Genomic DNA, 102,819 nt, shown 5'->3' with positions numbered 1-102,819 from the left:
ATCCACTCGTGCTTGCAGCTGATCTTTTGGGACCACGCCGAGCCGAGTGTTTTGTGGAGGTTCATATCTGAGAAACACCCACACAGAGCGGGGTTTGTGGGGCACTCAGCGTTATGGATTAGGTGCAACAAACCCAGCACGAGCCTTTGCATCACTCCGACACCCTTCCGCTGGCTGCACTTCCACCTGGAACCAACTCCAGCCCTTCATCGAGACTCCCTGTGCTGCAGCCAAAACCAAAACGACTTCTGAGCTGGTTACAAACGCTTCCCTCCTCTGGCTGTGCTCACCGCTACCTCCCGCTGACCCCACGCAGAGCAGCGCTGTCAGAGCTCTGGTCCCTGCTGTGAAACACCTGAATCCTCCTCCTGCCTCACCTGGGTGTGCCTTCACCATCAGCCATGAACTGTGCTCCTGCAGGGATCGCAGGGGATCTCATACAGATCCTCCCCTCTGCCTAGGATCGTTTCAATTATCCGGGGGTTTGCTCCAACTTGCTTCAATCTCTGCCCTGGCATTTAAATTCCTGCTCTGCATTTTAAATTCCTGACTGGTGAGAAGTGCAGGGAAAAACGGATTGCCCTGCACAGCAACCTCTGCGGTGCTCCCCCAGCTCCAGGGTGGCTGCTCCAGCTTCCCTGCCCTGGAAGAACCAAGGGCTGAAATTTGCTTTGGGAGAAGCACCCAACGCACCTCCAGATCTCCCTGTAAGCCATGAACCGCTGTCACTCATTGCTGTCCACTGGCACCGGCTAGAAGGGACAGCACCTACTGCTGCCTTTGACAGTGACCGAGGGGGGACTGTCCCAGCCCGTGTGGCCGGAGGGCTCCTCCTCCTGCCCGCTGTGCTCTAACGCGTCCGGAGGCAGAGGGCGCGGGGAGCCCTCACTCAAGCGCTGCGGGCAGATCTGTGTCCCGGTGGGACAGGGATGAGCCTCGAGGGGAGGCCCAGCTGGGAGGGAGAGCTCCCAGAGCCAGAGCGGAGCAGGGTGGGCAGCCCGGGAAGAGAGCAGAGAACCATCACTGCAGCTCAACGTTCAGATTTAAGCACTTTCTTCCACTCCAGAATTCAGTGAGGGGAAGGCCTTACCCACTCTCTTTGGTGGTAAAGCTCCTGCACCAAGCTCCAGTGCACTCTCACCTTATCAATTCCCATTTCTAGGATGCCGTTCCTTACTGACCCTACCTCCCCAGCAAACAGACAGGGACTTGGAAAAGCCATGCCCATCCAGATATGCTGAGTTTTGTATCAACACTCACAGGAGACTGGAGTGAAGCCCCCCTGAGGCTGCAGCCCCAGCCCCTCCTCGGGTTTGATTTCAGCTCTGCATTTCCCTCCTTTCCCTGGTGAACCATCTGCTCTTACCCAACACACCTGGGTGTCGGATCTGCATCGATCCCTTGGCGCTGGCACCTCGCCACACTTCAGCTGCACTGAAAACTCATTCCAACATTTGCTTCCCAGGCATTGTTTTTTTCCACTCTTCCCCAGCCTGGGCACCCAGCAAGCTGCAGCCTGGCCACAGCTCTGTGCTCCAAAGAGGACTCAGCTTATCCAAATCCGGAATTGGTGCTGCTGCCTTTAAATGGAGGCTGCTTAGAGGAATTAGTGAGATTGAGCGCAGGGATCTCAACCTGGGGCGTCAGGCTCCGCTGATCCTCAGGGCCACCAGCCAAGTGGAACCATCCTTCAATCCAAGCAGTTTTACCAGCTTTTATTAGAAACACCAGCACATTTCAAGTTTCCTCTTTTTGATCACAAATATAGTGTTTTTCCTCTTTTTAAGTACACAGCATGAGACACAGCATCAGGGCTTTCCATCTTTTTTTTTTTCTGTTTGGTTTTTTTTTACAGCAATTTCTTTTGGACAAGCTTTGGGTTTAGTGTTCACTAACCTCACCCCAGCCCCAACTTTTGACATCTTGAATTGCTGAAGACAATTGTGTGGGCAGATGAATCCAATGGTCGTGAAAAAGGTACAAGAGTTAAAAGTTTGCAAGTAAAAGTAGAAGCAGAGACTCTCTCCAGTTAAAAAGGATGAAGTGGCGCTGCAGCGCACGGGGACAAAGACAGGGATAAAGATTTGCTCTTTTCCCCCCGTTTTCCCCCACCAGTGTCCCGATAAAAACGTTAAGGCTGGAGGAAGCGCTAAGGGGCTGTGAAAAGCCTCGTGTGCACAGCGCGCCGGGCACCCGGAGCCCAGCCCCGCTCCGAGGGACGGCGCTCCGGGCTCCTCCCGGTCCGAGCTCGCACCTACGCTGGGAAACCTTCCCTGGACCTTTTAACTCCGAGAAAGCGATTCACTGAGGGGAGGAGGAGTGAGCATCCCAGGGACGTGAGGGCATGGTGACAGGATATTAAAGGGAACATGTACATGATTTGTTATTTTTTATTCCACAGAAAACCCTCAAATCTAGACTCAGAGTTAACAGCAGAAAAATAGTGTTAAAGTCAATAGGTTCATATTTTACTGTAGACTAAATAAATTAGCCTAGAATTAACTCAATACTCTCTATTTTCCTTTCATTGGTGATCCTTCTCTAAATTAATGCAGTTTTTAAAAAGCAACGGCTATTAATAATTTATTCCAGTTAACCCTTGTGGATGAACACCTGCGAAGAGTCGATGTCTGGGAACCATTCCCCTCTCCTGTCCCTCCCCTGAAGGAAACGATGGCTAAGGGTGCTGTCAAACAGACATGCTGGCTACAATATCCATGGATCTGCCTCTCCCACCGCTGCCTCGGGCTGCTCCGGGCCATGAGTGAATCGTCATAGCTATGTCTTACAAAGAACATGATCGAAAAAAATATATAAATAAATAAAAACCTTAAACATTCTTACATGGATTTTAAAGAACAGAATACATGTTAAAAACTTCAGTAATTTATATCAATTTTAAGCAATACTTTATATACAATGGAAAAAAGACATGCATAGTCCAAATACAATGTTGAAAACAGCATTTTCATAACAAAAAACCCAAACACTAAGTGTTAATACCATGTACATGGATTCAAGAAGGACCACCCTTTTTGTCTGTTGCACACAGTTTATTTAACAATATGATATTATAAGTAAGAAATGAGTTTTTTTTCTTTTTACCATTCTATACAGTGATTGAATCTTCTTGGATTTTCTTATTTATAGTAATTATAGCGCTTGCATGATTTACACTAGAATTGCTTTCCTCGTTTCAAGTTTCACACAGAAGAAAGAAAGAAAAGAATGTTTCTTCTCTATCCAGATCAGCACGGCCTAAGAGTGATCATCCCTATTTTCATCTAAGACCAGTTTTATCAGAGAAACAAAGCAACAATTTCTACATCTGCAAGACAAGGATTTTGGCGTTGGCCAATGTGTGCAAGAGTCAATTCCTATCTTCCCAGGGGTAATACTTCAAACGCCTGCAGAGTTCACTATAGAAAACAAAAATCTTCCCGCCATGTGTCAAAGTTACCGGGATACGCTATAATGTTGCATTATTTCAGGAAACAGTTTCTGAATATTATTTTTTTTTTCTTCTTTTAAACTCAAATGTTTAAAGTCTTGAAAATACAAATAAAAAATATGAATATAATGAACTTGTTTTCCCCGTTAAAAAAAAGGTATGAGTCAACAGCAACAAAAAAATAAAAACCAAAAAAACCCACAAAAGAGACCAGATATTTTAACCGCCTGGCTTTAACAAAAAAATATATTCTTTGTATTGTTTTTTTTTTCTTTTTATTTTTAAACAGCAATTAATTCTTCCATCTGTAGGAAGCAGCAGTTCCATCTAGGATTCAAAACAACCCAGATGTCTGAATTTTTCAGTACAAAATATCCAAGAACACGAAAGGAAAGAAGAAACAAAAGTGATGCTCCCATAATGCTACAAACCCTCCACAAATTTCTCTAATGTGTCCCCGGTGGTGTCACCGACCAGAGACAATTCGTTAGACAACGCACTGCGGTTGGGGGTGTTTAGTTGGGGAAGCATTGCACTCTGTTCTGGGTTGCCCAAGTGTCCCTGATCCATGGAGCTAGCCATAGTGACTGCGAGTCCTGGGTGGGGGGAACCAGTCTGGGGAGACACGTGGTGCGGTGACGGTTGGGGCTGTATCCGGGGTGACGGGCTGGAATGTGGTGGCTGGGACTGGGGACGGGGAGACTGAACGGGCGCTGGGGACCGCACCTGGTTGCTGAGGGAGGTGGCGATCTGCTGGCCAGGGAGATGAGACGCCTGCGCTTGTCCTGAGAGCATGTGCTGCTGTGGGCTCATGGGGTTGGGCTGCCCGGGGGACCCTATCTGCTGCTTCATCTGCTGCTGCTGCAGGATGCGCTGCTGCAGGGCCTGCTGGATGTTGGGAGCGCCGTCCGCCCCCAGGCCGGGCTGGCCCATCTGGTTCAGCTGTCCCATCTGAGCCATCTGTCCCATGGAACTCCCCTGTATGGATAGGTGCTGCTGCATCCGCTGCTGCTGCATGGCTTGGGGGTAACCTCCCGGGCCTTGGGGCTGCTGGAACTGGTTGTGAGCTGCCATCCCTCCTGCCATGCCGGCCCCTCCCTGCTGCTGCTGCTGCTGCTGCTGTTGCTGCAGTAGCTGCCTCCTCAGGATCTCGCGGTACTGCGGGCTCATGTTGGCCATGCTGGGGTTGTGGCTGGGGTTCATGATGTTGATCGCCTGTCCCTGGGGGTTCATAGCTCCGATCCCTTGCTGCTGCGGGGGGACGCTCGGTCTCTGCACTCCGGCTTGCATGGCGTTCATGTTCTGTAGTCCCGCCTGCGCGTGCATGCCCGGCTGTTGCATGCCGGTCTGCGGCTGCTGCATCCCGGGCTGGGGCTGGATCCCTGCTTGCGGCTGCATCCCGGGCTGGTTCGCCACGTATTTGGCCGTTCTTTGCTTTATAAAAGCTGCCATAAGCTGAGGGTTGGATTTAAGGATATTAAGAACCTGCTGCTGCTGCTGCGGAGAACTCGGCGATTTCAAGGTCCTCAGCAAGTCCTGAAGTGCATTGGGGGTGATGCTGCGCGGCGGCTGCTGCACGCCCGGCATCCTGGGCCCGGCCACGGCTTGCGGCGTCGCCATGGGCATCACCGCCCTGGCCATTCCCGGCTGCATCGGCTGCTGCTGCGGCATGGGCGCCGACTGCCACTGCCCGGGCTGCATGTTGGACATGACGGGGCCGCTCACGGGGTTGGGCCGGGGTACATTCATGCTGACTTGCGGCATCTGGTTCACCGAGCCCACCGCGGGGTTCACGAGTCCCGGGCGGCCGGGAGGCAAACCATTGTTCATGTTGTTGACCCTGTAGAGCTGCTGCTGCTGCTGCTGCGCGGCCTCTCTCTCGATCTGCCGAGCCGCTTCCACGGCGGCGGGCGGCGGCTGGGCCGGGGGCGGCGGCGCCGACACCGGGTTCGTGGGTTTTCCTGTCGAGACGGTGGTGGGGGGCTGGGTTCTGGACACGCTGGGGAAGCCGGCCGGTGACATACTTACAGGGGAGGGCTGGGGCTGGGGCGCGGGCTGCGGCGTCTGCGGCGTGCTTGGCTGCTGCGTAGGGGTACCGGGCGTCGCTGAGGTAGGAGAAGGCAAACTTTGCTGAGGCACGTTTCGGGTGTTCATGGTCGCCATCCTTCTGCGCATGAGCTGAGCCTGCTGCAGGCGGTGCTGGATCTGCTGCTGTCGGAGCTTGTGTTTGATATTGAGACAGAATGGCACGGGGCATTTGTTCTCTTGGCAGTGTTTGGCGTGGTAGCAGCAAAGAGCAATGAGCTGTTTGCACACCGGGCAGCCGCCGTTGGTCTTGCGCTTGCAGCCCTTGGTGTGCTGCACCACCCGTTTCATCTTCTGGCAGGACGGCAGGGAGCAGTTTGCGTTGCGGCACTGGCAGGCGTGGACGAGGGACTGGATGCAGCGCTGGATGCTCAGCCTGCGCGACTCCTGCGGGCTCTTGGACTGCTGCTCTCCCTGGTTGTTGCTCTCGTCGTCCAGACCCAGGCCCCACTTAACCATCTTGTGGTCATGGCTCTTAGTGTTGTAGCAGTTGATGCAGAGGTCGTAGTCCTGCAAGAGAAGAAAAGGCAGAGCTCAGGAGCTGACAGGCACAGAGCAGTGTGGTGCCAGGGGAGCAGCAGCAGCCCCTGTGCAGGCACACGCTGGGTGCTCGTGGGTACAACCACACAGGATGACAGTCACACACTGTCATCGGCTGCCACTTCACATCACACCTGTACCCAGCCAGGGAAGAGCTGCACAGCCTGTCCAGGCACTGGGAGAGGGCTTTGGGGCAGCCTCAGCAAAGGCAGCCTGCAGTCACAGCTCTTCACAGGTAACAATGCAGTTGGAGCTAACATTGTGTCATTTTGTTACATGAAAAAGTCTTGCAGAATTTTTTTTTCCCCAATTTTCCCCTTTCAATGACATTAACTGTTTATTTTTCTGTGGGTGCCAACAGCTCCAACTAGTAAGATAAATCTATGGTCACTCCTAAAAAGTAGGGTCTGGTCCTCCATTTCTCCATAGCATAATTACTGACTAATAATTACTACCCTTAAATATGTATTTTTAAAAATTTCTAAACAAGAGCAAGTTTCATGCAAAGACAGACACTTACCAAAAAACCCCCACATTTTTGCTGCCCTGTCCCTTTTGTGGCTGGAGGAAGGGCACTCCCTACACAGAGGTACCCAGGGGCAGCCTAAAGGCCCTGCCTCCTTCCACCACCAATTCCCTGTGTGTGTCCAATCCATGTCCTGCAGCCTCAAGAAGCTCAGCTCAGTGCTTTCCTCAGAGGGATTAATTAAAACTCTTCCCCCACAAACCTGGCAATAATTTGCAGTGTAAAAACGAGGCTGCACTTATTCAAACTACTTTTGTTCAGCTACAGCCAGAGGTGAACACAAGTCCTCCAAGAAGCCTCAAGGATATCAGTACAGCCCCATGGATAACTTCTCTCTAACACAGGTCCTAAAATTTGAGCAGTCTGGAAATGGAAAGTGTCCCTGCCCATGGCAGAGGGGTAGAACAAGATGGTCTTTGAGATCCCTTCCAATCTAAACCATTCTATAATTCATAATTCTTTAAAATTAAATTTAAAACTTGTCTATGCAGAGGAGCAGTAGCAGCATAAACAAGGCAGCAGGAGCTGCTCCACAGCACTGGTGTTTTCCATGTCCAGCAACTAAAGTCACTTTTTCTACAAGAAGAGGCACCAACTAGCAGCCACCTCCCCTAAAGGCTTAGCAGCCTTTTACAAGGATGAGCTGAATTTGGAGAAACTTTGGGCAATATCCAAAAAACCCCATCAAACTCAGCTGTAGGACAAGAGAGGGCTGAGGTCTGAGGTGCCCCACACGTATGTCACAGTCAGTGCAGTGCCACCATCCCTCAGGGACAGAGCAATGCCACCAGCCCTCAGGGACAGAGTAATGCCACCATCCCTCACAGTCAGTGCAGTGCCACCATCCCTCAGGGACAGTGCACTGCCCCCCATGCCCACACGTACCTGGCACACAGTGCAGTGCCACCATCCCCTCACACACAGTGCAGTGCCCCCCGTGCCCACACGTACCTCGCAGACCGTGCAGTGCCACCTGGTCTCCACGTGGTGCTTGCACTCGTTGCAGGTGTAGACGAAGCGGTCCTGGCCCTGCGTGTGCAGCTCCACCAGCATGCACAGCGTGGACCACTTGGAGCGGCGCAGGGACGAGAACTCCCAGTGCTTGTCCCGCGCCAGCGTCAGGAAGGCGTCGCGCCCGTCCATCAGGTCACAGCTCAGCAGAGGGTCGGGGTCCACGATGGGGTGCAGGGTGTTGATCACGGGCCCCGCGTGCAAATGGATCACAAAAAACACCTGGGGGTAAACGGGGAGGAATAAAAGGCAAAGAGGTCAGTGAGAACCTTAGCTAATTAGTTTAGGCTAATCTCTTCCAATATGTTGTTATGCAACAGAAACATTCCTAGCCCGAGCACAGGGTTTATTCCTCCTGGTTTTTCAGTTCTCAATATCCCTGTGCTTGCATTTACAGGAATAAACCCTTCTCTTTTTACAGCAGATTCCCACAGTACCTCTTTATGCTTCTCCATGGTGGCATAGAGCTTCTGAGACAGGTCATTGGACACGTTTGGCATGCTGGGCTTCTTCTTGTTAGCTCTGCTGATGCTGCTCTTATTCTTGTTGGTTTTTTTGTTGTTCTTTTTCTTGGCGTTCTTGCTGTCGCCCTGGCTCCCCTGCAATGAAGGCACGGGAGAGATGTTACACTTTGGAGAGCTCGCTCCATTCACTGGGCTCACAGTGACACACTTCTGCTGTCAGGAATAGAACTTTGTTCCAATGCCTGTAAATCAGCCCTCCGGTGTTAAATATATCCTATCTTCCAGGAAAAATCAAAAGCCAAACTGGCAGGCAAACAAATCCAAACACTGTTTAAAAATAAACTTTCAAAGTATGTATACATTAAAAAATTCCCATTTTACACTGATTATTTTTCCTTCTCCAACATCATCCTTCAGCTTCCACTGCTTTAGATCTTGCAGCTGATGATAAAATGACACAAATAATATGGAGTTAAAATTCCAGGAGTGCAGTACTTTGCTTTACTGTGCATTTGGTGTGTCACATACTGGCTTGAGCTCTGATTTAAGGTTTGTTTTTACTGAACAGATTTAGGGCTAGGACACAGATAAGAACATGCAGGATTTGAATTGAAACCAACAAAACACATTATTCTCCATCCTGCAGACTTCCAGCTGCATGTGCAGCTCCCAAAAAATAATTTCCAAAACCTCCACTTGTGCCCAAGTTACAACACAGAGCACAGTGGGCATACACTGAATGTTAGATGGAAGTAAAGAGAGTGAAAATAGCAATGATGCTATTTAGATGACCTGGGAAAACAGAAATAACTTCTGCAGTTCTCATGTCCTTAAAAAATCAAACCCCAAGCCCTCAGCAGGGAGGGCTCAGGAAAAACCCCTCTCCAACTTCTAGAATGTTGGTCATAAAATTAAAAATAAGCTAGTGAAATATTTGTGTATATATATAAATATACACACATACCCAAGCAAGTGCCACGAACAGTATGTACAAGCAAACACAGGGTTTGTCCACAGGCATATTTATTCCAGGAAAACAAAAATATTCCAATTGCAGAAAGCAATTCTATTTACAGACTGCTGCCATCCTTCTATTCCATTAATTAGGTTTGGACAGGAATTCCCTGACCACTCCTGGGCTCTCTCTAACTCATTTTGTGGATTTTCTGACCAAACCTGTTTGGAAATGAAAATGAGACTCTTTTATGGGATACCAGACAGAGCTCTCAGTGACTCTGAGGGATTCAGAAGGGACCTGGTTTATGTTCCCACCTTGACTGCCCCCACTGATGGAACTGGAGCCTGCCCTCCTTTGCCTCAACATCCTAAAGCCCCAACCGAGATCTTAAAGTTTAAACACCAAAAGGAAGAACAGACTAAAACTTATCAAACAAGCCAAGTTTGATAAGTTTTCTTTCTACTCCACCTTTAGCAAGTTTATATTTGGCAAACTGTACAAAGTATTCCAAGCTGTTTTAAGAAGTTGTAGGGTTGTGTTTGTACCATTTCATTCTGACATCCAGCCAGAGATGCTGATGGACAATTCCTGGGGGAGCCTCACCCCTTCAGAACCTCTGCCAAGAACTCTCAATATTTCCCAGCTCTTTGCTCTCCCTTTGACTGATACCTGCAGCACATGGTCACTGGCAGGAAGCTTTCTCTTCACATCCACAACATTTAGGACAAAGAATGTGAGAGATTCTGTGCCAATTCAGCACCAAGATCCATGTGGTGATTGCACCCATGGAGATCCCCAGTGCTGGGCAGTTTCCTCCATGAAGTGACCCAGTTTAGGTTCTGCATGGGGGAAGTTCTCATATTTTTAAATGTGCTCCTTTTCCTGAGTTAGGAGGCAAAGACCCCAGTGTGCCATGGCTGGGTGCAGGTTGTGTCCCCAGGCACTAAGGGGAGCACAGGGATGTTCCCCACCAAGGCTGCATTGTCTCATTTTAGGCCACAACTTGTCTGAGCTCCCAGTGAATTGTTCTGGGCTTTTTCAAACACCTTTTACCCCCTCCTAGCTGCAGAGTAAATGCTCACAGCACTGTTTTCCCTGATTTACTGGAATTGATCTGTTAGCAAGAGAGGGCTGCTGCCTCATCCCAAGCCTTGCCTTCCACTTCTTGTTATATTCATTCAGAAGGAACCAAGTGAAAGCTGTTAACTGTGTGGTTCCATTAAAACACAGCCACAAACTGTATTAACTTTGAAAGAGCTGCTAAGGTTTAACAAAGGAACTTTCTGACATCACAAAATTGATGGATTAAATGCAATCCTCCACATCAATCCCATGTAACACAAACTGAAGGCAAACAGTCACAGCATCTAAGCTTCAAGGGGGCTTTCCCCAGGTAAAGCTTTTGGTTCTACCCCAATCTATGAGACTTCAGATTTTCCTACAACATTTATTTTCAAAACGACTTGCTGCAAATCTCAAGTGAAAGGGACAGCATAAAAGTGCTGAGACCATTTGGTTGCAGATAAAATCAAGATGGAAATAAAAATGAATGATGACATTCTGTCCAGGGCCCTGAAAAACATGGTTGTTGTTTTTTTGTAGATATTTTTTTGGCTTGGTTGGTTTTTATAGACAAAGAGAGGATGTTGGTGAAGGAACAGAACCATCAGGATCAACTTTTCCCACCAACGCAGAGCCTGCAATAAACACTTTCAAATCTCAGCCCTTTGCTGTTGCAAATGACTACAAAGTACCTGTGCTTAAATAACAGCCACGTTTCATTCAGCTTTGAAAACTCCAGCACCTTTCAAAATGCAAATGCTGGAGATGCTTTGCAAAGGTGTGAACCAGAAGCTCAGCCAAATGACTGCAAGCAAATGTAGCGTGGCAAAAGCAGCTTAACACATTTCTCTGAGCAGAGAGATGCTGAACTGACATAAGTGACTCCTGAGTCTGTTAAAAAAACCCAAAGCAAGCCATCAGTGGATTTGTGAACCAAGAAGAAAAACAGAAATGCAGTTAAAGGGACCTCTGATTGAATGTCTGCTGTAAATGATCTTTTCTGGTTTATCTGGTGTGACCTCTCTATATCAAAGCTAAGGGAGAATATGGCACACAAAGCTAACCCACCTCTGTTGTTTCACTAGCTGCAGTGCTCTCTTCCTTCTTCCTCTCCTCCTCCTCCTGCTCCAGCTCCTTGATGCTTTCCTCCAGCACATTAGGCCAGAAATCACCTTCAAAGTAAGGCAGCTCCTTGGCACTGGTCAGCCTGTCCTCAGTTGCTTGTTTGAAGATGTCCTGTTGACATCACAGCAGAGCAGGAACAAATAAATAAATGAATGAAGATCACTTAGGAGAGAGAGGGCAGAGCCAGAGGCACAGCCCAGAGCCAGCCTGGCAGTCCTGGCACAGCCCCACTCCCTGCTCCACCTGAGGGTCACTGCTGAGCCTTTCCTGACCCCATCATGCCACCAGTTCATGCTCCTGGCACGATGGCAGATACCAAGATACCCCTGGAAAATGCAGCTGACCCCTCCCTGGTTTCAAAGCCCCCTTATCAGGAGGCCCAGATTTCTTTTCCCAGCTCCAACAAGGCTTGTTAGAGGCTGTTCCTACTCCACACACTCAGGAACTGTCACTTGCCATCAAAACATCCATTTTTTTCCAGCACTGTCACTACCATTAAGGAATTCTTGTACATTTTAGCATGAAAGGAGTGGCAAATGCTGCCTTTGCCACCTTCTACTCATTTCCTTGGGTACATGTGTGATGTTCTGCAGTTATGAAAATCATTCTTGTCATAAGGAGCTCTTTTATTTCACACTAGTGGGGTCCAGCATTTCACCTGCTCCTCCAGAATCACCAGAAAGAAACAGCTTCCAAAAACCTTGACAAGCTCCATATTTCCTTGCCTAGAAAATGCAGTGAAAGAAAAATACACAAAGGCAGGTTTTGCAGATTTCCCTTCATGCAGACACCAAACCTAAGGAATTTTCAGCCTAAAAGGCAGAACCTCAAGAAAATCTAAGAAAATGAAGGCACTGGTTGAGAATAAACCTTTTGTACAACATTACTCTGCTTTCCAGGTGTTATGAAACAACAGTAGCTCCCTTCAAATGAGAACACATAAGAATTAAATCAGAAATTAAACAGTAACAAACCTTGTAGTCATGAATGATTCTCTCAGCAAATGCCTTGTCCAGCATCTTCTTATACCACTCTTGCAAACGTTTGGGTTTGGGTATTTTCTGGTCAGGTGGGTGGCAATGGAAGATGTAATCATCTCCTTCACTGGGGGGACAGGCCCAGATGTGCCCTGTCACATACCTGTGTCACACACAACAAACAACAGCTGTGACTCCCACCACAAAGCCAACTCAAACTCGCTATGAATCCAGAGCTCTGGCTTGATTTTTTAAATTTTTAACGTTTTTTTCTTTGTAGCAAAGATGCTGAGGCAATATTTTGACAAGGGATAAGGCCAGGGCTAGAATAATGAAGTTTGAACATCAAGTGAACATCTGACCAAATGAATGCTGTCAGTTTAGGAATTGTATGGAGGGGCTTGACAGCTGGCCTGCAAGCAAAGCTGAGTTAATAGAACAAATAACAATTGATGATTTTTGAGTGTATCCATAGCAAGGAAGAAGACAAGAAAGAGATTAGAAAAGAGATTAGAAAAGATACAGGAAAATTTTTGCACAAGTAGACGTGTATATATGCCTTATTCAATTTCTGTAAAACTTTTGCCAATTACATTGACATTAATTCCTTTGCATCAATGAATATAATCAGTTCTTGTGATGTAGTTAATGACTTCAGATCATGCTTTGTTAGGAGTATGTAAGCTAGAGAACACACAGAATAAAAAACTTTTTCTTCTTGGACCCTGATCATGTGTGTGTGTCACATCCAACCTAACGGTGACATTATCCCAACAACAAAAACCACCGTAGGGACAAAATCCCAGTTTCCCTCTCTACGTTTGCAGCATGTATCTCAGAGAGGTGAGAAGGAAACAGAGAGCAGCCCAGGTGCAAATCCCCTGGAGCCCCAGGCTCCTTTCCCTGGCAGGTGTCACTCACCCCAGCTTCTTGACGTACTCCAGGTATCCGATGAGGATCTCGTGGTACACGGCCGTGCGCAGGCAGCGCGGCCGGAAGAAGTGGATGCTGTCCAGGTAGGAGATGTACACACGCCTGCAGGGACACACGGACACACTCAGGCCTGCCTCAACACCACTGACAGCTGCCTTCTGCACTAGGTGAGCATGCAGAAATGCTGATGGTGTTTTAATGCATGTTCAGTTGTCATCATGTGGTGTAAACAGTCCTCAAAAGCAAAAGAGGGGCTGTGTTTCTTTAGCTCTTCCCACACTTTGGTGTTTGGCAGCAGCACCTGCACTGCAGCACAATTGGTTCCTACAGAGGTGACAATCGTGTCACTACAGCTCAATCCTACATGGAGACCTGGCTGAAGGCAGCCAGTGAAGCACACACAGCAAGAATATACATCAGGAGGCAAAATTAAAAGCAGAATACAAAAAATGTAACATTTTTGTTTGTTATAATTGTACATTTTGTAGTTTTTTTGGACGTATTATTTTGATGGATATAGGAGGTTGTGTGAGTTGATAATTAGGATAAGCATTTATCCTAATAAATTCCATTTTTTGCTATTTGTTTTTCCCTTCAAAGTCACCTGCAGTCCTAGTGCAGGATGGATTTGTGGCCCAGAACTGAAATGCATGTGCCAGGTGTGTGCAGTGGCTGCCCAGGGCTCAGGGAGGAGGCTGGGGGGTACCTGGTGTTGGGAGGGGGGCAGTCCGAGCCGTACTCCTGCACGTGCATCCCAAAGAAACAAACATCCACTCCATCGATCTCCTCAAACGCAAACAGAGCTTTGGTACGGTAAGGGAACGATTCTGACATCTCACCAGAGTCCACAAATCTGCAGGAGAAAAAAAAAACCAAAGAAAATACCAATTATTAAAGCAGTGTCCTATCAGAACAAGGGGATTATTGTCAATTTTATTTTTAACTCCTTAGGAACACTGAGGAACGTTTGAAGGAGCTGGGGCTGTTCAGCCTGGAGAAGAGGAGGCTCAGGGGTGACCTTATTGCTCTCTGCACCTTCCTGAAGGGAGGCTGCACACAGCTGGGGTTGGTCTCTGACAGAACCAGAGCACTCAGTCTCCAGCTACCTCAGGGAAGGTACAGGTTGGATATTAGGAAGAAATTTTTCAGCAAAAGAATAATAAAGTACTGGAATGCCCTTCCCAGGGAGGTGGTAGAATCCCCATCTCTGGATGTGTTTAAAAAAGCCTGGACATGGCACTTGGTGCTACAGTCTGGTTGAGGTGTGAGGGCACAGGTTGGACTCGATGATCTTAGGGGTCTCTTCCAACCTCACTATTCTGTGATTTTAGGCAGGAGTTAAATGGGGTCAGATCAGAGCTGGAGTAAAACAGGGAGTCCTGTTCCTGTAAATTCATGGGAAGACTGTTTCCATACAGAACACAGGGCTGAACAGGCCAGCATTGAGTACATGAATATCCTCAGAGACCACAAGCCTTTAAATAGGCTACAGAGCAGAAAATGTGATGTATTAGGATGAAGTGATGTCACATAAACACAGTTTTAATGAATTTAACCCAAAATACTTCACAGCTTTTAAGCTTTTCGTTTATAATGAAGCAAATTAAAAATTACTCCTGAAAGCGGAAGTGTTTCTAGAAACACAACAAAATGAAGGAAGAGTAAGGAACAGAACTCAGTAACTGCTCCAAACAAATGAATTCTGTAACCAAGATGTGGCCACTGTCAAGATGGAGTGACACAAAGTCCCAGTATTATAAGCAAGGATGTCCCAAAACCAGTCATTTCCTCTACATTTTTTAACCTTTCATAATCCTAAACATGTCCAAATTTCAAAAATATGCAAAGGCATTAAGGTGCAAATTGGCACAATTTTACAACAGCCTCCCAGGAGACTTCAAAATAAAATAAATAAAAATTATTACATTCATTATAATGAACAGGACTAACCTGGATTTCATTCCTGGTTTAACTTCTACTGTTTTATCTGAGCTTGCTACCACTCTGACAAAGACCTCTCCAGCCTCAGGATGGTTCTGGCGCCGCAGGAATTTGTTCACTCTGTCTTCCAAATGGTTCCCTAAACGTGTGGTCTGCAGCCCTGCAAGGCAAGGGGAGAACAAGCAAGGAAATGTTAACCCTGGAGCTGCTCAGCTCGGGCTGTGCTGTGCTCCAGAGCTCCTGCAGCTTTATTCCCTGCAAGGAAATGGGATTTTTCCCTTTTGTTTTACCTCCATGTGAAAATGGGATGGTTTGATTTATACAGTCAAAATGAAGAGATGCAAACTCAGAAACAAACCCCCCCCCTGCTTTCCTCACCCCACAGTTGGGGCTGAACCCTCTGGAGTGCCACAGTTACCCTGAAAGTGAGCTAACAAAGGCAGCTTTACGTAGCATTTTTCAATTTCAGCCTTATTTGATGAGCCCTGCCAATGTTTTCTCCTCCCAGCCCCACTCTGGCTGGCTGACAGAGATTACATCACTTCACAGACCTGGCTCCATGCCACACCTTTTCAAGCAAGGCAAAGCAAATCAACAGAAATGAAAAGCCTTTTGACTTCAATGGAGATTTCATTGCTTTTGCTTTTCTTTTCAAGAGAGCTTTTGGGCTGCAGTTGCAGCAATCTGCACACCAAGGTTAAATAGTTCCTGCCCAGAGATGGAGGTCCTGGGCAGTTCAAGCCCACAGATTGTCCAGATGCCCTCACTCCATCTCCACATTCACAATTGCCTTTTGTGGGGAGCTGGGTTTGTGGTCTTACAGGATGTGATGGTTTTCAAATAAATCCCCAACAAATTACACAGATCATGATGACTTTGGGTTAAATTAAGAAAGCAGAAGGACCCCACTGTTTTGACTTGAAGATTTATGACTATTTCCCTTATCCTGCTGTACTTATTTCACCACTCATATTTCTGTTTCACTTTATGGTCAATCTGCTGTCTTTTCCAAAGTAATGGTGTAATCCACAGATGTTCATTTTAATAAAATGCATTTAATTTTTGCTCTCTGTTACTTGATTTTTCAGTTGATATTTGGCTCCTGACACAAGGCCCTTGGTTCCTCCTTGACTCTGAGCCTGCACACAGAGTTCTGCAGTGAAATATCTGTGCTAAAAATTACTCTGGGCTCCAATACTGGGGAAAAACTCACATATACTCAAAGGGCTATTTCACTTTCTAAGGGATTTGTACACTTAACATTTTATTTTATAGAATGATGGAATGGTTTGGGTTGGAAGGGACCTTACACCATCCAGTGCCACCCCTGCCATGGCAGGGACACCTCCCACTGTCCCAGGCTGCTCCCAGCCCTGCCCAGCCTGGCCTTGGGCACTGCCAGGGATCCAGGGTGGGCACCCTGTGCCAGGGCCTGCCCACCCTCACAGGGAACAATTCCCAATATCCCATCCAGCCCTACCCTCTGGCAGTTTAATTACAATCAGTTTACAGAAATTGCCAAAGGCAGCAATCTTGATTTACATCTTTTAGCTTGTCCCTTTGTCCAGTGAGATTCTGTGGTCATAACCAGCACAACACAGTCTAAATATCATTTACCTGGGAGTAATTATTAATTTAAAAATGCAATTTAAAGGCAGTTTGAAGTAAAAACACCATGTCCTTTACCAATTCCAACACAATGAGCATTTCCCAGGATCTCCCACTCCTATACACTGTATTGGCATTTCCATATGTAACAGCAGGGGGATGACTCTAAAGGAAATTCACAGAAATTCACATAAAATTCTTTATGAGGGGATTGTTTTGTTCTGTTCATTTCTCTGAAGACAAACAGAAAAAGAAGAAAGGGCTCCATATTTCAGCTGCTGAGTGGGAACATTTTCAGAAAGCCACTGGAGTTAACTCTACTTGTCTTGTTGTGTTTTCATTTTTCATCTTCCCAATGCTAAGCAACCAAGGAATATCTTCTTCCTTCCTTATGCATTAAAGCTTGGAAACCAACAAACCCAAAAAGTCCAGATGAGGAGATAAAAGAACTAGGCAGCATTAAAATTACATGTACTGTAAGCAAAGGATCTAACAGTTGCATATTTTGATCTCTTAGAATGTGAGTGAAAGGTGTTTTAGAAAGCAGTTGGGTTTTGGTTCTTGGACAGTTCTCACACATGCACCTCTAACAAAAGCTCAAAGCTCAGTGAAAACTGCAGTGCAAAGCTGGGAAAGGCAGCCAAGGTGCTGAGGAGAAACCCCCAGCACAGGTCAGTGACAGCAGCCATGGCCAGGCCTCTGTTAGTGGTGAATAACTGGACAGAGAGGAAGAAACTCCAACTCCTTCTTGTGACTCCTTGTCAGCAAAGTGCTTTGGGTGAATTATTGTCAGGATATCTTTTGTCTTTGAACCCCTCTGCACTGGCTACTGGTGAGGTAATAGTTGTAGATTTTCTTAGCAAAATAAATACTTCAGAAGTTCAGGGTTTTCCAGCAGAACCCAGCTGCACACTGGTTATATCTGGCAGGCTATCAGTTAAAATAACCAATTTTACTCACTGTCCATTAGGAACATGAATGTTCCACAAGAGCTGAGGGATGTGCTGTCTTGGTTATCAGCAGTTGTGCCATCAGGCTTGAGAGAGTGGAGAAATATTGATGGCAACTTGGGCAGAAAATGCTTTTTTAAGAAGGAACATGATAATGCTTCAAACTCTCACTGCTTAAGTTTGTTTTCAGGTCAGCAGCAGGAGCAAGGTTTAGATGACAAGAACAGACTTTGCTTTCCCTTCCCTGCTCTTGCATTCTCACCAGAGCACTTTTGGAGAAAGCTGATCTGCAGAGCTGAGCCCACCAGAGGGTCCCAGCTGGCAGCAGCACTCACATCCCCAGGGAGGAAGGAAAAAGCACCATTATTTCCCTGTCCAGAACAGAACAGCTACCTTGAACTACATGGCTGCTCAAACTTTAACCAGAGCCACACAACAACTGCAGATATCCAGGGAATCACACACTTATTTTAAGGAAATTTACATCAATACATGCTGTAAAGTTAGCACAGAACAGAAGAGAATCCATTTAAAATGGGTGTCTAACACTACAGTTGGATTTCATCATTTTATTAATGTTCTCCTCCAATTTTAATCTGTCTTTAATGAGACTAATTTGTGCCTCTTTAATAAAATCCTCTGGAGTGCATCAGGTTACTCCAGAGACTGCTCTGATTGCTGGAACCCACCATGCCCCACACATCATCATCATCATCATCTGCAAATCACCCCCTCACATCTCCTGTTACACAATCAACCACACATGAAGCTCTCAAGAAGTCACATTTTTAATGCAAAACCTTTGCCTTTATCCCAGCTTGGAAGTTTGCAGGTAAAACATCACCCAGTAATGTCCAATACTGGGGAAAAAACTCATATACTCAAAGGACTATTTAACTTTCTAAGGGATTGATACATTTAAAATTTTATTTTGTAGAATCATGGAATGGTTTGGGTTGGAAGGGAGCTTAAAGCTCATCTTGCTAAAGGAAGGATCAAGGGAGGAATGAAATGTCCCTGCAAGTTGTGTTTGTTCAAGTGCCTGAATCACCCCTTGGTGTTCACACTCACTTTATTTTTCTGCCCTCTGCACTGACTCTGCATTTCCACACCAGCCCTGCTCCTGCCCCACCTGACCTGCATGAACACAAATGCCCCAGTTGTGCTCCCTGTGAGGATTCTGGAGGCTGAGCCCAGCTGAGCTGCATCTGCTGGGCCTCTCCCCAGTGCCCATCCCCACCAGCCCATGGGATGGTCCCTGCCAGGAGCACCCAGTGCAAGGAGTGACTCAGTTCCCACCCCACCCCTGTTGTGCAGGCAAGAAAAGCTCTCCCCACACTCTGGTGTTTGGCAGCAGCACAATTGGTTCCTCCAGGTTATGGGAAGGGCACAGAGGTGACAATTGTGTCACTACAGCTCCAACCCTTGGTGGAGACCTGGCTGAATGCAGCCAGTGAAGCACACACAGCCCTGTGCTCCTCCTATTTGTCCCTTTCTGCTTTTAACCCTAGAAAACAATGACAGAGATGTCAAACACACCAAGCAGCAACAAGACTGACCACAAACACACAAACAGCAGGGCTTTCAAATGTTGATTAAAATTCCAACAGCCTCAGGCTGTGCTGCTCCCCATTTTGCAAATGTTCCTGTGCTGTCTGTCATGACAACACAAAGTCTCAATCAAAAACCCATTAGGGGTGGCAGGAAGAAGATGAAGATAAAAACAGGAATACCAAACTCACTTTTAGCACTGAATTTGTTTTCTTTGCGTGTTCTACCAGTTTTCTTCAGACAATTATCACAGACAAACCTATTGAGGAAAAAAAAAAGCCAAAAATTTAGCATAAACCCATTATTGGTGAGCTTAAACCCAATGTTTGAACATGTAATTTAAATGTCAGAGTACAATATATTTTTCCCTGGCTTTGAACAGCTTATTTCACTCCATTTTTGAGGGATTTAAAGCTGGTTTAACTCTGCCAAGCAGTTACACCTGCATTTGTGTTCTGTGCACACAAACTCCCCTCCAGCCAGCTGCCCTTGGTTAAGAGTTAGGAAGAAACCACACAGATCTGTGTGGATGAATATATACATTTTCATCTGAATATACTGAACTAAGACCCCAATCACACAAAAAAGTATTTTATTTAGAAATGCTTTGTCCCTTTGTACCCAGTTCTTTAAAAGGTTGTGCCCACATATTGAAGAACAAAGGAAGAAAGTCTTTAATTACATAAACTACATCAGTCTCATTATACAAGGGGTAAAAAACTAACAAACATTTCTTACCCTGAAGGCCAAATAATATCATAATGTAACACACAAATCTGGTGCATCTTCCGACCACATTCTTTGCAGTCAACAAACCTGAAGAGAAAAAACCAGCAGCAAATTACCTTTGGTGTTAGGTAAGTAATTTTCCAGAATTCAGAATGAAAGAAGGAGTTGCCATTCCTCTGCTAAGAGCTGAATCAATTTCATCAGGTCCAATTTACATCTAAGTTTAAAGAAATACTCAGAATAGATTCAGATGTACATCTATCAATCCATGTGCAAGTTATACATATATTTCTATACCTATATATAAATTGCAGAATGTGCTGGTTTAAAAATCTGAAAGGGGCTGTCATGAACAACTTTTTCTGGATCTTTTCTATCCTCTTCTAAGCAGAGTCCCAGTTTCACAGAATTCTCAACAATACCTCCACAGATTTAATTCTGAATTGCTGCAACAACCACAAGCTGAATAAATGGTTGCTCAACTTACTGTAAATGTAAGAACTAGTCATTCATGAGCCACCCTGCCAAAAAAACATGTATTAACTTGTCCTTGCCTGCATGGCTCTGCTGTAGTCTTGTATTTATCTTTTGTTTCCTGGTCAAAAAATTGTATGTCAGAATTCTTTTTCTGGATGGGAAAACTGTTAGAGGTTTTCCCAGTCCAGAGTGCAGGGCAGGTTAAGAAGCCAAATGCACTGGGGTCTGTCCCAGTCCAGCCTTCCAGGCTAGGGAGGAGCTCTATTTAAAATTTGCAAAGATAAGCAAAGGAATCAAATTGTGTTGTGTCTCAAACTGCCAGAGAACATGGAGCAGGCTGATAAAATCCCTCTGCAGGGAAAGCAACCCCGTGTTCAGCTGGGCACTCCCTGAGCCTCCCCAGGCTCACACAGGGTGCCCTGGCCTCTGGGTGGGCACAGCACCCAGGGAAGAGAAAAATGTGGTTTAGAACCGCCAGGGGAAATGCAGAAGTGCCCCAGGAGTGCAGAGTGAAAGCTCTGGAGGAGGGAGGGCCATTCCCAGCCCTGGATTTACCCAAATAACAGAACCAGGAACTGTCTGTGGAACAGGCTCCTGTGGTCCTCTGGGGTAGCAAATCCACTTCAGGTGCTGTGCCATGAATTTTAGGGAAGGATTCTGCAGTCTGTTTGGGCAGGGATGGGGGTACAGAAGAGTTCTTTACTCCCTGCCCCATTTCTGCCCTGCTGGCTGAAGGACAAGTGGATGCACAGAGATTTTGGGAAGGAAAACAACAGCTTGGTACTCACGGCTCTGGATCCAGGGTATCGTTTTTCTTCTTTTCAAACTGATCCTTAGAGATGGTTCTAGAGACAAAGAGTTAATATGAAAACTCAGTAGCACCCTCACACCAGAGGCTCACACAATATCATGCTTTGCTGAATTGCAGCAAACCTCAAGTCTGAAGAAAGCACCTCAGTATTTATTTTCTGGTCAGAGTAAGCAATTCAGTTAATTGTATTTTAAGCTACAGAAAATATTTTTCCCATTTCACTTTCTGTGTAAATTAAAAGCAAGAGATATCCAAGTCTACACATAAAATTAAAATCATAAAGAACAAGGGAAGCTACTGTCAGTAAAGCAGCCACCTTCCAAACCAGCTCATAAGCCTCAAATCTGATTTTTCTGGCCAGGTTAGAGGCAAGCCTTTGGTTTTAGAAACATGAGCTGTGCTTCAGAAGGTGAGTGATCAGAATTAGATTGAGGTTTTGCATTAGAAAAGGTGATGGATTAGTGCCATTTATTGACACAGCTTCCACTGCTCCCCTCTAAACACATTACCCAGGCTCTGCACCCCGGGAATGGGCAGCAGTGCTGGGCACAGTAACAGACCCAGCAGCTCTTAATCCCATCCCTCTAAATCCTCTGCTAAGAAGGAATAAAGCATTTCCCCACCCACAGGTTTGGCTTTTACCCCCAAACCAGCACACCCTCCCCCTGCCCCACTCCCAAATTCAGGCTGCAGAGGAAAGGAAGAGACTTACGTTTGAGGCTGGGAAGGGTCATCACCCAGGGTGACATTCTCCCCCTGGATTTCAGTGAAACACTTCTCACAGAAGTGATACCTGTCAGCAAGAAGGCCATATTTGGGTGAGCTGGTCCAGCACAAACACAGCCACCCAAGCACGGAGCCACCAACCAGGGCAGGGCAGATCACCAGGAGCACGACGGAAGGGGGGACGTTGTTGGTTGATTGATGGGTCAGTGTGGACAATGAGGAGCACAGAGGGAGGGGAGGGCAGGATTAGAGAACAGGGGAGGGAACAAACAGCACAGACGTAAGAGGTAAGACGCAAACACCAAGACAACACAGAGCAGAAAGCCAAGGCAAAGCACAGATTAGCATTCGGTCTCATTTCACACATTGTAACAAGTGCTGGGCCTCACTGCCCAAAGCTGGGCAGGGTTTGGGCAGGAGCCACCAAGAGCTACCTTTGTACAGGCTTCAAATTGAAGAATTTGGATTTGATTTGCATCGCTCAGGGAAAAAAAAAATTCTCTTTGATTCCAAGCTTGCGACTGATCGAGTTTTCTTTGAGTAAAAAGGAGCCTGTCAACAAGCTTTAAGGATACATTTATTACAGATTTAAGTAATTAGGAAATATGCTGAAAGCATTTACTGATTGTGAGTCAAAACTGCAAAAGCAGAAACACTTGATATTGAAAAAAATCCATAAAAATAATAAATTCAAAATTTGATTGTAAGATTAAATGTGACCAATTGCTCAGCTAACATTCTTTCATATAAATGAAACCAAATCCATACTCTAGACAAACATTTAACAGAAATGCAATTATGGGTCAGAGTTTCCAGCCATTTATATAAATAAATACAATATATGTATATATGTGAACAACATGAAATATTGTACATACATACAATATATTTATCAGGTACATTCAGGATGTGGAATTAATTCAGCTTTACAAATTGAACATAAGGATAGGTACAATTTTTGGTCACCAGACCAAGAGCCAATCCAAGTCATACTCAGCAAAAACAATTCTGCAGTTTACCAAACCAAGCTGAGTAAATTGGAATACAACTCTATGAAAATACAATCTGCATTTGAAAAAATAAAATAACATCAATGTTATATGGATTTTGGGGGGAGGGTGGTGTTTAGTGGGGTTTTTGTTTTGTTTTGGGTTTTGTTTTGGTTGTTTGTTTCAGATGAACTGGAACCAAAGTTGTCAGGGTCACTAAAATAAAAAAATAAAATAAATAAAAAAGGAGGCTAAATGTTTGGAAAGGATATGAATTCACACATGAACAAAGGTAACAGAGAGGCCACAGCTGTAAAATGCAGGAAGGCCACAAAGGATCATCAAAATAAAGGAGCTTTATGGAGAGTGAGAGAGTGGAAGCAGCGATGGCAGCACAGGAGGAGCAGGTTTAGTACTCAGACACCAGAGCCGTGGGGATGGATGTCACAGGCACCAAGGGGACTCAGGGTCACAATGAACCAACAACCCCAGGGTGGAGCCTGAGCAAGGGGGCAGCTCTGCCCCCTCAGCCCACCCCGGACACCTCAATGCAGTCCCAGAGAGCTCCTGGCCTGGAGACAGCCCTGACGGCATGGCATGGATCAGAATTGCTGCTGGGACACACTGGGGCCATGCTGGCCAGGGGAGATGCTCCACCAGCCCTGCCTGAAGCCTGGAAGCTGCTGCAGGAGCTGCAGGGGCAGGAGGGCCCAGCCCAGGAGCCCTGGGAAGGGCTGGTGCCAGCTCACCCAAGCCCAGTGGCACTGCCAGGGAACCCCTGCCAGCCTGACCCCCCTGAAACTCCTCCTAGGGCACCCCCTGGCACCAAACACAGCATCCTCCCAGGGAAAACAGGCTTGGGGAGCTGAGAATGCAACACAGCAAGGCCAGGGGGAAAACAAATGTATTCCACTGATTTATCCCTGGGCATGATAAATACACTGTGGTTATTGGAGAGGAGGGTGGCAGGGTTTCAGTTTTCAGGAGTGCACGGACACAGCACATCTCATTTCCACTGACTTCCCTTGCCCCTCACACCCCATCCCTAAACTGATAACATACTAGCTAAGAATTTTTTAAAAATCCAAACATAAGAGGTTCAGAGGTTTATATCCTTTCACACATCGTCCATTTCTTTTTTTCCTATAATGTGCTTCTTTCAATTTTTCTTAAATTAAAAACCCCCACCACTATTTTCCTTACTAACACAGTTGCTTGTCATTTTAAGAGTCAGATTGGGAAGGATTGAACATCAGGAGGACCCAAATACAGGAGAGTGAAGGCAGAAAAATCCATGGCCAAGGCTCCTATTAATAATTTGCTACATTTAAACAGTCCCAGAAAATGTTAATTCTGATCCATTTTCAGAATAACTTATGGGCTTTCAAAGCACTCTAAGCTTTAATCCATGATATTAAAATGAGGAAATAAAAACTGAAGTACAGTGAAAATGAATCACCTAAAGATCATGAACATTTGTCCATAAAATAACCAAGGTGAAGCAATAGCTGTAACTTATTATGGATGTGGACCCTCAGAAACAGAGACCTGCCTTTTGCATGTCACCACAAATATTCAGCAAAACCCATAAAAAACACACAATATTGTAGTTACAGCAGCCAGAGAAACCCCAAAGAATGCACTTATTGCAACACATCAAACATGAAAAGCTTTTCAAATGCAGACTGTTCAGGGGACTCCTGTTTATTAAAGAGCAACATTATGGTTCAACAGCAAAGTCCAGAAAATGCTCAATCTCACAGGAACAGGTGAATTCCCCACTGTAATTCAGTGCAAAGGCAATTCTAAATTCATAACTGGATGGCAGCATTGACCTGAAACACCACTTGGTTTTCTCAACTGGATATTCACACATGCAGCACATTTTCTCAACACTTCAACCTGAATTTCTGCCTTATTATGGAGTCTGAATGGTTCTATACCAAATAATTACCTTAATGATTGAACTGTAGTGCCTGAGCTCATTTATTCAATGGTGTCTAAATATTCTCAGTTGTAATTTAGTCATGTGATACTCTGGACTTTAAGTGCATATTTTATAGTTTTGTCAATTTTGCCTGCTCTGTACATGGAAAATTCAAGAACATTTGACCAACTAAAGGTCTGCTGGAAGCATGGAATTTGTTTTTCACTTGATTACTTGTTTAAGAACATTGAAGATCACTGTCCCAGGAAATTTGAGTGGTTTAGAGCTGATGAAAAGGGGCTTTCTATGCAAAATGGACTATTATTTAACAATATGGTGATCATCTTTAGAAATATCTTTTTGAAAGCCTTAATCATTCATCACTGCATTTAGTGGGCCTGAAACAGAAAACCTCACACTCCTCCTGAACTCAACCCTACCCCAAACCACAAACTCTTACCCCTTTCTCAAGGCAACTGGATGAGCAGAAAAATATGACTTAAATGGACTCTCCTGTTTATAATGGGCAGAAAAGGGGAATTTTACAGCCCCCAGTGCAGAGGAACCCTCTGCTCCACTCACCCTGGACCAACCTTGCCTTCCTTGGAATAATCCAAATGATTTAACACAAACTTAAACTGGGAAGGCATTTTGAAAGAAGAACGAGCCCTTCTTCTATTCAATCTCAAGTTACTATTCTTTCCAAATACAGAATGCACAACATGAAAAGTATTTTAAATTTTACCAGCATTTAAGGGTATGGGTTATTTTCCCCAATGCCAGTACTGAAGTGTCTCTTTAAATACATTTTAATTGTTTTATTTCACTTTAGCCTGACTTTTCAGAGTCCAGAGTGGCTGTATAAAATCTTTTATGAGAGCTCATGAATTTATTCCTGCCTGTCAATACTTTCTGCCTCTCAAAGGCCACCCAAGGCCCCCCACACGAGGTGGATGACACATTTTCCTCTCCCATATTGTGCTGCTCCAGAGTGGGGCCCAACAGGCTGAGAGCTTCTCAAGAGCATGTTTGGAGAGAAGGGATGGCCCAAAAATGAAATACAAGTGCTGCAAGTCTGAATTGGTTCTGTGACTTCTCAGCTGGCAAGGTTTAGAGGCTGCCAAGCAATTCATAACTTCCCTTTCCCTATTTAAAACAAAGCTTTTGTCTCAGCCCATTTTTATTGTGTATTTTATTTGAGGAGGAAGACACACATCATCTAAGAAATCAAAATTAAAGCCAAGTTTTGAGTTTGCTTTGCAATTTTAACACTGGCGATTTAAGCATTAAATGGAAAATTAATCTAACAATTGTTTATTAATAATAATAGAAATACCACATCCTAATATTAATTTAAAAATGAGAGAAATTTGAATTTTCACAGCTTTTCATGGAGTCTCTGGGTAGTTTTTAATGCTATTTCCAAGCTAATTTAAATATAATGAAGCACAGACTAGGAAGGGGAAACATAAATCTTGCAATCAATCACTGCACCCTTTACTTGGCAAATTCTGGCACTAACTTGTAAAGAAACCTGCATATATTCACAATTCTCCTAGAACAAGGTAACAGGATTTCCCAGTGCCTTTCTGCAGTCCTGCTCCTAATTTGATGGCAAACATGGACAAGCTGACCTGCACAGAAGCATTTCATGGGGCAAGCCCTGAGGAACAGAGTGCCTCACACTGCAGCACAGAGAAACAAAGAGTCACCTGCAAAAGGACAGCGGGGAAAGACAACAAAACAACTTCTGCCTGACTTGGCTGACAAAGGGAAGGAAAAGTTAAAGATCCTCCTCATCCTCTGCATGTGCAGAGAGCTCTAAAGAGATTTGATTTCCTGAAAAAGGGCAATCCTGGGTTCAGGGCCTTACCTGTTCTGGTAGCTGTAGTAGGCAGCGTCCCGGGGAATGGTGCACAGCTGCTTGCCATAGCAGCACAAGGTCTGGGGAGAGAACTCATACTGCAAAACAAGGGAGAAAAGCAGCTTCACCATGGGGGATTTTGTTCAGCAGGGGTCTATAAAACAAACTGAGGCTTGTGGGTATCAGAGGACACTGCCACGGCCATCCAGCCATTGTGAATTTACCAGCACTGCCCTCTCAATCTGGTGACAATCATCAACTCTAAAAGCAGCTGGCCCCTTTCACCTCTGCTTTATGGACATGGGAAACCAGGGAATTATTTTAATATTACTTATACCTAAAGAAGGTGTCCTCTGAGGGAGAAAACCACAACAATAATAACAGAAGGGCAGAGCTGCTATTTTTGAAAGCCTTAATCATTCATCACTGCATTTAGTGGGCCTGAAACAGAAAACCTCACACTCCTCCTGAACTCAACCCTACCCCAAACCACAAACTCTTACCCCTTTCTCAAGGCAACTGGATGAGCAGAAAAATATGACTTAAATGGACTCTCCTGTTTATAATGGGCAGAAAAGGGGAATTTTACAGCCCCCAGTGCAGAGGAACCCTCTGCTCCACTCACCCTGGACTTCTTGCTAGTGACCAATCTTGCCTTCCATGGAATAATCCAAACTGGGAAGGCACTTTTGAAAGAAGAACGAGCCCTTCTTCTATTCAATCTGAAGTTACTATTCTTTCCAAATACAGAATGCACAACATGAAAAGTATTTTAAATTTTACCTTTTTAGCTCTGAACATATTTATAACAAAACCAAACTTCCTACAACCCTTCCATTCAGCATTTCTACTTCAAAAACAAAGTCCCCAAGCTGAAGCTTTGTGTGCTGACTGCAGCTGGGCTGTTGGGAAGAACTCCCTGGGACACTGGGACACCCACCTTGCGCCCACAGCAGTAGCCCAGGGACTGCATGACTGGGTCAATCTCCTGCTCAAACACCTCTGCCAGCTTAGTGCAAAACTTGTAGACCCTGGAAGTCTTGCGGTTGTAGAGCCAGGCATTGTTGAACATCAGCCACACATCATCCACGTACTGCCAGGGCTCCTGGTACTGCCCCGTGTCCAGCTTGCGCTTGATGGTCGACAGATCCATGGGATTCTTCACAATGTCAAAATAATCCTGGAAAAACACCAAAAAACCCGATTTTTTAAAGGTGAAAAACATGAATTTTTTCAATTTTTTTAGGTTTTTTAAGATGTTGATAAAAGGGAAAATGTTTACCTGAGCAAAGATAAAATAGGAGAATGTTTAAAAATAAATAAATAAATAAATAAAATTAGGAGAATATTTTTATAGGGTTTTTTAATGCCAACTCACCGGAATCCCTAGGAGCTGGGGATCCACAGGCTGTCTGAAGGGAAGGGACTCTGGGTCCTGCCTGTACAAAGCCTCCAGGGTGGGCATGAGAGCCTGGCGCAGCTCCTCGGGCTTGAAAACTGGAAATGGAAGTCAGAAAGGTTAGAAAACTGCCCTCCTTGTTTCCTAATCTCTTGACTCCCCTAAAAAACCCCCAAAGAAATACATGAAGTAAAACTCTGCAAAGGGTTTTCCTGATCAGAGGTAAAACCTCACTTCCAAGAGGCAAACACAGCCTTGGATTCACTCAGATCACAGCAGAGATATTCCCAAAATAGGGATATGGGAACAACTCTAGCCCATGATCATACATATTCTGTAGCATTAAAAAAACCCTCAAAACTTACAAAGAATCAAATTAAATCAATTGTTTCAACATGAATGAATCTTTTCTCCTCAAAGGAGAGACTGAGCATAATTTTGCCTCCCTCCCTTCTAACCTTGCTTGCTATTTCCAAGCCAAGATTCCTCCAGCAAAACCCACTGCAGAGGGCAGGGGTGACCAGATGTCCTGAGAGCTGGCACAGGAATTCTCCTGGCCACGGTGTGCAAACAGTCCTGCTCTGATGGATCCTTAATTGATTTGGAAAGTGTTAATAATTTCAGATTTCTATGCCACCACTTGGCAACAGTGGCATGGCAACAGCCATGATTCTTTCAGGAGTGGCTGACAAGGACAAAAAAAGGCAATACATTTTCTGAAAAATAATGATAACTTGGAGAGCTCTTTGAACATCTCTGCAGTGTAATTACATTTATTTCCTTAGGAACAGTGTCTTTAAATAGGGAAGAATGCCTATCATTGAGGAAAAAAGACAACTAAGGAAAGCAGGATGGCATCTAATATTTATCTACCTGGATGAAATGAGAACAATACCAATAAAATGGAGCAATTAATTCTGCTAAAAGCACTTGAATCAACAGGGCTCAGTGACCCCTTTGAGGCTGATCATTGCTTTTCTCACTCAAATGGTATTTTGGTATGATATAAATTGCTTTTTGGGACATCTAGATCAAAATCCATGATTTTAAAGAGTACACACAAAAAAAGGGAGGACAAATTAAGCTGACACTACTCCATTGGTTGTATGATCACTTCAGCTGTTGCCACAATCTCACTCCCAACAAAATGGCAATTCTCTTCCATATTTATCAATCCCATACATGCAGGCACTTTTCCCTACTATAGACTTCCAAAGTTTTATAAACAAGTCTTGCACATTATATTATGGGATCCTCAAGAACAGAAATAAATAATAAATTCCATTAATGAGGAACAGCATTCCCTACTGCTCTGATTCAGATAGTTCATAATGTGATAATGTGAATTATTTCATTTAATGAAATGTAAAGGTCAAAAAGTACCTTTTAATAATCTATTGTGACTACCTGCTCGACACTGCTTTTAGAATTTTCTCCTATAATAACACAGCACTAAGCTACAGAATCCTTCACAGTAAATCCAACCTTATTTTAAACTCAAACTACAGAGACCCAGCTTGACTTTTGCCAAGTTCCTTAAAGCCTAATTATCTTTGCTGATCAAGTTTATAACCCACTTTCATTTTGAAGTTTGAAAAAAAATCAAAATGAAAATCCAGTTGTTATTTCAATTTATTACTTTACCTAAAACCATACAGAAACACTGCCTTCATCTTCAGCTGCTCTGCCTCTAAGGACTATGACTAATACCAGCACATTTGATCATAGCATCTCCCTGTACATGGATTTTACAAGGAAGTTTTGTTTTTCCCACTCTCCTTTTCCCAAAATTAAATGCTCTCAGTTCTCCTCCAGTAGCTTGAAGACCTTTGCAAGGAGCTGGCATCCAGTTATCCCATTTTGTCTTGGATGTGTGGGTGGTAAAAAGAAAATGGGATCTTTGCCTGACTCACGATGACGTATAACCCACCAAAGAACAGTACAATGCTACCTTTTTAAGTTTTTTGCCTTTTTCAAACAAAGGCAAGTCTGCTTATGATTACTAAGGAGAAAATTCATAAAGGAAGATAAGACATTTTCAAAATTACAAGGACAGCACACACAAATACACCTCAAACCCAAGCTCCTGCAAGTTTTCCATTATGCCTTACAAAGAAGTGAAGAAATCAGTAAAACTCATCCTCAAGGTCAAACTAAAGGTGCCACCTACAAGGAGACAGGAGCTGCCCAAATGAGTATTACAGTGGGGTTTTTGAGACTGCAAGGCAAGGAACCATGACCTTCCTTTCTTGCTCACATTAGATTTGCAAAAAAAGGCAAAAAAAGGCTCTGCTTGCTAAATTACAGCACACAGTGCCCTCAGTGCCTGCTATGTCCCAGCTTACTGTGGGATTGCCCTCAGGAATGTGCCTGCATGGGAAGGAGGAAGAATTCCCAATACTTCTGCAACCCATGCAAAACTCCTGATCAGTCTCTTCAGTAGTTTTAAAACATCACCTATCCCTTCAGCACACTTGGCAGTAATTACTCTCCAATACCTCTTGGTTTATTCAGCATTTTAATACCAAAGCTCCATTAACATTGAACAAACTCCTTGGTGAGAAAATGCCACCCTTTAAACTCGTGTCTGTGGTTGTACCTGCCCACACAGCACGTGCCTGGCACTACACAGTTACTGGGTGACAAAGCTTCCAGGATAAAATTGTGTCACCAAAGGAGGAATTGGAATATGTGGTGACCCAGCCTGAACTGCCTCTGCAGGAACCTTCCCTGTGCAAGCACATTCCTACCAGGCAGCAGTGACTCCTTCCACTGGGAATATCACTGGCTCAGAAATGCTAATAAGCTTTTTTTTTTCCACTCCCTGTGTTACATTTGGGTTGGAAAAGGCTCTGCCAGTTGGTTCTGCAGTGGGCTCTCGTTTGGGTGCCCCATTCTGCTGCCAGCTGAAAACACCAATCTGCAGGGAAAGGTGTTTTATACTGATTTATTACAGAAAGGTTATGCTTAGTAACCAAATGCAACCCAAAGCACATCAAGGAGATGTAGATTTTTTAGACATTTGCAGCATGTTGAAAGCTTCCCTTTGGTTGAAAACTAAAACTTAACCACAGAAAACACCACCTCAATAAAGTAGATGCAAAAAAACAGAGGTCTCAAAACTGCAAAGGTTTTTGAGCCTGAAAACTTATCTTGCAGCCTGCCACAAAGCCTGCACTGCAAGCAGAGAAATATATTTCTGCTTTAATAATCTTATTTATTTCTTACTAACACAAGGCACCCAAACATTTATATAACCTGCAGCACCATGAAGTTCCCTTGAGTACAGATGCAGTCACACCTCAATCTGTGCTGACACTGCAGCTTAATTTAAGAGACTGCTGAGCAAATGAACACTACACTGAAAACTTTCAAGCCCTGAAAACACAGGACTCTAAAATAAATGTTAAGCCTCTTGCAGCAGTCCAGCCTAGGAGAAACACAGGCTCAGGAGAGGTCAAGTGCCCGATTCTCAGAAAAGTGATGACAAAACTCAGGATAAAGGTGGTGTGTGCAGCCTCTTCACAGGAGAAGAAAAGCAATGGATATCCTTGGTTACTGAAAGCACTCTTATCTGCACTGAGCTCTTCTCAAAGAGCACCAAGATGTACCAGGAGGGATTTATGTATTTAATTCCTCCAGCAATCACTGCCTTACTGCCCTGGCCCTTTTGGGCAGGCAGTGCTGAGATCAAGGGCACAGTGACTTGCTTTTCTCACCTGATTCATGGAACATTAAAGGAATGCTACTTTCAAAATTAAGTTACAGAGTATTGATCTCCCAGAGCTCCACGTGCTGGAAACACAAGTGTAAAACAAACCTCCCAGCAGGAGCTGAGACTGTGGAAAACAAATGTTAGTGAAAGCAAAGCACACAGGGGAACCCAGTGCTCACACACGTACTTTTCTTGCGGGGCTGAGATGGTGATGTGGATTGTGAAGTGGTTCCATTAGTGCCACTCTCCTCTTCCTCCTTAGCCTCAGTTTTAATTTCAGGCTTCTTTTCTTCAATCTCCATTGGCTCCTGCTTCAGTTCCGTTCCATCTGTTTCCTCTTTTATTTGTGAAGTTCCTTGTAAATCCTCCTCCACCTTAAGAAAGGATGCAACAAGAGGTACTGTTACATCTACAACCCAAACTTCAGCCATCAAAATATTAGTTTGAGACTGTTGAAGCACTTTCCATCCATGGCTTTCCTCAGGAGTTACTTTGCAGTAACGACCCTCCTCTCGCCCCTTAGCTCACCGAGTCAGACACATCATTAAGTGCTTTTATATCTACCACTGCTTGCAGTTAAGCTGTAGAGAATCTCATTTACCTCAGTCTTAGCTTCCACTTGTGTCTCACTAGTCTCTGGCTCAGTTTCTTCAGTTTTAACTTCTGATTTGCTTTCTAGCATTGGTGCATCTGGTCCTAGTTGCTGGGAATTCGTATCAGCACTAGCAACTGAGGCAGGGGTGGGGACCCTGTTATCAATACTAGCTGCTGCCTGGGATAGCTGTTGTAAAAACAGTACAAAAGAAAGACACTGCATATATAGAAATATTTTCCTTTACTAAAAATGAACAGCACAAAAGAGACATGAGATGATATTCTACAACAGTGCAGAACATGGATACAGGTCACTGTAGCCAAGTTTTGATATTACACATTTAATAACTCTGCTTTACAGAGGAGAAGCCAAGGAAAAATTCTGCCCCAAAAAGGCTTCTTTTACAGAGAAAACACCTGCCCAGTAAAACACTGTACATTCCTTGAAACGTGCATTTGCCCTGGCTGTATCTTAAAAGGAAAAAATCTATGCAAATCTCAGGATCAGAAAATATTCTGATTATGGCCAAACAGAGCATTATGCCTGTTACACCTCATCTTTCTGCACACTGCTGCCAATTTTACTTTGAGCAGTCCAGCCATTCAACCCCCCCTCCTTCACACAATGCTGAGAACATCTGAACACACACATTTAACACACCTCTAAGCAACCCCCTGGTCTAAGGCAGAAGCTGCTATGCACAGCTATGGGCTCTACACATTGAGGACATGGTGCTACAGACAGGGACACTCGTGGCACGTCACGACACAAGGCCCAGGGGCTGGCTGGTACTTACTGGAGTGCCGGGTGGCTGTGCCTGCACAGATGTTGGCTGCTGCTGGGCTGGCTGTGGGGTTGGCACAGACTGGGGCTGGGCAGGGGTCTGTGGCTGCGGTGTCACCTGCGCCTGGGCCGCAGTCTGCCCCGTGGGGGTGCTCTGGCTCTGCGTGGCCGTGGGCACAGAGCCCGGCGTCGGGGTCGGAGTTTGTCCCGAGGACGAGACCGGCGTGGATGGCTGGGTGGGCGCTGCTGGCTGGGGAGGAGTCATTCCCGGGGGCGTGGGGTGCTGCATCGGGGCCATCCCGGCCGCAGAGGACACCGGGGGCGTGCCCTGGTGCAGGGGGGGCTGGCTCACCGCGGGACACGGCAGCTGCCCGCCCTGCGGCCCCAGCATGTTCATGGAGTTGGGAAGAGCAGCACTGGGAACCTGCCCCTGCTGGCGAGAGAGACAGAGAGTCTTACAGAGCCTGCAATCACATTTATCCCTTCAATCACAGCCCTGAAGCCCTCTCTGACAGGATGCTGTCAGTGCAAGCAGATCAGCCACCAAGGCTGCTGCTGCAAGTGACTGCTCTGATTTCTGTCATCGCTGCCATCAGCGCTCAAGGACCTTTCTCCCAGACCCAGTTGTGCCATGCATGTCCTGCATTAATTCCACTGCCACAGAGAGGGAATCCTCCCAATGCCAGTAACACAGAAACCCACAGGCAGCCTCTAAATCGTGCCATTAGCTGGGCAAAGGTCAGCCTTTGACACAAAATGGTTTGGAGCAAATACCCATTTTTAGGCCAGGACTCTGATGCAGCTCTTCTTTAGAGGGCAGGTCAACACACTTAATGCTGGAGTTGCACAGAGCAAGACTTAAGAAGAATAATTTTGTTTTCTCTTTAATTCTAATCAAACTGCTCAAGATGCTTCAGAAAACCTGGGATTTGTTTTTCAGAGCAGCAACAATAAAGTACTCTGGATGTACTTAAACCTTTAAGTGATACATTTTACTGAAGACTGCATCAGATGACTGGTGATAAAAAAGAATACTCCATCCTCAAATGTAACTGTTACTCTTAGAAATACAAATCAGTTAATTTCCTGCAGATGAGGTTTCAAATTTAAAACACACTTCTATATTGTCTTTACAGAGGCAGTTTTACAGAAGTAAATGCATTGGGAAAAAACCATTCACCACAAAGGCAGTCAAACAACTGAGCCAGGGTCCCATGAAACTGTAGATATTCCAATCCTGAGCATATTCCAAACCTGGCTTGACAGAGCCCTTCATAACCTGATCTAAGTCATCTCTCAGAACTCTGGAGGTTTTAACTAGCCTAAATTACTTGGGCTCTGACTTAAACAACAAGCCTTTCCCTCTGGAAAAGCAGATACTTTGGCATCATAAGCACAGCTGCTACTTCACTGACCACTACTGCAACAGAAAAATGTTACAGGAAAAATCCAACTATTTTTTCTCCAGAAGCAAAGAAGTTAAACCAAATTTTAGAAGATCTTGCCCAGTCACTTCATTATAATTTTACATTTAAAGTTAGCTACTCCGGTCCACACAGAGACCAAACATATGTTCATAGGCATCCCATAAACTGATTTCTGATATTTCCCCTAAAAATCTCCTCAGCATGCATTTTTAAGGGATTTAAATCAGGACTTGCAGGGCGTTGCGCCCCCATTAACAGATGTCGATAAGTTATGTAAGAGCTTCTGAAGAAGGCAGATGTAACCCAGGGTCCCCCAAAATTGGGGTGACTACATCAAAAATGGATATAGAAATACAAATAAACAAATAAGTAAATAAATCACAGCAAAATAATAAAGAGCAAATAAATCTTAGAGAATCCATCTCACCTGTGCCACCCCGGCCTGGGCTGTTGACTGACCCATGCCCACATTGTTCACATTCATAGCTCCAGTGGATGCTGGGAACTGATTTTGGGGCAGGAATTGGTTCTGGGTAGGAGCCTGACCCATCATGTTGTTGGAATGAGCTCCCATCATGTTCTGTGGCTGAGGCATTCGGGAAGGAGACATTGCCATCTGAAAATTAACACCCAGATGAACTAATTACCATTTAGTGCTATGGAGCAGGACAAAGGAAAAATACACTGAAGGAAAAATACACTGAAAACAATCAAAAGATAGGAAAAAAATAAAAAGGAAAATTGGCTTAATTACACTAACTGGAAGTGGGCATATGCCCATAACTTCAGCATTTGCTCCACAGCATTCACTATTTTTAACAGGTAACATTCAGAGTGCTAACTCTGTTTTGTTCCCTGGGTTGACAGAGAGAATCCAGGGAAACTAAAAATATTTTTGTTTTTCTAAAGAATAAAAACATGTTTTCATGTGGGAACAAAGAAGGTTTGTATACTGCAAAGACACTAGATGCTCTTCCCCAGATTGCTGGGGATTACTGCACCTGTGGCATGGGCGGTGTTTTTGGAACAAGTAAATATTGCAAACAAACACCTCGATAAAGGCCTGTCCCACTTGCTGCATTCCCATGAAAGGATGGCACAGTGTGCAGCAGTGCCAGGGGCTGAGGGGTGGCTGGGGTGGGCAGGGTGGGTACGAACCGCGGGCACGGCGCCCATGTTGTTCATCTGCACCGGGTGGTTCATCGGAGACGCCGCCCGCGGTCCCAGCGGCGCTTGGGGCATCTGTACATTCCCTATGGACATGGGGTTAAACTGATTCATTCCTGCAAATGCACCCCCAAAACAACTCATTAGGAACAGGTCAGCACAACTGATGGATCTATATTCTACTAGAAAATTAACAGTTATTGTGATTGCAATTCGACCGCCCTGCGTTTTGTCTTTTGGTTACTTGACTTAACAGACAAATCAGGATGCAAGACATGTTTAGAACAATTAATGAAATACAATTTTTGGTGCCTTAAAAAAAAAATTAAATGCAAAATATGAAGAGTAGATGCTGCATGATCTGCAGAGACAGGATGCTATTTATAAATAATACCTTAGGATGGTTTCTTAAAATCAGGCATTTGCTTTGAAACAGCAATGTCTTATTCAGACATGAAATAAGGTTGTCTTATTCAACCTGAAATGGTTGAAGTAAATATGATAAAAATACATATGGGATGTATGAAGGCAACTCCAAGCCTCAAATCAGGACAAAAGTTGGCAAAATGCTTTAACAGGGGTTGTGCTTTTCCTACAAAACATCGAATCCCTCCAAAAAAATTGTCTAAAGCTGTAATTATGGAGCTATACTTGTTATCAACTTGTTCTCTTATTCAAATGAATTTTAAAATTATTTCCCAAGGACATTTCAACAGAAATTTTGACTTAGTACTAACTCTGAACCAAGAAATAAAATAGCTGAGGACACTTTTTTGAAGGAAGTTGAAGCACCTAAAAGAAATGGGTTTGTTTTTTGGGAAAAAACCACCCATGAGCTCACAGCAGCCTCAGTGAGTAATAACAAATGTTGTGAACAAGCTCCAAGGCTTTTTTAGATGCACTTTCCAGCAGAAACCAAGAAAGGCTATCATTAGTTACACAGATGTTAGGACTAATGTGCTGTGTTTCCAGCTACAGGTGTATTTTTGGCTAATTAACTGATGAAAACATGCCAACATCCTTCTCCCTTTACAGTGTTTTAAATGAGATTATCCACAGTATTCTTGCTTGAGCTGTCCTCTCTTTGGAAGCACTGAATTAATTCCCAATCCCCAGCAAAGTGCTGGATCCATATTGTTAGCACTGCACTGACACAGAGCAATGCTGGAAAAAAAGGCAGCTCCTGTAGTTCCTCCCTCCCAACACCAAAAAACCCCACCATAAGATCACCTTTCCACCCCCAACAATTATTTTGAAACCCACAAATTGCAATTAGAGAGGAAAACAGATACCTTGAGAAACCTGCATACGACTGATAGGCACGGTTGGCATGGACATAGGCCCATCTGCAACACAGCACAACAAAGGTCAGCAAAACCAGTTCTAAACACAACCTGAGGATTTGCTGGAGTCCAAGGACTCCTGAGAAGCAGCTCCAGCAGCACTTACTGGGTGGCCTGACGGGCTGTGCCTGGCCCATGGCAGCAGCCACCTGGGGGATCCCTGGGGGCTGGGGCCCGGGGGTCTGTAAGGCTGCTTGGTTCCCCAGCATCCCTTGTTTATGGAGACGAGATCTCCTCTTCTCCTCCAGCTCCTTTTGTATCTTATAGATCTTCTCTGCTAATAAATGATAGTATTCATCCTAAAAGGGGAAAACAGAGAGGAATCAGCAGCAGCAAAACTCATTCAGTCTACCTAAATACTATCATCTGGTTTTGGGTTGGGTTTTTTTGTTTGTTTTTTAATGTATACACCTGCCTAATTGAAAAAGAAATATTTATTTTCAGAATGCTGTAAATTAAGACAGCCTTTTCTGCTTTAATGCAGAACAGAGAAAAAAAGAAACTTCCAGAAATTACACTTGTTTATGGCTACCCTGCATGCCTACTCTGAGTAAATTAGCAGGCAAAGGAGAAGGCTGGAGGTTCTCTGTTGCTTCAGCAAAACCCAGGAAGCTGTGATTATTTTCTAGGTGTTAATGATTTTTAAATGTTATTTTCATAATGAACATTTCCACTAATTCACAGACAAAAGAAAAAGATATTCCCAACACAGTGTTACACTGAATAAACTTTCAGGAGACAGATGTTAAACACAGATCAATTTTTACATAAAGAAAAGAGCTGCTCTTTTCCTAAAGAGTCTATCAACAATCATGGCAAGGGATAAACAAAACCAGACAAAACCTCAAAGGAATGGAGAAAATTCAGTGAAAAATAGTTCACATGCAGAGACAGTAAACACTGTATCTGTACAAGATGAAAAATCCATTTTACTCAACCCACACTGACAACAGATCCAATAAGACAGCCACAGTGCACACCACATTGACAATTTTGCTTGTCAAGAATTGCTGGACACACATCTGCCAAGTGATTATGCACCTGTTAAAGGCAAAAACCCCACAAACCCTCAAGGCTACATTTTATTTGTGGGGCCACCATGCTCTTAGAACTCAGGGTCACACAGAGCACAGAATTTGTTACTGCAGCAGGATTTAATTAATTTCTGAAAATTTAATATGAGAGATGTATTCCTCAGTAGCCTTGGTAAGGAAGTCCAGTCATGCAATATAAAGCTTTGTTTTTCAGGTCACTTCTCTCCTCAGAGTTTCTCAAAAATCAGCACAGACACTTTCTGCTGTCCAGTTTAAAAGCTTTACAGCCCCTCCCCTGCTCAAATCACTTCAGTTGTAAGCTCCTATTTGTAAATTTAATATTGTGCTGCTTTCCCACTGCAAAGCCTGTGTTCACAAGGAGCACACACTGCTAGAACAGCATTAAACTCCTTACAATAATGCCTCTCACTAATATGTTTTTCAGTGTCAAAGTAGAACAGGAGCTCCTCAAAAGGAAGGATGTAATTCCTCACGGCATCGTTAACACATTCTGAATTGCTGCCTTCTTCCAAGTGTGCTGCTTGGAGCCAAATACATTAGATAAATTCCAATAACAGAAACTTCTGGCCAGGAGGCTCTGACAGCTGTTTTGAGGGGTGAGGAAAAGACACTTCTGGGTGTTTGTCTGTCAGAAGGCATTTCATTTTACAATCAGGAGTTTGCTATGCTCATCCTTACTGAGAAGGCATTTAGACAGCCAGGTGTGACCATGAAATCCTCCTTTTATCTAAAATTGGTCTCTAAAGCTGCCAGGGTAACCAAGGCTGAGCACACTCAAGCCTTCCTTGTAAACAACCTCGTGGTAGCTACAAGGAGGATACAATGTGGTTACTGAGCAGCACTGTAAGAATGGTCACTGCCCCTCTGCCTCTAGGAAATAAAACCTGCATTTCCATCTCCAGCTCTTCTGGCAGGTGGGCTGAGAGAGGCAGAAATGTCTGACTGGATCATCTGATTATCACCTGAAATGCCACTGACTGCTCGCTTTAGATGCTCCTCCCTTGTTTAAGAAAGGATCTCAAGTTTCTGATCAGGTAGGATCTTGCTGGCTGTTACTACTGGCACTAATATTGTTGTCTTTTCCCAATGAAAACTTCCAGGGAGTGGCTCCTTTAGGGTAGAATTACCACCATCTCATATTCTCAGCCTGTCAATCAGCAGGGCTTTGCTCCCTTCAAGTAAGAGAGATTTGAGCTGACATCTCTGGGCAGACAGAGCAAAAATTGTGAACTACAACAGGAATTCTGGTTTTTTTCCTATCCACAAAGAAACCAAACTGACTTCTTATGTCTTAGCCCAAGCACTCCTGGTGCTGCAGAGTAGAGAAGAATTAATTCCATCAGTACAGGTGGAAGGTAAGCAGTGGAACAGCACTGGGTCCTAGAGAAAACCTCCAGTGGTAAAGAGGCATTAAGAAAAATTTAGAACTACTGCTTACACAGACTACCAAAAAGGGAGGAAGTCAGTAAGGGAAACATCAAGAACTGCAAGCTGTGCTCCAAGCTTCTTGCATTTCAGAAGGATGCAAGTAGGGATGGAGATGGTGTCTAGAGCTGAATTAGCTTGGAGTGACATAAATCACATGGCTTGGGACTATACAAACACTGTCACAGACAGAAAACACGACTTTCCTCATGAAGGGAGCAGTGGGGTTTTCTTTACACTTCTAAGATTTGTGATACTACTGCTCTTTGCCATGTTGGACTGAAGCCACATACCCTACTATTAGCAGATTCATACATATCTCCTTCCACTTTCCTGGCATAAGCCACCAGGTTCTCCATGCGGCGATCCTTCAGTGCTGCTGGATCAGGAGTGGGGAAGATGGCTTGGACACTGCAAAGACAGAGCAGAAATAATAGAAAAAGATCTTCAGAAAAAAACCCCAAAATCAGTATACAGTTTTATGATAATCACCCTGGATGTTTTCTTACAGACCACATATATAAAAGCATATCAAAATGGTTTAAAAAATTAGTATTTTACTATTTCTCACAAGATTAAAACAAATCAAATGATGAAAATAAAGTGAGGCTTAACAGTCTGGAGTCTCAATAACTGTTCAGCACAGCAGAGCAAATTTACTAGCAACAGAAACTTATTTCATACCCACTCCTTAATGAGCACAAAGAACAAACTGAAGAGGAGGATTAAAGCTAACAACTCATCCTGAATGCCCAGCACCTGAGAACCACTACTGATAACTTTCTTTTCAGCTTAATAGCACAACTACTGTATTGAAATTCTTTAAAAACATTGAGAAAAAGGCAGCCTTGGTGAATACTTACAGTTTATGCACTAAATGATTGCGCAGGTCCTGAGTGACATGTTCATGCCATGCTTTCCTTACCCCGGTACTCGAAGGAGGCGCAGCCGTTGGCATTGAGCTGAGGTTTCCAACATTGCCAGAGTTTGTGCCATCATTCATTAGTGGGCTGAAATAAAAAGAAAAGGGACTGTTAGAGTACCAGAATGCAGAGTTTTGTTATAGGTTTGATGCCTGAAGTAATTTTTGAGTTGTTGCTTTCATCAGTTTTAGCTATTGCATCAAACATTCTCTTAAATGAAATTTTGGCATCAACAAACTGCAACCCCTGAAGCAGCAAAGCTCAGGAGTTTACAAGGCACATTCACAGTGTGAATGGTAAAGAATCACAACTATGAACTTAAAAATAAAAATATTCTTCCTTTGGGACTTCATTTAAAAGCAGTAAATATTGTGGGGCTCTCAGGAGGCACAAAGTGGCAGCTCTGGAACTGAAACAGGAGAGAGAGCAGAGCTGTACACGTCCATCTCCACGCCAAGACAATCACTTCTTAAAGCATGCTCTTATTTACTCTCATAAACATGGAAATAAATGTTTAATTGAGCAAGAATGAAAATGTGTGCATTACTTATTTGTCCCAAGGGATGTTGGAAGAGCAGTTTCAGAAATTAGACCCGGTTGCTGGTCTGTTGTTATTCCTCCTGCGGGAAGGTTCATCTGGTTGGCTCCTTTGGGACAAAATTAAACATCATTGGTACACAGTTCACAATTTTGACAATAATATGACAAAACTGCACTTTACTGACCCACCTGGCTAACTAAAGAAGCAATTTATCAGGTTAAGTATTTTTATAACTATACCTGCTGTGCTGCACATACATGGCTATTTATGGAACCAAGTTACTTTCAGTATGAACTACAAAAATGAGTCCATTAAAATTTTAAATTCATAAACTCTTAAGATTAGATCAACAAGCTATAAAGAAGGTAATACTAACAATTAAGATGCAAAAAATAAAGTATTTGAGACAGAATTATCTGTTGGAACAGGGAACAATTGTTAAACAAAAATCCTTCAGAAATTCTGTCTCATCACGTCAGAGAATGAGCTATGGGCTATATTTTAACAGAATGAGCTATATTTTAACAGAAACTTCAACTCCTGCTATTTGTCAAAAGCACTACATTCAAAACTTTCAATATTCAAATGGAAATGAATGGTAGTGTACATAAATAGTGTATTTTTAACTTCCTAAACAACATGAACAGACAGTCACTACTCTGACCAAACAAAACACCAGACTATGCTAAAAATTCAACATCAGTTATTTTAACTCTTTTTTTTTTTTTTTCTTGGTCTTTTTTCCACCTACCCAGTGCATTAATGGTCCTCATTTGCTGGTGAGCCTGAGGCTGTGCTGGCTGCTGGCCTTGGACCTGGGGCTGCAGCTGTGTTTGGGGCTGGTTGCCATATGGCAGCCCCAGGGCAGCATAGGCTCGTTGCATGGAGCTGGGGTCAATCGGGTTGGGATTGCTCAGTGCTGGAGTGCTCTGCTGGCCCGTGCCAACAGAACCGATGGAATTCTGGATCCCACCTGCTGGAGACCCTAAAAGGGCTACAGAGAAGAGAAAGGATAAGAAAAAATTCAAACTCAGTGAGGATAAGGAGTAGAATCAGTCATGCCAAGAGTCACCAGAACATGCACATATTCTATGATACAGATATTTTTCTGCCAGAGGACAGAACTGTGGGAAAACTCAGCCTTTGATTCTACAGGACAGAACCCACCCTGGCTATTAATCCATGCAATCTAAAGAGAAGTGCTGCAAATTTCAGGCAGATAAGCCCATAATTACTTGTAATAGATCTATAGTACAGGCTCCTATATAAGGCTAAATAGGATTTTCATGCTTGGGGACAGCAAACTAAGGGGGGGAAAAATTTAATTCCTCTACTTCCCTCTTTCCCATCAATCCCATTTTAGGTCAAAATATTTGGCTCCAGAACAGAGATCCTGAGTTCAGCAGAAACACTGTGTCCTTGGACACAAAGGTAATACTGAAGATCTGTTGGTAGAAATTTTCATTGCGAGCAGTCACCAGATGAATCCTCTGAAGGCCAAATTACCTTAAACCCCAAATTACTCAGAGATATGAAAAACCCTGAGGAGTCTTAGATTGTACTGGCTACATCTAAAATAAGTTGTAGAGTCAGTAAGGGGTTGAACCCTGGTAAATAATTTAGATGATGTTTAGGTATTCATTAACCTATATGGCTACCACAACCAACCAACCTCTGCCACCACACAGGTGTATGGAGGAGTCATTTCCCTTAGACAGGAAATGGAAACAACAGGGAAAAGTACTATTTACTTGATCCAGAAGAGAACAAAATTTTGCATTCTGGTTCTCATTTTAGTTGCCATTCTAAGTAATGCCATGTTCCCTGGTGAATGACCCATGGAGTACAACCCTCAGCACAGGGACACTGCATTTTGATAATCAGGACTCTGGTAGAACTAACACTTCCTCCACATTTTCCCCCTTAAGTAATTAAATATGTAATGTGCATTACAAATGTGTGAACTAAACTTAGCAACAGTAATGGCTCTTAATATAGGCAACAATAACTGTTTTATTGAAATATTAGTAGGGCCACGTGGTTAGATAAAAAAGTCATGAAAACAAGCCTTCTGAGACATTAACAGCATTATCCAGGATTTCTTAAATCCTTACCCACCATGGAAACTGAATCACTGAAAGAGATACACAGGCTTCCAGCTTCCACCCAAGAGAAAACACTCACACTGCAGAGTCCAGACTTTTCCCTCTCCAGATGAGAAATCAATTTGATCTCATTTGCCAAAGAACTACAAATAAATAAACTCAGATATCTCCCTCTCCTGAATAAGCAGCCCTACAAAAAACATCCTTTTTTCCCCCAAAGGACAATCCACAGTATTTTAAATGCTGGGATTACCATGGAAATTAAGGCTTATGTATATTTACACTCTGTGGACACACTCACAAAAACTTTTGAACTCAGTGATCACTTCCAAGAGAATTTAAAAACAAAGGCAGAAGCTGATTAAGATCCTATCAGCTTAATTACAAAAAAAGACATTTTAAAGAGCATCTCTATGAATTCCTCATTGGACTTGCATGTAGTACTCTGGAATCACACAGCCTAGGAGAAAGATGCCTTTACACTACTGCAAGCCAAGGGGTAGGAAGGTGAAATAGCACAAAAGTTGTGGCACCCTGGGATTTAAAAGGCTGACAATCAATCTGACAGCACAGACTGATTCAGGAGCCAATAAGAATTCCAGCTTGTTAGAGGATGATATTCCACCAGAAAACTTGGACAAACCCCCCCAATCTGCTTTCAGTGCTGGAAGTGTGGAGATGGCAGAGATGGCAGAACACCCACAGGTGATGCCAATGTTTGGGAAGCTGGGAAAGGCTCTGGTCACCCCATTGAGGAGAGCCCAGCCTTCCACCACCCCTCACGTTCTGGGGAAAAACCAGGGACTGTCTGAGACTGCAGGCTTGGCTTGGAGCTCACTTGGACAGGTCCAGCCCCTCCAGCCCACGGCTCTGGGCTGGGCTTTGGCAGCAGCTTCAGTCACTACAAAGCACAAGTTCAGCCTTTGGGTTAGAACAGGGTTAAACTATTTGGCCTCAGCTCTTCTACCAATTCACAACTCAACAGGATCCTGTTCTGAGTATTTCCCAATATCAGGAACCTGGTTTTGAAGGAGTTTTTTTTGTCTGTTTGTTCACTGGTTTTATATGAAGGCATGACATTATCTGTCAAACAAGAAGATGGAGGCAAAGAGTATTAAATTTCTACTCTGGAGAGACCCAAGTGCAAATGCTGTCCCTTCTGTGGCAGATACTGCAGGAAATAAAGTCAACTAAAATAAACACAGCCCTGGAACAAACACATTAGGCCACTGCTATGTGAAGCAATGTCTACTGCAATTTATTTTTCTTAACTGGTGCTTCAGACGTTGAGGAGCCCATGACAGAAGCTGCAAGTGTGAAATGAGCTCTGTAATTCACATTCTAAATGCTGTAAAGACAGCTGGCTCTGTGTGCCCCAGTGTCACTTGTGTTTATGTACCTGAGGAGGGAAGGTTCAAACAAGCACAAGTTCAGCAGCTCCAGAACTTCCTGAGCAGCCCCAGTGACATCCCAAAGCCCCAGAAGGCACCAAAACCATCAAAGAGCAGCTCCCCTGCAGGATTCCTGTCTCAGGTGCTGTTTAATGTCTGTCTCAGGTGCTGTCCAATGACACTGCACTCAGGTCTTCTGTAGGGGAACCCCTCCAGCTAATTAAATTTATTTTAAGCACAGATTCCTAATGCTATTTTAAGTATGAGTGCCCAGCACTCCTCTAACACTGACCACTCCAGTGAACATGTTAAACCATTTTGGAGAATTGTAAATTCCTAAACTCTTAAGATTAGATCAACAAACTAGAAAGAAGGTAATACTAACAATTAAGATGCAAAAAGAAAGTAGCATTTGAGACAGAATTGTCTGTTAGATCAGCTGACAATTTTTAAACCAAAATCCTTCAGCAACTCTGTCTCAACACCTCAGACAACAAGCTATGAGCTGATTTAAATTTAGCCATGCTGGTTAAAATGTTTGATTTTACTTCTGAATTCTTTAACTGAGTCTTGTTTTGTCCTGTTCCTCACTCTGCTCATCTTGCAGTGGAGCAAAATCTGTGCTGGTGCTCTTGACTCACCTCAGCACAAGTCCTGCCCTCAGAATTAGGCAGGTACATGAAGATAAATGCACACAATCATTTAATTAAAGGCTGTATCTTGAGTCAAATCATGGGGTAAAGATTTTATGAGGAACTTGAAGCAGGAAGTGTCAGTTTAAAACTTCACCACCAATGCCATTTTAATTTTTATTTAAGTTAAGCATTCAATTATAAGCCTTCAGTACAGCATTGGATCACTCAAGCAGTGGAACTCCTTAATCCAAGGACTATTATCCACCATGTGGCTCCATGGAATAACTGATGTGTCACCATTATATGATTTCTAGCAATTAAAAAAAACAAGAGACATGTTTTGTTTGTAGATTTTACAGTCACTGACAGTAAGACATGAACAAGATGAATTTCATTTTGTTTTCACAGGAAAAAAGACTCCATTGAAGAAGTTGCTGCCTCCTCCTCCTGGACACATTTCCCTGTGCATGGATGCACTCACTCCTTCCTCCTCTGCAAAGGACTGGCTCCCAAAAGCTCCACATCCAGGTTTTGCTCCATGTCCTGCCTGTACTCAATAACCTGCTGCATCACCCAGCTACATCATGGTCCCTGCTTGCATTTCCCTCAACAGATTCTGCTCCTTCATCCCTGACTTCGCACACACCAGAATTTCTGGTGTTTCCTCTAAAATCACACTTTTAGGAAGATTAGTTATCTCAACTTTCATCTTTCTTAATCCAGCTTTCTCCTTGTTGCATTTTATTTAAAATTTTCCTACAAGGAGACCAGCTCCAAGTTCACAACTCCCCTTTCCAGTCTCACTCATCTGAGTGTGGATCCCAGGGGTTTTGCAGGGTCCCCTGATTCTGGAATGATGCACACTAGGAATATATCAACAACTGTTTGCTAAAGTTTGTGGCTCATATGGTGTTGGGCCTAGCAGGGAGCAAGAAGAACTTCCTAAAAAAAACAAGCCTTCAACCCCAAAATATTTCAACCAAATTTCAAGCCATTACTTCAAAATACAGGATTCACTTGCTTATTCAAAAGAAAAGCTTAATGTTTTATCATGTGCAAAATAGTATTTGTTTTCCAGTTTCCCCTGCCCCCTCAGAGGTACATGGGACCCACAATAAAAACCATGAGGAACAAAAAGAATTTTAAATTTGTCCCAATATGTCCTGTTAACAAGTCAGGTCACTATCAGCCATTATAGTAAAATATAGTTCAAGAGTGTTTAAAAATAAATAAAAAAGGCAATACAAAAGAAACCTAGCACAATGTTCTTTGCAAAAAAATCCCAACACTAAAAGACCTGCACAGAAACAGCTCCAAGGCAATAACCTAAACCCCAGGACTTTCCAGGACTTGCAGATCCCCAAGGAGTAGGAACAGAAAGCTACAAAAGCACAGGAATGGCTGTGCATGGAAGGGAGGCACCACCTTGCAATGGCTCAGCATGCTCCACTGCAGAATGTGCTAAAGGTGGGCACCCTTTGAAGCAGCTTCTGAAAGCCCAGCATGGCCACCCCAGGACTGAAATAACAACAGGAAAACAGGGGTGGGCCCAGGAAGGAGGCTCTGGACTCTCTGCAAGGAAGGCAGCCCTGCAACAGGAGGAGGATCACTACACTCACATTCCTTTTTCCCTTTCTGAATGTTCTCTGTATTCTGCCAGACGCAGACTCCCTCCTCCTCCCAATTCAGTACAAGCTACTATGAATTATTCTTAAGAAAGACAACATTTTCTTCCAGTCTAAAACTAACCTAACTCTGGTTAGTACCCACCTGATCAGGCACAACATTTAAAAAGGCACACACCAATGTAAATCATTTCACAAACCCTCCTGAATGCACAAAAAGGGGTACCTTTTATAATACAGCTAAAAAAGTACTTTAAGTGCTCCTCTTTCACTTCCAATAAACCATCAGGTGTTATGTGTATGACTCAGACACAATCCAGGACAAAGAACCCTGCACCACTGGTTTATTGATTAACTGAATAGAAGGAGATTTCATATTTATCTCCCTCCATATGCAACAAGAGAGACAAATTCTACACTTATCCACTACAGTTCTGTTGCACTCAGACAATATCATATTTGATTCCATAGCAAAATTATTTTTAAGGCTTGTTTATGTTCCAGTTTTTGTTCTCTTGTGATCAGCTGTATGAGCAACCAAACAAATGGTGCACAAACTACTTTTCACCAGCAGCTTGTATTGAAAAATACAATTCTGTTCTGGTAGATGCTGTTAGCACTTTGATAACAACTGTGCAATAAGGATGTTAAGCACAAATGGACCATGTCATATTAAAAAGCAAAGCTTTCAGCACATTTTTCAAGGGTCAAACAAGTAATCACTTGCAACAAATTACTACCTTCAAAGCACAAGATTTATCTTGTTTACCATAGAGAAGTTTGGTAAAATGAAAACAAAATCCTGCCCTCCAAGTAGCTCTACAGTTGTAATTTTTTTCAGTTTGGAGGAAGAAAACCCCTACTTACACCATAGAGAGAACATTCTCAAAGGATAATTTTGGTAGTTTTAGTAGCTACTTTCCCTCCTAACCTAGGAGCAATTCCCCATCCTCCAAGGTTTGCTGGAGTTCCCCACTGCAGTCTCAGCTTAGCTGGAAATTAGCAGAATGCTTCCAATCCAATTCCAATGTACAAGCTTTGCAAGTCCTGCAGCTATTTTCCACTTCTTAGCCCTTATTTAAATATACTTAGGCATAACATTACTTAAGACTTCTAGAACTTTACATCGATGCTGTAAAATGTTCCACCCTGGCATCTTTTCAAAGGACTTGATGAGAAGCAAACCTACCAATATAAGTTGAGAATTTTCTTTTTCAGAGCAAAAGGGAAGAAGAAATAAACTACAAATGGACTGGCCCCAAGGATCAGTAACAGCTCAGCTATTATAAAAACCAGGCATGATTTGCAGAACTACAGCTAATCTACACCACTGTCAAATACAATGATTAAGACACCCAGGCCTTTTTACATGAGAGAATGATTTTTTCAAATATTTTTGATTGTTTTAAATCATTAGCATTTTGATTTGTTTCTAGCAGCCACAAACACAATCAAGTAGCTTATCTCTTCCCCAAGCCCCCACCTACATCCAAAACTGCTTCATAACTGGAATCTATTGACCTGCCCCACAATGGAACACCAGTTAGAAGTTGCCACAGCCTTTAGAAAAGATGTGTGCTTGAGCTCAGACTTCCCCAATTATTGTGTATTTAAGTACATTTATATATTTAAGTGTTTAAGTATTACTGTATTTAAGTAATAAATTGCCTTTAATGGTCAGCAATGGAAATTCACTGGTATATTTATCCTTGTACAAATTGTTAACAGCTAGTAAGTTTGTTGGGACACTGCTAAGAGTTTATTCCTTCATTGCACACATGATCAACTTTGGTTTAAGAGTTTCAATGGTGACAGCAGTAAGAGAAACACTCACGTTGTTGGTTTCTTTTGTCACTGGCATTTTTCAGAGGAAGGCACACGGGACAGTCGTGCCGAGTACAATTCTTCCAGTGGGAGATGATTTGTCTCGAAGATGCACAATGAGCAACTGCAGCAAGGGAAAGCAAGAGTTAAGAGTCACTCCTTGGTTAATTGGTTTTGAATTATTTCAGTTTTTAGAGCAATTTTATTCTTCAACTGGCTTTGAACTATTTCATTTTTTAGAGTAACTCTACTCTTCCTCCTTCACAAGCAATACTAGAACCACAAACAAGTAAATTTTTTTGTGATCCACCAGCAAATGAAAGAAACTAGTCCCAAAATTTAAGACAAAGACATGGTGGACACTACACCCTCCTTATGTAACAGAGATGAAAAGGATGATTGCAAGGCTACACTGCTACCATCCTACTTCTAAAAGGCAAATATTGCAATACTGTACATATAACTAAACACAACTGAAATGTCTTGTGATCCAAGTGCAAATGAAGGAAACTAGTACTGAAATTTAAGACAAAAGACACAGTGGATATCACACTTAATACAAGAGAGGAGATGAAGAAGATGCTTGCAAGGCTATACTGGTACCACTCTACTTGAGGAGAGCAAATGCTGCATTCTGTTTTCTAAACTGGCAGAGCTGGGAGCAGCTTAACCACAGAGCCAGTGCTGACATCCCTTTGTGCCAGGCACAGGGCTGACAAGAGCAATGTGGTATTTTGGGGGTCCCCCATGGGCAGGAAGGAAATGATGAATCTGACTCCATGTTCTTAGAAGGCATATTATATTATATTATATTATATTATATTATATTATATTATATTATATTATATTATATTATATTATATTATATTATATTATATTATATTATATTATATTATATTATATTATATTATATTATATTATATTATATTATATTATAGCACTATATTGTATTGTATTATATTTTATCATATTATATTATACTGTAGCATATATTACATTGTATTATACATTATAATATTATATATCATATTCTATCATATCATATCACACCATATCACATTACATAATATTACATTATATCACATCATATAATGCTATACTAAACTATACTAAAGTATAGAGAAAGGATACAGACAGAAGGCTTAACAAGACTAATGAAAAGCCCATGACTCCTTCCAGAGTCCCAACACAGCTGGCTGTGATTGGTCATTAATTTAAAACAATTCACATGAAACCAATCAAACAATGACCAATTGGCAACCAATGTCCAAACCACATTCCAAAGGAGCAAAACACAGGAGAAGCAATTCGATAATATTGTTTTCATTTTTCTCTGACGCTTCTCAGCTTCCCAGAAGAAAAAACCCTGGCAAAGGGATTTTTCAGCAAATATGGCAGTGCCAGAGCAAGGCAGGGAGGGCTCACCTTGGCAGGCCTTGCCAGCCTGGCAGTGTGTCATGTGGTTGAGGACGTTCTTCATGGTGCGGCAGTGGGGCAGGGCGCAGGCGCGCACCTCGCCGTTGGCCTGCTCGCGCCGCTGACACTTGTGGGCGTGGAGCAGCAAGACCAGCTGCTGCTGGATCAGCTTGCGCTTCTCGGGGTCTGCCGTGGGCCCGGTGGCCATGGCCTGCGTGGGGACCATTCCCACCTGCTGCACTTGGGTTTGCATCTGCGACTGAGAGAGAAAAAATGACAGTTCAGACTTGTGCCAGCGAGCCGCGGTTCTGTCCTCATTCTGGTTTTTATCCCAGAAGTGTTCAGTGAGCTACAAGGGTTATTGCAGCACTCTCAAACATTTCTAATGTTCAAACAACATCAAGGTATTGAGAGTCAAACACTCTGTTACAACACGTTAACAAGAGTTTATATAACAAGCCATTCAAAACACTGTTTATTAGAGAGATCATCATCCCAACAGCAACGAGCTCTTATCTTATGAGCTCAGAGGTGGAACTCTTTAAGGTCCCTTCCAACCCACACCATTCTATGATTCTATAAATTCAATACTATATTTTCATACTATAGGTCAGATTTTCATATCATACATTTTATACACATCAATCTTAGCTCCTTGTCCCTAACAGAAAGAGAAGTAAAATAGGAGAAGACAGTCAAAATTCTGTGACTGTCTCCATGTATTACAGCAAAAGGCAGAGCTGATTTTTCAAGCCCAAGTTAATCCTTTTTGTCTCCAAGTGACATTCCTTCCACAGAGAAAACTCCCAGGGCAAGCTGTATATGGTTTTCTCCTAGTAAGGGCCACCTAAATCTGGATTGCATTATGGCTACTGAGGAGAACCAGAGCTACCACAGGGTGACACTGGGTCCCATCAGCTTTAAAATCCAATGCTTTACTTCCAGCACCCATTCTTTATGGACACACTTCTGCACCAAGGCCTGAGCTTTGCCTGACAGCTGCAAACCCACAGAGCTCTTCAGTTTAAGGCCCAGCTCATAACAGTGCAGAAAAGAAACAGCCTCTTTACCATGTCAATTATTCAGCACAGATCAGGCAGCTTCTCTACCTGCCTGGACAAATGGAGAAACCTGACTTTCAAAATTAAACATATCCAGAGCCTGCAATGACTCCCCTAGCAGGAACAGATATGGGACTGTAAAAGTGCTGCAATCCCTGTGATTTGCAGCCTGAATTGATCTTATGGACAAACAAGCAACTGTCCCAAGAATCAATTTGATTATGCACTGTGAAAACAGGTTACCACAGGAAAGTTCACCAAATTTCAAGCTACCTAAGGAAAATCACCCCTGAAAAACACTTTAAAATAGAATATAGGAACACTAGGATTATGCTGAGGAGGTCATAGAGGAAATAGTTCAGTACTGCCTGCAGAACTACTAACCTACAGCCAACTACAGCCTGTGTATCATATTTAAAGAAAATCAGGTTTAAGTGTCAGCATACACCATTTCTAGCCCATTCTACTTCAGACCTTTGAGAAGGATTTCCCAGGAAATTCCACAGCCTACAAAATCCTAATTTTCTTAGATTAACAAAAAGTTCCCTGCACAAGTTCTTCCTAGTCCAGCAGCAAGCTTTGTTCCTGCACATCAGGTTTTGGAGCTTGCTTTTCTTCTGGGGAATGAAGCACACAAGATCAAGTAGAAACCACCATGCCTGGTGTTTGATGGAAGAAGTGGAAACTCTGCCACTTGACAATGATTATAATAAGTCTTAGACAAAGAGGAAATGCTGAATCTGCCTTGAACTTTCAAGAGAAAGAACAATAAAAGGAATAAGGGGGTGAATGAAGGAAACCCATGAACATCTGCTCCTACTGCATGCAGCTGAAATTCAGTCTTCCATTTCTCCTGTGAGCAAATCCATAGAGCAGAGAGGTTTTGCTGAAACAATTCTTGGGTCACAAATAGGAAACAATTAGTTCAGCTAATCTGCAGAAAAATACAGGGATCATGCCAAAGAAAATCTTGTTGGAAGCGATGCTTTCATCCCAGTCAAAGAATTGTTTCCCAAGCCAAGTCCCCCTTTTGTTACTACCCTTCCAGTTAACAGACACAACTGCAGCTGTATCAGCACACATGTCCTGGCCCAGGAGGGATACTTGAAGACTGAGTAACAAAAAAAGCAGAATTGCAGAGTATCAGTGGTTTGAAGTACAAAGCAGTCTCAGTCCAGATCAGTGTGTTGTTGGTAGGCACAAAATCCCCTCAGAATATGAAGCTTCTTCAGGTTGCTTCACCTGACTGACTGACAATGTTCTTGCTGGAGCAGGAAGTTCAGGCAATTAAAATCAGTAATTCAATAGTCAGATAAACAAGGCAAAAAAGATATTTTTGTTTCTCTTGCCACTTGCTCCACCATCAACAGAGCAAATGGATCAGGGGTTAGAAATCTGCTAAAGCCTCTGACAGAGATGGGAATGTCAATAATCAGTGTTCTAGAAACTGACTTATACATACTTCTATTAATACATTTGAAAATTATGGAAACTCATTCACAGAGAGGAAGATGGTTCTGCCCTGTCCCTATCCTGAAGGACAAAACCTTCCTGCAGGTCTGGGCAGCACAGATGCACAAGTATCTGGTTCTTGTGGACTTGGATGGACTCAAAGTTCCCTGGTGGTTTTACTTGACTGAAGTGACCAGTAATTCTCCATGTTTTTATGTATTTATATACAAAAGCACTCAACACTGCTGAGATGGAACACTATGTACCTTTCCTTAGAAAAGTAGGCAGCAATCTCAGCAGCAGTGGCAATCTTACAGCAGGTAAACAATGCAATACACAACTCTGCCTCAGCTCCACTCTACAGAGCATTATGGTTTTAAAATACTTTTCTTCTCTAATTTCTGTTTATTTCCATGTTTTTTTCCTTCTCCCTGATAGAAGAATGTGACTTTCACTGTATGAGGACAAATCCTGTGTTTAAAAAATGCCTTTTAGTTCTATAAGAGAGGTTTGGAATCAACAGCAGGTCTTAGTGAGGTTATTAAGAATCCACTGCCACAAATCCCACACACAGGTACATTAAGGTGAAACACCCCCAAACTTCTTCAGTTCCCTTCCAACCAAAGGCTTAAAGTGTGATCCTGAAGGTCCCTTCCAGAGAAGGAATAGCAGGCACAAAGCAGATACACACATGAACTGTAAATGTTTCAATTAGCAATATATAAAAATATATTTATATTATATAATATATACAATATATGTAATATATATAAAACCAGAACTTTCAATTAGCAATATTTCTATCTGAATTAAGTCTTCATAGTGTGACCAACTCCAATTATGAGTATCCCAATAATTTTCCAGTAAGATTCAAAAAAGTCTTTCCTGCCCACAGGATTTGCAGGACTGCTCTAGTAAGTGTTGAACCAGCTCTGCAGAGCCCAGGGAGGATCATTCTGTCCCAAAACTGAAGGACAGCTCAAGCAGCAGCTACTGGGGGGCAGCAGGGCCAAAGGCATTCCCCAGTGCAGTCCTGATGAGCAGAGCTTTGCTGGCAAAGTGACACAGAACCTGTTTACACTTCCTGCAGTTCACATGGATGCTTTTTCCCTGGTTCCAGCAATCACTCTCAGCATGGAATGAGCAGCCTGGTCCTGTCCAAACAGGAAGGATCCTTGTGACACCAGGAACCCCAGGGTCAGCTTTGGCCCCAGAGGTTGGAGGCTCACAGGTGCACAAATGGGCTGAGATGAGCACTGCATGCACCAATATTTGCATTTGTGCCCCAAAACCCTGCAGTGCTGCATTTCCTCACCCAAGAGCAGGAGGAATCAGAATCTGAGTCTGAATGGTGGGCAGAAGGCTCCACAGGAGAGGAAAAGAGGTTTCCTGAAGTGGACATGGCCTCAGAAGGCCGTCCTGCTGTCTGGAGGGAGATGAGTGATGTCAGCCTGCAACACCAACCTGAGCCCTGGCAGTGCTCTGGGAAATGAGGAGAGGTAGGAAGGCATCCAGCTCCTGAACACAAAGCCAACAGAATCCCAGAACCTTTCAGGTTGGAGGAGCCCTCTGAGATCACCAAAGCCAACCTGTGCCCAATCCCCACCTTGTCACCAGCCCAGAGCACTGAGTGCCACCTCCAGGCCTTCCTTGGACCCCTCCAGGAATGGGGACTCCAGCACCCCCTGGGCAGCCAATTCCAGTGCTGACAAACCTCCCTGGGAAGAAATTCCTCCTGATATCCAACCTGAAGCTCCCCTGGAGCAGCTTGAGGCTGTGGTGTTAACATGAAGAATGTGTTTAGAGCTCAGGATTTATCTCAGAACTTTGGCACTGACATGGATGAAGGCAGAGTTTTCATGCTAAGGGTAAACAGGAATATTTTAATCTTCCACCTCTGAGGGTGGCACTGGCAAATGAACCTGCAAGCCCATGACAACCTCAGAGGTGGGAAGGCTCCTATGGTCCGGCCACAGAAAGAACCTGAATAGTTGGTCAGTGCACTTCACTTTTAATTGCTAATGGAATTTTGTTTTAAAACCAGCAAAGGTCTCAGTTCTATGCCATTGAGTCTGCTAGGCATCAAGGCTGGATAAGCATCTTTTTTAAGGATACACTTGTGGAGTTTTATCTCATCTTTCTGATTTGCAGGACCAGCAAATGCCAAGAAACATTCACTGAAGAAGTGTTTCAAAGTAGGAAAAGGAGACAAAATACAGGAAGGTGAAGACAGATTCCAGCTCTCACATACAGGAAACTGCCTAAGCAAAATACTGAGGGGTTGTATACCCTACATAAACCTCAGTATTTTAATGGGGGACAAACAGCCTGAGGAATGAGGAACATTAAAAATCCCAGACAGCAAATCTTAAATAGAAAAAAGGATAAAGCACAAATGAGAAGTTTGTAAGGGAAGGAAAGCCATGCTGCTGGAGTGCTGGCTATGGAGCACCTCAGCTGCTGGGATAGGGTAGGACAGCAATGGATACTCTCCACTGTTATGTTTGCATATGGGGGAGGGGAGAGTGGAACACGGGCCAGAGCATTGGGAAAAGATTAATTCCTCTTTGTCAGCTTTTGCCAGCCTGGCACTGTATTTACAGATGATGCAAAAGCTAAAATATTCCACTATTCAAAGCAATGCACATGGCCAGGATGAACTCCTGCACTAAGGCAAGGCAGAGATGCTCTGCTCTCAGCAAAACAATGTCCTTTCCCTGGCACTGAACACGAGCTGCTGGATTTGTTTCCAGGTTATTAAGACCTTCTCCTTTAGACCTAAGCAGAGCCTTTTCCCAGCTGTCCACTGCTGTAAATCAGGTGGGATTTTCTTGAGGAAGGGAAGGAGTGAGCTTGCCTGTGAACGAGAATCTGAATTTCAGAGTGGAGGTCAGGGCAGGCACAGGGAAGGTGAGCACAGTGACAGCAAACCCAGCAGAGACTGGGGGAATGCTGAAGAGAGCAGCGAGCAGACACTCAGCATGCTGCCAGTGCAAGAGCCACAGACCTTGCCACAGGGATAGAGGAGAGGGCTGTGCTGCAAGAGAGGAAAAATCACAGAAAGGCTCAGAACACAGGCCTTCCTCCCTGGAAGGGCACTGGAGTTAAGTGATTCTTCATAAAGCCTTTTCTTTCTGGTCTCTAGAATAAAATACCAGTTGTCTATTTTAAGTAGCTACAGTTCTACCTGCTCTAATTAAACCTGGCCTCCCAGTTTAAAAGCTTTCTTCCTCTCCCTCAGAGGTCTGCAGCAAGGCACACCTGAGACATCCTCATCCCACAGTCACTTCTTCTGTCTTCTGATCAAAATCTGTTATTACAGAAGTCCATAGGACATAAAAAGAAACAAAGAACACAACAGAGAGCTCCTGATGCAGTTTAGCAAGAGATGAGGGGGAAAAAAGCACAGGAGAAGATATGCTGCTCCAATTCTAAGTCAAGAATTGAAGAAAAATTATTTCCTTCACTCCCAAAAAGCAATATTCTCTCAACTCCATCTGCTGGTCATTGGGATAACTGTGAAACCATGCTGGTGTCTGGAAGCCAAACTTCCCCCATTGTGCTCCTAAGCCATGCAGAAATACCAGATTTACTGGTGTGCCCACGAAGGAACCATCCACCACCACCCTTGGCACGGGCAGCACTGCAGGGACAGCAAAGCTTCAGCTGCCTTGATGGAAAACCTCACAGGGCTCCCCCAGCAGCTCCTCCCAGAGGCTGCACCCTCCAGAACTGGCTGCTGCCTCCCAGACTGGCTGCTCAGCACGCTGAGAGCCCCAGAGCAGAGCCCAGGGATGGTCCATGATCTCACCAGCACAGCACTGCCATTCCAGCAGCACTGAGGCTCAGCAATGTGGCACCAAAACCTCCAACATCAGAAGCAAGGCTTTTCTGTTGGAAACAAACCTTTCACTCTAGTTTTCAAGCTGCCCATTCTGCCCATCACCATTAAAAACAAAACAAACAAAAACGAAATCAATCCATCCTGCTGGCACTGAAAATTAATACCTTAATGCTGACCTCTTAATCATTTTAATAGCATAAGGTTTGTTCTTCTTTTCTAATTAAAGAGATTAATCCAAACGTGCTTCTCAGGGTGTAGTGTAAGGTCATGCCTGGAGCATGGCTGCACTGAGTTAACCCTTCAGAGACCCACTTTGCTGGGGGGGATGGACAGTGCTGCTCTCAGCACAGTGGTAGCCTGAATTTGGATCAAAAAATCCAAATCCACAGCTGCAGCACATTTGTCCTGGCTGCCAGGATATGCCTGGCAGTGGGAGAAGTCCTGGTTACTGTTGGGGACAGGGGTGTCACACAGTAATGATTGGAATAATGGGAGTTAAGAAATTTAATCATTTTTCACTTTTGCAGCACACATATAAGGTGTAAGGCTAAAGACTGAAAGGAGTATTTAAAAATATTTTTGTTTTCAGGACTTAGGAATCCTCAGACAATGACTGCCCTTTTCTGCTTCCTCTTCTCTTGTTTAAATACCCCTGTGGTAACCACAGTGCTCAGTGCCATGCTGCAATCTGGTTTCCTGCTCACACCACCAAGTGCTCTCATTCACGTGGCTTTGTCTCTCACATGGAATAGTACTTGGGGGGCCCTTTAAGATAAGGATAGCACAGAGGGCTGGTTTAGCAAGATATGTGGTTGCACTCATCCCACAAAGGACCCTGTATGGGGTTTTTTTGGTTTTTTTTAATATGCAGCTGTCTTTCAGTTGCTGTAGTGGATGGAGCCTGAACTGACCCTGCACAGGTTCATTTCTGATGGATGTTAACAAAACACAATGGCCTTTTCCACATCACTGCTGCCTCCCTCAGTGTCTCCAGGCCAAGCACATGAAATAACCCACCATCCCAGGACACAGAAATGGCAGTGGGATTGCAGCAAGCACACCCAGCAGGATTGTGGATTGCAGCTCTGCCTCTGTCACCAGCTGCTTCTCACAAGAGCCATTGGGGTCACATTTTGGTTGCCCAATGTGAGTGACAGATGTCACTTAAATGTGTGTTTCTGTAACTCATGGAACTGCTGTGGATGCTATTTTACCCTTGGGTAATGCCTTAACATATCAAATAAGGTTTAGCAAGCCAGAGCCTACAAACCTCAAGTTCTGAGTCAGCAGATTCTGCCACTCTTACTCTCCCTGTGCCTCTGTGCTTAAAACTGGGACAACACATCTTTATCTCAGAGAGGTGCTGTGAAAATGAACTAATCCAAAGCATAAACCTGCTCCAGTGCTGACTGCCACAGGAAAGAGCATTTGGAATGACCAAGTGAGATATATTGAAACATTCAGCCAGCAATGCCCACAGCTACACACCGAGCTGCAAAAATAGAACTAAATGTTGACTGTGTGCTCTTTCCAGGGGCTCTGTTCATATTGTTCACTGAATAAAGCAAAGTCCCTGTGGAAGGAATAACATATGGCCATGGATGTGCTATTACCAAATAATTACACTGCCTTACCCACTGTTGCCAAATAAAGGTTAAATTCTAACAAGTGTGACATTTCTTTTTAAGTTCTCGGCTTTGCAATAAAAATGTTTAGATGGAAATTCAGTTTTTGAAGTTACACCCCTGTCAGGACCACCATGCCTCGAACCCCCACACGAATTGAGACCTTTGGGCTTCACAGTGCCAATGTCTGTTGGCTGAAATGCTTGTTACTCTCTGTGGTGGGGTGAGAGAAAAGAAGATATATTGGACATGCAAAGCTTTTGACACCTGAGAAATGAAGACAAATGGTTCTGATTGTTCTCTCAGTTGGTATTTTGGACATTTTGAAACTGCAATTGATACTGCTGGGAAAGTTTCCCTTACTTTCCTCTTTCTCTTGGACAAGATGGGAGAAAGAAAACAATTCTTGATTTTGTTTCTCTCCCATCACCTGACAAGCCTTGATGGCAAATGCCTTTTTTATTCCCCTTGAAAATTGACCACTACATCCTATACTGGTGAGTATATTAGGACTTAGACTTTCCTAAACCTGACTTTTAAATGAGCACAAAATTAGGCTTTAAGATCACCCAGTCCCTGAGATGAATACAGCATTTTGGGGAGACCTGCAGGACAATCCCCTTCCTGCAGCATCAGGACAATAACTCATTTGCTTTACACCTGATGTACAGATGTACAAACACTTAACACAATAACAGTAGTCATGCAGCAAATTGTCTTTTACAAATATTCTTCATGAGTGCAAGTAGTGTTCTGAACATGGTGTTAATCCAGTCACAAGCTCCTTTCCATAATCATCAACAGTAAATGATGATATTAGAGAGAGATTTCACAGCGTAACGAGAGGAAAATTAGGAAGCAATTCTCTAAAATTGAGAAAAGAGGAAGTTTATTGCATCCCCTTGCCTCTCATACAGAGCTTATTAGTGACAGGCAGGTAGCAAACACAGTGATGGAAGAGCAAGCACTGGTTGTGCCAAAAAATAGCTTTTTTGGATTTAAATTAAAAAATAAGCAATTTGCAGGTCTTACAAGTTTCTATAGTAACTGCTATCATGTATAAGAATATAAAATGCAACAAGCTGGAGTTTCCATAGAAACAACACAAGCATTTGATTAATACGCAACATCCTGAGAAAAACGGGAATATTTAATTTAACTTTATGAAGAGAACTCTGGTAAACATCATACTATAAACTTGTAAGGTGTCCTAATAAGAACTGTTCTTGCAAGTTTGTGACATGCAAGTCATGCACAGTATAAAGTGAGAAGCATCTGGGGTGTTTACTACATCAGTTCCAAAGGATATGAGGGACTATTTAGTTTCAGGAAGGTGGTGATGTACCAAACACATTGTAATTGACCCAACACATTCTAATTGACACACAGAACCTGAAGAAGACATTTTTATGTGGTTTAAAATGAAATATACCAGCCAAAATGAAAGGATTCACTTGGGGGAAGGCTAGGGCTAAGTTTATAGATAGCTGGTTGGGGTGAAGGTGTAGGGTAGCAGCCCTGGAGGGTTAATGAGTAGGAGGAAGATTATGAGGGATGTTAAAATTAGGGCTCATTTGTGTCCTTTTTTGTCTAGGGGCCTTATGAGTTGTTTTGTAACTAGTTTGATAAAAAAATATATTTTGTTTTAAAACAAAACATAATGCATAATGCAGTTTTTATTACTGTGATCCTTGAGAAAGCATAACCACTGCATAAAAATGGACAGAAGTTCTATATACACACTGCAGAGTGGAAATGAGAAACCATGGGACAACTCTGCTTAAATGAGCATGGAGAAGTGATTTGATAGTGTTGGATCACCCAAAAACTTAGAAAGCAGGAGGAAGAGGTAAAGCTTGCAGGAAGCAGCAGGCCCAACTCACCATGTTTGGCACACTGGTGACGGGAGTACTCTTGATGTCGGCAGGGAAGGGAGACAGACTGTTGGCCATGCCCGGCTTGCTCGGCAACTGAGGATTCACTCCTGCAGCTCCCATCTGCTGCCCTCCAGTTTGACTGAAAGGTTGCCCAAAGGGAGTAGTGTTACCTGTCATTCCCAGCTGGAAAAGAATGAATGAATGAAGTGATTAGGATTTTTGTGATTCCAAAGGGAGATGAAAAAAATTCAAACATATGTCAAATATCCGTCTTTACGTTTGCAGAGACCAATTTCCAGTGTTAAGTTTCTCAATATTAAATTCTCAGTATTAAATTTACAATTTCACAACTTTTAGCAAGTTAAAATATATCCTAAAAAGATGTCTTACAAATATATACTGCTGTGTGGGGCTGAAGTCTTACAATTCAACTTACAAAATCAAAGGAAAATACAAGCACATCCTTCTCGATCCACATGAATAGAAATTACTTTTTCCAACACTACAGGAACTTTGGAAGAGCAAACAAACTTCAAATTCTGTGATACTTTGTGCATTCTGAGCACAAAGCATGACTTTGCACACAGACAGATGGGAAGGGAGGGGAATATATAGAGGCATCGAGCAAATGGTTATCAACTTGTGTTTTGGTACTCGAGGAGAAGTGTCTGAGCAAAAAGATGTCTACGACTGACAGCCTTGATAAATGACACCCCAAGAACTTCCCAAGACTAGAAAACAGAGACACAACTCTCCCTGAATGACTGGAGAGAACATTGTACACCCAAAGAGCCACTTGGCCTGCACGAGTCTCCCCCATGGTGAAATCTCCTCCCCTGGAACCACAGAACCACTGAGGTTGGAAAAGACCTCCAAGAGAGTCCAGCCCAGAGCCCTGTGTGCCATGTCCAGGCTTTCCTTGGACTCCTCCAGGGATGGGGATCCCACCAGCTCCTGGGCAGCTCCTTACAATGCCTGACCACCCTTTCTGGGAAGAAATTCCTGCTGATGTCCAACCTGGACCTCCCCTGGCACAGCTTGAGGCCGTTCCCTCTCATCCTGTCCCTTGTTCTGTGGGAGCAGAGCCTGACCCCACCAGCTGTCCCCTCCTGTCAGGGAGTTGTGGAGAGCCACAAGGTCCCACCTGAGCCTTCTCCTCTCCAGGCTGAGCCCCCTCAGCTCCCTCAGTCCCTCAATAGATCACATTTGTTCACCCAAACTCCTCTTCACACTGGGAGGATTTCTAACTGACTTTATGGCCTGGTCCTAAATATGAACCCAAACACTGAGAAAAGTCTTTATTTAAAATAGTAAATCCTATTTTCCTCCTCCCTTCAACTCTTTTTAACTTTCCTTCCTCAACACAAAAATGGACAGAATGGAGTTCTGTGGTCCTGGTCTCTTCTCTCACCAGCAGAGACCCAGGGACTGTGCCCAAAGCTGGGAGGAGGACTGCTCTCATCAGCTTATCACTGCAACAGCCTCATAATGAGGGATTATTCAGGGCTTGCTTTTTATGCTTACAGGAATTGAGCTGAACGAGCTGTTGAGGAACCACCAGTTATAACCAGCAAATTACACCAGGGCAGAGTCCAATCAACACAATCTGACTGGGCCTTGTCCTCTTTGTCCCTGTACTTTGTCCCCTCTGGTTTCAGACAGCTGGCCCTGCCACTCTCCAAGCAGTTTTATGTTAGGAAATGCTCCCTTTCCCTGCATCCTGCCCAGTGACTGTTGCCAGATTTGGGCCTTTCTTCACTGTACAAGACGTTCTATCTTTACACATTAAAAAAATCCCAAAAGCTGTTACTTTGCAATATATGAGGTTATCAAATCTGTGCTGTGTCCCAGAGTTAAAGCTGAATAATTCAAATAGCAAGTAAGACCAAAAATTAGCATCTAAAGTTTAGTCCCAAGACTGCCTTTAAAGAGAAGTGGTGGTAGCTGCTATCACATTGCACAAATATCAAGATTTTAATTTTCTGCATTTCTGTGTTTGTTTTGCAGACTGCATGTTCAGAGAAATTATTTTAATTATTATTTATTACACCACAGATTTTGGCAGCTTTCTCTGAAGAATTAATAGCAAAGCATTTAATAAAATTACCCACTCAACCCACTATTTCAGACAAGGTATGAGAAAGTGTCATCTGATAATGACAGCTGTTCATTAATGCTGTAGGGGTCTATCAGATCAACAGGGAAGAAAATTTCTGAAACTAAAAGTGAGATTCTGAGAAAGCTTAGGAGAACTACTGAAACCTTTCAGAAGCCAGAAATAGGAACATTAACTCTGAGGCTGTTAGGAATTAGACATGAGGGGACTGACTAACTACAAACTTTGTTGTTGGAAGGACTTTGCCCTTCTTGCTTGAAAGTTTGGAGGAGTTTTTTAATGGAATAATACACAGACTTCTCTGGCAGCCACCACTACAATTCCTGCAGATGTTTAGTCACCCCAGCACTGGGAGAGCCATGGGGAGCCCAAAGTGGGAGACAGAAATGCTGCTCAAACCTCTGCCCATGGCAAGCAGAGCCTGGCAGCTCAGGGATGGAGCAGCCTCAGACACCAGGGAGGAGATGGAAAAGGCTCAGTGCAGGCAATGAATGCCCAATGGATGTGCTGAGCTTGGAAGATTGGTGTTAAAGGCTTCTGGCAGAATCTTATACAGCTGCATTTTCAAAGAGCAGAAGAGAGATTTTCTTTGGGCAGTGAGAATGCTGAGCGAATTTACCTCAAATTTAAGTTCTTGCTCCAAAAAGATATGGTGAGGTGTTCTCATCTCATTATCAGAAATATTAACACTTTGTAATTAAAGGAAGAATGTTTAAAAATAGATTTTTAGAAAAAGAAATATTTTGGTCATGAAAAACAGCTTCAAGTTTGTTAAAACTCTAAATGACTCAAAGATCCCCAAAACACCAAGGCTCTGCAATCCTAACAAGTACCACCACATGGTTGTTTCATCTTATTTTAACATTTCCTTTTCAATAGATCTTGTCATTAAACAGATCACAACGACAAAGCAACCTTTTAAATCTTCCAAACTGAGTGCTTAATAGGATAAGGATAATTTTTCCTACTCTAGGTGGTCATTAAGTAATAAATACTTGATTGAAATTTTAAGAAATGCTTTGCTGTTCTTTGAAATCCAGCTGGAAGCAGAGTAGCTTCCATTTGAAACTCTGTATTTTGGTTAACCTGCTCTCTGCCACATTGTATTTCAGTGTCCAAAGCTGTGCCTTCATAAGGGAAAAGAACCTAAAGCTAAAGCATTACACCAGTCTGTAACTTTCAAAAACTTGCAACATTTGATAACATTGTAAAACAAGAGACTTGCCTTTTAACCTAAACTTCACTGACAATGAAACAAAGTACTTGAGACTCATTTTTTGTCTGAAGTTCATCTTAAAAAAAAAAAAATCTGAATATGTGGAAAAATCTTTCCTGGGTGGCAATCCCTGAAGCAAATATGGAGACAAAAATAAGAAGGAATCATCCACAAGATGACTTTATTAAAACTGATAGATGTTCATGGTTTCAGGGGGGTTTAAACTCAGTTCTTCCTGCGAAGAATTCAAATTAACAGGACTGTGATTTCCAGGGACTAAGAATGCACAACACAATGTGAGACCTGCTTGAACAAACTCTTATCCATTTTTAACAGCTTCCCACCAAGTGTGGGGTCAGCGAGGAGCCTCAGTGGCAGAACAAGCTGCTGACAAACAGCACTGAGATCCAGAGCTGCTCCTGGTGCCCTGAGGAGCAGCTGGAATTGATTCCAAACACAGCCAGGTAGGGAATCCAGCAAAGCAAAGCACTGCCAGCCCCTCCCTGGTGGGAAGGCAGCAAGCAGGAGGGAAGGGGAAAGGGGAGGAAAGGAAAGGAAAGGAGAGGAAAGGAGAGGAGAGGAGAGGAGAGGAGAGGAAAGGAAAGGAGAAGGAGAAGGAGAAGGAGAAGGAGAAGGAGAAGGAGAAGGAGAAGGAGAAGGAGAAGGAGAAGGAGAAGGAGAAGGAGAAGGAGAAGGAGGAGAGGAGAAGGAGAAGGAGAAGGAGAAGGAAAAGAAGGAGAAGGAGAAGGAGAAGGAGAAGGGAAGGAAAGGAAAGGAAGAATCAGGCAGATCCCTCAGTATCACCCACTGAAAGACACAGGCACAAACTGCAGCTCCTGGTTAATTATCTGAACGCTGAGCCCAGTGACTTCTGTGGAACTTTAAACCATGGCTGATTGAAATCTCAAAAAACAACTGGCAAATATATGCAGAAGGTTGAGCCTACACATTGTAAACAGTTTATCCTGCTTGTTTATTCTGCAAATGGGAACTGGCAGCTCCAAGCAAAGGACTCAGAAGGCTCAAACAGCCCAACTCCTCTCTCTGCTTCCAGGACTTTTCCCAGGCAGGTAAGGGAAGGCAGATACTCAGAAGACCTTTACTTTTATATTTCTGAAACAGAACTCTGATCCTAAAATCCTAAAAGTTCAGAAGAAGATAACCAGGTAATTAAAAGTCACCAAAGAAGAAAAACCAGCAAGAACATTTGAGTTTACAGCCTGGTAAGAATGGTCATTTTCATGGGGAACTCTGAGCCATCACAAAGATTTGTATTTGGCTTAAAGTTTGTTAAATTTACTTTTCTAAAAGGAAGGGAAGCAAAGAGCAATGCAGTGTGAGCTGTTTCTTTTGCCACCTGCATGCAGCAGGCATGGATGTGCATTAAGGGCTACTCCACCTTCCATCCAGGGCATCTCCCTGACACCAACAGCTGAAAACCCAAATTGTCAGAGAGAAGCTATGTTGTTCACTCCCATTTTGCTCTAAGCTCATGGATGTTCCCTACATGCTGCCTTTGCTTCCCTCCATCATTTCATCTCCTTTCTCTTCCTGCCACCATTTTCAGCTCAGTTCCCTGCGCTCCATCCCATGCACTCCTTTCATCCCACCTCATCCTCTGTAATTCATGTCTTTTACTTCTCTTTCTGTGCTGCAATTTTGGGAAAATCTTGCTTCTTTTGCCCAGCTCTTTGTGGTCACAGCTGCATGAATTCTGATGGGGTAGAGCAGACTTTCCCAAGAAAGGTGTTGCTCTGTTCCACCAGCTGCACTGGGGGAGATAAAGGGGTGTATCCCAAGTGCAAGTTAAGGCTAGGGGTGCCTCAAGAAGGAACATGATTAATGCAGGCCACCACCTTAAACACATTATTTCTGCTCTAAAACAGTTCTCAGAAATATGATAATGACACTCTCCTTTAATGGAAAAGAGGCATTTAATTTAATAATTCTGCTATCCCAGGAAGACAAGTAGATTCTGTTCCCTTTTTTATCACTATGGCAACTCTCTAAGATACTGGAATCTATTACTGAGTGTGGATAGGAAATGGGCTATTTCACTCTACTCTCATAAGCCAAGGAATGTACAAACTTCCAAGCTGAAAAAACCCCCAGCACTTAAATCCTTTGTTCAGCTGCCTTGGACTACAGGAGCCATCACACTGCAGGGCTCTGAGCAGCAGCTGTGGGAGCTGCTTCTCCTGTTTTACTTCTTATTCTCTTCCAAACAGAACAGCAATTCCATTTCCTCTAGTTCCTGGAGTTCCAGAGATTTCCTAGAGGAAGTTTGTGACCAAACCTCCAAACCTCACCTGAGGGTGCAGCTCAGAGGTGATGTGACAAGTGACAAGTTCACCAATCTGCTCCTGAAGACACCTTTCAGAGCAGACTGGATCTCCACACTGTGCTGTTCCTTCTGCTTTTAAAGCTTCCTTTTTCCCTCCCTTCTTTAGCAACACTGGCACACCACAGTGCTTCCTTCCTCCCAGCATCGAGGGCATGAATTATGCTCCCTCTTGTACACCCAGGGTTCAGGCTGTAAATAAACTCCACCATTCCCTCCTCCTTTAAGTTTTTATCAACTGTCCCCTCACCTCCACCACCACAGCTCTCACTCCTGCAGTCAGGGCACTCCACCACCACATTCCTCCAGGACACACAACCAACACAAACCCCATTCCCTGTTACAAGCTCATCATTTCCTACTCTCTTTTCAGCTTCCCCTCCAAGACACTGTCAGAAACCTCACACCTGCATGCAGCTATGCTCCTTGCAATCCCTTTTCCCTTGGGAAATTCTGCTCTCCTCTGTTGCTCCAGCCCACTGTTCACTCCAGGGTTTCCAAATTTAATAAAAGGTCTGGCAGGACAGACTGAGCTCAGCCTCAATGTTCCTGAGAGAGAGAAAGCACCTGCATTTGCAGGCATGTGCCAAGGAGCAGCACCCACCTCTGATAATGCTCCTGGGTTTGTATCTTACACCACCACTACCTACCTAAAGTTAATGCCATCATTATCTTTTTTTTAATTAGCTGGTCCAGACAGATTAGTCAAAAAAACCCCAAAAAATACCCAAACCAAACACCCAAAGCAACAAACTTATCTCCAAGTTAAATGTTGATTTTCATTAAGTTTTGAAGCACTGACTCTGTACAAAAATGGAAGAAGGTTATTCTGGCCAAGTATTTAAAACCAAAACAATACCATGAGATTTGGACTGAGCTGACAACAGAAAAAATACAGAAAGGTTGATATGAGAATCAGAGAACTCAAAGCAGCACAGGCTCAGTGGAAAATAAGCCTAGCTGAAGTAATCTGATTATGATCCAATCCTATAAAATAAAAATAGTTATCATTAATATTCAATTCAGTATCTGCTGGATTTTTGACTAGAAAACAGCCTGGAAAGAAAGGAAGCAAACGAGACAAGCTTGGCCAGACTTTGAAAGTCATGAATCTGCAAAATGCTTGAAGAAGAACAAATGGGAGCTCTCAATATGCCAACAGGAGGGATGAAAAGACAATTGGATAAGGGGAAAGTGCCATCATTATGTGTCTGGAGTGATGGGAATGCTGCTGCAACAAGGACCAACAGCTGTAGTAGTGCAGGAATGACAGGTAAAAGTGACAGAATCCAGAAAGGCCTCAAGTAATGTTCAAAGGACTAATGGGCATGGCCAAAGACAGGCTAATTGCAATCTAATAGCCTAATTAATTTAGCTTACTATTTAAGCTTATTAATTTGCTTATGTTATTAAGGCAAGGGCTGATGTAATTCTAAAGTACTGATTTTGAGAATAAAAAGGTGGTAACACAAATATTTTCTATTTAGCAAAGATAGATCAACAGGTAGGAACTGAAACTCTGTAGCTTCAGAGCCAAAATTAGAAAAAAATGGAAGTGCCTACCACTGAAATCATTAAAATTGCATTAATGTTTTATTTAAATAGTGTGCACTTCTACTCATCAACAGGAGTTAGTTCAGAAAAATCATAAGGCCTCTAATCAGAGATACTCTGTCTTTGTACCACTGTTATTTCCATATGCTCTAGTCTTTATAAAATGGAACCTTATAATAGAAAGAAAATTACAAATTCTCTTCTGCTTGTCCAGAGACAACACCAAAAGATGAAAAGAAAAAATTATCTCTGGAAGCAAAAATAACCTGAGACTCTGACTAGAATCCATTAACCAAACTCAGGGACCAGAGTCCAGGAAGGCAGAGGTATAGAACAGAAATCAATAAATGAATCAAACTATTGCAGCCTCCTGTGTACCCCAGAAGTGTCACTGAGCATGGCTGAGTGCAGCTCCAGGTGATGGCTCCTGTGAAGAGATGAGATCACACACAGGATGGACTCCAGCACAGAATTCCATCCACTCACTCAATCCTGCAGCAATTAAGTCGCCTCTTCAGCCTGACATTGATTGCAGGATCACAAACCAGTTACAGTGTTAGTCAGGCATCCTAGGGAAACTGCACATCCTCCCCCGCCCTCAGATCAATTTTTCTCTAATCACTCTGGAAATCACTGGTCAATTTGACCCATTTTTCTTAATGGCCTCAGAGATAATTAAGTTCCCAAGATTACCGAGCAGAGATGGACAGGTAGATTATGACACAGCCCTGCTTCTGGCCAGGACAGATTTATTTTTTGCAGTAGCTGTGAGGGGGCACGTCCAGGACACAGAGGTTATTCTGTACCACTTCCCATCACAGCTGAGGGCAGGGGAAAGGGAGTCTCTTCCAGGGAGAAGGGGTTTCTGAGCATTTTACATGTGAATCATTCACCTGTGTTTTCTTATCTCACTGCTGTTTCTTGCTCTAATCTGAACCTGTGATCTTTGCCTTTTGTGCCTCTCCCTCTCCAGCCCACCGCAGGGGGAGGGGGTCAGGGACAGTCTCAGTTGGAGCACAAATTGGGGAATCCCATTCTTAAAGCACAACAGCCTTATCTGACACCCAGCTCCAAGGGTTGAGATAACAACAGATCTGCTGAATCGAGCTGGAAACAAATTTATCTGAGCATTTGCTGCATTAGGTGTGGAGCCGCGGTCACAGGGCTGCTTTGTCTGCTCCTGTGGGGGTGGTACCTCACCTGCTCCCTTCAGTGCCCATCATGGTGCCCTTCTCCAGAGCAGGAGAGGCAGCAGGGTGGCTTTGCTGCTGTCCTGTGGGGTATCAGTTTATGGGATGACAACATCAAGAGCAATGAGGTCATTTGGGATGGGTGTTCAGTGCTGCTCTCCTGCCCTCACCTCGGCACTACCTTTGGGAATCCATTAATAACCATACACAGTCTGTGGGGGAACAGGAGAAATTGGTTTTCCCCAGCTTTCCACCCCCATTTCCTCCTTCAGACCTGTTACAAAAGTTTTTCAGAGTTTTTAATTTCCCTGGGATGTTAAGTACACAATGCATGTGGTGGAAGTTTGCATGGAGTGCACCATGGCCACAGGCCAGCTCAGTGGCCATGATGTCAGTGAAATGAGAACAGGGCTTCTGGGGACTCCTGAACTCTGGCAAGATGAAGATCATCTTCTTTCCTCCCTGCCAACCTGTGGAAGCACTGCCCAAGACTGTGGGCACATCAGATGGAGCAAACTAGAAAGTGAAAGTCCCACGTGGACACCAGAAGGGACCAGAATCTCTGCTACTGGGAGCAAGCTGCCCCCAGCTTGAGAGGGGACACACCACAAGGCAACCTCTGCTTCTTCCTGCATGGTCACAAACAGGACATGAAGAAGTGGCATGAAAATCCCACCTCTGCCCTGGCAGCATGAGCATGAGAGTTGAGAGGAAGCACAACCACCACAGGAAGTTCTTCAAGGATAAATGCCCCTCCAGTTTCCTGTGGGCACATCCTCAGACAGAATGAAGGGCTGATGTTATTTCACATCCTCTTCAAGAAACCTCTGGCTCATATTTGTAACAAAAAAGTGCCATGATCAGAACTAGAGGAGCCCTGCTCCCCAGCCAGGTGGAGAAAAGGGACTGTTGGATCTCTTGGACCATGTGGGTCCATGGCACAGCACATCAGACACACAAGAATATAAGGCTTCAGTTGACACTGGCACAAAATGTCCTCTGATGCCACTGAGATCCACAGGGACAGAATCCATCTCTGTCTTTGGGGTGGCAGGGGGATCCCAACAGCTGATTGTACTGGAAGCTGGAGTGAGCTTGACTGCAAATAAACGGCAGAACACTCCATTGTGACTGGCCCAGAAGCCTCAGGTATCCTTGGCATGGATCACCTCAGGAAAGGGTATTTCAAGGTCCCAAAAGGGAATCATTGGGCTTCAAGAAGAGCTGCTATGGAGACAGAGAGAATTTGACAGCTGAATACCTTGTCTGGTCTCTTAGAGGACCCTTCTGCTGTGAGACTGAGGAGGGATGAAGAACAACAAGCCCTGATCACAACCACAACAGTGTCCTGGTGGCCAGCCAGCCCTGCAGGACCCCATCCATGGCAGGGGCTGTGGACTGGAGAGCTCAGCCAGACCTGCTCCCCCTTCCATAGCCCTACACAACACTGTGTCAGTCCAGTGCAAAGTGCAGACTGACAGAGGACTAGGGTGGCCTGAATGAAGTCACAGCATTACTGGGAGCTGGACATGCCCCAGGGGGAGAAACACAGCTCCACCACTTGTCATGGACTGATCCAGACTGCACTGGAAAGGGTGAGGCTCCAGAACATTTACAGCACATTGGTGACATCACTGGGAGAACAGGGCACAGGAGGGTTTTGGTAAAGGGGAGAAGATAATCCAAACCCTCCTGAAGGCTGGTTTTGCCATAAGGCAAGGTAAGGTTAAAGGGCCTCACTGTAGGTTTTTGGAGGATGCACATCCCAGAGTACAGACTGTCAGCTCTCTCCATCTTTTGACACAGAAGAAAAATGATTTCAAGTGGAACAACACTTGAAGGTGAACAACAAAAAGCTTTGAACAGATCAAACAAGAGCTTGTTCAAGCAGCAGCCCCTGGGCCAATCAGGACAGGACAGGATGTAAAAACCTAGCTCACAGTCAGGGAGAATGGTCCTTCCTGGCAAGTCTGATAAAAAGTACCTGGGGACACTTGAGGATGACCCCATGGGCTCTGGAGTCAGGGATACAAAGGATCCAAGGAACACCTAAACTGAAAAAGATCCTGGTAGTCCATGAATAGGTTTAAGCTGCTTCCAAAGTGAGTGACCCTGAAGCACAGCTCCTCCTGGAACCCTGACCAGCAGTGCTGGGCTGGATGTTCAAAGGGAAAATGCCTTTCCCACATCATGCTGCCATGTGAGCTCCTGATGCAGTCTGCAACTGGCCAACAGCACACCAGCCCTCCTGCCCTGGAAAACATCTAGGACTGACAGAACTCACAGCCATGGACTAAATGAACTCAACAGACATCTTGGAGGGACAGCCAGTGACTACAGAAATGGTATCTGTGCTTGTGGGAGGTGTACATATATATAAAAATATAAATACAAATGTGTGTAGCTAGTTGGAAGGTGTAGGAATTGGACATGAGTACATGGTATGGAATACGGGGTAATGTCCTGGTTCCAGCCAGGACAGGGTTAATTTTTTGCAGTAGCCAGGACAGGGCAGGGCCAGGATATTGAGGTTATTCTGTAGCACCTCATGCCATTGCCAAAACCCAGGAGTCTCTTCTGGGGAGAAGGGGTTCCTCTTGACAACCCTGTGAGCCAGCAGGAGGGAGGGGGTAACGCTGTTCTGAGCATTTTGCATGGGAATCACCTGCCTCTCTCATATCCTCTTGCACCATTTTTTACAATATACTTTCGTTATTAATACCCCTTGCTGTTCCTGTTTCTTATCTAATTGCTGCTTCCAGTAAATTGTTCTTATCTCAGCCTGTGATCTTTGCCTTTTCTGCCTCCAATTCTCCCCTCCATCCCACTGCAGGGAAAGGGGGACCGAGTGAGTGGCAGCACAGGTTGGAGAATCTCAGTGGGAGCACTGAATTCAGGAATAAAGCACAACAGACTCGCAGACTGACATCTCCATGAAGGAAGGCAGAGACCTCTGCCACCACCCTCTGCATTAGCAGCAGACACTCCCCAGGGCTCTTGAGGAGCCACCACCGTTGCCAGCATTGTCCTGTCAGCACCTCAGAGATTATCTGAGGACACAGAGGGAGCTGAAAGCTTGACAGGAAACAGTTTAGAAGACCCCCGTGGTGAGGGTGCTGTAAAGAACTGCAGCTCTGACAGTGGCAGAGTGAGGACACACAGCCCCAGCCCACTGGGTGTGCTGCTCTGATCTGTTCTGACAATAGAAAAACAGGAAGGTCAGAACCACCTTTTTTTCCTCACCAAACTCTTCCCACACCTCTGAACCTGACAAAATAACTGCAGGAGGAAGTCACCAAGTCAGCCTTTTGTGAGCCACCACTATCCCTGTATTATTCTGGACTTAGTCTATGGTATCAAAGCTAAAAACCAATTAAAGTCCCAGATTAATAATTTAAATTATTTCAGAGAACAGAACATGCCTGTCATAGTTAAAGATGAGAGAGAGCAGAGGCATCCTAGATCTGATCTGTTTTGATAAGAGGCCAGATCTTCACAAACTAACAGCAGTGTTGAAGAGTTGCATACGTGAGAGCTTGGCTGTTCAACAGTGAAAATTGCTCTAGTAAAACACATCTGCCACTCACTACTGCTTTCTTCTAAATCCCTGGATTTGCAAGGAAGGACATTCTCCCTACTTCCTCCTCCTGTATCACTCACACAACCCCGTGTGATACAAAACACTGAAGGCTGAGGAGACAGTAACTATTCCCACCCTTCCAGGGCTACTGTAAAATAAACTCTGCTGCTGTTTTCTGAATGCCTGAGCTGGAACTTCAAGGTTCCACTTCATCAACAGGCTTAGGCTGAGAGCAGCTGAGCACAAACACCCCAACCTCACAGAGCCACAGCCACTCAGCATCTCATGCTTCACCCAAAATCCCCAGTTACATCACTGAGATGTTGGGGACAATTTTCTTCTCTCTCTCTCTCTTGTTTTTATTTTAGAAAATAGATCAAGCTGGCACAAAATGGGAGTTTCTGTACTTCCCACTATGACCTACACATCCAAGCAGCATCTTTTGGGATCAGCATGAAGAGAATGGGTACAGCCCCAGCTACCTGCTGCTGCCTCCAGGCAGTCCCTGTCCAGGGATGACTCAGAATTTCTGGATATGCCATCCCAAGCACCCTTTACTTCCTTCTTTTATGGGCCTCACTAAAATCAGCCACTTCATTCACCAAAATCAGCCACTTGATACTCTGTTATTAGACTAAGCCTTTAAATCCCCTGCCATCAAATTACCACACCTACCTCAAATCTGGGCTTTCAACACATGAGTTGGTTACAATGCTCAGCATTTTGCTGCCTTTTTCTCTCTTCCCATCCACTGCAATGTTTTTACAAGCAGCACATCACCTTGCTTGGCTTAAATAGTTTTAACTTTCTTCCTTTGGATGTTTATTCTCTCTCTCTCAAGACAAGGAAAGCAAACAGTTGGGTGTCTCAGCTGCTCAGCAGTTACAAACTGAAGTCCACAAAGTACTGTGAATGAAGGAGTCAATCTTCTCTAGGTAATGGAAGACCTAAGAAATTCAGACTGACAGGCAATTCAGGTGCTTTTAATGCTGTTAGTGACAGTGAAAGAGGCCAGGGCTGCTTTCAGAGTGCTGACTGCTGCTTCCCAGGGAGGGAACACACAGAGCCAGGGACCTGTGCCTTGCCATCTGCACGCCTCAGCAGCAGACCCCAGGTGAGCAGCGCACACAGAGCTGCCAAGATCTGGCATCACCCCCTGGAGTTAACCCCTCCTCAGCCCCTGGTGCTGCTGCCCCAGCTGCCAGCAGTGCTTTGCTCACAAACTCCACACCAAAGAGCAGCTTTCCACCAAGCACAGCTGAGGACTTTGCTCTTTGGACTCTTATCTCCCTCAGGAATGAGGCCCAAGCCTCCAGCACGAAGCAAGGTCCACCTCACAGATTAGGGCTCCAGGAGAAGCACAGCAGACAGGTCCATTAGGAATTCATGCTCATTTGGGAAGGGGAAAGACAGGCTTTCTTTACTACACTGGCATCATCTTGCATCTGTTTACTGACAAAAAAAAAAAGTAAGTCTCTACTAATTGCTATTTCATCCTATAGTAACGTGTTCCAAAAGAAAGTCACCATGGCACTTGGAATGTATATGCCAGAGGGACAGATGGAGAGGCAAGGAAAAGATTAATCATTTTATGGCAGAAAGCCAGTGGTGTTACCAAAAAAAAAAAGTGAATTCAGTCCCAGTGCAAGAATGGTGGCAATGATGTTATCTGAGCTGAGGTGAGAGAGCTCACCTAAACCAACCTGCAGGTTTGGCAGTTTGACAAAACATTCAGTTAAAAATACTCACTTTGAAGTCAGTAACAAGAAAGCCTTAAAATGTAACATTTCAAGAATTGGATTTGATAATTAAATCATGATCTGGCTACCACTGTCAGAGGAAGCCAAGCTCCAAGTCTCCCATCACTTGAAGCTAATTGCTATAACCAAGGCCTACCACAACAGATTCATAAAGCAATTACTGTCTTGTTCTTCAGCAGTAAATTAACTCAAATTAAAATACTCAAATGTCCAGGAATAACTGTAATTTACTTCATCCTTTATTACTAATATTTGGTAAAACTAGAAATAAAATTTTAAAAACCCCATTAAAAAGAAGCCAGGTGTTTTATTACCACTTGTAATAAGATGTGAAATTCTCTTCCAAGCATTTCACAGAGGCCAAAGAACTTCAGTATTCCAAGGCCTTTAAAAAAAAAAAATGAACCCATGTTTCCCCACAATTACTGAAATACAAAAGACAAAATTTCATGGGAAAACCTTCTTTACAAATGACTGGATATAGAGAGAACAGATTCTTAATACACTTAACTGGAAATCAACTTTTCCCAGGAAAAGAAAATCAAATGATCATATGCTTACACTGTATACATGCCTGAGGAAAGAAAATGTCTCCAAAATTCTGCACAAGCCTGAGTACAAACACAAAGAAATCTACTACAATTCCTGCACTCAGTATCACTGTTGTACTTATGAAGCAAAATAAAGCTGAGAAGGTTTACTTTGTAATGAGTGTCACCTCTGCAAACAACAACTTCAAAGCTCTAATGAATAATTAGCCACAATTGATCAATGCATTCCAATTGCTTCAAGAGCTTTTATAAGTGCCAAGCAGAGCAAGTGGCTTTCTTCAGATAAACAAAAATTATTCTTAGTATACAAGAAAAGAAACTTAACCAGAACCACAAAATTAACTGTAGATATTTCAAAGGTTTGTTTCATCAAGAAAATCTAGTTTGGACATGAAGAATAATTCAACAATACTTGAAAAGAAAATTTTGAAAGGCAGAAATTCAGTGAAGATATGCCTCAACAGATACTCCACTGTATATTCACAGGCCAAAATTTTTATGAGTTAATTCCAGGAGAAGCTTCAGTGTGCACTAAAACACATTTATGGTCACACCAAACCAGTTTTCTAACATAGGTTCCCAACTGAGTATCTCTGTCCTGCACCTCATCACCGTGAAGCTGAGACAAAGTTTAGGAACAGCAGTGACAGGCAAGGGGAAATGTCTTCAAACTGAAAGAAGGGAAATTTCCATTTGTTAATTCTTCCTTGGGAGGGTGGGCAGGCCCTGGCACAGGGTGCCCACCCTGGATCCCTGGCAGTGCCCAAGGCCAGGCTGGGCAGGGCTGGGAGCAGCCTGGGACAGTGGGAGGTGTCCCTGCCATGGCAGGGGTGGCACTGGGTCAGTTTATGGTCCCTTCCAACCCAAACCATTCCATGATTCTGTGATTCTAGAAATGCAGATTTCTATATCAAATTCAAGCCTAAGTCAGCAGTCCTTCCTTTATTTCCTGTCCTGTGGATATCAGCCTTGCAGACTGTACCCAGCAGAACTGCCAGCTGTGCCTCTCAGCACCTCAGCAGTGCCTATGGCTGGCTGGAGACAGCCAAGGAAAGGGAGAGCACGTCATGCTCCAAAAATTGAGTATTATAAGGAATAAGCTGTTTTGGTAAGAGAAAACAGCAGCGCTATTTCAGAGGTTCTTTCCCCATTTATCTCCCAGAAGCTGGCCAAGGATACATTATCAGGCAGCCCAAGGAATGTGATATTCCACAGAGGTGGCAGAAAGACAACAGTAGCTCTGAGGAGGAACAGCAACAGGAAAAGTAGCTCCAAAATATAAAGAAAAGAGATATTCTGTGTCCTTCCTCTACAATGTATACTCTCCTTGACAGACATGAATCCTAAAGGAAAAGGGGCAACACTGAAGGGAGAGGCTGTGACTCTGAAAGTAACTACACTTCTCAATTGCAGACCAAGGAGAAAAATCAAATCAACAAGAAACAAACTCACAGCACAGGTTACATTAAATACATTAAAAGAAACAAAAATCAATATTGCTTACTCCAAGCAACTACTTAGCACAAATATCACAGCCTGATATTAACTATGGAGAAATGTAACTATAAATAATTTACACTGTTAAAATAATTTTAAAATAACATCAAGAGACTAACATGTTCGTTTTGAAACACCACAATGACTTCAAGAGCTACTGTGACATTTCCAGTCCTATAAAAGATGTTCTCCTTGAAGATTTAACAATACCCACGAAGCTATTGAGACAATCCTGAACAGGCTCTTAAACAAGGCAAGATCTGATGGTTGTCTCTAAACAGGATTAAAATTGAACAGTTTGACAAACCAGGCCTGTGCACACATTCCTCACTGACAGCAGCTGCACAGAGGAGGATCCAGAAATGCTTTTTAACCCAAGATGCCCCATATCAGACTAAGGGAGCCACCACTGTTTGTTCCAAGAGAGAAATCTCATCTTCAGCTGGTGGTGTTCCAACACTTGTCCATTAGCAGGGTACAAAGATCCTCCCGTCCTAAAGGCAGTTATTTAATTAAGTCAATTTGCCAAAAGCTTCAAAGGGCATTTGTTTTGTTTCCAAAAGTCCCCTGACAAGCAGAGCAGCCATGCAGCCAGGGCAGCATGGAGAACACAAATCCTTTCCATCCAAAACAGCAGCAGAGTGCTAAATAATCTATTTACCACTCTTCAAAAAAAAAAATCTATTTCATTTCTTTTGGCAAGGAGGGTCCTATATTTAACATGCTGTATTTTCATTATGATTCACTCTAAAACAAAGGCACTGTTGAACCTTTTTTAGAGCACAGGACACTGTTATTTCCCAAACCTAAATAGGATTTGTACACAGATACCAAAGAACACATCCATCACTTTGGAATTTGAAAATTTTCAGAACATGTAAGCACAGACACTTCCAGGTGCTACTTACAGGTAGTTTTTGTAGCACCAGGAGTTCAAAAATCATCTCAAATCCTTATTAATCTAAATCTTAATTCTGCAAAGTATTCCTGGCCTTAGAATTAAAGCCATTGCTTGGATTACACACAAACAGTTAAAACACAAGCAAGCTTAGTGTGCCACTTCACAGTCACAGTAATTTCTGGAGTAAATAAAAATACTCTTTACTGTAATAGCAAGGAGGAGGAGGATAAAGAGGAGAAGAAACGAGCACATACTATTTACAGTCCATGGACACAGCTACAGCAAACTGATGCCACATACAAATGGACTTCAGCTTCCAAACAAAAACCAACAGGTATTTCCTCCAAAAATTCACAAGAAGAAAGGAAAATGCCATTATACTCTGCCATTCCTTATTCTCAGCCCTGCAGAGTAAACTAGCAATTGTACCAGTAAGAATTCAGAATTATTCTCTGACATAAGGAGGGAAAGTGTGTATTGAAAGACCTTTTCTAGTTTAAATCTTAATCAAGGTGAAGAATAATCTACAAAGTAGATTTGGGCATGGTTTGTGCTCTTTTATTTTAAGTCCCTATGGAAATGAGTGATTTTCAAAATTCCAAAGTGCAACTTTCCAACATAATCTTATTTTTTTGCCTGATGGTTGAAGTGTCCTGTTTTCCTTCAACAAAGTGTTTTTCACTTGTGGAAGCTGCAAAAGGAGAATTGCCTCCTCTCACTGCTTCCACTCCTGATCCATTTCTCAGGAAGGCTGACACAGTTTATCAAACTCTATGTAATCTTCCAGGTTTCCTGCACTGCCTTTTTTCTAAAGAAACAGACCACCAGCATTTACATTCCAGACCTCAGCACTGCCTGCTTTAACACATTTCTGTATGTCCTTCCAATTACAGATTCCCAATATAATCACAGCTCGCTGTCAAGCACAAATATTAAGTTTATCTTTTAAGTAAGGGCAAGATTTGAGACCTGCTAAAAGGTCTTTTCATCAGAAAGGCTCCTGTGAAATCATATCTACATGCATGATTAGAGTCTATTAAGAAAATGACTGTGACAAAGATTTCCTTCTGACTGAAGGAACCAGGCATTTCGTAACTTCTACTCACCAACGTTTCAGTGGGCAGGTTTTTCTCCCTCCCATCATCTGAGTCATTTTTTACCTGGGTATTAAAAACCCCAAACAGCAGCAGGAAGATATGTGAAAGCAGTCTGAAAACTGGAATGATGTCATCTCAGTTACATCTGTCAGTATCTGGGAGTTTCTGTCATTTTGACTAACCTGAAACAACACTTAAATCCTGCTTTTAATCAATGCTTCCAAAGGAACTGGTGAATCTGCTGGTTTCAGTCCCAAAACCTTTTAGATGAACTTGGAAATAAACACCACTCTAACAACAAAAACTGAAGAATGACAAGACTCTTAGCAACATAATTGATGGTTAGTGACACAAAGCTTAATGTTTGTGGTAGAAGATAATGGCACAATTCTGCTCTGAAGAGATCCCATAACATTTAATTTTTGTCAGCTGGCTGATAAGGCAGTGCAAGAGCACAGAGAGAATTTTGGGAGAGGAAACTGAGCTGAGGTTTGTCCCCACCAAGGCTGAGTGCTCTGCTTCTTGCAGCCCTGGAGCCAAACTGAACCTTGATACCTGCATAAGCCCCAGCCAAGTGCTTATCACTGCAAACATCTTCAATTACATTGCACAACTGCAAACAAGACTTAACTCATGTACTAGAAACAGGAAACAAGTGAATTTCGGGTGCCAGCAGTAAGAGCTGTGGGAAGTGAGCTTTTTAAGTCACTAAATCTCTTTGACGTATCAGCAAACTCATCTGTGGAGCAGCAATTTCCACGCTCATGTTTCAAAACAAAACTGCCTCAGAGACTTTCATTTTACTACGAGTCAGTGAGTTTTGCTATTATGTGTTCCTCTGTATTTACAGCTTTTTTGTGTTGTATTATTACAAAAACACATATGTCTCACCTCAGTAAAAACGCTGTTTTGGTGCTCTTTATTTATCAGAGGATGGAGCAGCTATGGTTGAGTGTGTAGCATTATTAGGAGTCCCTGGAATGGGAAGCAGCCCTGTTTGGAATATGATTTGGACTGGCTACTGCTGTTTGCCAGAGGCATGGTCTGCTAGGAGCCAGGCAGCTTGGCAGCCGAGCACGGACAACTCCGTGCATGAGAAGCAAATTAACTGCAAGTCATGTTAAAACAATTCAGGCAGAATTCAGACAGATTGAGAGCCACCACAGAAACAAACAGCACCAGCAGTTTGCTAAAACACACAGAGCTGCAAAGGAATGAGAACATCTTCAGCTGACTTAATTCACAATCAGCAAGCGTATCTAAATCTGGTACTCAGCAAGAGCAACTGGGGGATCTGTTTAAATAAATAGTTGGCTTCATTTTTTCTCATCACAAATTTTCCTTACCACAGTTTCCTCACAAGTAACGTAACCACATACATTGTGGAAATCCTGCTCTTAAACACAGCTCATTATCATATTTAATTTACTCAAGATTAATTTCCAACACCAAAACACAACTCAGGGAGCAAAACTGTGAATGTGCTTGTCCAAGGCACATGTATTAGACAGACACCCTGCCTGGAAACAACGACAGAATTCACTTCTTTTATAGCTCAACATTAAAAAGCCCCAAGACAACAGTTTATTCTCTTGGTAGAAGTAAAAAATTGTTTTACTGGTTTCTGAAGTTCACTTCTGGTAAGAGTTCCTCCTCCTCTTTAATCTGACCCTACTCTTACTGAAGCATACACTGCCATGTGCTATTTTGACTGAAATAAAGTTGAAAACACGCACTGTCCAAACAAATTAGGCCAATACCATTTAGAGGAAAAAACTGTTCTGCACTCATAGGCAAAAATCCAGCAGACCAGATCTAGTTTTGCACAGTTAGTGATTGTTTTGAGTCTGTTCAGGTTTTGATGCCAATCCCATGCTGGGACCAACTTCCAGTGGGGTTAAATCCACACACAGAGGTAAGGAAAACTCATCTCTTGCACACAGCACTTGGAACTCTGGATCTAAACTCCCTGCAACTACACTGGAAGATCTGCCAGCCAGATCAGCTTTTCCATCAGTTTCTCCCTGCACACAGGTTCTATTTCATATCAATATTAGTATTTTCCTTCAGAGTTTTCAAAACAGGTAGACTGAAGTTATTCAAAATCTTCAATCTTCAAAAAGGCATCCCAAAAAAACCCCTAAACAATCATTAATGTTGTAAATATCGTAACTAGGTACGAAAATAAACAAACATTTTCTCTCATCTCTTTATAGATTCAGTCTGACCAAACAATTGAATCTTTTTCCGAGGCATAGAGCCCAATAATGTTTGATTAAACTGTGCCTGCCCTTCATAAGGAAAGCTGAATTTGGGGTAGGTTTAATGGTTCTGTAAAGAAAAACACTTTGAAAGGAGCCCCCAGCAAGCTGTATCTTCACTGCAGGTTAACAGCAATACTTTCTGCAGATTATCAGCCATGCACAACTCCAGATTTTTCCCTTAATTTCTGCTGCTGGGTACCAGAATATCCTTGTTGGAGTGACAGGACTCTGAAGTCAGTGAAGAAAAGGGGGTTCCTTTTACAGAATTGTGTGAGGAGGCATTATAGCTTGGAAACACATAGAAAAGAAAACACTCCAGAGTCCTCTCATCTGAATGGGACTGTGCCACTTCTTAAGGGAAAGAGCAGAATACCAGGTAGAGGAATCACAGTCCAGAACTCCTAATACAGGGCAAAAAGGAAGCCTGAGAACCATACAAAATAAATGGGAACTTCCCAACATTTTTTTTCTAACTTTCCACGGGCTTTGACAGCTGCACGAGACACAGGGAATGCATCTCAGCAAGAGACTCTCTAACAACTCAATGAAAGAAACTCAATTTCCAGCCACAAAGAACAGGAAGGTTTCATCTCCTTCACCTGGGGAAGAAGAGCTCCCACAGCAACAGGAGTGTAAAACACAACCATGTCTCCAATGAAATGCTCATTCCTATGGAAGCAATGACCATCTGCTGAGCTTTGCTACTGCTCATCACATCCAACAACCAACAATTAAAAAAAAACCACCTCTAACAAGATGTTCTAGATGGTTTGAACATGTTTTCTGGACTTAAAGGACTCAACAAAAATCATGGTACAACACAAAAGGGCAATTCATTACTGCTGGAAATGATTGTGACAAGATGATCTGCTCCTCTACTCCATCAATAATTGTTCAGAGACAAATCCTTTCCTCTTTAAAGCTGATTTCCTAAGGAACTTCAACCCAGTCCAATAAAAATGCTCCTTGTAGGGTCATCCAAGAAAAAAAGGCCACAATGCCACAATTACAAGCAAAATTGTTACAGCAAAGGAGACTGCCAGTGAAGGGAGCAGAGATACACACAGTATCATGGAAGAGGGAGTTCCTCAAAGGTTTCCAGCTATCTCAGCAAGAAAAATCACTGATCTTTGGAGAATCATGTGAAATCTTTCCTCACATCTCTATAGATTGAGGAAGTATTTTACTTTAATCTCTCCTTGCCAATGGAAGAATAATTGTCTTGATATCAGCACCTTATTGCCCTCTGACACTGAGAATTAAATTATTTTCCACTCCTGTTTGAATGGGTTAGGGCTAAGGTTTATCCCCACCTTTGGCTCATGCAAGCACAGGAACACAAACCTCAGTCACCCTGCTCAGTCCTGCCTTAAAATAGCAAGTCCAGACCAAAATTCACAATCATGGTTGATGATGATTCAGATGAAATGAATCCTTGCAATTTCTGAGATCAGGTGAAGGGACCAGATTCTGGATGTTTTTCCTTCTTTTTCTCTTAATAGAAAGAATGCTTATATAAACACACCACAACACACAAAACCAGGAAAAGGAATGGATTGATTGGTCACACACTAAAAAAGGATTAGAACCAAGCACCACAGAAGCAAGGTCTTGCCTAACAAAACTGGTCCCAAACCATGAAGGGTCACGAGTTCCATATCAACACACTGAACTGAGAAAAATGGGCTGCAGAGCTGTACTTGAACAAGGTTACTCAGAGATGCACATCACTTATTTTTAATGTAATTAGAATAATAAATAGTTCTTTTAGGTATTTTTTCTGCATTTGTACTTCACAGCTCTTTGTTTCCCTTTGGATATTGCTACAGTCTTTGCCTAGAGAATTTCCTTCCAGCCATGATACAGATACAGCAGGATGGCAGCTACATTTTAAGCTGTTTAGACAAGTTGGACACTGTTCACTATTAGGTAGATCAGCTGCCTCACCACTTTTATTACAGCTCTTTAAATCTTTTAAGCTGTACACATTAAGTGGTAAACAGGAGGGAATCAGGAGGTGAAAAAAACAAACTAACCCAAATTTTCCTTCAGCAGAAATTTTCTTAAAAGCTTTCCTGAAGCATCAATAAGAAAAAGCTAACACACAATCATGGCTGATAATCCTATTAGGACAATAAACTGGGGGATGGGGAGAGACTGGAAAAGGATATAGCAATCCTCAAATGGCAACTAAGAAAATGGCAAAGACAGAGAACACTGCCGCTTGGTACAGGAAAATTCAGGGAGCAAGTATTTGTTCCAAAATGGAAACACAAAATTTTTGTGTAAAATACTCAGCTCACCTACTCTCTTTAATAAGAGACAAAGAAGATGTATATGAAGTTAAACTTTTTAAAGAAACACAATGCTTTGAAGCTTCATCTTATTCAACAAGAGATGGAGCCCTGGAAAACACCAGTTTTCCTGTTTTACTTGGCCAAGTTTTTAAAATGATTTGAAGTGCACCTTCAAAGAAGCACCATTTTATCACTTGTGCTCTGTCATGAAAAGTCACTATTCTCTTACAGTGCATTCCTTGCTAAAGCCAAGTAAATGTGCAAATTTACTTTGCTTTTTGCACATGTGTAAACTGAGGCACTCTGGGTCCCTTTCCTGAGCTGGTGAATCCATTTGCAGCTGGCAACAGGTTAGGCCTGAAGTCCTTGAAATGTGGAATTTGTCTGAGATCTGGCCTGTTCTTTACCAGAGGTGGGTTTGTTTAAAATAAATCAAGACCTCACAGAACCTCCCCCATCAGGCTCACACAGATTGTGTCAGCAAGTCCTTTGCTTTGGGGTAATTCTACTTCAGTTGGTTCACATAAAACTGAATAGTGACAAAAAATCTACTCCCAAGAACTTAGGTATCTGTAAATTCACAGAAATAAGCCAGATAAATAGAATTCCTCACTCTTCCCACAAATTTCAAAGGAAAACAAAAGAAAGATAAGCTGACTCTCTTTCAGTGCAGACCAATCAGCTTCCACACAACAAAATTAGCTGTCTCCAGCCTCCAAAACAGTTATATCAACTTTCAGGTGCTCTGACCTTCACTCATAGCACAAGTATCTCTTGCATAAGCAGAAGCATCTCTTCACTGCAGAGAGAATGCTTTTTATGGTTTTTATTTTGAAAAAAATTAAAATGAACTATACAGTACTCCAAAGTGATGTGAGCACCTCTTCAGAGTACAGGGCACACACTTTCATGTCAGACAATGCAATTTTTTCCACAATACTAACACATCAATGAATTAACATTTACATGCTAATTAACTACAGTGACAACAGCTACTGATGTATGAATAGATAAAATATCAGAGATAAAAATTGACCTTTTTTTCTACATATCAGAACATGGTGGGTTTGCCATCAAAATTTCATGAAGCAACTATACCAAAACAATGCAAACAAGAGATAAGGCACAGGGCAGGAGGAGCAGCAGTCAAAACAGGCTCTAAACTCACATCTGGGAAACAAAGAACTAAAAAGCAGTAACTGTATCAAACAGGGAGCCAGAGCAGCACCCCGTGACAGAAGCAGATACTTCCAGGTATAAATTCCCTGCCCTGATCCACAATGGCCACCAAACGAGGCTCTTGCCCTCCCCTGGCACAGTTTGCATTAGCTTGGCAATCTACGTGAAATTTGACGTTTCCAGATCAGTTTCTCCATATTTAAAAACCATTCGCTGCACGGCTGCTGACAGAGTCCTTGACAAAGGAGCAATGGCTACACTTCTCCCTTCCATCTCCAAGTGCTCCCATTGCTTTAGAAGATGGCGTTGTCTGGCAGCTAAACTGAGATCCTGCACACGAGAAATCATCTGCTTCCTTTCTGCAGGATTATGCTACTCTTTTCTAATTCACTCTGCTAAGATACTTTCCAACTTTTAGCTTCGAGGATGTCTTTTTCAACAAGTGCTTTCATTTTTGATTACATGAGAAGAACTGCTTCAATTATCTCCTTTTCACAATATCACTGGTGACTGAAATGGGGAACTACAGACTCAAGAAAAGCACATCCTTTAGTTCTGTCCCAGAAAAGGATCTACTGTGCTTCCTAAACACCTGTATGGAGAAAAACAAGTGCAATAAATAGAAGACAGTAAATGGCATGTACATACTTTAGTAATTGCTCCTGTCTGTGCTGTGTTCAGCCCGGTGTGCCCAGCCATCTGTGGAGATACTTGGGTTAAAGTCTCTGCCAGCACACTGCCTGCATTCCCCTGCATGGCAGGGGCAGAATATTGCATTCCTGCTCCCCTTCCTCTTCCAGCTGCCCCAAGAGATCCATTCATTACCTGCCCTTGTCCTTGCTGAGGCTGATTCATTAAACTGTGACCAGAATTACTGTTGAGAAGGCTCTGGTGTGTCTGACTGAAATTAGTATTCATACATATCCCAGGTCCAGTCTGTGATGTCGCAGGGCTGCTCGTCACCATTCCCACTTGTTTTTGTGCTTGAGAGTTCAGAGTTTGGGACGCAGGTGTGGTAGGTCCAGAGGTGCTGGCTGCCTGTTTGGCCAGGCCAGGAGCAGAGGAGTCCCCTGGGTTGAGCGGGCTCTTGCCCATGGCGCCCAGGCTGCCGATGCCAGCGCTGTTGGGCTGCCCCTGCACCTGGGCAGCCACTCCCTGCTGCACGGGGCTGCTCGAGTTCACATTGCCAATCCCTGGGTTCAAGGAAGAGCCGCTGCTGCCCCTCAGAAGTTCAGAAAGTTGTTTGTGTTTGGAAGCCGCATCTGGAACGAGGTTCCCACTGCTATTTAAAAGGCCCAACTCGCCATTGGGGATCAGCTCATCGGGAAGATCATTTTCCAAGTCAAACAAAGATCCGAAATCTACAAGTTAAAACAGAGACATGGGTGAGAAAACATGACAGATGAGTAGCTAAAATATTTATCTTTGCTACTTTGTACCAGTGTTAACATCCGCAGGCATTCAGGATGTCTTTACCCAGGACTAGGAGGTTGTCCGATTCCCCGCTGTTTGGGGGGCCTGGAAAGGCCCGGAGTGGCCTTGGGGCAGCCCACGTTTCAAAGGACGAGAAGAGGCTTCAGTTCTTTTCTCGGTCTCGGTGTTTATTAATTGTTTATCTAAAAGATTTTCTCTCGGCCCGACAGAGCTCTGCTCAGCAGCCAGCCATGAGCACACTCCCTCCCCCTCCGGACAGTCACCTATCTTTATACCCATTGTTACGTGTACAATATTTATCATTTTTCCCCAATACCTTTCACCCTTATTGACCAGTGCACTTTTAGTAATGACCAATCCCAAAGTGCCACCATCACCACAGAAGATGGAGAAGAAGAAGAAGAAGAAGAAGGACAGGACACGCCCCAATTCCTCCATCTTACTTCTCTAAACCCCCCTGTACAGAAATCCTAAACCCTGTGTTTCACTCTCTAATTAACTGATCCCTTCACCATTCACCCCGGTGAAACCCTCCTATCCTCATACAGGTGTCGTCTCCTGTGTAGGATCAAAGTCCAGCCACCAGACACTTCTGGAACATTCCAGGACTCCCGAGCCCCCCAAGGGTGCTCTCGGTGACACCTCAGTGCTGAGGTGCTGAGATCCCACAGGAGGTGAGTGAGGGTCCCTGTGACACAAACTGCAGAGCCTTTCAGAGCGCAGCCATCACGCACTGTACACAGCACTGGCCAATAAACAGGTTTTCTGGCAAGAATTTCAATACAATGAAGCTTAAGAAAACTAAGGTGACATGAATACAATGATCTAATGTAATGCTCAGATTTCCCTTGTTTTGGCTAAAAGATGAAGGCAGAAATAACAACAGATTTTTTTCCTATTGATTTATGCTCCCAAAAGAGCAATTACATCACCTTTTCCAACCTCCTCTGTAATCCCAAGCCACCGCATTTCACCCAGCAATTCTACCCTGTCATTTATGTGTGCACATGGCCAAAGAACATCTTCCAGCACTGCTTCAAAACTTCAAAGAACAACAATGATTTCCTCAACAGTTTGATCCCAGTCTCACATATAAAGACATTTAAGATCAGCTCCTAGTCATTGATTTGTACCATGATCTGCTACCTCAGAAGATCCCAAAAGGGACTCAGCATTTTCTCCTTGTAATGCCTCTTGAATCGAGTCACTGCTCGATTCCTGAACAGCTCAAATAATTCAAATTGCTCTCTAAGTGCCCAGCCATCATTTATCATGCCCAATATTGACAGAGGTAATCCACACACTCTCCAGATGAGCAAAATAAATCAATCAAATCTTCATTAAGCCACTTGAAGGAACAGCTCTGCCTGGCTGCAACATCCAGACTAATAAAAAAGTGGTGGGGCTTTTTTTTTCCTTTAAAGGACCAACTCAGGTACACTAAAATATTTTATTAATAGCACATCATAAGCAGCATCTGTGTAACAAGGTTATTTTAGTATGTAACTAAAAAATAGAATGTTGGTTCACTGTATATAGGTACTGCCATGTGAAAATAAAATTACATATTTGAAGACATAAGGACAGGCACATATTTATAAACATCTAAGCAGACCAGCCTCAATACACCAGAGTAGCTGTTCAAACACACAACACATCTTGGAAGAGTTTTCCAATCCAAGGATGTGAACTGAAACAATCACTTCTCACTGTAACATAAATGAGTGAAAACATTATTTTGCCCCCCAAGCCAGCCCTGACAAACCCCAGTCCTTCACTCTGAGCAACAAACCACATTTTTTCCAGGTTAGAGCAAAGAAGAGTTCTTTACTTAAGAAGGATATTCCAAAGGCTTCATTGTTTTAAAGTTTAATTCAATTTTCAACCACAAAAAGTTGGTGCAAGATCCAGGCTGCAAAAATTATGTAAGATGGGATATTGGAAAAAAACAACAAACCTCGAGCAACACAAACTATCACAAAGCACAGATGCATCACCAAGCCATCTCAGTACATTTTAATAGTGTAGTGATAGCTTTTATCAGCATGTGCATTTCCAATTCAACCTAGCTGAAGAAAAAATAATAAAATGGTCAGACTAGCAATGCCTGGTGAGTTACACAAACAGGCACAGGAAACAAAGACAAAACCATTAAATTCTGGCTGTTTTGAGGTGCTCAAAGCACCATGTCCTTCAGGGGCCCACACTGCCATCATCACCTACTGGAGTCAATAATCCTTCCAGGACTGCAGGATGTCGGCTGTGACAAACACACCCTGCTCAGAACAGAGCCCCTGCTCCCCTCCAAGCAGGCAAAGAACAAGCTAACATTTCATTTAGCAAGATTCATTAAAGTATATTTAATTTCTCTTACTTGCTTCTTTTCATTTCAGGTCTTTAGTTCATTTTTCCTGGTGTACCTTTGACTCCATGAGTGCTTCATCTCTCCTCCAGTTTCCCACACAACATCTGGACACTGACCAGGCTGCAATCTGCCACTTCCTTGACATTTTGGTTCTACTTTCCCTCTTCCACTCTTCCAAATTTCCCTATTTCAGCTGGGAATGCTGGGAGGCTCTGCCACTGGAGCCCAACCAAATCCATCTGCCTGTGCATCACCAAGGGTGGCACATGGGGCCAGGGCTGAGCTTCTCCCTCTCTTCAACTGCTCTCATCACCCCAGCCCCCCAAATTCAAGGTTTCATTCACACAACTTCTGTAAATCCCATATAAAGGTGTTCTTCCAAGCTTCTGCATCAAAACTGTTAATATTTCATGGACAATAGATGTGTGGGTGTGGGGAGAGGGGCAGAGAAGAAGAGACAAAATGTCAAGGGGGAAGATGTTGCTGTGGCTTAAGGTGTAGTTTTTTCCAGCTGTATTTCAAAATGGGATGCTGGAGTATAAATGCTCAATTTGTTTTTTTTGCTTGGCTGGCTGGACTCTCTCAGTCTTGCCAGAGCCAAGAACTGGAAATGTTTTTGCAGTTTACAAAAAAGAGTGAAGAAAGCATTTGGGAATATTGCCACTTAAAACCTGAAATAATCTACCACTCCTAAGCTCCTGTAAGAAGGCTGTACATTTAGGTTAGACATGGAAAATGTACTGCTCTGCCAGCAGGAAAATAAAAAGCAGGTAAACAACTTAACACAATGGTCCTGTAAAAATTCACCAAGAATTCAATTGTTCATGCAATGATTAATCATCTTCTTTTATATTTCATCAGAGTCATGCACATTAAAAACAGCAACACAAGGCGCATTTTACAACGGTTATAAAATACAACAGAAACCAAAAATCTACTTGAGCATGTCTGCAACAAATCCATAAAGATAAGAGATTGTCTTGGCAGTTATAAAAAGAATAAGTATATTTACACACATATAAAAATCTGCCATAATAAGAACATGGCCCATTTCTACTGACAGAGAAATGAAAAGCAACTGCAGTGCCTCCATCCTCACAAGAAGAACAGAATTGATCCCATTCTCAATGCTTCAGCTGTTTCTCAAAGGCAGCTACCAGGAGGCTAAAAACAAATAAAACCCAAGGGATGCCTTTGCCTTTACCTGAAGCAATGGTCAGGGAACAGCTCTGCTGACAAGTCCCACCTGCTCCATCCTCAAAGCTTCCATGCACCCAGCACACATCAGAGCAGGAAAAGTGATGTGGATTTTAAAGGAGAACAGATTCCCTAAACCCCAAAGGCACAAACCTCTAACTCAGTGCTCCTGAAGCAGCAGAGCTGACCAAGGCTGTGCAGATTCACCTGGTTGTGTCTCGTCTCTAACACAGCACCTCTGATCCTGATACCTTTCATTACCTCTGTCACATAAACCCCAATGTCCTCTTAACAGCAGAGCACCAAAAAAGCAGAGATTATGTTTTCTGGAGGGCATGGAAAAGCACCAGGCAAGTACCACACCCCCACTCTTTCCAAAGGGCTCCTTCTCCAATCTGAGCATTCTGCCTTCCTTGAGCAGCTATTTTCACACATAGAAGATAACCACACTTGAGACAGTTTCTCTCCTAATTTCAGTCTTGTGAGCTTAAATGTCACAGTTTTCTGCTTTCCTGGACAACACTTTCAGCAACCAGAATTTAAAAAAACCACGTTCTGTTTCCTTCTAGGCCTTCTCAGAGGAAAAAAAAACCCAAACTCTGCTGCATCCTGAAGGCAGAACATTCTCATCTGTACAACTGCTTGTGACTGTTACTCGGAGACTTTCCTAATACACATATTCAATCAATTAACTTGTTTCAATGTCACCATTTTTCCCCTTTAGCTCAGCCTGGAGAGGTGACAAACATCCTAAGGTGTTTCATTATGTGTGTTATTATCTCAAACGTATCTCACAGCAAGCAGGAGGAGAACTATCAAATTCAGTTTCATTTTTTACAGCATAATCTTTGCTTGGGACGTGACTGGGAGCTGTCCTGTCACAAACTGACTGTTCATGGCATGGAGCAGACACTCAAGTGCAGCACACAAGCAGTATTTCCACCGGGCCTTTCTTTCATGCCAACATAGCTGTTACATTTCAGTGAGCCCAATTTTGTTTTGTAAGGCTTCTTTCAATCACGCCAGACCCCAGCAGACAAAGCCTCAACAGTTCAGAGCTCCAGCCATTGCCTAAAATTCACTGTCAGGTAGCTCCCCTCAATAGCCACACTGTGTGGCACAGTCAGCAATTACCATGTCCATTCCAACTTCCTTTCCAGGTTTGAGGATTCTGGAATTTATTGTTTCACAAAAGACAATTATTGCTTTTAATGTTTTAGAACAATTAACGTGTTCACGGAAAATCTAAAATTTCCAGCAAGGAAACTTCAGATTTGTGTCTTTCCTTTAACAAGACATGGAAAGCTTGACATGCATGAGACCTTGAATTTCAGCAGAGCAGCATCACTTCTTCTGAACACCATGTTTAACAGCCAGGTTGGGAATGATGGTGATGAGGGACCTGGCTGGGTGGAGGGTGATGAGAAAGAAAGGAGATCCAACATCCAGGATCTGGATGAGCCTCAACAATTTATGGCTTGAGTAATAAGAGATTTGAATATTTAACTAAATTTCTACGTGCCTGATCTTTTAAAGCACTTGCACTTGGGATGAGAAAGGAATACAGTCTGGTTTGCTGATTCCTAAGTCATTGGAGTGGTCAAAACTCAAATGTGTTGATATGAACATCACCTTTTGGAATCCTTGGGACTTATCTGTAGAAAATTCATTGTAATCATCATCACAGCTCTCTCTTGCTGGCAGGCCCAAAGTCACTCAGGTTGGAAGGGACATCAGGTCTGACTGCAGCCCAGCCCTCCACCTCCTCTCACAGGGCACATGCTCCAGCCCCAAACTCCTGAGCAGCCTTCCCTGAACTCACTCCAGCTCCTCCATGACCTTCCCAGTGATGGAGAGGAGGCTGAACAGTCTGTATTGTATTTTAACCCTTTTTGAAAATGGGTTTAACACTTGCCTTTGCTTGCTTTCCTGTGGCTGGGATTTTAGAGACAGTTCCTAGTATCTTCCTCAATCCATTTTGGTAAGGCTTCAGCAACTAAGTGACTTTTCAAAACTGAAGCTTATTACACAAACAAATCATGAAACTAATGAAAAAAAATCAGTTCTCTTCTAACCTCTAGTGCAGTACTGCCTGTATTCCTGACTCAGCTCCTGACACCAGCTCTACCAGCAGACACACGAGCCAGGATGGGGAAAATGTCACATCTCCACATCCTTTATTCCACCACCAAGGTGTGATAACAGCTACCAGCTGATACAGGAAAGGCCACCTGCTCTGTCCTGTCCTCCTCCTCACATCCATGAAAATTGAGTAGTATAAACTGAGATCCTTCCTTGGTCACACCAGGTCAGTCCCCAGCCTCTCTTTCCACTTCCATGTTTTGTATCACCTCAAGGTTCTCTCTGCTCTACTTGTCCAAGCTGTCTCCACCATCTCTCTTTTGCTGTGCTCATAGTGACAACACAACCTGGGTTAAAACCTAGAAAAACCTGAGATACTGGTTTATTTCAGAAGTAATTGGTGGGTTTAGGGATTATTCTACCCTTTCATAAAAATAAATCACAGATTACTTGAGTGTTTCCCTATCAATTACAAAGTAGTGTATGAGAGCACATTAAATGGCTCTTGCACCTGGCACTAAGGCTTATATAAAGAAGCAAATATGAAAAATATCCAGATAAGAAGCTAGCCTCTAATCTCTTCCCAGAGGCCAGAGGGGAATAAAGCCAAGGTAACCCCAAAATGTGTGGCAGAAACAGCCCAATAAGAGTGCTCACTCTGGTCTGCTCTTGGAAGCATCAGGTGGCAAATGATGGATTGCCTTTGCCTTCCTCTGCCCTCTCCAAAACCATTCCTCCTCTGAATTGTTTCCCAAGGTATCTTCACTATTTTGACACAGGTGCCATGTCTGCTCTTGTGAATAAGTCTAAATCCCACCCAGCAGCATCCACAAGACACACACATGGCTACTTGTCCCAGTGCACATGGCTACCAGGCAAAAGAAGTCTTCAGTACATTTATTTACCATAAGAAGAGAAATCCAGATAGAAGGAAGAGGAGGCAATCTGCCTATGGGCTGGGAGACACCACACATCAGCTTCTCATTCACAAGTTCATCCAGATGAAGATTAAATACTTTAAGGTTCTTGCAGCACATTAACAGCAGTGAGCCTTCTCATACTATCACAAACACATATCGTGCCTCTTCCCCAAATTTAACAGCTGACAGAACATTTGAATTCTGAATGACCCTTTTAAAGGGAATCATTTGAGATTCTGGTAATTAATAGTGGGCATGACATGCACAGTCTGTACCAAGCCAGTGTCTGCTTGTGCCTGCCCTGAACTGGCTTCCCTTAAGGCTGTGCCACCCTCATTGCCCACCTGGAAAGGGAATCAGCAAACAAGACATAAAGACACAAATTATCTTGACAAACAAACTTTAGTTGTGACACTCCCTGGCCAGAGACTTCTCAGTGAATGTATTTCCAACACAGGTGGTTCAGGCTTTGAAGTGTTCAGCTCCTCCTGCTCCCCACAATGAGTGCCAGTGTCAGGGGTGAGAGCTGGAGCTCAGTTCTGGCTCAGGAGCTCCCTTCAGCTACACAAGTCCTTCTATGACAATTCCTATTTAACACAGCTTCTCCAACAGAACCACAGAACAGGCCTGTTCTGGGAAGAGTGAAATACATAAATATGTACTTGAAGTAATATTATGAAACAAGGAAAAAAAAAACCTAAGCAACATTACTATGAAACAGGCAAGTCTGGGGTCTCCTCTGTGATGTATAAAAGCTGCAAAAAGTACAAATTCCATTCTTTTTAATGCATCTTTTCCCTCCCTATTTCTGACACCAAATTTAAGGGAACTGTCTTCTGCTTGGCAAAGACATACAACTCAAACCAAACACACACAAGGAAGTAACAGCAGACGAGCACTTGAAACTAACGATTTTTGTATATTTATATCTAAAAAAGCTTCCAGGTGTAACTGACAATACCAAGAAACGCCAACTCTCTCAAGAATCTTTTACTTTAAAGCATTGATTTCAATGGGATGAGGCTGTTTTGAACCATTCTCATTAATACTTTCCTTTAGGGAGTTTATGAACTTAGGAAAAAACTTCACAAAGAAGTGAACCAGACTTATACTCAGTACTTAAGGCACCTGGTAATTTCCCCATCTCTTCTCTCGATGAGATGATGACACCACACAAGAGATGACACAGGAGTGATGTCACCAGCAACACCCACTAACCCAGGTACCTGTGGTGGCAAAGCTGGGCAGAGCAAGAGAGCAGCTTGTGCTCTGCTGGTGACACACACACGGACAGGGGCTGCAATCCACTGTCCCATTTTGCTTCTCACTCTGCAGCAGAAGGGCTCCAGCTCTGATTCCTGTCTCTGCCATGTCCAGCTGCAGCAGGAAAATGACATGTGCCCAGGAGATTGGGAGGAACAGACATCCAGGGAAGAACAACTCCTTTTCCCAATGCTGTCTTCCCCAGCACTAAAGATGACCAGCAGGGAAACTGGGGATTATTTTACTGACTTACAGATGTATAAATAAAAATATATCCACACACAAACTGCAAACCAAAAATACTGTATTTATCTAGTTATCACAAATAACATCGTTATTTCTCAGTGATGGCAAATAAGAAAGCAGGAAAGGAAGAGTGTGTTAAGAGATTTAGATTAAGAGTTATAATTATCACTGCTAATAGAAGTTGCAGTTTTCTTTTAATTCACACTTATGATTCTGCAAAATACTTAATAGTATTTGTTGAAGCATCTTTATTAAAGAGTTTTCCAAATAAACAATTTAGGTTCTCTCTGTATCTTAGACATCTGAGAAGACAGATGGAAAACATAACATATGTTAAAAGGAAGATTTACAAAGCAAAAATTCTTGAAAGTGTAAACCAAATTAGGGTGGATGTGTCAGATTTCTAAGTTATCCCTCAATTTTTTTCACTGTATAAGAACAAACCTCAGAATTTTTCAAATTGTGTTTTTCCACTACCCTCTCCACCCTGGTTTCACATTAACCTGCATTATGTTGTTAAGAGCGTGAGGGTTTTTTCATGTTCTTCTCTCTTAGCAGATAGCAACAGTAAGTAAAATATAATAAAGATAAACACTAAGAATATGTGGAGGGTTTTAATGTGAAGCTGCAGGTATAATGAAAAAGCACAGCATGTTGCTGTAGAAATAATTAATGGCACTGGACGACGACTCCAAGGAATGTCCAGCCAAGATAGAAAGTGAATAATCTGCAGCAGAAAACTGGGAATCATCTCACAACTACCAAGAGATTTCTGGAGTACAGCACAGACACAGCCTCTATTTCTGCCTGCTGCTGGCAGGGCTTCTCCAGGAGCTCTATGGCACAGCATTTTCCTAGTTAACTTTAAATCACTGGAGGGGGAAGAAGTTTGAAGTCCCCTTTGCAATTATCAAAGTATGAATTGCAAAAAATAAAGGAATGGGCAAAATGGTAGGACTGTGGACTGTCACATATGATCAGGCTAGCAGATCATCTGCTCAACTTTTCATCCCACACAGACATGAGTGTCAAACTCCTTGGAAAGACCTGTAAAAGCCCACAAACACTGGGAGAGTACACAATACCCTGCTATCAGCAGTGCCCCAGGAACTGGTGAGAATTAGCTGTGCTAGACTCTATAAATGAGCCCATTTCTAATCTCAAAAATCTCCTGTCCCAGATCACAAACGCTGGCATCAAGTTATGCAGGTCAGTCACTTCAGGTGAGAAAAACCTAAAGAGTTTGTATCAAATCTCTAGCTCAAAGTAAACATCTTGCTTGGCATCATCCACTCCCATCCACCACCCCCATGGTTCCACGAGTCTTAAACAATATAACCATGAAGTATTCTACAAGAAACAATATAGCCATGAATATCCCACCTCGTTTTCCCATCCCAGATAGTTGGGGCACAAGTACCACAAAACAAACAAACAAAAAGGACATTCCCATGAATAATTACAACTATGCACATTCCTTCACCTACAGCTTTTCAGAAAATGAATTTCTTCCCTAAATTTTCTGCCTATAAATGAGAGTGTGTTCACTTAATGAAATTATGCTTTTCCTTTTTCCAGGGAGAGAATAAGGGCGTGTGTAACTGTGATTCTTACTGCCAGGGCACACACATGACACTCGAGTTTTGCAGGTACCACACAAAACAAGAGCAGATGGATTACACAGGCTTCCATGAGGCTTTTCAGGCACGCAGCAATGAACCCTTTAAAACATCCATACTAATGCTTTCACGTGCCCAAACAAAATCTGGGTTTAGATCACCGAGACGTCACTCCATCTGAAGTCTCTGCTAAGAATGTGAACACTAGCTCAGAAAACCTTGCTGTCTTTCCTTAAGCTACTTTGCTTTTGTCCACCTCTTTTCAAACTAAAACCTAAATCCAGCGCAATACACCTATCTGGTTTTTGGCAGGAGAGCAGGATCAAATCAGGCTGCGCATCGACACGAACTCGCTCCTGTGGAGTTCTGTGGCTGGCTGGGAGGCAGCCAGAGATCTCCTTATCTCAGCACGTAGGGAGGCACGTGCAACAGGGCCAGCCTTTCCCCAGTGTAAAATCCAGGCCCTGGATGCCAACACATGGGCCAGGAAGAGAACAGGAGTTATCAGGGAGCTTGGCCCACAGCTTTTGCAGCAGCAGCAGCCACGTGGCTTCATCTGTGCAGGATCAGAAGTTATGAAGGAAAAAATAATTTAAAATCAACAAAAGCCCCTACACAAGGAAGTGTGAAGTGAAAACCTAGCTCTAATGGACTTTGGAAGCTGCTCATCTCACCTTCTTCCCAACTTCACCTAGTTTAGGAATTTGTTAGCTCCTGATGCCGGCAGGGACACCCTCTGCTCTGGCCCAGATTACACCGTGTTGTTTCTGGAACTGGTGCAGCACCACAGCAGCAGAAGCTGCAGGGAACACAATGAAGGCAGACAGGAGCATGACTTTAGTGAAACTCAGACCCTCACTGAGCTACCTGCAGAAGGAACCACAGTCCAGGGGCCCCTGAACACCTCCAGCTGTGCTGATGCTCCATTCAGACACGTTTTTCCCAACCAGCCCGAGAGCAGCTCGAGAACGCCGCCAGGTCTGTGTACATTCTGCTGAAGGACCAATGCCAGCAATGTACAAAACAATCAGCACTGAAATAACACACTGCCATAAGCAAAGTTACTGTAATTCTACTTTTTGTAGGAGTCCCTTGTTTATTCTGCGGCGCTGGATGAGAACATCTCACAACAGCCACAGAGGAGACAAATGTTTAGGTATGAAAACGCCTGTGTATCCAATAAAGCAGTAATTAGACAAAAGCACTACTCCTACCTGGCTAGACAAGGAAAAATCTTTCCCACAGACATTTTACCACAGCAGTCAGCTCGTTCAATACAGCCCAGCAATGGCAAGAGAAGTTAACAGCCAGGAGTCTTAACCTTCCTTATTGATACAAAGAGCAGCAGGGCAAGTGCGAAATGAGACTATCATGAAACTTAACGATGGTCACAGCACCCATTTCTGTTATCCTTTCATCTCTGCACCCCTCTGCAAGGCCAGACAGTGGATTTAGCTGCTTAGGTTTAACAGAAAAGGCCATATTTTCAGAAGGTAAACACACCAATTTCAACGGCACAAACTTTGCCCCGGTAAGCTGAGAAGCTATTTTTATCAGAAAGATTAAAGGCAGCTAAAACTTACCCTGACAAAAGGAGTTGCTTAACATCACCGCATCAAAGCATCAAGAGAAATATAAACAAGGAGGTGAGCAGTTGCTTTCTGCCCAATGTTCAGGCCTGCCATCAGAGCCTCGGGTGCCAGCATTTGCAGGCTTGAGCCAAACTGCTCAGCCGGGCCCGACGCGGCGGCTGTGAAAGCACGTCCTGCTCACGGCAGCCACAGCAGCCACCCGTGCGGGGCTGCCACTGCAATTACAGTAATTCTGCTCAACTCACGGCTAAATCCTCACACCCATCTTCCCCAGGCTCCCCCGATCACTAAGGCCACTTTCCAGGCTGCAACAGAACTTTTCCATTTAAGCCCCAGCAGCAGGGAGCAGCCTGGTTTAGTTCCAGGAGCAGGCATTTGACAGCAATCACTACTCAAACTATTTGTATCGCCTGCCACAATGCACGGAAACCTTCAGCGATCCTTCAACGAGAAGCATTAACTGCTGGCAACAAACCTAGAAGTGCCTTTTCCTAAAAACAAGCCTCTCTTTAAGTGCACAAACATTACCCACACCCTTGGCAGAGAGGTACTTTTGCCTATGGAACAGCAGGATGATGACAGAACTCCTTGTCCAGAACAGAACTTGGGGTTTGCCATGCCAGTGCCCCCAGGCCCCCTGAGCCCTGCAGAACTTTCTGCAGATGCTGGAGTTCACACATCCAGCAGCACACACAGCTCCCCGAGACACACGAGAACTTGCTGAACAGGACGTAATTAAGACTGAAGCATTCCAGAACAGCCCAAGTGAACTTCAAAAAAGAAAGAAGAAAGGAAAAAAAAAAAAAACCAAACCAAGACACTGGCTACCAGGAGAGTCTAAAATGTCTCGCTGAAGAATTAAAGAACTATAAACTGTATTTGTTCTGAGTTACAAAGAGCATTTCGCAGCAACTTGTGTATCAGCCTTCCATATATTCCAGTGCTTCTACACCAGGGATTAACACGGTTCAATCACAAGACCTCACCTAGATATTCCCTGACAATTCTTACTCGATACTGTTTCTTTCTCGCTTGTTTCATTTATTTGCAGGCTGAGACGAGAAGGTTTCCATAAAAAACCCCTAAAGGACCGAAGCATCTGTAAAGTGTTGCCAAATGCAGATTGAGCAAGACGAAAAAACCCACAGAATTTATCAGCTCAATTATAGTAATATTTTTTTTTCAGTCTATGAAAACACAGCAGGCACAGCATGATTAACTTATCACTATCTTTTCCACAAGATTCATTAATCTCTGAAAGCAGAAATTCAAGTGCAACAGACTTCGTGTTGTTCTGAAACCACTCTTTCAGGGATTGAAGCAGTCGGAACACCGGGAGAGGCCGGTGCAGGCACACATGCGCTTGTGCACACACGTGTGTGTTTACAACGGGCACACACTGGCTGGAAACGAGACATTTTGATGCGTTTTGTTATCTACAAACCCATCACAATCGAAGAAAAAGGCACGCCAGAGACACTACACGACACGGATAAGTCGCAGTGACTGCCAGGTTGCCGGGCATTTCGGCATGCGAGCAACCCCACAACTTCAATTATTATCGGCAAATCGGTTGGGGTTTAAAGGAAAAATGCTTGAAACAGTTTAAGCCAAATACCTTAAAACCTCGGTCACGGGTTGGGAGGTAAAAAGAAGCACAAAGTATTAACTGGAGGGGAGAATTAGATGGTCTTCAAGGTCCTTTCCAACCCAAATCATTCTATGACTAAGAAGCTATTAAGGAGTTTTTATTCCGTAGTGTGTCACACACAGGGGCACAGTGAAAAAGCCTGTATAGGGCTATTAGCTGTGGGTAATCTGTGGGGTTTAAGGAGTAGACAGAAACCTCAACTACCCTTCCAAGAAGGCATCTTCAGCTTTAAGCTGAAGGAGGGTAGATTTAGAATCTGTATCGGGGAGCAATTCCTTCCTTTGACGATAGCGAGGCCCTCGCACAGGCTGCCGAGAGAAGCTGCGGCTGCCCCACGCCTGGAAGTGCCCAAGGCCAGGCTGGACGGAGCTCGGAGCACCCTGGGATAGTGGAAGGTGTCCCTGCCATGGCAGGAGATGGAACAAGACGGACGTTAAGGTCCCTTCCAAGCCGAACCATTCCATGATTGTACAATAAGCAGGACGGTCGGTGCTTCCCATGCCTGGCCCTTCTCCTTCCCTACCCACACCCCACTCACCTGTCCACCCCCATCACCCAAACCGAGGCACTAAAAACCAAGATGATGAAGGAAAAGAAGGGAAACTCAACTCAAAAAACGTCTCTTTCCAACCGCTATTTATAGCCGGGACGGTACTTGGCGTACGGGTCCCGCCCGGTAACTTCGACTGCAGGAGGCCCAACCCACCCCCGCCAGGAACCGCGGCAGGGCGGGCGGGCCCCGGGCCCCCCCCTCCGGCGGGGCGCTAGGGGCGGGGAGGTGTGGGGGGAGAACCGCCGTGGAGCCCCACCCGAGCCACCCCCGCGGCCTTACCTGTGCTATCGCTGGCGGAGAAGCCCGGCGAGTTGAGCTTGGCTCGCTTGGGGTTGGGCGGCCCGTCGAGTAAGTTCTCCGCCATGGTGGCCGGAGCGGCGGAGCCGGTGATCGTTGTCGGGGGGTGCTCGGGGGGGGCCGAGCTCGCTGTCCCCGCTCCTCCGCCGCACGGGAACCCAACAGCGCCGCTCAGTGCCCGGCCGGCCGCCCCCGCTCCCCCATGCCGGGCCGCCGCAGGCCGCAGGGAGGAGGGCTCGGGGCGGGGAGCGAAGGGCCCAGCGCCCCCTCCCTGCCGGCCGCGCTCCTCCCGGGCGCTCCCCCCGCCGCGGTGCCCGGATGGCGGCTCAGGCCGTCACTCGGGGCGCATTCCGCCCCCCCACACGCTCCCCTCGCCTCGCCCCGTCCCCTCCCCTCCGCGGCGGCGGCTTCGCCCCGGCCCCCGCCCGCCGCCCGCCCGCGGCCGAGGTAGGGGAGGGAGGAGGGGGGGGGAGGAGAAGAGAAGGGAGCGGGGGGGGGGGGGGGGGGCAAAAATTAAAAAAAAGGAAAAAAAATCACCAAAAAGCGGAAAAACGCGCCGACCCCCCAAAAACGCCCCAAAACAATGAGCGCGGCGCGGCGGCGGCGGCGGCTCCCGGTGGCGGCGGCGGCGGTCGGTTGGCTCCGGGCGGCTGCGCCCCGCTGGCTCGAGCCCCCTGTGCGCGTCGGCGGCGCTCGGCGCGGCTGCCCCGTGCGGCGGCGGGGCGGCCCCGCTGCCCCGGCCCGGCCCGGCCCGGCCCGCTCCGCCCGCGCCGCGCTCCGGCTCCGCGACAAGATGGCGGCTGTTGATTCCTCAATTAAAAAAAAAAGTTTTTTTTTCTCTTCTCTTTTCCAGAGCCCTCGGGGGCGGGGCGGGGGCGGGGCCTGCGCGCTGCGTCACCGCGCTCGCGGCGCGGCCCCGCCCTGCCGGAAAGGCGCGCGCGGCGCCGGAAGCGCCCGGCGCCGTCCTCAGTTGCTCCGCTGAGGGGCTCGGGAACGGCGGGGGGGGGTCGGGCGGCGACCCCGGTACATACACCGTGCCTGGGGTGCCGTGCGCTCGCTCTCCGCCATTGCCTCGGTCTGCCCTGTTTGCTTCGGTCGGGGCTGCCCTCCGTAGTACCCCCTCACAGCGTTCCTTCTCCGTCTGCCCTCAGGTGCCTCCTCCCGGTGCCCCCTCATAGTCTCCCTTCAGTCCCCTCAGAGTGCATTTCTCCTCCTCCAAACTGCCCTCAGGTGCCTCCTCCCGGTGCCCCCTCACAGTCTCCCTGCATCCCCCTCAGAGTGCATTTGTCCCCCTCCAAGTCCTCGCCTCGGTCTTTTCTGTTTGCTCCTGTCGGGGCTCCTCACGACCCCCGAGCTGTCCCCTCACAGTGTTCCGACTCCCCTCAGGTGTCTGTTCCCCCCTCACAGAGTCCCCCGCAGTCTCCCCTCAGTCCCACCAGAGCTGTCTCAGTGCTCCCCTCACAGCGACCCCTTCAAGTCTCCCCATAGTCCCCCTCTCTCCTCGGTCTCCTCGTAGTGACCCCCACAATCCCCCCTCGCAGTCCCACCATGGGCGGCTCATTGGCCCTTCAGAGTCTCCCCTCAGAGCCCTCGCTTCAGTTGTTCACCAGTCTCCCCCCACGGTCCTCTCTCTGACTCCCCTCAGATGTTGCAGTGCCCCCTCCATGTCTCCCCAGGATCCCCCCTTCCCCTCAGTCCTTTCAGAGTCACCCCCACAATCTCCCCTTTCAGTCCCACCGTGGATGGCTCAATGCCCCCTCACGGTCTTTCCTCCCCTCATACTCCTCAAAGCCCCCAACCCAGTCTCTCCTCGCAATCCCACCATGGATGTCCCCTCAGTCTCTCCCTGAGTCATCCTCAGTTTTCCCTCAGTTACATTTCCAGTCTGCCTTCTCAGTCTCACCATGGATGTCCCCTCTCAATGCCCCCTTCACAACCTCCCTTCTCAGTTTCCCCTCAGTCACCTCTCAACTCCCCCTCTCAGTCAGTCCCACAGAGATGATCTCTCAATGTCCCCCTCAGAGTGTCCCCTCTCTGTTTTTTCCTCTCAGTCAGTTTCCCCTCTCAATGTCCCCTTCACAACATCCCTTCCCAAGCTCCCCCTCAGTGCCCCCATTTTCCCCCATGCCCTCAGAGCAGCCACACACAAGGGCAAGCGTCCCATCAGAGCTGACCCACTCTCAGGCACCAGCACCAAACCCGGCCTCACTTCACAAACACTTTCTGCCCTGTCTAGACAGACTTCCCCAGCCCAAAACAGGTTTAGAAGACTGGAGCTCAGGTAGTTCCATGGATTTCCATACTGGTTCCCAACCTGAGAATCAGGTCCTATAAGCCCCGGTGACGTGTGTGGCAGCAGAGCTCCTTGTACCCAAACTGGTTGCTTGGGGCTGTTTTCATCACCTTCATGCTGGAATATCCTCCAAGGGCAGCCACAATGGGAGGAGAGGCTGGAGAAGATCTGGACACAAGTCTGAGGATGAGCTCCATAAGCTGAGATGCATTCAACAGCAATAATTTATTGATTTAAAGGAGATCTATAATGACAGATTCCTTTGCAAAGAGTAAGTCTGCCTTTTGTTTACTGCAAAACTCGAATTCATTACATTTACTTCTACATTTACATGAATTTCATTACATTTACTTGCAAATTCTGTATTTATTTACATGGTGCCCGTCCTTGCTGAGGTCTGGCTGTAATCACGTGGAGGTCTCTGTCAGGCCTCTGGGTCTATCACTGTATTACTGATTAGTTACACAAGTAAGGGCTCCCTGGTTGTGCCTGCTTTAATTTCCTTCTAAAGCAGTGAGTTCCCATCTGTTTCAGGATGTTTCAGTGTGGGACAGGTTCAATGTCTCCCAGTGGAAAGGAAAATGTTGTGCTGTTGGAGGTGAGGGGTGGGAGTCAGGTCAGACTCTAAGGCACAGCTGAGCACAGCAGTGTCTTTTTCTGGCTCCTGCTTGAACTTTTTAACAAGTTTGGTTGGTGTGTTTTGAACTGCATCTTGAATCACAATTTGTGCTTGCCTTGGTCACTGCAGCCTGGGCACCCTGAGCTAGTGGAAGGTGTCCCTGCCCAGGGCAGGGAGGTGGAATGAGCTGGTGTTTCAAGTCCTTCAATACCAAACGAGTCTGTGCTTCTACAATTAGATCACTTATGGATATGGCTGACACCAGGAGCCCTCCATAGCACTTTGCTCCCCTCACGACCCCTTCCCTGGTGCTGCACTAACTCTGCAGCTCTGGGATAAAGTCAGGATGGAGATTTTACCCCTGGGGACAGATCCTGAGCGGTCCCACAGCTACTGCCCCTCTCCAGAGGATGTTCATGGCAACACCCCCATGTTACACCAGTAGTGCAGCCCTGAGCACACAGCCACTGACAGTCCCAGTGCTGTGACAGGAGTGGCTGTGTTGGTGCCTCTGAGGGAAATGCCATGTACCCACAGCTGGGAGAAAAGCAGAGGATGCATGGAGGCCATGACTGGCTGGGAGAGCTCCTCTGTCTTTTCAGCAAGTGCCAGGCTTGCCACATGGGTGAAGTCCCAGGAGCAGAGTGGGAGGGAAAGGAGATGCTCTGGAGGGAGGGAATCCTTTACCCCAGGCAGAAAGGGCAGAGGAGGATGATCCTATTGTCACTGTGTCCTGCAGCTTCTCTGTGCTGCAATGTCCCCTTAGGATGGCCCCAGCTGCCCCTCCATGGGATCAGAACAGCACTGGGTTAAGGGCAGGAGGAAGAGGAAGACTTGGCTGTTATCCACTGCCCCTTGGAAAGAGGGCTGTGATTAAATGCCCTGAAGGCCTAAGAGTAGCCTGGGTACCACAGCCCTTCGGTGTCAGTATTGCAAGACTTGGATGGCCTCACCCAGCAGTAATGCCAAACATGGAGCAAGCTCAAACAGAGTAGGAGGATTTAATGAAGAGAAGCCCTTTGAAAGACACTGTATATCAAATACACCAATATTCCCAGTCTGGACCCCAGTGCATGGCTTCCTGCTCCCCTGCTGATGGGTAAACTCTTGAAAGGATTCCTGAGACCTTCGTTTGTGGTGCTCAGGAGGGAGGGTGAAGCAGGTGCTTAATGGATAACTCCTTTATTCAGGGACTAGTTCCAGGAGAAATTG

General features: G+C 44.2%; 1 protein-coding gene across 8 annotated transcripts; it reads right to left on the bottom strand.

Moving 5' to 3' along the window:
• Positions 1-1,689: 1,689 nt before the first annotated feature.
• On the bottom strand, positions 1,690-99,110 carry CREBBP (CREB binding protein). 8 transcript variants are annotated; one of them, XM_064725413.1, is made up of 32 exons: positions 98,678-99,110; positions 84,302-84,837; positions 84,125-84,175; positions 59,940-60,116; positions 50,084-50,333; positions 48,669-48,782; positions 41,830-42,072; positions 41,085-41,184; positions 40,478-40,624; positions 39,908-40,025; positions 37,241-37,433; positions 37,084-37,137; positions 35,783-35,907; positions 35,052-35,240; positions 33,211-33,630; positions 32,421-32,600; positions 32,007-32,193; positions 28,084-28,202; positions 27,646-27,885; positions 26,715-26,803; positions 21,912-22,022; positions 21,177-21,233; positions 19,921-19,998; positions 19,374-19,441; positions 15,083-15,233; positions 13,839-13,985; positions 13,121-13,234; positions 12,197-12,362; positions 11,166-11,333; positions 8,051-8,212; positions 7,554-7,835; positions 1,690-6,046 (listed from the first exon to the last, which is right to left on the bottom strand). In XM_064725413.1, exons 1-32 carry the CDS (start codon positions 98,760-98,762, stop codon positions 3,875-3,877), a joined length of 7,293 nt encoding a protein of 2,430 aa, XP_064581483.1. In that variant the 5' UTR covers positions 98,763-99,110; the 3' UTR covers positions 1,690-3,874. The 8 variants fall into 8 exon arrangements, with proteins under 8 accessions (XP_064581483.1, XP_064581477.1, XP_064581479.1 ...); XM_064725407.1 differs by having other exon boundaries at positions 84,125-84,837; XM_064725409.1 differs by having other exon boundaries at positions 21,912-21,992; positions 84,125-84,837.
• Between the last annotated feature and the right edge of the window lie 3,709 nt (positions 99,111-102,819).

This window comes from Zonotrichia leucophrys, chromosome 14 (genome assembly GCF_028769735.1).
Source record: "Zonotrichia leucophrys gambelii isolate GWCS_2022_RI chromosome 14, RI_Zleu_2.0, whole genome shotgun sequence".
NCBI lineage: Eukaryota > Metazoa > Chordata > Aves > Passeriformes > Passerellidae > Zonotrichia > Zonotrichia leucophrys.
This window is presented reverse-complemented; position numbering and strand designations above follow the sequence as displayed.

What these genes read in the sequence shown, in the direction of transcription:
- CREBBP (XM_064725407.1), bottom strand. Translation starts at nt 98,762, where the DNA reads ATGGCGGAGAACTTACTCGACGGGCCGCCCAACCCCAAGCGAGCCAAG. An exon ending in TCACCAGTGTGCCAAACATG is followed by an intron (nt 50,334 to 59,939) that starts GTGAGTTGGGCC and finishes TTTCTCTCTCAG; the next exon opens with TCGCAGATGCAAACCCAAGT. An exon ending in TACTACAGCTACCAGAACAG is followed by an intron (nt 22,023 to 26,714) that starts GTAAGGCCCTGA and finishes GTGCTGGACCAG; the next exon opens with CTCACCCAAATATGGCCTTC.